This window comes from Pelodiscus sinensis, chromosome 1, assembly GCF_052426305.1.
Source record: "Pelodiscus sinensis isolate ZL-2025 chromosome 1, ASM5242630v1, whole genome shotgun sequence".
Taxonomy (NCBI): domain Eukaryota; kingdom Metazoa; phylum Chordata; order Testudines; family Trionychidae; genus Pelodiscus; species Pelodiscus sinensis.
The window spans coordinates 103,668,847-103,805,618 of record NC_143052.1 but is presented as its reverse complement, the minus strand read 5'-3'; the positions used below and the strand labels follow the sequence as shown (position 1 = coordinate 103,805,618).

Below are 136,772 nucleotides of genomic sequence, written 5' to 3'. Positions count from 1 at the left end.
AAAAATTCCTAACTGTCAGGGTGGTCAAATATTGGAATAAATTGCCAAGGGAGGTGGTGGAATTTCCCTCTCTGGAGATATTTAAGAACAGGTTAGATAGACATCTGTCAGGGATGGTGTAGACGGAGCTTGGTCCTGCCTTGAGGGCGGGGGGGCTGGACTCGATGACCTCTCGAGGTCCCTTCCAGTCCTATTATTCTATGATTCTATTAACTGTAATGATGTCCAGACACTACAGAGCTGAACTGGACTCACACTTGGACCTAGAAATTAAATCGTCTCTGTCCCCTTGCCAAAAACAAGCGTACGTGTATCTATCTAAAACACGATGTTTGCTTAGATGGATCAAATAAAAACCTCTAGAAAAAAACTAAAGTAAAAATTATGACGTTTGGAAAAGAGGAGACTATTTCAAATTTAAGGTCAGGGTAGATCTCATAATCTCTATAAATGTCTCCAGGTGATCTCTGTATTAATCAGCAATATTTGTCCTTTCTTCCCTTAATCCATTCTGACAGTAAAGTTGCAGATATTTTTTTCTTCCATCTCCTTTGTCTTGCTAAAGACAAAAGGCATAATTAATAGTAGTCCAGGTGTCACTGGATGCTTGTTGCATTTTCATCCATTTAATGTTATGTCAGGGTTGTTTAAATCTAGTTGAGAAGAAGCTGAAAGCTTTAAAATTGAGTGGGTATTTAAAATTCTGTCATAAGCAGGCCCCACTCCCATTCATTTCAATTGGGCTGTGTCTAGACTGGCAAGTTTTTCCGCAAAAACAGCTGCTTTTGCAGAAAAACTTGCCAGCTGTCTACACTGGCTGCTTGAATTTCTGCAAGAACACTGACTTCCTACTGTTTGAAATCAGTGCTTCTTGCGGAAATACTATACTGCTCCCATTCGGGCAAAAGTCCTTTTGCGCAAAAGGGCTAGTGTAAACAGCTCAGATTTGTTTTGCGCAAAAAAGCCTCGATCGCGAAAATGGCGATCAGGGCTTTTTTGCACAAAAGCGCGTCTAGATTGGCACGGACGCTTTTCCGGAAAAGCGTCCATGCCAATCTAGACGGCCTTTTCCGCAAATGCTTTTAACGAAAACTTTTCCGTTAAAAGCATTTGCGGAAAATCATGCCGGTCTAGACGTAGCCCTGGTGTTGTACCCACTTATACTAGGAATTAGTTTGTCCCATATATCTAAGGCTATGTCTATACTATCAGTTTTTGCCGAAAGAGGCAATGCAAATTAAGTGCTGATTAGCATATTGTCACGCTTCATTTGCATAATCTATTCCAAGCCGCTTTTGTGCAAAAACAAGCAGTGTGGACGTTTCCTTTTTGTGCAATAACCGGAGAGGGATAAGGATCTTGCACAAAAAGGGTTTTTTATGCAAATGAAGTGTGACAGTATGCTAATCAGCACTTCAATTGCATTGCCTTTTCCTGCAAAAGCCATAGTGTAGACAAAGCTTTAGGCTACATCTACACTGGCGCGTTCTCACGCAAAAACTCTTTTGCGGAAGAGTCTTCTGCAAAAACTCTTCCAGAAGAGAGCGTCTACACTGGCATGTGCATTTGCACAAGAGCATCCATGCCAGTGTAGATGCTGTCTTGCGCAAGAAAGCTCTGATGGCCATTTTAACCATAGAGCTTTCTTGCGCAAGAAATTCATGTTGCTTGTCTACTCTGGCCTCTTGCGTAAGAAGAGTTGCACAAAAGGGCTTATTCCTGAGCAGGAGCGTCAGAGTTGTGGTGCAAGAAGCCCTGATTTCATACATTAGAATGTCAGTTTACTTGCGCAAGAACACGCTGCCAGTAGACAGGCAGCAAGTTTTTGCGCAAGAGCGGCCACTTTTGCGTAAGATCGTGCCAGTACAGACATAGCCTTACAGTTTAAGGCCCTGATCTTGCCCTAAGCTTTGTGTGGGTAAGTAACTACATGGAGCCCCAATGGAATCAATTGAGCTCTGCTGGTAGTGGGGTCCATCCATCCGCACAGTGCTTAGTGATGGATCAGCACCTATATTTGGATATGACAAAACAAGTACAGTTACAAACAAACCGGCTGTGTCTTCATTGGCACCCCTTTCCGGAAAAGGGATGCTAATGAGACCAGTCGGAATTGCAAATGCCGCGGGGGATATTTAAATTGCTTAAATAAGCAATTTGCATAGCTTATTTTGAGTTACAGGTGCACTGTAGATGCACCTTAAGACAGCAATGGGCAACCAAGGCTAGTGAGTGGGCTCCTTTATCTCATGTGGGCTGCAAGATTGTCATTACCAAGATGATCTCTCAGGCTAGGGTAGTTTTGCAAACTGCACTTGTGTACCTAGAATTTGTGGGGTAAGCCAAGTGAATCATAGCAGTGCTTTTGTAGCTACCACCAGGCAGATCTGAACCTGGGATCTCTGAAGCGTAGTATAGGAGCCTCTACCCTCTGAGCTAGAAGCCAGCTGGCTCCCAGCCCATTCTGTAGAGGTCTCTTGATCTGGTCTGTTGCTGTGCTCTAGGTACCACTTGCATTGCTCAGTAACCACGCTAGGGCTATGTCTACACTGGCGGCTTCTTGCGCAAGTATGGTAGTTCTTGCACAAGAACCCACAGAGTGTCCACACTGCCCGCCCGCTCTTGCGCAAGGAAATTTACAGTACGACGTGGTAAGAGAGGGCATCTTGTGCAAGAGCTACACTCTTTTCTAACAGGTGTAAGCTCTTTTGCGCAGGAGCTCTTGAAGAAGAAGGCAATGTGGACGTGAGGCCAGGGTTTCTTGCGCAAGAAAGCCCTACGGCTAAAAAGGCCATCAGAGCTTTCTTGCGCAAGAGAGTGTCCACACTGCCATGGATGCTCTTGTGCAAAAGCACAACTCACACATGGCAGTGTGGACGTGTTCTTGCACAAGACTTCTTGCACAAGAACCCTTGTGCAACTTGTTCTTCCGCAAGAAGCCACCAGTGTAGACATAGCCTATGCGTGTGGGTTACACTTTGATTGGATGCAGAGGGGAAACACGGCTCTAACAGTCAATGTGGTTGTGAAATCAGCACGCACCTCACTTCACCTGCTGTTGTTTTATGTGCATGTCACCTCAGTAATACCAGTAGAGAAAAAATTACATGTATGGAAACTGGAGGAATCTGGCAACCCTGCAAGTGGGCAACAGTAAACAAAATGTCTCATGGGCCACATATACAACCCCTGCAGCTTGTCCACTGCTGTTCAAAGTCAACTTGATTCATCCAGATTACAGGTTCCTCTTACTAGCAACCACCAAAAGGACCTTACTGGAGTCCCTCTTGATCATTTATCCAAACCTGAACTCTTCTATACAAGCTTCCCTATTACTGGACAACCCTTTTTTCTATGTATGGTTTTCTGAAAGGGATACTAGCCTACAACCTAGGTTAAGCACATGTTACTATTCATTACTTTTCTTGGCAATCCTTTCATTTGGCCTGAATTATGATCTCATGGGATCCAGTACAGCCACAATCTGTTTCTGCAATGTCCAGGAATAACATAAGTAACTAAAGTAATCAGTAGCCTATTATTTCTATTCCAGGGTAATCAGCAATAAGCAAATCCTAGAAGATTATTTTGGAAAGTAACGTTTATGCCTTTCAAGTATCAGAGGGGTAGCCGTGTTAGTCTGAATCTTCAAGAACAACGAGAAGTCCTGTGGTACCTTATAGACTAAGAGATTTATTGGAGCATAAGCTTTTGTGGGCAAAGATCCACTTCGTCAGATGCATGTAGTGGAAATTCCAGAGGCATAAATATACAGGAAGAAAAGAGTTCCAATCAAGAATAAGGCTAGAGATAATGAGCTAAATTCAGTCAGGGAGGATGAGACCCACGTCTAGCAGCTGATCTGGAGGGGTACACACCAAGGCTGTGTCTAGACTGGCAAGTTTTTCTGCAAAATCATTTGATTTTGCAGAAAAACTTGCCAGCTGTCTACACTGGCCGCTTGAATTTCTGGAAAAGCACTGACGATCTCCTGTAAAATCATCAGTGCTTTTCCGGAAATATTATGCTGCTCCCGTTCGGGCAAAAGTCTTTTTCCAAAAGACTTTTGCGCAAAAGGGCCAGTGTAGACAGCATCGTACTGTTTTCCACAAAAAAGCCCCGATCGCGAAAATGGCGATCAGGGCTTTTTTGTGGAAAACCGCGTCTAAGATTGGCCATGGATGCTTTTCCGCAAAAAGTGCTTTTGCAGAAAAGCATCCTGCCAATCTAGACGTGCTTTTCCGAAAATGCTTTTAATGGAAAACTTTTCCGTTAAAAGCATTTTCGGAAAATCATGCCAGTGTAGACGTAGCCCAAGAGAGGAGAAACTGCTTTTGTAGTTGGCTAGCCATTCACAGTCTTTGCTTAATCCTAAAATGATTGTATCAAATTTGCAGATGAATTGTAGCTCTGCAGTTTCTCTTTGAAGTCTGTTCTTAAAGTTTTTTTTTTGTTGCAGGATGGCAACTTTAAAATCTGCTACTGTGTGTCCAGGGAGATTGAAGTGTTCCCCTGCAGGTTTTTGTGTATTGCCATTCCTGACATCTGATTTGTGTCCTGTGATGGGGCAGACAGGCCTCACACTGAAGGGCAGAGAGTAGCCCAGGCCCAGTTGGCTGAGAAGGCCCCACCCATCCAGCTCTGCTGGGCATGCTCCCAGCAGAGACAGATTATAAAAGGAGAGAGAGCCCTCCAGGTAAGGAAGCTGCTGGGGGAAGGAGTAGGTCAGGCTGCACCCCTTCTCTCCCCAGTGTTTCTACAGCAGCTGATGCAAGAGCCACAGCCAACCCAGAGCAAAGCCAGCAACCACCACTGCCTAGGAGGGAGAAATGCCTGCAACCCCAGCGCCAGCCCCTGATAAGGACCGGGCTTGGAGGCAAGCAGACTACAGGGCAACCAGGGCATGGTAGGAAGCAGCCCAGGGCAGAGAACTGGGACAGTGTCTTGGTGTGTAGCGGCTGGATTCCTTGCCGAATAGGCTGGAGCAATAGTCTCTGCCTAAAGGGCCCTGGGCTGGGACCTGGTGGAGAGGGAGGGCCTGGGTCCCCCTACCACTCTTTTCCCTATCCTGGACAAACAACTCCCTGGCCAAAAGAGGCTTTTTTTGTGACTAGGCCTCAAGGGCTGTATATACCCTAGTAGAAGGTCATAGTGACCAGACAGAGGGGCTGATGCATGGGGACATTATCCGGCGAGGCGGCCCCAATGCTGAGGGGGAACCCACCCCTCGACACGTCCATTTATTCTTTTACGTAGGGACTGTCCAGTTTGGCTGAGGTATATGGCACAGGGCATTGCTGGCACATCATTGCATATATTACATTGGTAGATGTGCAGATGAATGAGCCCGTGATGGTGTGACTGATGTGGTTAGGTCCTGTGATGGTGTTGCTGGTGTAGCTATGTGGGCAGAGTTGGCACCCAGGTTTATTGCAGGGATTGGTTCTAGAGTGGGAGTTACTGTGGTGCGGTGCGTAGTTGTTGGTGAGAATTTGCTTCAGGTTGGCCAGTCCTTGCCCACAGACAACCCGCCAACCTGAAGCAAATTCTCACCAACAACTACGCACCGCACCACAGTAACTCCCACTCTAGAACCAATCCCTGCAATAAACCTGGGTGCCAACTCTGCCCACATAGCTACACCAGCAACACCATCACAGGACCTAACCACATCAACCACACCATTATGGGCTCATTCATCTGCACATCTACCAATGTAATATGCAATCATGTGCCAGCAATGCCCCTCTGCCATATACATTGGCCAAGCTGGACAGTCCCTACATAAAAGAATAAACAGACACATAGCAGGAATGGAAATACACAAAAGCCTGTAGGAGAACACTTCAATCTCCCTGGACACACAGTAGCAGATTTAAAAGTAGCCATCCTGCAACAAAAAAACCCATCAAGAACAGACTTCAAAGAGAAACTGCAGAGCTACAATTGATCTTCAAATTTGATACAATCATTTTAGGATTAAACAAAGACTGTGAATGGCTAGCTAACTACAAAAGCAGTTTCTCCTCTCTTGGGTTGTGTCTACACTGATGCGTTCTTGTGCAAAAATGGCTGCTCTTGCACAAAAACATGCCGCCTGTCTTCACTGGCTGCGCATTCTTGCGCAAGTAAACTGACGTTGTACTGTAGAAAATCAGGGCTTCTTGCGCAAGAACTCTGACACTCCCTCTCAGGAAGAAGCCCTCTTGTGCAAGAGCTCTTCCAGAAGAGGCCAGTGTAGACAGGCAACATGAATTTCTTGCGCAAGAAGCCCCTGTTGAAGCAAAAAACGCTCCTCTCTGTTTAGGCAGCTAACAAACAGCTTTATTAATTAATAAAGCACAGCATGAGCCAAACGTGGTCCCAGCAAAGCCAGGCCCAGTAAGGCTGCTAATACAATCAATCCTAGTATCTTTATACCCTTAACCAAACAGTCTGACGTCAGGGCATCCAATTACAGAAATCCTCAATTAAACTTGGAAAAACAAAGCCTTATCAACAAGATGGTGGACAGGTATGAGGGAGTACATCTCCTGTCCCAACTAGCCCATTTAACACATACCAATAGCCCATCCTGTAGGCCTCTTGTCACGGGGTGACAGAAAGTTCATTCTGGTCTACGTGCTTGAGAGAAAAGCTGTAATGGTTTCTGTTATACAAGATGGCTTCTAGCTAAATATGAAATGGTTTCTACAGCTTCTACAACTCCCCCCTTTTAGCCTTTTAAAGGCTAACCTTGAAACCATTTTATACCTCTATTTTTCCATTAAAGTATTTATGTACATTTCTTGTTCCTTTCTCTGCTCATCCTATTTTAACATCATGAGTTCTACATTCCCTTTGGTAAGGGTCTGTCTTGTGTTTTCCAGAATACAAGAAATAAAGCAATTGATTAACAAGAAACAGCAATAAGCACAAAAGAATATAGCCAATACTAAAACTACTTGCAAAATCCAAGTTCCCACATGTCCAAACCAACCTTTCCACCAGCCTCAGAGGGTCCAGCTTTTCTCCTGTCTTAGGCTTTCCACAGTTTTTTCAATCTCTGAGACATCTTCTTCTACTTCCTTGCTGGTGTCAGTGATATACACACACCATTCTCTTCCCACTAAGGCACAAACCCCACCCTTACTAAGCTAGGACATAGTCTAGGGCAATTCGGTTTGGGCTTTTTCCCACCCTGGCTCCTGAACCATTACGGCTGTGTCTACATTGGCATCCCTTTCCGGAAAAGGGATGCTAATGAGACACTTCGGAATTGCAAATCCGCGAGGGATTTAAATATCCCCCGCGGCATTTGCATTTACATGGCTGCCGCTTTTTTCCGGCTCGGGGTTTTTGCCGGAGAAAAGCGCCAGTCTAGACGCGATTTTCCAGAAAATAAACCCTTTTCCGGGAGATCTCTGGTTCATTAAAAGCATAAACACATTTGAACCATATAGGTTATAACTGCTAGGTATTAAAAACAAGATTAAGCATAAGCTCAACATGAATTGTTTGTCCAGCCTCATGCTGGCTGTTCTTCAGGACTTCGTAGTTTGCTTCACCTAGCGCTGGCAAGTTCTTTGGGCCGCAGCTGGTACCTTGGCCTCGGTCTCTTAGGATCATCTGCTTCTGGGCCTGGATTGCCGGTACCAAGCCTGCGTTGATCCCCGTCTACTTCTGGACCTGGGTTTCTGGTACCAGGTCTGCGGTGATCCCTGTCTGCTTCTGGACCTGAGTCTCTGCTACCAGGTCTGCAGTGCTCCTTGTTGGGGCCAACCTCTATAGGCGCTGGAACCAGTTTGCAGTGAGAGGCGTGAATCCAAGTGGGCAATCCCTCGCACTTTACAGCAGTATGAGTGGTAAGGACTTGGTAGGGACCCTTTCACCTGGGTTCCAGGGCAGTCTTTCGCTGGTGAATCTTCACACAAACCCAGTCTCCTGGTTGTAGTTTATGGCACGGCTCAGTCGGGGCCTCCTGGAAGGCGTCCTTAACTTGTGAATGATAAGACTGTACACACCTCATAAGTTCTTGACAATACTTGACTATTCTTCCTTTAACAAGTGTGGCATCAGCCAGGTTAATTTCTGGGCTGCTTAACAGTCTCATAGGTCGGCCACATGCAATTTCATGTGGACTGAATCCAGTTTTCTGATTAGGAGTGGCTCTCATGCGCATTAGGGCAATCGGGAGTGCTTCTACCCATGTTAAGCCAGAGTTTTCACATATTTTAGCAAGTTAGTTCTCTAAAATCCTGTTTCATCTTTTTACTGCTTCTGCACTCTCCGGGTGTCGTGCACAGTGCAGTGCTTGTCTGGTAGAGTAGTACTTTGCCAGTTTTTGAACAATTTGTCCAGTAAAGTGTGTACCTTTATCACTGGAGATCACAAGGTATATTCCCCATGATGGGATGAAATGATTTAGAAGTTTCTTTGCCACTGTGATGGCATCAGCTTTCCTGCAGGGATAAGCTTCTACCCATCCCGAAAACAAGCAAACAATAACCAGCACATATTCAAAGGATTGACAGTTAGGCAATTGAATAAAGTCCATTTGTAAATTCAGAAATGGTCCCAAAGGCGGAGGTCTGGTTGCCAGAACTGTCTTTACAGGTTTACCCACGTTGTAGGCTTGGCAGACAGGGCTAGCCAGACAGTAATCTTTGGCTGCTTGGGAGAATTTGGGAACAAACCAATTTTGTTCTTAGGATTGCTACCATCCCCTCTTTGCCAACGTGCGACAATCCATGGAGCACGGAGGCAAGGTGAGGTAGCAAGACCGCTGGGGCAACAATGTGGCCATCAGAGCTGCACCACAAGTGGTCTGGGCGCAAGGTGCACCCTGCCAGTCTCCACTCCTGCTTTTCCGATTCTGGGGCTTGGTCTTGCAGGAGGGCCAGTTCTGACAGAGACCGCAAAGGAGCTGGCGGTGGTAGGAGAGAAGGGAAAAACAGCAGGTAGGGGAGCAGATTTCACTACATTCCAGATAATACAAACTGCATAGCCTGCTACTAAAACTCCACTAGAATTATAAAAGCAAAAAAGCCATCTGTGTAAGCACAAAGTTAAGATTATTCAAGGGACTTAAATTATTCTTTCATTAAAACAACAATATTGTACACACAACAATGTTTGAAATACATATATCACAATCAAGACACACAAGACAAATCTGGACAGAACACAGAACACAAACTTATTATGTCATGACACAGAACCATGGTTTTTGTTGTTTGTTTGTTTGTTTTTCTTCAGCTGGCACCAGTGCTTTCTGATGATCTGAAAGACAAGAAAACATTTCTACCCCCGTCAAGGTGGCCCATTATAACTTAAAATACTGCCTAAGATCTGCTAAGGGTACTGGTTACAGCTAGTTCCTTACCACTTCCATGGGCGAGTGAGCTGCAATTTTCCGAGAACAAGGGGGCTTCATTGGTACTCGTGACTTTCCACTCCCTTGAATTACCTTAGAGTTGCTAGCCCTCCTCAACAGTGGCATGCCTCAGTTTCCCTCTTGTGCCACAGATTAGGCTTAATGTGTGAAGCTATAATGCTTTTCCTTAGCACAAGGTGTTGGTTGGCCAGTTAGTGTTCCAGCAAGCAAAAAAGCTTTCATTTTCCTGAAAAGAATCACATGCAATCTTACAGACTTACTTATGGGGGACAGTGCCCCCCTTCCAGAACAGACAGGCAGTTTGCAGACACACACAACCTTGGATCTGAAAGCAAGCCAAAAGTGCTATCAGCTCAGCCTTGAACAGAAACACCGTGAAGTTTCTGGGCTTGGATTTTTTTAAACAATAATTAGTTTCCTTGGAAGACACATTTAACCCTTAGGGTGCAGGTTTTACAAATTTACAATGTATAGATTCTAATCTTTTATGTGGTTAACCAATTAAGTTTCAGTAGAATTCCTTATTTTCCCTTTAATAGATTTAACAAAGTGTCTGTAGCCAAATGTTTAACTTGACTGTTTCTTTGCTGAGATGACCAAAAGAGACGACAAGAAACAAGGAGTCATTTCTTAAAGCAGTTTTTTTTCCCCTTAGGATTTGGAGGAACACTTTCCTTAAACTGTTAAACTTATTTTAAACTTTGTGTTTTGCTTTGGATCGGGCAAGTTTGTTACAGGAGCCCGTGTTTTCAAAGGGAAGAGCTAATTCCTTTCAGTTATTTTTTATGTCTCCTATCTGTGTATGCGTTATAAAGAGGGGTAGAAGGGTGGTGTTGTGTCAAATTTCCTCCCCCCCACACACACATCTTGGTTGATACAGGTGTGCCAACTGAGAAATCTCTCTCTTTTTTTTTTTTCACTTCTTGTGCATTATTTTGGCACAGAGGCACTGCAGCAAGTTTGTAAGTTACCTATCTTACTGCAGGGCGGATTTTTGCTTTTCTCAGCTTTACTTTCATCCCTCAGGGCTTTAATTTTTCCTCTTTTCAAATCTGTTAAATGCTTACAGGTCCTTGGACCATTATGCACGTACAAGTAGTATACAGGGGTGCCTTTCGGCAGTGTGTGGGGGATGTTTAGACTAACCCCCACCTAAACTAACTTTACACACTCCAAAGAAAGAGTCTGCCGGGTCTAGAGTGTCAGACCTTAGCAGCTCATGAAATAAGGGGAGTCGTCACTCCCGCATATATCTGCTGAGTCTCGAGGTTCAGCTTACCCCCCCCTTTGCATTCAGAGCTCCCTCGTGGGAGAACCCTGGTGCAGCTGGGATCAGCTCAAGTGTCAGATCTATGCAGCGGCATTCATACTTCACTCATTACATTCATACTCATTTTCCACACACAAATTTTTTTCTCTCCTTTTTCACATTTTCCCTACAGTTTCCACATTTAGATGCATCTTTATTGTCCAAATCCCATGGGTGTTTCTATAAAGTGGCGCTGCCCTAAGACACCCGGCACTTAATATCAGACTTCATTAGGATCCTATACCAGAAGGCACTTATCATAAAGGCACTGGAATTCCTGTAGACTGACCTACCCCCATTTTCTGTGCGTGCTTAAACAGATTCTGTAAGGCACCGAACCAAAAGTCCGCCTGCTTACACTATTCTCTTCTGCGAGTCACCGAATTAAGAATTCACCTGCTCGCACTGATTTCCCCCCCCCCCCTTTTTGGTTGCGAGGCACTGGACTCAAAGTCCACCTGGCTCGCAGGGGTTTCCAGCACCTGCCCCAGCCTGGCAGAACACCACGTCCTGGCGCCTGGAGACAGCCTGGCGGAATGGGGTACTATGGCCTGGGGTTAGCCTCAGAGGTCAGTACTACGTCCACAAATAACAGAAAGAGACGACAAAGTTTTCCCACAGTTCCATGTGCTGAGAGAGTAATGGCACCACACCAGCTTTTCGCGTCCGAACACAGATGGTCCAGTGCATGGCTGCCTCACTAGAAACACCGGTGTGCCCTTTTGGAACTGTGACACACAAGACAGGCCTAATAGACAAAGACAGACACAGACAGACAAAATTGTTAGCCGCTCCACAAAATTGAATTCCGTAGCTCCCCTTACCCCAATGGCCGGCCGTCACTCCAAATCCTAAGCCCTCACCAGGAGATTTCATAACAGGTATCTCCTTACCTTCTCTTGAGCGCTCTGAGAGGTTTGGAAGTGGAGTGCAGGTCCGTCCATATGGGCAAGTGGTGCATTAGGAATCTCGGTGGAACCTCCAAATTGTTGAAGCAAAAAAACCACTCCTTTCTGTTTAGGCAGCTAACAAACAGCTTTATTAATTAATAAAGCACAGCATGAGGCAAAGCCAGGCCCAGTAAGGCTGCTAATACAATCAATCCTAGTATCTTTATACCCTTAACCAAACAGTCTGACGTCAGGGCCTCCAATTACAGAAATCCTCAATTAAACTTGGAAAAACAAAGCCTTATCAACAAGATGGCGGACAGGTACGAGGGAGTACATCTCCTGTCCCAACCAGCCCAATTAACACATACCAATAGCCCATCCTGTAGGCCTCTTCTCACGGGGTGACAGAAAGTTCACTCTGGTCTACGTGCTTGAGAGAAAAGCTAGAATGGTTTCTGTTACACAAGATGGCTTCTAGCTAAATATGAAATGGTTTCTACAGCTTCTACACCCCTATGGTTAAAATGGTCATCAGTTTTCTTGCACAAGACAGCATCTACACTGCCATGGATGCTCTTCCGCAAAAGCACAGCTCTTGCGCAAAAGCACATGCCCATGAAGATGCACTCTTGTGGAAGACTTTTTGCGCAAGAACTCTTCCACAAAAGAATTCTTGTGCAAGAAGCTGCCAGTGTAGACATAGCCCATTGGTGTTAGCACCTCCACATCAGCTGCTAGAAGCGGGCCTCATCCTCCCTCACTGAATTGAGCTCGTTATCTCTAGCCTTACTCTTGATTGGAACTCTTTTCTTACGTCTGTATATTTATACCAGCCTCTGGAATTTCCACTACATGTATCTGACCAAGTGGGTCTTTGCCCACGAAAGCTTATGCGCCAATAAATCTGTTAGTCTAAGGTGCCACGGGACTTCTCGTTAGTTAGGCCTTGCAGTAACCCTTTCCTAACTGAGCTTTCTACAATTTTGTTAAGCTCAGCATTGATTGCAGTAATGTTTCCTTCCTCTCAAACCTTCTCCCACCCCTCCCCTCCCCGCCATTGCTTATTTTATTTTGAATAAGGTCGTCTTGGAAAGACTGCAGTACGGTCTAGCTGAGATATCACTTCATACTTTTAGAGATCCCGGTGAAGGTAATATCTTGTGTTGGTGCAACTTTTGTTGATGAAAGACAAGCTTTTAAGCTTACGGAACTCTTGTTCAGGTCTGGGAAGTAATCAAGGTGTCAGTCAGAATTTTTTTTAGGCTACCAGAGAAATCAATTGGTAATCAAGCTGAGTTGACCTCTTGTTTTAGTAAAATGACATGTTAGCTAAGAATAGCTCTGGCTGTCTGTTTTCATTCAATGTGAGTTCATCAACCCAAGTGTAACAGTTCCTAAGATAATGTGGCCTTCAATGCATGTTTTCTTCAATTATTTTTCTCCCCCAGCCAAATGAAAACCATTTTCTCTGTGTTTGTCAGGATTGCAGCTTAACCACGTATCGGAAAAAGCCTCTAAAGCAGAACAGGTGTTGCAACGCTACCCTGGTCACATATTAGTGACCTTACACTTCTTGTAACCTTACACCTCATATCTGGAGGATGTATTTTCAGTTATCATAAAGAACATGCAAACTGTTGTGAGCAATATTCGGAGACGTCTTTCCCTCACTTCAGTTTAGGCTTCATGATTACTGAAAGAGAATAAATTATTTTAATACAGAATACTCCCCCCAAATAAAAGGCAGACTGGCAGTGATATTCTAAAGAGAACAGAAATTTCTGGAATGGGGAATACAGTGAGAAGGATCGGATATAGGGGCAAGAGTCAAGTGGGGAGTTTAAAAGACTGACAGCTGGTGTCAAAGAGAAGCAAACTGATCATCAGTTGGGAGCAAGCGGATCATATTCTAAGGGTGTGTCTAGACTATACGGATTTTTCAAAAAGTGGCCTTTTTTTCGAAAAATCTTTAACTGCATCTAGACTGCTGCCGCGTTCTGTTGACAGTAAATCGAAAGAACGTGGCAGTTTTTTCGACTGCGGAAAAACTTGTTTTATGAGGAATAGCGCCTTTTTTCAAAAATGTAATGCAAACTGTGCTCTTTGGAAGGATAGCATCCAGACTGCCTGAGTGCTCTCTTTTGAAAAAGCAGCTTGCTCTTTAGAAAGTACTGGTTGTAGTCTAGATACACTTTTTTTTTTGAAAGAGGCTTTTTTGAAAATATTCGAAAAAGGCGTGTAGTCTAGATGTAGGCTAAAACTGAAGGAGGAAGTTGTTGGCAGAAGCCCGAAGAGAAAAGGAGTTTGCAGCTAGAACTGGTAGGGAATTTTCTGAGGTTTTCATTGGAAAATGACAATTTGTTGAAACCAAAACATTTCGCAAAAATGTTTTGATTAACTTCTGAGGAGACACGTGGAGATGTGAAGTGGCAGGAAACCTGTAGACAAGAGCATCCAGGAGTGTGTGGCCCCAAGGCAGCCCCACCATGCAGGCTACCCCAAGTCAGGGAGGGACCCCAGTGGTGATGAAGCTTCCAAGATCCCATTTCTGTTCCATAGAATGTGGAAGCCCTGAGAACCCTGCCATATATGCAGGCAGGAGCGGCTCAGAGCTGCCGGCAACTGGCGCCCTAGGTGGAATGCGCGATCAGTGCTCCCACCTCCATAGCCCTCAATGGCGTGACGTCATCACTGGGCACCACATTAAACGCGGTGCCCTAAGCAACTGCCGAGGTTGCCTACATCCACAGGTTGCCCCTGATGCCAGGAGGCTAGCAGCCCTTGCTCCAGCTAAGGCTCAGCTCCGTAGCAGGGAGCCTGGATGTCCAGGGAGCCCTGGCAACCAAGTTCTAAGGCACCTGACTAATACACGATTTGCTAGGCTTCTAGGCTTCCAGCCCCCCATCAGCCCGTAGTGCTAGGGACCTGGAGCCTAGAAGCCCCAAAAACATGACAGTGCCTTAGAGCTTGAGGCTCCATTTTGTTCCAAAACTTTCTAAATGCTAAGTTTCTGTACAACTTCTAAATGATTCTTTTCAGACTTTTCCTTCCATTGGAAGTTTTGAAAATTCTTTTGGTTCAGAAGCAGAATGGATCTTTCTGCAGAGTGGAAATTCTGTCAGAGGATTTTTTTTAAAGAATATCTTGCATAGCTATTTTACCCAGAATTCTAGGAAGGCCTTTCTTTGTATTGAGGTTTGTCAGCAAGCTTCCCAACAGCCTCCGCTTTGCCCCTCAACCTTGGGCCCTCAAACTCCTTCTGAATCCATTGGAGTCCTTTGTTCTCCTGTGTTTTTTGAAGCCTGGTTAAACCTGTCAGCTCAGGTGATTCAGCAGAGTGTTAGAGTAGCAACATTTTAAAGTCAATAGTTCTGGGATTTCCCTGAGATGAGGTTATCTAGGCTATTGTTCTCCTTCCTGCCTGCATTTCCTGACCAACCTGCTATGGAATTGACTCTCTATGCATAAAATAGATCTCACTGAACACATGATAAATAATTAGGCTTATTTCCAGATCTATCACACTCCATATTAATTTCTTGATCCAGCTCAAAATTTGACTACCTCATTGTTTAAAAACTCATTAGCTAATGGACCCTGTTGTTCTCTCTATCTTCCTCTGCCTATTCAAGCACTAAATTCTTCTCTGTGCAGAAATTCACCATCGTTGATGCAACAGCCGTTCCCCTGTAGCTCCTGCTATCTGGAACAATTTTTCTATATTTTTTTTCCATCTCACACTCTCCTCCTTTCATATCATTTCAATGTGTTTTCTCCCTTTACTGTATCAATTTCTTCTGCTATTGCTATCTTAATTGTTTAAATCTGTATACATTTTAAAATGCACTTTCCATGAATGAAACTACCAAAATAAAGTAGCATGGTACTGTATTATCCTGAAATTTCTAAAATAGAAAGCCTGATAGGTTAAGGGCCAGTTAATCTGGTCACTGTTGGTTTAAGGGAATACAATTAAATATGACATTTTTCCAGTGCCAGCTGGAGCATAAATCAGAGGTTAAGTCAGCATCAATGTTAACGGCTCTTTTCCACAGAATAACTACAAAGTGGCCCTGAATGGGGAATGTAGTGCTTATGAAAGTTTTGACTTGGTGGCTCTGGAGGCTGAAGGACTCTATGCCCAGAGCAGTTACAGCAGGGCTACGTCTACACTGGCATGATTTTCCGGAAATGCTTTTAACGGAAAAGTTTTCCGTTATAAGCATTTTCGGAAAAGCGCGTCTAGATTGGCAGGTGCTTTTCCGGAAAAGCACGTTTTCCAGAAAAGCGTCCGTGGCCAATCTAGACGCGCTTTTCCGCAAAAAAGCCCTGATCGTCATTTTGGCCATCGGGGCTTTTTGTGGAAAACAGTACTATGCTGTCTACACTGGCCCTTTTCCGGAAAAATACTTTTGCCTGAACGGGAGCAGCACAGTTTTTCCGGAAAAGCACTGATGATTTTACATTAGATCGTCAGTCCTTTTCCGGAAATTCAAGCGGCCAGTGTAGACAGCTGGCAAGTTTTTCCGGAAAAGCGGCTAATTTTGCGGAAAAACTTGCCAGTCTAGACACAGGCCAGGGGTGTAGCATTCATCTGGGCTTTCCACGTGGCTGGGTCAGTGTGCCCCTCAATTCTAGGGTGAAAGGATTGTGGTGCTTCTGTGCCCACTGATGCTGTAGGGCATAGGTTCCCAAACTGGGGGAGGTACCGTATTTTCCGGCGTATAAGGCGACTGGGCGTATAAGACAACACCCTAATTTTCTAGTTAAAACATGTCCCGCTGCCGGCGTCCTCAGAGGCTTTGCTCCCGGTGTCCCTGGTCTGCTGGAGACGGTCCCCAGCAGACCAGAGGCACCGGGAGCAAAGCCGGGAAGGCGGAGGGGTCCCACGCCTCTGAGGCTTTGCTCTGGCAAAGCCGGGGAGGCGCGGGACCCCGCTACGGCTGCGGCTTTGCTCCTGGTGCCCCTGGTCTGCTGGGGACCGTCTCCAGCAGACCAGGGACACCGGGAGCAAAGCCTCTGAGGACGCCGGCAGCGGGACAGCCGCGGCGTGTCTGGGCTGCCCCGCTGCCGGCTTCCCCCGAGGCTTTGCAAAGCCTCGTTCGTACCTGCAAGTCGGGGACTGCCTGTATACCCGGCGTATAAGACGACCCCCAATTTTTGGGGGATGTTTTTTAGCATAAAAAGTCGTCTTATACGCCGGAAAATACGGTACATGCCCCTGGGGGTGTGTGAAGAAATTCAGAGGGGGTGCAAGGTGACCCATCCCCCCCCCTATCAATCCCCTCCCCAAGAAAGAGCCCGGTCCTTGCAGCTTGGGCTGGGTGGGGCAGGGGAAGGATGGAGCACCCTAGGGCAGACTTCAAAATGGCTGCCTTAGAAGGGCAATGCCTGCTCTGCTCTTAAAAGGGCAAGTTTTGCTATTTTTTATTTGTGGCCCCTGTCAGTTCCTCTTCCCCCCCGCCCCCTCAAAATTTTGCTGCTGCTTTTTTTGCAGGGGGAGAGAGGATGAGGGTTTCTCAAATCAAAAAGGGGGTGTGATACCAAAAAGTTTGGGAACCACTGCTGTAGTGGGAGGGCCCTGTGTGGCAGTCACACAGGGGCCTGACAACATGGTATCACTACACTGTGGGGCCTGCCTGTTGTCAAGCCTGTGCATAGTGCTGTGCATGTGGGGGACCAGGGTATTAGCTGCACAGGGCCCCAATGACAATGATATGCCAGGTTTCAAACTGCCCTGAGGCAGAGAAACCAGGTGTCTAGTTTTGGACCAGGACACCCCGTTGAAAAGGGATCCTGGTGCCCCCTCTCATGCCCATACTGCCACCCAGAACCCATATCCTTTTCTGTACCCCAAACTCCATAGCCCTGCCCTACCCCAGAGCCAGCATCCCAGCTGAAGCCCTCACCCCCTGTACCCTAACCATGGGCAGTGGGTAAAAGTGGGCAAGTTCCCAGCCCCTTTCTGCCCAGGCCCCATACCCCAGGGGAGCCAAGTCCCCCCTAACACCATGGGGAGCGAGGGCAACACGTGGCCCCAGCTTCTCCAGCTGCAGAACATGGGGAGGGTGGGTGGCATGTGGCCCCAACTTCCCCAGCCCCGGAGCAGAGAAAGCACTGGCACTCAAGGGTGGCAACACTCCAACCCCAATACACTACAGCAGGTGTTGTGGGAGCAGAGTATGGGTGGGGCTAGGCTAGCAACAGTTTGGGAAGGCAAAGACTTCTCCTGCCTCTTATAACCTCCACCCTGACCCTAACTCCCTGACCCATCCAGTGAAAATGAGGGAGGGGAAGAGTGAGTAACAGAGAGAGGGAGAATGGAGTGAGTGGAGGTCTGGTACTGGCAGCAGGAATAAGGCCTGCCCCTGCACTCACCAGGAAATAGTGACCAGGCCCCCTGCCTGAACCGCTTTTCTGACTCCCGACCACAACACTCCAGGGCTACGTCTACACTGGCCCCTTTTCCAGAAGGGGCATGTTAATTTCAGCGATCGCAATAGGGAAATCCGCGGGGGATTTAAATATCCCCCACGGCATTTAAATAAAAATGTCCGCCGCTTTTTTCCGGCTTTTAGAAAAGCCGGAAAAGAGCATCTACACTGGCCCCGATCCTCCGGAAAAAGCGCCCTTCAAAGTAGGAATAAGATCCTCCGGAAAAGGGCGCTTTTTCCGGAGGATCGGGGCCAGTGTAGACGCTCTTTTCTGGCTTTTCTAAAAGCCGGAAAAAAGCGGCGGACATTTTTATTTAAATGCCGCGGGGGATATTTAAATCCCCCGCGGATTTCCCTATTGCGATCGCTGAAATTAACATGCCCCTTCTGGAAAAGGGGCCAGTGTAGACGTAGCCCAGCTGTGTCTAGACTGGCCAGTTTTTCCAAAAAATCAGCCGCTTTTCCGGAAAAACTTGCCAGCTGTCTACACTGGCCGCTTGAATTTCCACAAAAGCACTGACTTCCTACTGTAAGAAATTAGTGCTTCTTGCGGAAATACTATTCTGCTCCCGTTCAGGCAAAAGTCCCTTTTGCGCAAAAGGGCCAATGTAGACAGCTGAGATTTGTTTTCCGCAAAAAAGCCCAGATTGCAAAAATGGCGATCGGGGCTTTTTTTGCGGAAAAGTGTGTCTAGATTGGCATGGACACTTTTCCGCAAAAAGTGCTTTTGCGGAAAAGCGTCCGTGCCAATCTAGACACTCTTCCGAAAATGCTTTTAACGGAAAACTTTTCTGTGAAAAGCATTTCCGGAAAATCATGCCAATCTAAACGCAGCCTCCATGTCCCGTCACCAGTGAGTGCAGTCCCACTAATGGTCCCTCTATCTCTTCCCCATCTATGTGTGGAATAAATTTTGTTATGTGCACCATCACTAGAAACACCTGCTCTGGGAGCCCTGCTAATCATCTGAATTGCTCCTGGGCAGCTGCCCAAGCACAGGACTTCCAGGGAACACTGGCTCCCTCTCCTTCCCCTGAGCAACATGGCTGGGAGCTGGAAGATCAGAGTGGCTTGAGGCTGGGTTGCTCCTCTTCTCCTTGCCAGTGCGTGCGGGAATGGGCTTGGCCCCTACTCCCAGGGCCAGCCCCCTGCCAATACCATATGGCCTGCCCTGGGCCGCGCAGAGCCCCCTAAAGCGCGGAGCCCAAGGCAGGGGCCCCGAAAGCATCCTATGGCCGGGCCGGCTCTGCCTCGGGCTGCGGCTGCTCGCTCCTGTGCCCAGCCACTGGCTGATGCAGTCCCGGGCTCAGACCCGGCCGCAGCTGCACAGCCAGGCGCCGAGGAGGTTCGGACCGGCCAGCAGGGGGAAGCAGGCGACGGAGATTGCCGAAGCCCTTCGTTCCGGGCCCGCTCGACTTTCCCGATAGGCGTGGCCAAGTGGTTCCAAGCGCCCCACCCACCGCGCTCGTGGCCACGCCCCTCCCCACCTTGCCCGTCGCGCTCTGGCGTGGGCGTGACCAACCAACCGCTTCGCCAATCAGCGCTGCCTTTCCGAATGGGCGGTACCACGAAGGGGGTGTTCTTTCCGAGTCTGCGCCTTCCCGCCGACCCCCTCCCCCCCACTCCCCTTCCCCGCTGACCCCAGCAAAACGAAGGGGCGGGGCCTCAGGGGTCCCCTGAGGCCCTCCCAACTCGTCCCTTCGCCCTCCCTGCCCCCGCCTGACCGGAAGGATGTGCTCCCGGAAGTTCCGGTGCCGTCGCTGTGTGGGATAAACAGTAATGGCGGAGGCTGCGGCTCCGGGAACAACAGCGGCTACCCCGGCAGCAGCGGCCACGGCCTCCAGCCCCACAGCCGCGCCCCCGGCGCCGCCGGCCGCAGTGGGCTCGGGAGGAGGGGGCGGCTGGACCAAGCAGGTCACCTGCAGGTAACGCGCTGCCAGGGGAGCGGAGCGACCCCGGGAACCCTCGGGGCTGCTCCCTGGGTCCCCCCGCGGCTGCAGCCTGGCCGGCTCCTTCCCCGTCCCTGCCCCCGCAGCGCATCTGCCCGCCTCCCCCCGGGCTGAGCGCTGGCCAGGGAGGCATCGGCCTCGCTTAGTCCCCCCCCCCCCCTTGCCCCGTGACTGCCCATGCGGGGCCCCCGCCTGGCCGGGCTTCGCCTTTCACAAGCAGCTCCCCACCCACCCCGGCCGCTGTGCGGTTGTTGCCACTTTTCTGTTGTGCTGAAGCTGCCTGCCCGCTGCCGTGTAAACAAACGAGAGTGAGGGATCAGATCTGCTCCCCGAGTCGGGGCGGGAGGGGCTTTCTTTTATTAAACACCCCTCCAACATCTCAGGGACCCACAATTTCCAAAGTGAGTAGAACTGGTCCTGGTCCAGATCGAGATCTCTTAAAGAAGCCTTGTTTTTCAATACATGTTGTGTGCTTGTAGTCTAAAAATCAGGTTCTTTTAAGGGAACTCGAGTTGGGCACCTGAAAAATCAAAGTAATCTGAATTGCTAGTTGTGACTGAAAATCGTAGCCAACGTGTTTAGTTTTTTGTTCTGGGTTTTTTTTTTAATAAATCCGAGGCAGACTTTATTCTACATCCTTTCAAATTGGAGTAGGGAGAGAAAAGTAGGTATTGCCCAAGCAGAAAATACCTGTTCCTGTCAGATAGTCGATACACATTTAATTTCATATTTCTCCAAATGGAGAATGCTGAAGCCTGGAACTTGCTGTAGCAGATGGGTGGTAGAGGGAGAGAAGGTTTTCTCCCTGGTTACTGGTTTAGCTGCTTAGCTGTGGGAATGACACATAGTGATAATCTCTTTGAAGCATGTAGGCTGGTATTTGCATGGTGCAATGAGGATAATTGAGTCAATTAGCTGTTCCTGGTTAGGCACCATAAACTGTTTCTTTGTATGTAATTATGTCCTACCAATTGTGGATGCATGTAGCTGTCAGAAGACAATGTGGAAGACCCATAGTGATCTTCTAAAGAAGATGATAATGCAGGAAGTGTGAAATGTGGGAGAGTTACCTTCTCAGTTCCAGTTATAAATAATGTGATTTACTAACATATTGGATTTATGCTGACCTGCCAAAGTTTGACATATAATAAACAAATACATAGGAAAAAGCTACAGAAATAACAAAAAAGTAGAGAAATGTCTTACTTTTGCAGTACATTATGTAGATCCTTGGCACACTGATTCTTTTATTGAACTTTATAAAATTGTGTTTGAGCTTATTTTATTTCTGCAGGACCATCAGAAATACTGAGGTCTGACACATTCTGCTAAGACTTTCTCAGTCTACAGAAATCTGCAGATCATAAACTCTACAGGACAAGATTGCTAGGATGGACATTTTTGAACCATATATTGGAGTGGTGTTTGCAAATAGAAATAAATATGAAATATTGCTGTATTTATGAATAATTCACAATAATAAACCTAAAAATCAGGTCCTACGCAGCCCAGACTAATTCAGCTACTGCAGTATTGCACAGCAAAATGAAAATTCAGGCTAATATCTGGGATCAGTCTTCTAATTTCTTGGCGTACAAATATGTTGGATATTGCAAAGGTAAAAAAGTACCTGACTTTTGGATCATGTCTTATCACAACACCATATGCCTTGGTGCTTTCTAGGCATGTTAGCTATCTGGTATTTGTGTAAATGTGAAACAACTTGACATTTTAGGGGTTACACATTTAGACATGGAGGGGAAAGGGGCGGTAAAGAGGTAGCAGCTCTAGGGGCAGGTGACTCCATGGGAGCCAATATGCATGGGGAACTAGCTTGAATGCTGCTTCCTGTATATACTGGCTCCCGCCTGCCCCCCCCTCCCATTCTCCATGCAGTGGGGCAGGGAAGGTGGCTCCGCAGGGACTGAGGCAGTGGGGGAGCAGGCAGCTCTGCAGCGTTGGCATGTGTGGAGAGCTGGCTCCTTGTGCGTGCCAGCTCCCACCTGCCCTCTGTGGGAGGCAGCAGTGGTGGGAGAGAGACAGGCAGCTCCAGCGGATTTAAAAGCCAGCTGCCTGCATCTATCCATTCCGGTCCTCCTCCACCCCTGCTGCATTTGATTTTGAGGCAGCAGGGGAAAGGGAGGAGCACGGGTAGTTGATAGGATTATTTGATAAGACCATGTTTATTGATTAATGGTGTTGTGGAATGTGGACGACATGTTGACATTTCTACTTTGTACAGCAGTTAAAGTTGCTGTGTGGCCATTCTTTAAGCTAAAAGAGATGCAACATGCAGTTGCTATCAAAACGTGTGCCTAGGAATGTTTTGCTATTAATAACAATAGTTCTGTAAATGTAGGAAGAACTTTAAAAAACCACAAAAGATGGTGGTTTCTGACCTAAAGAACTTTGAAACTTATTCTGATAAGTAAGGATGACAGTCCCAGTTGTGACCAGGTCTTTGAAAATGTCTCTGCTTTTTCATCCTTAATATTGTGTTCTGATAATTAGAATTTATATGAGTGGGGGTTAATACAGTTGTAATTCTTATGCTCAGAAGGGAGAGAGAGAAAAAATGTATTTTTACTTTGCAGGAGAAAAAGGCTGCTTTTAAGTATCTTGCTTCAATTAAAACAAGCACAGAAACACTTTCCTTACCTTGTCAAATTTTTTCTATACAATTTATCTTTTTTTTTTTTTTTTCTTTAAAAGTACTACTGCACTCACCAACCCCCTTCTCTCATAGGGGTAGGCATTCCTGGCTCTCCCCCTGGCCACTGGAGAGGGCCAGGCCAAGGCGATGCAGCCCTCACCAGCCTCAGCTTAACCCCCCCAACTGCTGGGTAAGGCGGGGTCCACACGAGTCCTGGCCCTATTCCCTCTTCTTTCCCCCTCCCCCCAACCTCCCCAGGCCCAGCTCAGTTCTCCCTGCTGCTGGGGGGTTGGGCTGGGCCGAGGCCTCGCTGTGGCTAGGCCTGCCTAGAGGCCATATGGCTCCCACTTTCCCTCCCTGAGCACAGGGGAGGGGGAGGCAGCATGGCTTGCTGCTCCCCCTGAATACAGGGGAGGTGGAAGGCAGGGGAGGTGGAAGGCTGGGTGGCTCGTGGCTCGCCGGAGCGTGGTGAATGAGGGAAGCCAGGAGGCTGAGGGTGGAGAGAGGTGATGCAGGACATCACTGTTGTCCTGCAGGAAAAGTGTTTTTAAAATATCTAGAGCGAGACATGGTATTTTCTTTTTTTGTCTTTGCTGTTGCTGACGGCATACAGGCAGTCCCCGAGTTACGTGGATCCGACTTATGTTGGATCTGCAGTTACGAACGGGGCCCTCCCTCTCCCTGGTCTCCAGCAGACCAGGGAGAGGAAGCAAAGCCGCGGAGCACGCGGCCAGCTGACAGCCCAGACGCTTTGCTCTGCTCCGCTCTGCTCCGCTCCCCGTCCCCCTGGTCTGCAGAGCTAGGTCCTGTAAGAGAGCTGAGAAGCTGGAAAAATGTGAGCCATGGTCATGCCTGACTCTTAGGAATGTGAGAGGTTGTCTTGTTTGTACTATTAGTCTAGATAATGTGGGGTATCTCTAATGGAAGGAATAGCAAAACTGGTAAGTTTACATAATGGGAAAGCACATTTTGAATGTTGGGGGAATTCTGATGCTGGCTCATACCTTTTTATAAGCGTGCTCTTAGCATGGACTACTGGGTTTACTCTCTTCACAAGTGAAACTCCTATTAAGGCAGTTAGTCATGTTTATAAACTCAGTGTAGTCCTGTTGAATATGAAGCAACAGGAGGAAAAATGAGAAATGTGTATGTACTACGTGGACTGGAAGAGAATGAAATTGTCTCCAATATACAGAATGCAGCCTATTAATTTCTGAAGACATAATATTAAATAAAGTAGTGATTTGATGTGCATCCATTGTTCTTGTTTTCAATGTGCTCAGATGAATGGATGAGTTATCTAGTCCTGTAATTTTGAAAGACCTTACATACCATTTTAGCAGGTAGTCACAGTGATGTTAGTGGGTATCTGAATAGTTGTGTAACCCGCATGACATTTTTGCAATTCTACACTGGCAGAGTGGCAAGGAGAGCTGGTCTGTGAAGGGAGCCAGTTTAAAAAACAGAAGCAGCAGCACAGGGTGGCAGCAGCTCCGGCCATGGGGGGGGGGGCGGTCTGAGGTCCTTATGGACAGAGGGCTCTGCCGGGAGCTTGGACCCCCTGTGGCCGGGGGAGGGGAGGGGGGAGAGGGACACTACTGTGAAGCAGCCTTTGCCCATGGTGGGCCCAGGTTCATCTCAGTCTGCTCTGGGAGATGTGCTGTCTGAGGAGCTCAGACTCCCTGCAGACAGGGGCTGCTACTGCAAAGCCCCTCCCCTGACACTTCTGCCTCTAATAGAAGCAGCAGCATGGGGTTGGGGCAGGTGGCACTGCGAAGCTGGCTACCCTAGCAATGGCTCCTGTTCTCTCCTCCCCCCCTCCTTTCTGCCTCTGATACAGAGGCAGCAAGGGGGGCATGCAAGTAGTTGACAAGATTAACTTAGGCTAGTAATTATATTGGACTACTCGTTAATATCCCTAGTAATCACACCTGTAGTAGATATTACTCAGCTTAATGACCATACCTATGCTACATCTGGACTACAGTGCTTTATCGGAAAAAAGGTATGCAAATTGTGCTCTGCAATTTATGTACCTTTTTCCGATAGTTTTGTCAGAAGAGGCTTATCTGACATTTGGCCCGTCTACACTGGTGAGCATGAGAGCTTGCCACTGAACAGGCTGCCAAGTGAGTGTACTAACTTTTGGTGTGAGTGAGTTTGCTTGACTAGTTTGAACTTTGATTCTGACTTCAGGTGATTTCAGTTTCAGTTACTGTGGCAGTTGGGATTGTGTGTCTGGAAGTGTTTGATCCTTTGTTCCCTTGATTGCCTTTGATCAGCCTCAGAATCTGTGTGACTAACGAGGGGATATGCCTGACCCAGATGAGCAGGCTTTAAAAGCCAGAGGCAGAGGGACCAGGGAATGAAGCAGACAGGGAGCTGCGGACAGGGGAGTTTGAAAGAGGGAGGCCTACTATGGTCAGGAAGACCTGCAATACCTGTGCCAGCACTGTTTCTGTCTCTTCCACCTGCGCCTGTAGCCAGACAGACCACCTGACCATGGATGCCTCTACCCAGATCCTGGTGTGGTTTTGCAGGGACTGTGGCTTGCAATTCCCACTTACTGAAATGTAATCTGGGAGGGACCATCCAATGTGAAAGGTGCCTGCTGGTGGAATCTCTCAGAATGCAGGTGGGAGAGCTATAGGAGGAGGTGGCTAGGCTGAGGAGCATCCAAATGCACAAGCAATTCCTAGACAGTATGCATATCGAGGCAGCTGAGGCTGAGGAAACTGTCCCACTACACAAGAATGCTGACACTTCTGGTGGAGGAGGAGATGGCTCGGGGGGACACTGGCAGTTGGTTACTTCTGGCAGCAGGCAGTGCTCCACCCCTGCTTCCAATCCCCCCACCATGGTACTGGGAAACCATTATGCTCTCCTTGATACAGGAGATAAGGAATCATCCCCTACACCTGAGGAAGAGTCTCGGACCCCCATGTCTTTGCTGTTGCTGATGGCATACTTCCAGTTGCAATTGAGATGTGGCTGCCACCACTGTGGGGAGGAAATGTAAGGTAGTGGTGGGCAGAGACTTTCTTCTGAGGGGAACAGAGGTGCCCATCTGTCACCCTGACATGTCATCTTGGGAGGTATGCAGCCTGCCAGGGGCCCGTAGCCGAGATGTTAGAGGCATTGTCGAGAATTATCTGGCCCTCTGACTATTACTCCATGCTACTCATCCATGTGGACATTAATGATACTGCAAGGTGTGACACTGAGCAAATCAAAAATGACTACAGGGTTCAGGGAGTACGGGTGAAGGAGTTTGGAGCACAGGTCCTTCGTGTCAAAGGTAGGGGCCCAGGCAGAGACAGGTGCATCCTGAAGGTGAATGCCTGGCTGCAAAGTTGGTGTCACCAGGAGGACTTTGGCTTCCTCAACCTCAGGATGATATTCCAAGGACTGCTAACCCTTTTGAGGAAGGGGAAGACCATATTTGGATGCAGACTGGCGAACGTAGTGAGGAGGGCTTTAAACTAGGTTTGATGGGGGTAGGTGACCAAAGCCTACAGGTAAGTGGAGACCTGGGAGATGGGTTGGAAATGGGAGGAAATGTGGGCTATAATAGAGAAAAAGGAGGGACAAGGCAGAACTGGGAGGCACGGTCAAATCAGCATCTTAGATGCCTATATACAAATGCAAGAAACATAGGTAATAAGCAGGAAGAACGGTAAGTGCTAATAAATAAACACAACTGTGACATAGTTGGTATCACAGAGACTTGGTGGGATAATACACACAATTGGAATATTGATGGAGAAGGGTACAACTTACTTAGGAAGAATAGGCAGGGGAAAAAAGGTAGGAGGTGTTGCCTTATATGTTAAAAATGTACACACTTGAACTGAGGTGAAGATGGACATAGGAACCATATGTGTTGAGAGTCTCTGGATTAGGTTAAAAGGGGTAAAAAACCAAGGGTGATGTCATGCTAGGGGTCTACTACAGACTGCCTACCCAGGTAGAAGAGGTGGATGAGGCTTTTTTTAAAACTACTAACAAAATTGTCTAGCGCGCAATATTTGGTGGTGATGAGGGACTTCAACTATCCAGACATCTGTTAGGAGACTAACAAAGCGGGGCACAGACTAAGCAGTAAGTTCTTGGACTGCATTGGAGACCACTTTATTTCAGAAGGTTCAAAAAGCTATTGAGGGGAAGTTGTTCTAGATTTGATCTTAACAAATAGGGAGGAACTGGTTAAAAATTTGAAAGGGGAAGGCAGCTTGGGTGAAAGTGATCACAGAGTTCATGATTCTAACGAATGGTAGAAGGGAGAACAGCAAAATAGAGACAATGGATTTCAGGAAGGCCTATTTTGGTAAGCTCAGAGCTGGTAGGTAAGGTCCCATGGGAAGCAAGACTAAGGAGAAAAACAACTGAAGAGAGTTGGCAGTTTTTCAAAGGGACTTTTATTTGATATCTTGGTAACCAAAAAAAAAAAAAAAATCTAGATATTTGTTTCATATCTATCTTTGAGTTGGGTCTTTTTTTCTTCTTTGTGAATAACATAATGCTCCCATTCAGGAATGAACTGTAGCTTCTGAGTGAAGAGAACTCACGTCTTAAAACACAGTTGTTTCAAGACTGTTTTTACTGAGTGTTCTGATCCATTCATGAAAAAGCTATCTTCTTGAAAGGTGGATAATAGCATTTATCTAACTCATTTTGTTTTCTATTTGTAGAATAACTCTTTCCAAGAGAGTGCTGGGATGGCTATAGTAGATTTCTCTCTAATTGATCTGGAATACTTGATTAGGGCTGTAAAGGGGTAACCAGTTACCTGGTAAGCATTGCCTTACCGGCATGCTTACTAGGGTAACAGGTGACCAGTGCCTGGCCCAGCAGGAGCAGCCTCCCTTCCTCCTGACTGTGGCACACTGTGGTGGGCCAATTAATTGGTCAAACATGTAGTTTAACTGGTTAACATTTTAAACAGGATTTTACATTCCTAATTGTAACAACAAAAATATTTTAAGTCACTATATTATCCGTAGGGATGTGAACTGGTAACCGTTTACCTGGTAAGCATCACTCTTAATGGTTAACAGGTACTTGGGAGCAGCCCCTGCGGCGGCTGCCAGTTCTAGGGCCACTTCACTCCCCCGCCCCCCCCCCACACTTTTAATTGGTTAAACGTAGTGTTTAACTGGTTAATCAATTAAACAGGATTATATATCCCTAGTACTCAGACTTCTTTGTTTCTTTCACCAAGTGGACTACTAACTCAGTTGCTTTGAGTGAAGTCTTATATTGCTACCTGTAGTGAGCAGGGGTAGCCGCTCACTGGCCCAGCATGGGAAGAACCCCTCTCTGAGGCCTGATGGGCTGAACCTAACCCTGCCCCTTTAACTGTCCAGAAGCCAAGGGACAGGGTGAGCTGTATAAAAGTCCAGGCCAGGAGCTCAGCAAAGGCTGAGCACCGAGAGGAAGCAGAGGCCTGCCCTAAGCTCCTGAGCTGGGAGGTTGCTGAGGACTCTGCAGAGGCCAAGGACTGACCCTGACCACCGGGCCCCCAGACCAACGAGGAAACCTTGCTGACCATGCCTGAGGGTTCAGACCCCAATGACCCCGAGAACCTGCTGTGACACCAGGTACACTCTGGGAAGAGTGAGGGGGGAGTTCAGAAGTGGCCCAGTGGAAGCTAACTAGGGATGTTAAATGTCCGTTAATTGACTAGTCCATTCACCTCATGAATTTTTATCAGTGACTCAACTATTCTATAGTCCCTGGGGGTGGGCCCGGCACCCAGAGTGTGTCTAGACTACAGGGTTTTGTCGACACAAGTGGACTTCTGTCGACAAAACAATACCTGCGTCGACACTACCGCCGAGTTCTGTCATAAGTCAACAGAACGTGGCAGTCTTGTCGACAGTGGCAAACCTCATTCTACGAGGATTAATGCCTTTTTTCAAAGGAGTTATGTTGAAAAAGCGGTTTGCTTTGTCGACAGAACTGGCTGTAGTCTAGATGCTCTTTTTCGACAGAGGCTTTGTCGACAAAAGCCTGTAGTCTAGACGTACCCTAAGTGTGCTCCAGCCCTACTCCCGAGGAGCCTCCCGCCACTCTGTGGCACCCCACTGTATCAAAAGCAGCAGTGTGGGGTGCCAGTTTAAAAACCAGCTCCCCGTGCAGACTGGCTTCCTGTCTGCGCGGGCGGGAGGGGGGGAGGAGGCTGAGCTTCTGGACCTGGTACGAGCCAGAACTGAGCTGAGTTGCTGGCCAGCCTGCTTGAAAAAATTACTGGCCTGAGGGGGTGGGGAGAGAATGCATGTCGTCTGTAACATTAACCTATAAGCTTTTGCTAATCGGGTAATCGATTACACTTTTACATCCCGAAAGCTGACGATAGTCAAGCTGATTTCATTATATTCGAGTGAATCAGCGTGTTGCAGGCCAGATCCCTGCTGACCCCAGTGGCAATCAGTCCTGCCATTGCTAGGGCCCTGGCCTGGGACACGGTGGAGTAGGGAAGGTCTGTTCCCTCCCCTTGCCACTCCAATCTCTGGGTGTCAGTCTCTTCCCACCCCCCCCCCCCTTGCAATTGAAATGCTGTTTGCCTGCCCTGCATGATGGCCTGGGCGTACTTAAAATGTTAAACTGCACTTATTTGCCTGCCCAGCCCTGTGTTCAGGTCCTGGGCTCAAAAGGGACCATCAGAGATTTGTTTACTGACCTAAGCATAGGCCTGAGCCCCAGGACTAAATCATTAGTCTTACACTACCTATAGAAATTATACAAACTGGCTAGTAATGTGTTTTGAATGATCTATGTATACACTTCTTGATTGACTGTCTTTGCTGACAACTTAGACTGTTAATGCTTTAGAAGCAGCTGCCTAGCCAGCAGAGAACTCAGTTCAACTAATTAATTCTACCCCTTCCCTAGTATCGGTTACTGCAGTAATATAAAGGGGCCATGAAGCTTTGTTAGCTTGTTAAATTACTTTGAAACAAATAGAAGAAGAGGGGCCTCTCCTGTGGCTGCAGCAGCTCCATGCACAGCAACCCTAAGTCCCTGTGTGGGGCTTACTAGGTAGCTGCGCAGCTCTGAGGGACCCCTAGTTATGCATAAAAATATAATAAGGCAGGCCACTAAAGAATTTGAGAAGCATCTTGCCAAAAAGACACAACTAGCAGTAAGAATTGTGTAAGTATCTTAGAAGCAGCCTGGCAAACAGACTAAGCCTGCTAGATGGCTAAAGTGTTAAGGACGTGCTCAAGGAAGACTAGGGCATTGCAAAGAAGTTAAATGAATTCTTTGCTTTAGTCTTCACTGCAGAAGATCTGAGGAAAAACACACCTAGAGCTATCCTTTTTGGCCAACAAATCTAAAATACTGTTCAATGATGTGCCAGTAGAAGTGGTTTTAGAACAAATTGATAAGTTGAAAAGTAATAAGTCACCAGTACCAGGTCATATTCACTGAGGAGTTCTGAAAGAATTCAAATATGGAATTGCAGTATGTAACCTATTGTTGAAACTAGGAACTAGGCAGCTGAGGCTGGGTCCAGAGCTCCTTGGCTGCTGCTGGGGCTGGAGCTCCACGGTTGCTGGGGCCAGACTTTGGCTGGATCTCCACAGCTGGGGCCAGAGCCCCCTGGCCACTGAGACCAAAGCTCGCTGCTGTCCTGCCTGCCCCTCCTGACATGGGACTTGCGGATGAGTCCTCACCCTCCCCCCACTATGCTCCTGACCTGCCAGCAGACCTCACTGTTCCTGGGGTTTGTGGTCCAGGAACATCCATGGTCCTAGTGGACCATGGATGTTGTCAGACCAGAGAGTCCCAGTTTAGGGAGGTACAACCTGTACTATGTTCAGACTTCTTTTCTCTCTCTCTTTCTTAATAAGACAAATATAATGCTACTATATAAATTTGTAGTGCACCCACACCAGAAGTCCTGAGTGGAAGGTAGGTGGGTCACTCCAGAATTGCCCTGTTCTGTATGCTCCCTCTGAAACTTTGGTACTTGGTAAGATGGACCATGGTCTGGCCCAGTATGACAACTCTTAATGTTTTTATGAAATGCAGATAGAAGATGTACCAAAGAGCTATAACCTCTAGTGATGCTGGGGTGCTGAGTTGTGAGATCCAATTAGCTGTGTGACCTTGGGCAACTTTCTTAGTTATATAATTTCAGAAGTGCCCTTTATATTTGGGTACACAGCATAGTGTAGGCCCTGATTTTTCAGAAGTGCTGTCTACCTACAACTCTGACTTCAGTAAAAGCCATAAAAAGTAGGTCATAATGTCTTAAATTAGGCATCCAAAATTGGTGGACACCAAAAAATTTAGGACAGCCTGTATTGGCCCAGATTTACTATCTCTGAAATGGGGATATTGATACTATTTTTATAAGTATTTGGATGTTTTTAATATTATGATAAATGTCCACAAGGAGCATTGCATCTAGTTTACTTGAAATGCAAGACTGAGCATTACTAACAATATAATTATTTTTTTTCTTTACCCAAATACAAAATGCCAGTATTTGTGGTCTTGTGAAAAGTGGTGAGGTAGAAGTAATGCTCAGTAGATGATATGTACGTGGACTAGGAATGTAAAGGACTAGTCGACTACCTGATAAGCAAATGCTTATCGGTTAGTCGACAGGATAGTCCACTAGTTGTTCCCCTCGCTTGCTACCTCTTATCAGATAGAGGCAGCATGGTGGAGGAGAAGAGGGGGGGTACTTAAAAGCAACAGCGTTGCACTGAGATTGGGGTCAGGTAGGGAGTCCCCAGATGATATTGGCTCCAAGCGATGTTGCTGCTTTGAAATGTTGGGTGGAGCCCGGATGAGCTGGGGATGCCCCAGCTCACCCTGGGCTCTGTGCAGCATTTCAAAGTGGCAGCGCTGCTTGGAGCCAGGATCACCTGGGGACTCCTCAGCTGACTCCAGGCTCAGTGCGGTGCTGCTGCTTTGAAATGCCGGGTGGAGCCTGGGATATGGATGTTAGGGACTAGTCAACAGGATAGTCGACTAGTCCCTTTCCCCCTTCCCTCCCCTTGCTGCCTCTATAGCTAAAGCTTTTATAATAATAGAAGAGCCTCTATAAATAGAGGCAGCAAGTGAGGGGAGGAAGGGGGTACTTCAAAGCGGCAGCGCTGCACGGAGCCCGGGATCCTGGGCTCCATGCGGCACTGCCGTTTTGCTGCCACAGTGTTTCATTTCAAAGGGGCAGTGCTGCCCTATCAACTAATCAAATGATCATTGCCCTTCACGTCCTTTGGCGTGTAGGGCAGCCTCCACTTCTGTCTATCTCTGGCCCAAGTCTGGTTCATGCTCCTCATTTCTACTTCAGCAGTCAGGCATCAGGTTGTCTTGGGTCGTCCTCATTTCCGCTTCCCTTCAGGGATCCGGTGCATAGCAATCTTTGTGATGGAGCTTCCATCTTTCCTGAGCATGTGCCCAATCCATCTCCAGCATCTTTTCATAATGATGGTAGCCATGTCATCTTGTTTGTACCACGCAAGCAGGTGCTGATTTGAAATTATTCTTGGCCAAAAAATACAGAAGATCCTCTGAAGACTTCTGGTGTGAAAAGTCAACAATTTATTGAGGTCGTTACTCTGTCATCCGCCAGCATTCTGGTCCACATAATAGTGTTGATAAAACTTCAGTTTGGTATGGATGCTGTACTGTGATGACTTCCATACAGCATTCAGACTCATGAAAACATTTCTGGCTTTACTGAGTCTGCTCTGGATATCGCTTCTGATGCCTCTGTCTTGCCTGATAATACTACCCAAGTATATAAAGCTCTCTGATCTAGGTTTTGGCCATCAATCTTAACTAATGCTGGTGCCTCAATATTTAGGGTCATGACTTCTGTCTTCTGGCTAACTTAGTCTGACCTGTTTTCCGAAGGTGCAGAGTCAATTGTCTTCTCTTGCATATGATGATGCATATAGGAGAGCAGCACAAAGTCATCAGCAAAATTAAGGTCCTCTAATGTGGAGAAGACAGTGCATCTGATGCCTCTTGGCTCATTGTTGTACGCCGCATAACCAGCATATGACTAAGTTAAAGAACATTGGAGACATGACGCATCCATGTCTTACTCCAGTCTTAACTTCAAAGCATAGATCATTGTTCCCCATGCTGCATGTGAAATTATTATAAAAGCTCTTAATGAGCTGTACTTCTTGTTTGGCGTATTTTGAGAGCATATGGAATACCACAAGACTATCCTTATGAATGCTCTCAGAGGCTTTTTCAGAATCAATAAAGTTGATGAACAACTGCCTCTGCCATTCAATGCATTGCTCAGTGATGTTACACAGTACAAAAATTTGATCTACACACCCCCTTCCTTTACGAAAGCCAGCTTGCTCTTTCCTCAGTTATCTATCAACAGCGTCCACAATCTGCTGAATAATGATCTTAGCAAGGATCTTGCTTGGCACTCAAAGGAAAGTGATGCCATACCAGTTATTACAGTCCTTGAGTGCTCCCTTCTTGGGTATCTTAACAATAAGCTTTTTCTATGTCAGAGTTGCTAGCACTGAGCCAAGCCCCCAATCCTGGAGGATAGGTGTGCATGCTTAGTCTGGCTCCTCCCCCCTTGACCTTTCCAGCTTGGTTGAACCTATCAGGAGCACTAAGGTCCTGCTGGCATAGCTCCTGGGATCATAAGAACACGGAAGCTGCCACGCTCCAGCAAGGCGCATGCACAAGGGGCAGAACTAATCAAATAGTCGATGCAAAAATGCATTGACTATTTGATTAGTGAATTACTTGATACTTAACACCGTTAGTCTGGGATCAGCTGGGGACTCCCCAGTTGACCCCAAGCTCCAAGCGGTGTGCCAGTTTTGAAATGTACAAGAGTCCCCAGCCGGGGCTCTTGTGCATTTCAAAGAGGAAGCACAGCATGGAGCCTGGGGCCAGCGCCTGACCTCAGGCTCCCCTGCTGACCTCAGGTTCCATTTGGGCACTTCCACTTTGAAATGCATAAGAGCCCCCACTAGGGCTCTTGTACATTTCAGAGGTGGAACATGGAAGTGCTTGACTAGTCGAGTAGTGGATGGAAATTCCATTGACTACTCGACTAATAAATTAATTACTAGTTAACATCCTTAATGTGGACTGCAGATAGTGTGAACTACTTCTGGAGGTTGGTGGGACATTTGGTTCATACTGTCAGTCAGGATTCTTCTGGTCTTCCCCAGCAAGAAACATGCATTCTGCTTGCCATACGTTTCATAACTCAAGTTATTTCTCCAAGATAGAGACAAATTGTTCAAAAGAGATTGCAATTCTGTATTTAAAGCCCAAGAACACAATTAATAAGTCCCTATCCTACTAACTAAATAATTTTGGTGCTTAACATAGAGTTATTGAAGAACCAACAAATACAGTTGTAGACACACACCTTTCCTGGTAGCCTCTTCAAATTGGACTCTGGTCATTTCACATATTCCACTCTGGCCATCCAAATTGAGAATTTGGCAGATTTTCAAGCCAGTCCTGTGTGTTGGGAGGCAAAAAGAAGATTGGCTAAGAAATGAAGTCTGGTCTTCATGCTCGGAATCAGAGGGATGGGTTTCTAAATAAGTCTGCTTGGTCCAACTACTAATTCCAACTCTGCTAATTTCTATTTGACACCTCAGCAAAATCTCCCACAGACCTTGATGACCACATAATTTCATAGAACATAGTTAAAATTTGAAAGGACATCAATAATCTTGTATATGCATCATGATCCCTATTACAATTAAATTAATTAGTTCTCCATGCACAGGTAATTCCAACCCTTCAGAAACTGCTGTTGCTACAAGGCAGAGTGTCACTAAGATCAGCTTTGGATCCAGGGGCGCCTTAGGTAAAAAAAATTAAATTGATCTTTGAAAGATGTTAGGAATCATTGTCACAAATCAACTTGAACATCTTGATCCCGAGATGTTAAATTGCAGGGCAGGGCATAGAACATGAGAGGATGGGGTTTGTTACCTTGTCTCAAACTTACATCCTCTTTTTCTTGATCACTTCTGGTGATTGATTTTCTCAAATGTGTTGAATTCTTGATAGTTGTCATGAGTTTTTTGAAAGCTTAAATTTGAGAAGCAATCTTATTTATAAAAAGGAGGAAGTCTGAGTCACTACTTTTTTCAGTTTAATCTCTCAGGATGTAATATGTTCTGTTTTGCTTATTTGCTTATTATCCAGTTAAATTTAAAGATTGTCTTAATATAAATTTATAAATACTCACTTTGGAGCCTGACCATTTGTGTCATGACCTAATTTCTAGTATCTTGAACATTAATTTATACTTGTGTTTGTAGTTGGAGCCATACTGTTCTATCAAGCTGTGTTTTAGGGATGTGCATAGGTATAAGTCAGCACCATATATGGTAATCTAAATGTGTAATGTGACTTATGCAGTCAGAAGTTTGAATTCCCTGACTTGAATCTCAGGAACAAAATTGCATTACATTTTATTGTTTAATTATAACCATGATACTCAAGTGAATTTTGTTTACAATAGTTAAGATAACTTTGAACATTATCTTTAAAGTTTCAGAGGGATAGCCGTGTTAGTCTGTAACTGAAAAAATAACTACTAGTCTTGCAGCACCTTAGAGAGTAATGAAGAATGTAGATGGTATCATGAGCTTTCGTGGGCACACCCTACTTTTTCAGATGAATGGAGTTAAGGGGTCCAGTTTCCAAATAAATAGCAGAGAGAGAGGAGATGGGGTGGGGAAAGAAGGGAAAAATGGGGAAAAAACTGTCAGTGTGTCCATGCTAAATGAAACTGATAGAATGGGTACTAAGTGCTCTTAAGTACTCTGTGCTTGTTTTTTCAATGTCATTGGACTGTGGAATGTAGCAGGCCATCCACTCATGTTCTTCGTTTAGACCTCTGTTGCAGATATCAAACTTGTAAATGAAATTAAGCTCTGCAGACTCCCTTTCAAGCTGGTTTTTGAAATTGGCTTGCAATAATATGCAAACTCTGAGATCCATTAATGAGTGTCTGGGCAAGTTAAATTGTTCCCCAGCAGGTTTCTGTTACCTTTTCCAATACCTGATTTATGTCCATTAATCCTTTCTTGTAGAGACTGTCCAGTTTGGCAGAGGGGTATAAGGTGGTGGAAATGTCTGTAGTGTAATTGTACTGTAGTGTCAAGGAACTGAATTTCTTGTGTGGACTGGTCCAGGCTGAGGTTGATGGTGAGGTGGAAGTTGTTGAAATCTCTGTCTTCTTCCCGTGGGTCCATATGATGAAAATGTTGTCATGTAGCGTAAGTAGAGGAAGAGTGCTAGGGGGGTGAGAGCTGAGGAAACATTTTTCAAGGACAACCATAAAGATGTTGACACATAGTGGGGCCATGTGAGTGCCCATGGCTGTGCCACTGACTTGAAGATACAAATTGTTTCCAAATTGGAAATAGTTGTGGGTGAGGACAAAGTTGCAGAGCTTTGTAACCAGGTGTGCAGTGGCCTCATCAGGGATGGTGTTCCTGACAGCCAGTAATCTGTCAACATGTGGAATGTTGATGCAAATAGCTTCTAAATCCATGGTGGCCAGGCTGGTGTTTTCAGGAAGATTACTGATGTTCTGTAGTTTCCTCAGGAAGTTGGTGGTGTCTTGAAATTAGCAAGGAGTGCTGGTAGCATAGAGTCTCAGGAGAAAGTAAATATAACCAGATAATCCTTATGTGTGGGATTATCCGATGCTTGAGATGATGGGTCGTCTGGGATTTCCAAATGTGTGTATCTTGGGTAGCAGAAAACTCCTGGCTGGGGATTTGGGAGGGTGTTTGTGTAGATTTGGTCCTGAGTTGTAGCCGGAAGTTTTGAAAGCAGATGGTTTAGTTTTAGTTCTCTTTAAAGGCTGTGTGAAGAACTTTATTAAGAATAGGTAAGCTCCAACATTTGCTATCTATATGGGGATAGGAAACTCAGTTTCTTCCTGCTCTGGCAAGGAGCAGGATTACCAAGAAGTCCAGCTACTTGAATTCACTGAGGACCCAAATTGGTGCTGATTTCATGACGCTTGCAAGCAGCGGAAACATACTATAGATGCAGAGCACTTTTGCAAGGTTCCTTTGGATACTGACTTCAGCATGGCAGTTTAGCTCCTTCGGAAACTTTGCGGATGTGGTCTTGCACCGATGGCCTCTGTGGAAGAGGTTGTGCTACTAGAATAGTGATAGAAATGTAGCCGTGTTAGTCTGGGGTAGTTGAAGCAAAATGCAGGACAATATAGCACTTTAAAGACTAACAAGATGGTTTATTAGATGATGAGCTTTCGTGGGCCAGACCCACTTCCTCAGATCAAATAGTGGAAGAAAGTAGTCACAACCATATATACCAAAGGATAGAATTTAAAAAAATGAACAAATATGAAAAGGACAAATCACATTGCAGAACAGAAGGGGGATGCGGGGGGGTGGGAAGGGGGAGGAAGGAAGGTAAGTGTCTGTGAATTGCTGATATTAAAGGTAGGGAGAGTGGGATGTTTGTGAGTTAATGGTATTACAGGTGATAATTGGGGAAACTGTCTTGGTAATGGGTGCTACTAGAGGTTGTGTTACAGCTGGTTGAACAAACACTACCTTTTAGCCCCTGAAATAAACTGCTACACTCTTCACAGGATTGGTATTCCAGTTTCCTCCTCCTTGGTTTAGCTACCCTCTGCATGAGAGTAGCATGTGTCCTTTATTTGTACAGTAGTCTTGGCAGTCTAACCTTGCTCTGTCTGAACATTATCTTAAATTTAAAAGTACAACCCAGGTACATTTCAAATGGGGTACCTCTCACTAGGATTTCCTCTTACTACTCATCATTTAAACTTTGTTTATAGCCTTACAGTGACATGTAGTCCAAGAATTCATCACTACTTAATACTGAAGTTCGTATGAATTCAACATTGCTTTCATTTCATGTATGTTTTACTTTGGATGGTAACCTGTGATGATAAAATCCTATCTATGCAGTTTCCTCTCTTCCATTGGTTTACTTCTGTAATCTCCTGTTTTGCAGGTATTTCATGCATGGAGTTTGCAAGGAAGGGAACAATTGCCGTTACTCCCATGATCTTTCCACAAGTCAGTCTGCTATGGTGTGCAGGTATTATCAGCGAGGATGCTGTGCTTACGGAGATCGTTGCCGGTAAGGAAATATTGCTGAATGTTGCTACTTCTGAAAGAGGGACATTCATTCTCAAGTTCCAGTCTGGAAGATTCAGTAGAGCTTGTCTATTAAAGGAAGAAAAGATAAAACAAAACTTGAACAATATTTTCCTGTATTCCCCTGAAACTACTAAATTGTTTTAATAAGAAACTCGTCTTCGCAGCCCACCTCCTCCTTTTTGCTGTGTCCTACAGTGATATCTCAAATGTATTGCTTACTTCACTGCAGGAATAAACAGACAAAAGGGAGGAAAAAGGCTACTGTTCAGACATAAGCAGCTGTCACATCTGGCACCTGTGGTAACAATTGCTTAATTATGTATAGTTGTAAAAATCTAGATGACTTTCAAACTGACAGGACTGTTGAGATAATCAATTACATGTGGAAAGTGGGTCGGTGTCTTAAGAAATAACAGATTTTACTAATCACTGTTGAGAAATGTGCATGTGACACTTATATTCCCTAGAAAGGGCCTCAAAACTTTGAAATGTAGTGGTAAAGCATCTGAAGTATTGTCTGTGCAAACTTAGACTTACTTAAAATAGAGGCCTATAACTCTCTAACGAGGTGTGCATACAAAGGATTTTGAAATTGTCCCATCCTGGAAGCAGGTTAGCAAGGCTAAACAATCACAAATTGAATAAACTTCAAAGACTACTTTTAGGTCTCGGACTTTGCACCCTACTTATTGAATCCTGCATATGGTCAAATATTTATTGCATCATTGTCTACAGTCGCACACTGTAGAAAAACTAGCAGAAAAAAACCTAATACAAAATCATTTTTTTCCCTCTCTCATAGATAGTGGATTTACTAGTATATGAATGTAAACTTGGGTCAATTTAAGAACAGCTGTTTTTTATATGCAGGCCTATACCACTTACTTGTAGTCAATTTGTAGATGTGCATAGGTGTGAAGGCTTAAGAGTCTCAATTGAAAGAGCAAGGGAACCACGCTAGGAGTCATGGTTGACTTCCTTTTGAGACTGTTGATGTTTCCCTTAGAACTGGGATGCCCTCTCTCCAGTCAGAATAACTAAGTACTTCTCAGAGGTGTAGCGAGGGTGTTATGCATCTAGGGGCAAAGGCAAAATTTGCACCCCTCAACCCCCAGCCAGACGCTCCCCTCGCTTGTCTGTCCCGCCATCACCACGTGGGGCTCCCTCTGGTGCACAGGGTCGTTTTGCTTCCAGCCAGACTGATGTGCCCTCTGGCCAACAATCAGTGCCTGTGTTATGCTTATAAGAAGCACACGGGCTCTTTTTCAGGTGAAAAGGCAATACACTATGTTTATTGAGAATACAGTAGAGAAGCAGTTAGCATATGCTTTATAAAGAAACAGACACACGTCCTGCAGATGGTGCATAGTTACCAGTCCATGGTGGCGGGGTGGGCGAGCCGGGCAGCTGCCCAGGGCACCAACCGATTGGGGGTGCCTGATGGCAGCTGTAAGGGGCACATGGCGTCCCTTATAGCTGCCATCAGGCGCCACATGCCCAGCTCCCGCAGCACCGGCCCCGCGGCGCTGGCCAGCAGCGCCCTTCCGCCCAACATCCGAGGGGCCTTGCACGGTCTGGCGCATGCACCAGCAGTAGTAGCCAGGGTGGGCTGGACAGTGCATGCACCGTGCACCCCGGGAGTGGGCCCGCGCATGCTCCATGCGTCCAGGGGTGGTGCCCGAGCCTGGGGCACCAAAATGGTTCAGGCCGGCCCTGCATGGTGGCTCGAGTCAGTCTTACTGGCCAGGCAAGGCTGACTGAGTGAGGAGTCGGGGTTCCTCTGAGACTTGGTTTGCAGGACTGAACCCAGAGTGCCATGGCAAGAGCTTCCCTTTTTATACATGAAAGTTCCCATTGGAGTATCTGTTTTGCAGTGTCATGCTACAGTCATCCACCTTTAGGAGGTGTTAATCTGTGTTCATTTGTCAGGGTTCCCATCCTTGTCTTTTACTCTTGGGGGGGTGTGGGGGTGTCTCTGCCTGTGTACAGAGTTTGGCAATGTTGCTAATTCAGTTCAGCCTCAAAACATAATGCATGTTTCCTTGTTACCTTCAAAGTTTCCACTTCTTTTTGATCACCTGGGTATCTGTGATGGCTTTCACTCACACACACCCTCCACTCACACCAAACAACTGAGTTTCAGACAAGATCAATAGTTACAAGGGGTACAACTTAATTTGCAATACTTAACAGGGAGCAAGGCCTTGCAGTAAACATTATCTAATAATGAGAGACTCAGAGAGAAATAGAAGCTACAGAACTTATAAGCAAGTCATTACATCAAATCCTTATGCATCATACTTATAATCTTATAACCAATATTAAAATATACATTTTTGCTACAGCTGTGGTTTCTGGGGAGGGGCTACTACAGGCAAAGACCTGGATGCTGTGGCCCAATGGGCAGTGCCTCGGACCGACTGGTGGCCAAGGGGATTGTGGGGGTTGTATTCACAGATGGGGACCTGTGCGTCAGCTGCGTTCTGTGCATGCTCTGCCTGAACCCTCACCCTGTGTGCCACACTCGCCGGGCACTTTAGTTTCGATTTTCCTGCAGGTGCGGAAGCAGCTAGTGCCTGTGGGGTCCTAGTGCTGTCCCCTCCGCTGTCTGTCCAGCGCCCGGGGGGTCCTAAGATTCCTAGTGTCGTCCTTCTTTCCTCTGCTAAATTGGTGCCCCTCTAGCGTGGCGCCCGGGGGCAACTGTCTCCCCCCCTCCCCTTACTATGCCACTGGCACTTCTCCACCTTTTATATTTAACAGTTGTCTCGTCTCTATTAACTGTTGCCATCAGTGTAAAAATCTTTGTCAAATTTCTCTTAAAATATTAACAGAAAAATAGATCTCATATCTGCAAATAAAATTAATTTTCTAATCTGAGGAGCCTGAGGACTGTCAGGCTTGGGCTTCTAAAGAAGCAACATTTTCAGTCTCATGGTTGATAGGGAATTAAGGGCTTTTATTAGTAAATAGCGACACCTTTTGTGTGTTATCATAGTTGTGGGTAAGGCCAGGGAGTGTAGATGGGGGAAGTGGAAATACGTTTACTGAGTCCAAGTATTTAATGTTTAGAATTAGACAAAGATATCTGAATGAGGCAGAATGATGAAATGTTGAGCAAGTAGGAAGCATTCAATCATGGCATATTCTTTGAAAGGTTCAGCTTCAGATATGGTTGAAATAAGCAGTTATAAAAAGCACACAGGTGAATTTGCTGTGGACCGCTTCATCTCCTGCAAAATCATCAGTAGCTACAGTCCCCTTAAGCAGTGCTGGTAGGTTAAGTAAAATATTTCTGTTGGCATAAAAAGTCACTTCTCTAATCTAGCTCTAGGATATCTAGGGCACCTCTGTTATTCTGCCTCAGTAACTCCAGCTTCCATATCAGTCCTTTGTACAATACTATTGTATGGTTGACTTACGGGTAACTTCTTACTGAGCTCACATGCTGCATTTAATTTGTTAGATATGAACATACCAAGCCATTGAAGCGGGAAGAAGTGACTACTGTGAATCCAGCTGCAAAAAGTTATCCCTCAGCATCTTCAGACCTCCCATCTCTCCCTGAAGCACTTGAAACAAGCACTGGTGAGACTGAAGTTGAAGATACAGATCTGGCAGCTACAGGAGCAGGTGCTGAAGACTGGGTGAATGCTGTAGAATTTGTCCCTGGGCAACCATATTGTGGACGTGGTAAGCACATCATGGGCTAACAACTTTTTTTTTTTTTTTTTTTGGTGGGTTCACAAATTATATGCAGTTTGCAAACTACTTGTTCAGTGTTTTGTCATCTTAAGACATGCGACGAATGTGAATGCTTGTGTTTTTAAAGTGGAATATATTCTTTGTGAATTGCTTTTAATTGATCCCCCTATTCTTAAATTGACTTTCATGCTCTTGTGTGGGCAGTACAATGATTCAGCAGCAGTTACTGGGGGCAGTGGAGTACTTGTGGTACTGATCAGATGCTCTAGAACAGGGTTGGGCAATAATTTTTAATGGGGGGGGGGGGCACTCCAAGATTTTAGTAAGGGTATGTCTACACTACCCCGCTAGTTCGAACTAGCTGGGTAATGTAGGCATACCGCACTTGCAAATGAAGCCCGGGATTTGAATTTCCCAGGCTTCATTTGCATAAGCGGGGAGCCGCCATTTTTAAAACCCCACGGGTTCGAACCCCGTGCAGCGTGGCTACACGGGGCACGAACTAGGTAGTTCGAACTAGGCTTCCTAGTTCGAACTACCGTTACTCCTCGTGAAATGAGGAGTAACGGTAGTTCGAACTAGGAAGCCTAGTTCAAACTACCTAGTTCGTGCCCCGTGTAGCCGCGCTGCACGGGGTTCGAATCAGCGGGGTTTTAAAAATGGCGGCTCCCCGCTTATGCAAATGAAGCCCGGGAAATTCAAATCCTGGGCTTCATTTGCAAATGCGGTATGCCTACATTACTCTCCTAGTTTGAATTAGGAGGGTAGTGTGGACATACCCTAAGTGATCAAGGGCCATGCTTATGTGGAGGGGGCGTGGGATCTTTCTCCTCCCTGCCCAGACTACATAGCAATTAGCAGCCTGCTGTTTAAAGCCTCTGCAGCTGCTCTGTAGTAAGTGTGCTGGCGAGGTGGCTGCAGACCGGATTTGGCCCGCTAGCTGCCTTGTGCCCCTCACTGTTGTATAACTACATAAAGAAGGACTCACCCTGTAGTTCCTCAGTTCCACTTTTTCCCCTAGCCTAAGTAGGCTGCAGGATCTTACCTCTCTTTCCTATTAGAGAAGGTGTGCACATGTGTTGCACATGTACAATTTTTAGCTGAAACCATATTAGGTTCTTTTCTTTCTAGTGTTTATCTTTCTATAATTGACTTTGTGTGACATGATGATGGCAAGAAATCAGAGTCCAAGAAAGAGGGTGCCCCTCTTGTTACCAAAATATATCAGTACATCTGTTGTTTGGTCTGCTTTAGAGAATCCTTGTGTTGCCTTTATTCCCAGTGCCGGGAGGAAACAAGCAGTCTGAAAATGCTTATTTAGAAGAGGTTTTGCTGCCTGATAATACAGCATCTGTGAATCTGAGTGATACAAACTCCAGATAAGATGGTGGAGCATGAATAGCTGTGGTACACTGCACAATCATGGCTAGAGTGGAGGGAACTTTGGGGTTGAGTCATTATGATTCTAAGATTCTAAGACCCATTCTACTCTTGCTTTTATATCTGCATAGTGAGTACACCCTCTACTTCTTCTGCTAACATGAACTAAGGATGTTAAAATGCAGTTAATTGACTAGTGAATGGATTTCCATTGACTAGTCGATAGGCACTTCCACATTCCTCCTTTGAAATGGAGGAGTTCAAAGGAGGAATGTGGAACTCCACATATAGCCCTGGGCCAGCAGTAAGTCCCACTGACTCCAGGCTGCACGTGGGTGCCTGTTTTGAAATGCACAAGAGTCCCCAGTGGGGACTCTTGTGCATTTCAAAGCCATGGAGCCCGGGGTCAGCGGGGGACTTCCCTGGAACCTAAGGTCAGCTGGTGCACAGGCAGCATTTTAAAGGAGCAGCCACTGCACAGCTGTCCTTGCCTGTGGACACCACTCCTGCAGCTTGGCTGGTAGCTGTGGGGTTGTTGCCTGTGCATGAGGGACAGCACATGGAGCCTTTGCTGTACATGCCAGTGGCTGCCCCTTTGAAAAGGGACTGCCCCTTTGATATTGACTAGTCAAAATACTATGCGATAAGCAAATCCTTATTGGATAGTCGACTAGTCTTTTACATCCTTAGCATGAACAGGGAATAATTCCACATTTAAGACTACAGGGAAAGGGCAGCTTTTGGTGCTGTTTAATTTTAAGGCAATCATTTTACAGGGTGAATTCTGTCCTGGAGGTATCAGAATTGGTGATTTAAATAATCATTTGGTCTATATAGCTTGGATGTTCTAGTAGGTCCACAGGAATAAAGATCCATCTGTTCTCCTTTGCAGTGCTTTTTATTTACGGAGACAGTATACTGTTCTGTTTTCACTGCAGGAAAGGGTCACAATTGAAAAAACTTCTGCTGGTGAAATTGGTCTGACCCAGTATGGCTGGTCTTAGCTTCTTAAGAGACCTGACAATATTGGTCAGTCACAGGATAGTCAGTGGAATATGGTGATGGAAAAGGCACATGCAATCATATGATGTATCAGGCAAGGTATTTCCAGTAGAGATGTGAAGTATTAACGTCATGGTACAAATTTGATCACCCTTTAAAAAAAAAAAAAAAAAAAAAAAAAAAAATCAAATTGGAACAGGAGCAGAAGAGGGCTACGGGATGATCAGAGGAACAGAGAACTGAATGTATGAGAGAAGACCAAAAGAGCATGACTTGGTTAGCCTACCCGAATGAAGGCTGAGAGGAGTTAGGATTGCTCTGTAAATACATTGCAGGGAATGGAATAGTTAAACAGAAGAGCTATTTAAGCTCAAGGATAATGTTGACACAGGAACAAATGGGTATGATGTGCTCATAAATTCAAGCAAGAAGTTAGAATGTGGTTTTTAATCATCTGAGGAGTGATGATCTAGAATAACCTTCAGTATGGAGCTAACAATGGGGACTAACAATCTGACTAGTTTTAAGATGGAGGTTGGTATGTTTCTGAATGGAACTATATGAGGGGGTTGTCTGCAATAGCAGAGGCCTCTCCTAGTCATACATTAATAACTTTTCATTTTCTCCTAGTCTCGTTCCATATCCTTTTATTTAAAAAAACAAGCAAACCCCTTTTATTCCTTGGACTTGTTTGGGGTATTTATTTTAATTTATGAAAGTGCTTATCAATCACAGGGTTCTGACCTGTACTGAGGGGACAAGAGAGGAATACACTAAGACCAAGGGAGATTTCTCTAGAATACCTATGTATCAAAATGACATTTTGAATTGGAAGGGAAGAGGAACCCATGACTAGAGAGATTCCTTTCATGTTCCTCATTGAACATATCTCAGCTTCTTCCTGTTGAATGATAGCGGGAACGTATTACAATGCACCACTAACACTTGATTCTTGGGAACATTTTGTATGTGCATTTCAGGAAAATGGGAAAAAACCCTTTATGTTGGCAGATTTCTAACAGTGCCAGGCACATAAGCATGCAGCTAAACATCTAGTGGGATTTTTTTTCAAAGAATATCTACATTTTTAGGTGCCACGATAGCTTTAAAGGTTGGTAGTGAGCATTAAAAATCTAGTCCTGGGAATCTAAGGAAGTAAATAGTACAGTACTGCATTAGTGTGACATATGGAACCTACAGACAAGCTTATATTGCAGCTAGCCATTCATTTGATAGCAAAGATCCTGATGAGCTTTTTCAGGGCCCCAAGGACTTGCCTGAGTCCAGGTTCTCAAGTGGTTGTGACAGCCAGTATTTGGACAAGAAGATCATATCTTTCAAGACTGTAAGATCAGCACTTTTGGACAATAATTCAAAGACACTAGGTCAAATGGATAAGAGCCAAGGCAGTTGTGGTGGTGGTTTTTGTTTTTTTAATGAAAATTGTTGTGACTCGTACTGTTGTGGCAAAACTACGATTTGCATCTTTAGTCCAAGCTCCTGCCTTTCTTGGAATATTGCTACTAGACAGGAGAAATGAAAGCTATTACTTGGGAATGTCAGGAAGCTGCTTATGAGAGTGATGTGTGCACTGTTCACAGAGTGGATTGATTTAAACCAAGTTACCAAAAAAGCTAAGACTGACTGATGGCTTAAAGTGTGTTTAATTTTGGAGTAAGCCCCTTGTAACTCGCTGGCACTTGTGTGTGGTTGGCTTTGTTTTCTCAAACAAAAAAAAAGTATAGAATGGGATTCTGTTGAAAAGCTGAATTATGCTGAAGTAAAATAGGGAATAGACTTATGGCATTACCATTATGGCCTGTGGTTATGGTGTTCCAAAATAAGGGGCGTGTATTAGGTAATATAAAATAAGAAAATGACAGTGGCAACTGGCAACTCCAGATTTCTCTTAATGCAGCTTTCTGTATTGTATACTTGAGTGATAGATTCTAAACCAAGTTAACTAATTAAACAAGCCATAAGGAATTAGCTAAACTAAACTTTTTTCTAGCAGCATCCAACACCGTAAACAGCTTGGGAATTTACTTGTCAAATCACACTTGCACTAAAAGACAGAGTCTTGAAAAATGACGCAATGGTTTTTACCCACAAAAACTTATGCTCAAATAAATCTGTTAGTTTTTAAGGTGCCACAGGACTCCTCATTGTTTTTTTGAATTAAGGTACTAACCATTTGATCCACTCAGCCATATCCACAGCTTCATCCACATAATTTTCTCCCAATAAGCAGTTTTGCTTATGATGTTTCAGTCTTGCAACTAGACCCTGCGTCGTCATCTTGCACTGCTTATACTTAACACATTTTTCTTTTTTACTTGGGGAACAAATGTTTTCAAAATATTACCTGATAGGGGGTCTTTTATGCCCAGATTCCATGACAGATTTTCTGTGGCAAAAGTATGTGGGGAAAGTCGTAAGACAATGTCTTAACTAACTTCTCTGGCATGGTTGGTCATGGTCCACTAATACATAAGCATAGAACAAAACCAATCCTGTTCCGCTTGTCTTTATTTGCACATGTTGTTTTTTAAGCTGCTGAGAAACAGAAATTGAAAGCCCGGAACTTTCAAGAAGCAAGAACTGGTAGTTAGGCTGGATAGACTAGAGCCATTAATTCATTTTTATGAGACTGTAAGTGTAGGAGTAGCATGTTTGTGATGAGATTTAATTGTAACTGATACTTTTAAATGAGTAATTTTGTATCTTAAAAATCGTATTTAAATAAAAAAGATTTGAAAAAAAAAATCAATGTTTATCCACCCCAGATACCTGATACATGTGATATTTTGATAGTGACTTTAAAAAGAGATCTGTACCGCAGCTTCCAGGTTGTTTCTGAAAAGTTCAGATTGAAGTTTTCCTAGAAAATTATTCATATGAAAAACAACAATGCCTTTCTTCAATATTAGTCCTTGGTCTTTGCACTGTATGCTTCAGATACGTTTGCTGTAGCAAATGCACAGGAAATACTCTTGGGGTTCAAGCTTGCTTTCAGCACTCAGCGTATTCCTAAAATCCAGAGTTTCCTAATCAGTGAGGCAAACCGCGCTGGGAGGCCAGACTAAGAAAAACAGCCAAGCAGTAATGGGGGGGATTTCACAGTCCGTGATCTACTCCATTTCTCCATTGTAAACATTTTGAAATCTGCTTTCTTCCCTTGATGCAGATGGAAAAAATAGTTTGCAGGGTCACACAACAGCCAGCCGACCCAAATTTTTCTTACTTTGCTCAGCCAGTGGAGTTGCACATGCTCTGGCCACCAGAAACCCCATTAGAGGTCCCTTCATCCCAATATAGTATCATGATGCATAGAGGATTGAAGAAGGAGAGCAACTAGACAGCTTGTTATTTCAGATGAGAAGCAATTCTTTGGGATTAGCAAATTGAGTCCATAGCAGACACACTGTGCAAGGATCAATATGACTGATCTTTAATTTAAGTCATTTGTGGTTCAATTATCTTGAAGTGGGGGACATCCAGAAATACTTACTGGTTTCTGCAGAGAATACCAAATGCCTGACAATGTGAACAAAAGGACATGCCCCATACTTTTCTGCTCCATGGCGGTAGAGACCTTATATTTTTCCTTCTCTGCCACTGGCTCTTGTAGAAGAGATACAAGAGGCAACACACAGTTCTTGTAGTCCCAGTTTATAAAGTAGTTCTGGTTCCAAGTGGTCTCCTGGCAGAGGAGCAACAGGTGATTCTTATCTTCTTTTCCAGACCTGTTATCTCACAAGGAAGGATTGAACGTGCACCCAGATCCATAATTCCTTCTTCTGGCATTTCACATCTTGGAGTTCATTAGATGAAGACTGCTCTTGGAAGAAACCCAGCAAATCACATTTGTAAACCTTTCCTTGGAAACCTTATATCCTAAGGTGGAAATGTTTCTTGTTCCTTAAAGGAACGAGCCTCGGGATCTTATCCTTTTCATTTTATATTGGATTGTTTCTCTTTCCTATATCAAATCTTGGATTATCTTTCTCCAGGGTTAAAGTAAGCCTTTCAGCATCTATTAAGTGAAAAAAGAAGACTATTCTTAAAGGTTTATTTGAACCTGCTGCTTAGTAGGCCAGCAGAAGATCCATTTGAACTTATAGTTGACTGTTTTCATTACTTGCATTTCTGATCAACATTAAGATAAGTAAAGTGCAAGATGTTCTTGCTCATCCTCTTTATCCATATTGAACATTAAACTTTAGTGTTATCGTCATTTAAAACTGCACAATTATCTTGTCTCATGATTGGATTGGTTAGGTTTCTCTATAATATGGATAATAAAAGGAAATTGGTATACCTTTTCACAAATTATCCTGTGTGTTCTTGACATACAGGAAGAAATCCCAAGAAGAATCCATCTCAGCCTAGAAAAAGTAGACAAGTGTGTAAGGTTTTCAGCTCAGTTTATGACCAGGCAGAGATCCTGCTAATCAAAAGCTCTTGGGGCTCCTTTTGCTAGGGTTGCTTCCACACTTCCAGTTTAATTTTAGCACTGTCTGTGCAAATATCTAGGAACTTACAGAGCATTTTCTTTAACTTAAATTCACAAACTTACTCAGTGTTGCTCTCTTGATGACCAGGATAATCACATGGCTGTTAAAGAACAGAAGTCCTTCAGTCCTTTAATCACTGTTTCAGCTAGTTCCTGGGGGACTAATACTTCTAGTTCTTCTTCCCAGAGTGAAGAACAGCTGAGGCAATTTATGAAGAGGAAACAAAGATTACTTATCTGTGATCAGAATTATTTGCAGGTATGATCTCAACAAATCCATGCTCATTATTTCCCCCTTACATTTCAGAAGGGGGATTTGAGATATTTACCAGAGAAGTAGTAAGAAATTTGGGCAGGGTTCTTGTATCTCCTGTTCTAGAACATTTCCTGTGGTGAAAACTACCCCAGGAACTAACTGCTTAAGAACTATAGCCTGTGCAATAACATGCTAAGTAACAGGACTCATGAGCATAAGAATCTGCTGAAGCAGTATTTTTAGAACTCCAAGTTAGTCCTCCTGGTAAGTATCCTTCCTCTTTTGCAGGACCTAAGCATTGAGTGTATAGGGATAAAACACCAGTTTTAGTGTTTGAAACACAAGAGTTAACCACCATGTACTGAAGCTTGTTTCAACTGGTGTAAATCCAGCTTAAACTCTGGTTCAAAAAACACAGCGGGTAAGGTTTTTAACCTACTTTCAATATGCTTGTATCTAGTTCATACTTGAACCAAACATGTTTGAACCACAAGGGTATTTACCTATTTTCAGAATTGATCAGTTTTCTTAGTATTGATAGTTGTCCTGTTGGCTAAGTTTCACTCTCACTGCTAATGCACTGATTGCCTTGCCTTGCTTATACTGAAAGCTGAGAGAATCAGAGTTGAAATTACTTCCTCATTTCTTTCTAGGGGTGACAAAATTGCTAAGCATCAGGGCAAGGTTTTGAGGAATATTTTTTTAACAAACACTTTGTGCATTTTTTGTTATGTGGTCTGGATAAACTGAGTTGGTTTATCCAAAGTTTTTATAGCTGAAAAGCCTTCATAGCAAAAACCCTAGCACTCAAATTTAACATGTTTACTGTCTCTAACTTCCCCCTGCAGCAGCCCCTTCCTGCATTGAAACGCCCTTGCAGGGAATGGTAATTGAGGAAGAGTATGAGAAACAGCAAGCAAACGTGGAGATGAAGAAGCAACTGTGCCCCTACGCTGCCGTAGGAGAATGTCGTTATGGAGAGAACTGCGTGTATATCCATGGGGATGTGTGTGATATGTGTGGCTTGCAGGTCCTACATCCAGTTGATGCTGCCCAGAGATCCCAACACATAAAAGTAAGCATACAAGTGGCTTGTGTAGGTTCAAGTCACTCCCTTGCCTTGTATGATCACTTATTATCCATTCCTTTTCTTCTGAAGTTGATTTCATGCAAGTCAATCCATTAACAAGGTTCACATTGCAAAGTGACTGTTTTCAAAGCAGCCTTGTTTAAAAGAAGCTGGACTCTGTCTGCATTGAAGATGAAGTCTGTATAATTGTACTGATTCTCTTTTCAGACACTCAAGTGTGGGTAACTTAGGTCACTTTCCGTGAAACTGTAGTTCAGCTATTTTTGCTTGGATTCTTGGGAAAGGGCCTGAACTTGAAGTTGACTGTTGTCTCCTTTTATCTGAAAAACAGAACTTCCTATGGTTCATGTCCTTTGCAGTGGAGAATAAATTTAAGATTAAACAAGTGAGTTAAAACTTATTAAATAGTGCACAAGATTACAAGCCGTTTTTTTTTCTTTTTTTCTCCCCTTCAGTCTTGCATTGAGGCTCATGAGAAGGACATGGAGCTCTCATTTGCTGTCCAGCGTAGTAAAGATATGGTGTGTGGGATCTGCATGGAGGTGGTATATGAAAAAGCTAACCCCAGTGAACGCCGCTTTGGGATCTTGTCCAACTGCAACCATACTTACTGTCTCAAGTGCATCCGCAAGTGGAGGAGCGCTAAACAATTTGAGAGCAAGATTATAAAGTGAGGCACTTCCCCATCTTGATTGTGCTTTGTTACTTGGAAAGAATTTAGTATCTTGTGACAACTTGCAAAGAAGTCCTCCCACAAAGACTGCATTTAATGCATCCTAACTAACATTAATCCAGAACTGAAGTAATCTGGGGTAGTAGTTTGTGTTTACACCTGATCTAGATTAGTTTGCAAAATCTGCGTATTTGGATGAAAGTCATGTTTTGCCATTTAAAGGTTTTAGGCACCCAGATTGGATGGTGAAACAGATGAACCAGTTCTGAATGTATGTTTCTTAACTTTTCACTGCCCTAATTCATTAGCCAGCAATGACCCAAACCCTCTTTAAGGCGTTCTAAAGAAACGCATCAAACAAAACTACAAGAAATAAATTGATCTAAATCTAAAGAAAAAGGAGTCTGTGTGAAATGTTTTTTTTTCCAAGTTCTGTGGAGACAAAATGATCAGCTGGTGAGTTGAGTTCTGAAAGAAAAGGAAAAGTTAAGGGTGTCTTCTTGTGCAAAAGAAAACATAGACTGAAAAAGAAATACAAAGTCCTGGCAGTGAGTTTAAAGATGGGATTTATACCATGGTATATTTTATAATAGGACAGAACGCCCCCTATAATGTGGAATTTTGCAGTGCAGTTTCTTCGTTCCCCAGGTCCTGCCCAGAATGTCGGATCACATCTAACTTTGTCATTCCAAGTGAGTACTGGGTGGAGGAGAAGGAAGAGAAGCAGAAACTCATTCAGAAATACAAGGAGGCAATGAGGTACGAGCACTGCAGCCTTTTGTCAAATTAAGACTGCAGAGATAAGGGCACACCTGGAGAACAAGGGTGTTATCTAAAGCCCTCTCATACCTCTTTTCCACCCTTCCCCCCCTCACATGTGAAGTGCATCCTTACTTATTCACCCAGAGATGCATGCATCCACACCGTCACCTAGCTTTCCTATGTACTTATTGACCTCACAAGCTTTTTCCTTACCTACTCAGTACATGATTGATACAGCCATAAGGGAGTAGACTTGTGCACTGTGAGTCATCAGCTTCCCTATGCATGCATCTACCCACACGCACATCTGTTGGGTATGCACATACTCATTGCTGTGTATGTATTTTATTGATAAAATGACATCAGCAGAAAATGGTGCATATTTAAAGAGACCCCCCCGGACGATAAGCAAATGCAATACTGAATTCTGACTGGCTCTGCTGTGAGTAAGGGTTGCGATATTTTCCTTTCCAGCAACAAGCCATGCAGGTATTTTGATGAAGGCCGTGGGAGCTGTCCATTTGGAGGGAACTGTTTTTACAAACATGCATATCCTGATGGTCGCCGAGAGGAGCCACAGAGACAGAAAGTGGGAACATCAAGTAGATATCGGGTGAGTCTCACTGCTTTTGCTTTCTAAAAAAAGGGTGGTGGACTTTTTGGAAGAGGGAAGGAAAAGGTCTGAGTCCCTCAGATTTGCTGATGTAATAAATCATACCTAGAGGATTGAAGGGGGGGAGAGTGGTCCAAAGACTGGAAGTGATGGAGGGCAGACTGGGAGAGAGAAGTCATTTAAATCCTATTTCTGAATGTCACGTATATCCTGAGGCAGAAATGTTGGTGGTCAGATATAGCAGGAGTAAATGCAGATCCCATTATGAAGCATGACTAACTGCATGTTCTACACTTGGGAGCTGAGCATTGTAAGCCCTAGGAGCATGTGTATCATGTAACTCTCACGGTCAGAGCAATAACTGGGTTCCTTTTGCAGGCCCAGCGAAGGAATCGGTTCTGGGAATTCATTGAGGAGAGGGAGAGCAGCGATCCCTTTGAGAACGACGAAGATGAGGTGGTGACCTTTGAGCTCGGCGAGATGTTGCTCATGCTTTTGGCAGCAGGCGGTGATGATGAGTTGACAGACTCCGAGGACGAGTGGGACTTGTTTCACGACGAGTTGGAAGATTACTATGACTTGGATCTATAGCACCTGTCAGTGGAGTTTGGACTGTCTGCTCAGCATCAGGCAGTAGCTCTTTCCTGTGGTGTTGTGGCAGTGCCTGTGTTTCTCCTAGGCAGGCCTATCAATTCCAGGTGCTGTTGTAATAACTTTTACCCAGGGTCTGTCTCCTCCCCTTGCCCCAGGAGTGTTTGTTTTTCTCTGTTTAAACAAATAACAAGAAATCTTTAAAACGTTAGTTTTTGTAAAATGAATTAACTGTCAAACAGTTAGCTTAGGTTTGTTGCTTCATCTGTGTTCCTGACAGGATTCACCCAGTTCCAGGGTTAAAATGTTTACAGGACTTTCACACTCATCTTGAAGAGCCCAGATACAAAAATGAGAGCAGTGGCCATGCAGTGGGGGATATGAATTAGCCAGAGGCCTTTTTCTGCTGTGGACTTCAAATCAATACTTCCAGTTTCAGGCCAGACACACGTACTTCTTGCTGGCTTCAGCTCTGTTCCAACCCCCTCATGTACACATCTTCATTTGTGGTTTTGGTCTCTTGTTTACTTGCACATTACTATTACTACTGTGTTACCAGAACCAGGTGCGAATGTTCCAGGTTTTTACTGTGTTTAGCATGAAAGGAAAATGTGTTTGTACGTGAAAGGAGAACTTTCTATGTGTATAAACAAATAAACGCAGAGTTGGATCTCAAGGGCTGGGAGATTTTTGTATGTTTTAAAAAAACGCACCTCTCCTCCCCTTTTGGTGTATGAATTGTAGCTTCCAGTTGGACATGAAACTAGTTTAGTGGTCTCAGCCCTGTCTGTGACAATGGTCTTAACCATCAGAGATAATTTAGCACTCCTTAATACACCAGCTCTCTCTAATGTATATTATAGGGACTGGCTAAAAGTAGGAATCTGGTTAGACAGAAGAGGGCTTTCACCATATTGTTATCCAGTAGAACATCAAGTTGGAATCCCTTACGTGCATTGCTCACATAGTTTTATATCATTGATAATCACTCAAGCCATGAGCTTATCCAGGAAATCACTATAGTACTGGGTTCAAGGCACTGATGGCTCATATCTCATCTGAGTTATGCAGGTTGCCTAGAAGAGCTGCACAACTTGTTGTAAGTTACTGGGTTACCTAGAGAAGAACTAGCAGTCATGCAATAGCAGGATACAATTCCACTGAGAAAAGCTCATATTTTGCCACCAAAGGTCCAATGCAGGAATCTTAACTTTGCGTTAAATTATTGCTGCTTTTTAATGATTCATGGATGCCCCATGATTTGTTCTGCTGCTGCTCTTGCCTTGAGACAGCCTCTCCTTTCACTTTTAAAATGGAATAAGAAGTTGTTGCTGAGGTCTATGATGTATTGTTCTGCAGCTGCCTTTTGTAAGCACTTTTCCCAAATAAAAAACAAACAAACAATTAAACAAGAAGTCTGTTCTTTCTTTAAGCTTGGAATATCTAGATCTCAGCCTCTGTATGCCCGCAGTCTGGTTACTACTAATTACTGAGTTTTGTGCTATGCCATAGTCATGTTTCAAGATTCATACAGAATTGTATCTTGTCTACAGCCTTATAGAAAATAGGGAATTCTATAATATATATATATGAGAGAGTATTTTATGAACAAAAACAGCTGAGACCACCAAACTATGAAAGTTAAAAGGGGGCTTGGGATTACTGTTCTGTGATAACAGAAGTAGATTTCATTCTCAGAGTTAAGTTATAAAACGGGATCAATTCTGTCAAGTTTATTATGGACTGAACATTTTACAACATGCACATTGCTTGTGATATCACGGGGTGATAAACGCCTGCTATAACACTTTGTACTTAGTATGGTTTATCAAGAGAAAAGCACTCCTGTAGGCTGACTACTTCCTGGTAGACTGCACCCTCCTTTGTTGACCACCGTGTATATTAAATTGTAAAGCACCATTGTCACTAGGTTAAGTAAACCGCTTTGGAAATGTTTTCAGACTTATTGTGGGGATGAAGAAAGAGGTGAGTATTGGTTTTAGACTAGCCAGGTAATGTCTGTGAGCAGGATAAGATATGAGATGGCTAGTAGAATGGACATAGCCAAATAGGGGAGACAAGTGTGGGGGTGGTAGAGGCTAAGCGGTGTGGTGAAAAGGATATAGCGCAGCAATGGACAACCAAGAACAGTGAGTTGGCTGCATGAGTGGCCCTCCATCTCAGTTGCCCATGGCTGCTGAGATTCCACCTGTGACCTGCTGACCACATCTGCCCTACTCCCCCACAAGCCTCTCATGCACTGGGGCACTGGAGCCCCGCCCTTGCTCCTCCTCCCCTTCCCAGCACTTTCAAAGTGCCACACATTGCCTGATTTGGTTCTGTTCCTACTCTTCCCCCTCCCTCCCAGAGCTTGAGCAAACAGCTGAAACACCAGAAATCAGGTCTGTGAGGGAGGGGGAGGAGCAAGGACAGAGCTCTATAAGCAGATATGTAGTGCTCCAAAACTGCTGGGAAGTAGGGAGAGGAATAGGTGATGTGGGGTCCCAGTGCGTGCGAGGTGCTTGGGTGAATGGGGTCTGTAGGCTGCAGGTTGCCCATGGTTGATATCTCCTTCACTTAGCTCTAGGAAAGAATAGGAGAAAAAGGGAAGAAGGCAGTGAGAAAATAATAGCTTTGGAAGGAAATGGGAGAAGAGGAAAAAAGGTTTAGCACAGAGAAAGCAAAACCAAACTTAGTCAACAAATTAACTTTCCTGTAGAAAGCTAAGTGCCGAAACATTTACAAATGTACACTTAATGTTTAAATAGCAAAAAATGTAATACTGTAGGATATTTTGTGGGTGAGAAGATAGCAGACATGGCTGTGCAAAGGAAATGGACAATGGAGCCCAATGTTCTCTGTACGGGGGAGGGAGAGAATAGTATGCTTATCTTCACTGAGGATAAGCTATGTGCACTGAAAGATATTGATCTGGGCTTCGCATAGTCTCATGCACTGATGGTTTCTGCATTTGATATGAGATGCAGGTGGGCAGTTGGGTTATTTTGGATGCTCATTCATTGGTAAATCAACGAAATCTAACTGGCCACAGCGAGGCTCTCCTAGTATAGAATACTAGCTTAATATAAGGTAGGCACTTCCTTTCTCTATTTTTTCTTATTAAATGTTCTTAAATTTTTAAAGTGCAAGAAATTGCACCTGTTTTTCCCCCAAGTGGAGAGGTGCCTTCCTATTAGGGATATTGGTGTGTAGTCATGTAAACGATTAACCATCAAGAGGAGGGGTTGCTCCTCTTGTGGATTGGATTCTGCTTACTGCCCTGTGCTGCTGCCTCTGATACAGAGGCAGCAGTGCAGGGTGGCACGGGGGTTCCCAGGAGTGGGGTTGGGAGCGCACTAGAAAATGTCAAATAATCATGTAACCCCTAAGATGTTGTGCACTTAGATGATTGTTGAATTAAATGATATATAACATCCCTACTTCCTATATCATTGCACAGCCTCTCTACTTGAGCTTGGCTGGCAATGCATCTGATTATTAATAAATAACTAGACTTGTTTATAATAAACTATCTGACTTAATTCTGACCTGGTCAGGATTGCAATAGATTAAATGTTAGAGACATGTGAGCAGTATATACCAAATAAATGGTTTTATCAATCATGGGCTACACAGAAGCCATTCTCGTTCAAGAATAAGAGGAAATTCAGTATAAAGGATAAATCATGTGGCACCTTATAGACTAACAGATTTATCGGAGCATAAGCTTTTGCAGATAAAGATCCACTTAATCAGGCTACCCCCTTCTGATACTTGTCAGCAACTTCAGTGTGATTGCAATGCAGTACATATTGAAATAAGCAGAAATGTTTGTAAACAAAATTGATCTGTGAAATGTGCTGCTACAGTGAGGGGAAGGTTGATCTATTAAGCTTAAAATTCCAAAAGAGATGAGACTAAACATCCATAGTAATTTCAGGATAAAAGATGTACAAACGCTCATGCTTCAAAGCATAATCTTCCCCAATGAGAATTTAGAATTAGAAAAAGTTCTTTCTTCTGGCATCTGGGATTAGCTCTTGCTAAATTTCCCCTGTGCCAAAGAATTGTGATGGAAATTTACACTCATTCACTGTGGTATCTTGAGATAATGCAATCGGTCCATAGACCCCATCCTGCTTTGCAAGTTGAGGAATTGCTGTGTGAGCATACATGAACAACTTTATGCCGTGTAGATAACTATTCCAGCATAGTCCTGGGAGCAGGATTATTTGCCATAGCAAACCCCAGTAAAACAGGTGCTATATATTTTTAATGGAATTCGTGTTAAAATATCATGAATTTTCTAAGATGAAATGATTGTATGACACTATCCTTTATTTGTAAGTAATGATCCTTAAATTAAGAGTTTTCTTTTATAAGTAGCAATGTATACATATAATCTCCAGCACCGCAATAGCTCAAACTTATGACAGAACAGGGTTAAGGCAGAGAAAACTTGAGAGATTGCAGGAGCCTTGTATGATTGTGCTGTAAGGACCACTTGTAACACTGCAGCTGCTATGCCCATTCCTTCAGTCTAATTGCATTAGAATGGTGTTGGAACCATAGACATGTAAACAATTGTGACGAATCTTCTTTCAAGCAAGTAAAATTGCAACAGGAATGGCCTTGCTTGTTCATCGTAGTGTGAGCACAAGAAGAATTACACTCAAATCCTGGAATAAACAGCAACAAGCTAACCCCAATGTTGGGGCAAGGTCCCTATATTGTTTTAGTTTTTGTTTGGCAGGCAGGAAATTATATGGAAGCTTCATTTAAATAAAAAACCTCATTGCTGGTTTAATTAGATTAAATTAACAATGCAGTCACTAGAGCCTTAGCTTGCTGAACATGACTTGTCCTTTGCTGCCAAGCTGGGTTTGTTGTCCAGTCAATAATGGTTCAGTTTCATATTGTAAACTAGGATGATGCAGGCAGTTGTAATGATGAACAGCCTTAACTAGAGCTACCTTATAAACACTTATTCCAGGAAGTAGTTACTGTAGGTAATGTTTTTCTCTTTTTATAACATGTTTTATAAAAACCATGTTACTGCATAGTAGCAAGTTAAAATATTAACCTGTAGTGAGATTTAAGCTCCTAAATTCATTTTGAAAAAAGTAGGGGTCTAATTCACTTATGTGCCTTTGAAAAAAATTATCCTTGGGCTATTGTAAGGGGAACTTTCTACCCAGTTGTAAACCAGTTGAGCTAAAAGAGAGCAGTAATGTAGAACTGGATTTTGCTGGCCTAACCTGTTTATACTGAAAATCTCGAGAGATCATTCATGCTTTATGCTACAGGCATAACCAGTTCAACGTAAATAGGCCCTAAAAGTCTGCAAGGGGATGCAAAAGTATGTCATTGTTTCCCATATAAATCCTTTTAAAGCATGACTCTGGATAACAATCAATTCACTGGTGGTGACTGGTCTTCTTTGACTACTGCAGTTGGAAGCAGGAATGTTAAATTTTGTTTAATCAGCTAAGCAAGTAGTAGATCGAATTTCCATTGATTAGTCTATAATGGGGGCACTCACTATCCTACTGTGCCCTCCCTTTGAAATGTACATTGCAAAGGGAGAGGAGCAGCAGTGGGACTGGTATGAGCAGGACTGTGTCAGTACCCAGTCCTGCCATTTCCACAGAGACAATGCTGGGGGGGAGGGGAAGGAAGTGGCTTTTAAGCAGACTGCCCCTAGTACCAGCTCATGGTCCCCACCGCCTCTCTGAGGCAGCAAGGCAAGGTCAAGTTCCTACTCAACTACCCGATAAGCATTTGCTTATCAGGTAGTTGACTAGGTGCTTATATCCCCAGTTGGAAGAATGGTTGCAATGTTTCTCAGTCTTGTAATACAGGCAGTCCCCGGGTTACGTACAAGATAGGGACTGTAGGTTTGTTCTTAAGTTGAATCTGTATGTAAGTCGGAACTGGGTCCAGATTCAGCCGCTGCTGAAACTGACCGCCAGTTCTGACTTACATACAGAATCAACTTAAGAACCCCAAACGTCCCCAAGTCAGCTGCTGCTGAAACTGATCAGCAGCTGATTCCAGGAAGCCTGGGGCAGAGCAACTCTGCCTCGGGCTTCCTGTAGTCAGCGCTGGTCAGTTTCAGCAGCGGCTGAATCAGGATGCCTGGGGCAGAGCAGCTGGGGTGCTGCTGGGTTACTCCAATAGCACTGCTCCTCGGTGCTACTGGACCAACCCAGCAGCACCCCATCTGCTCTGCCCCAGGCGTCCTGATTCAGCTGCTGCTGAAACTGACCAGCAGCAGCTGAATCAGGACCAGAGCAGCTGCGGTATTGCTGGATTGAACCAGTAGCGCCCAAAGCAGCGCTGCGGGACCAACCGGCAGCACCCCAGCTGCTCTGCCACGGGCGTCCGGAGAAAAGCCTGGTCTGCTGGGGGGGGAGGGGGCGTACTAGCTGCGCCTCCCACCCCCACCCCAGCAGACCAGGAAGACACGGGTGGCGGACCGAGACGCACCGCGGTCCCACCGCCTAGGTCCTCTGCGGCTTTGCTCCCCGTCTCCCTGGTCTGCTGGAGACCAGCAGACCAGGGAGACGGGGAGCAAAGCCTCTGAGGACGCCGGCAGCGGGACAGCCGCGGGGTGTCTGGGCTGCCTCGCTGCCCGAGCCCCCCCGCAGCTTTGCAAAGCCGCGGGGAAGCCGGCAGCGGAGCAGTCCAGGCGCGCCTGGGCTGCCTCGCTGCCCGAGCCCCCCCCCTCCCGCGCGGTGGCTCGGGCAGCGGGGCTGCCCGGCTGCCTGAGCCCCTCCGCGGCTTTGCTCTGCGTCTTCCTGGTCTGCAGACCAGGGAGGCGCAGAGAAAGCCCCAGGGTACACGGGCAGCAGGACCGCGAGGTCCCGCAGTCCGTGTACTCTGGGGCAGCCCTGTTCGTAACTGCGGATCCGACATAAGTCGGATCCGCGTAAGTCGGGGACTGCCTGTATTTGATGTAATCACTGTAGGAGGTGGGGATGTCAAACATGAGAATCCTAACTTGAATTATAAACCCTACCTCTTCACCCTCTCCCTCCCCCACTCCATGTGAAAAGTGATTAGTTATTTACTCATGCCCATAATACAAGAACTAACAGTTAAACAAAATTAATAGGTAGCAGGTTTAAAACAAACAAAAGGAAGTACAGGCAGTCCCTGGGTTACATGGATCCGACTTACATCGGATCCCTACTTACAAACGGGGAGAGGCAACCCCGTAGTAGCTGCTTCCCCCCAGCATATCAGGGAGACAAGAAGCTAGCACCCCCCCACCCTCTCCCAGCAGCAGACCAGGGAGACGTGGAGCGGCTTTTCTCAGCAGACACCTCAGCTTGAGAATAAAGGACTGAGGGAAGTGAGGTGTGGGGGAATAAAACTGAGCTCTGGAGAAATATTTGGCTAGATTTTCCCCTACAATATGTACCAGTTCCGACTTACATACAGATTCAACTTAAGAACAAACCTACAATCCCTATCTTGTACGTAACCCAGGGACTGCCTGTACTTCTCAAAATGCAATCAGCCTGTGGAACTCCTTGCTAGAGGATGTTGTGAAGGCCATGACTAATGAAAAAAAGAGCTAGATAAATACATGGACTTTAGGTCCACCAATGGCTATTAGGCAGGCTGGGCAGGAATGGTGCCCTGACCTCTATTTGTCAGAAGCTAGGAATGGGCAACGGGAGGGCTCGCTTCCTGGTTACCTGTTCTGTTCATTCCCTCTGGAGCACCTGGCATTGGCTGTGGTCAGAAGACAGGATACTGGGCTAGCTGAACCTTTGGTCTGACAGAGTGTGGCCGTTATTGTAACTGTGGCCAAAAGCCCCAAGGCAAGTAAAAAGATGGCACATGTAATGTGTATGACTTTAAACCATTCCTGATATTGTGAGGGCCTGACTCATTTTGAAATGCTCAAGTTTAGCCATACTGCAGTTGACCTGTCCACTGATTCTCATGGGCTTGTCTCAAAAACAGTCTCATCTGACACCAGTGTAAAGGTCTGATGTTTGAAACTAGTGTTATAGGATTTTAAAAGTGTTTAGCAAAATTAGGCTCTTTCCATATTTTCAGTAGCTGAGTAGGCTTTTAAAGAGAGGACATGGAATACCAGCAAATTTGTAAAACAATATGCATTTTTAGCCTCATTTTCTACTTGCTTGTTAATGGAGCTATTAAATACACTAGATGTGCAGATAGTAAGAATGGGAGGTGGAAGAAACATACAAAGAATCCCATATCAGTTTTAAAAAACAATTACCTTGTCTGGGAAAGGCTCTCTACTCATGATTTTTTGGGAGACTTATTAAATAGTTAAGTTGTGCAATTTGGCAGATGGTTATTTTTTTCCCCTCTGATGGCAGTGAAGCATCCATTTTCCATAGAGTTCCTCAGTGTTCTAGTTTAATTTGCACTGGAAAAATATGCTCTAATATTGTCCAGGATGATAGAGCTTCTGCATTAGCAATCCTATAACTATGGTTTTTTGTGATTTGTGCACAGCAGTGTAACAAAGTGGTGTTAAATTCATTATCCCTTGGCTTCTGATCTAGCATGTTTACTTTATTCAAGGGCTTGAGAGAGATTTCAAAAGGCAGTTTTTGAGTAGGGACCCAGTTGAATTGTGGGAAGATGTGCTCAAGCCTGTTGGTGAGAAGCAAGGCCACTCTTGGCAGCTCTATTTCACTCAAAGAGAACGTCACTAGCCTGATGGAAGCTGCTTACCCAGGACAAGTACTGATTAATGGAATAGCAGGTTGGGGAAGTTATGGGAGGTGCTGGAGAAATGCAGGGACATGTATTTAACAGTACTGGGGGGTTTCTCTTACCACCAAAGGCTGCAGGACTGTTAAGTGCCCAAGCTTCAGCCATTCTTGGCACACAAGCAGCATGATGAAAGGCCACATATGCTAACTGACAGCCTGGCTCATCATTCTTGGCTATCTAAAGACAGAGACCAGGTAAAGTTCACTAAGGTAAGTAGCTTTTGGTTGATTTTTTTAGTATTTGGGGTGTCTAGGAATAAAATGTACAAAAAGATAAGTAAAATGTGTTGAGGGGGACTGGATTTTCCTGCAGAGCATGGGAAGGAGGGGGACTGCTTTAATATGAAAGATTCCTACAGCCCCTGCCTTCAAACTATTGTCACATTGGTAGAGAAGCAGACATCACTATACCAGCTCAAACTTTTGGATTATTAATGCCACCTTACAGCAGAGGGAGTAGTACTACTTCTCCTGTCTTTGATTCTAGGCCCTTGGACACTAGGAAGTTAAATAGGAGGGAAACAGTGGAGAGGAATAAGTGATTCAAAGAGCAGCCTGTTTGGAGTAACTGACACCCATCCCAGGCTGTAATTTTCTATTAGGTCTAATCACCCCCAGGAAAAAGAATTATGCACACAGGTATTGGGCTAAACAGGGAAAACAAACTACAAAGCAGGTGGCAAATGTGATTGCCCTGTCTTCAGAAAATGGTCAGAATCCTTCATTACTTCAGATCTTAGTGTATAGGAACTGGCAGCTAGCTGTTACATGTAACAAACACTAGGGCTATGTCTACACTTCAGGCTTCTTGCGCAAGAATTGTTTTGCGGGAGAGTTCTTGTGCAAAAGGTCTTCTACAAAAGCACGTCCACACTGCCATGTGCTTTTGCACAAGAGCATCCATAGCAGTGTGGATGCTCTCTGGCCATCAGTTTTCTTGCACAATTTTAGCCATAGGGGTTTCTTGCGCAAGATATTCAGGTTGCCTGTCTACACTGCCTTCTTGTGGAAGAGCTCTTATGCAAGAGGGATTTTCTCATGGGAAGAAGCCCTGTTTTGATGCTGCAAACTTACTTGTGCAAGAATGTGTGCAGTGTAGATACCCAGCAACTTTTTGCACAACAGCAGTTCTTGCACAAAAAGCCTGCAGTGTAGACGTAGCCTAGAAGAAATTAGGCAGAAGTTCTATTGCGTTGAAATGTATGGCCAACCCACCACAAGCCTTCAGCCCTGCCACTTAATATTTTGTGCTTGACCAGACAAAAAGGAGAGATTCTACAATGTTAAAGGAGAGATTCTACAATGTTATCCAAAAGCAGGGAAGAAAAATGTGAATCTTATATCAGAGACAGTTGCAAAGCCTGCCACACATTTCTGTGGCTTCTGTGCATTACGACTAGAGCTGAATTTTACTTTAATGGAGAATTCTAGCTTGTAATTTACTAGTGACAGCATAACTAAAAAGAGGTACTTGAGTAAATTATATAGGGACTCAACATGTTTTATGGCTATGCCTGACAAATTCAAAGCAATCTCTTCAGGATTATGCACTGGTATTGTCTCCCCTCCCCTCCCCCCGCTATGAAGTTTGATTATATGGAATTAAACGAACAGTTTCCTGGAGCCTTCCAATAAACTGAAGAGGGGAGACATACTAGCAGAAGGTACTGTCAGAAATGTACCCATTTTTAATGTAACTGGACATTTTAGCAACTCAAATTTCTCATTTCTTTTGAGACAGGAGAAATTCTGGGTTCAGAAAGAAAGCTAGACTCAGTTTGCATAGTTGTGAAGAACCATGACAGGAAACACTGATAACCCCCTTACTGAAGAACTTCAAAAATACAAAAAAGTTTGATTGAAAGCTAGTATTGGGCCAGTTTTTGTTGGCTCATGTCTTACTGAAAAATGCAGCCTAATATTAAGAGCTTCCCCAACCTGTTTCATTCCTGATCTGACAATTACTTGAGCCATTCTACCTGTCTGAGCAGCAGTACAGAAGCCTGAAAGCTGTCTGAGTTCAAAGTCTAAGCTATAGCAGATGTTTTAGATATAATTTTTGGTGAAAGCCCCATTTAAATCAAGGGATTATTAAGAAATAGGGAACCTTTTGGCCAGAACTCAAATTAGAGCTATTACTATTGGCTTGGGAGGGGCTTCATTAGAGAGTCTATAGCACAAGAACCACCACCAAGAAGTGATCCTGATACATTGAAGGCAGCTCTTCTCACCTCCTGAAGTTGGGAAACAAAGTCTTGGGTGTCCCCACAGGCCCAGTGGCATACCACTTAAATTAGTATGACAGTTTTGGCAATTAGCCTCCATCCATGTTACTTGCATAGGGAGGAAAATAAAGGTGCTAGTATCGTCTACCAGATCGCAATACCAGCAATAAGTTATGGCACTGTGCCACAGATCTGCCATCAACATCTCCCTGAATGGAAATCTCAACACCTCTGAGTAATGCAAGACAGAATGACTATGGAGAAAAAAAAAAAAGCATAAGCACGTCACACATTGTAAAGTTATTTATGAAGACCAAAGAATCTGACCTACAGCAGACTGTGAATCCTAAGGAAACAGTCAGCACAAAACCTGATTACAGTCAGCCTCTAACAGATCCAGAAGAATCAATCTTCAAGTAGTCAAGAGTCTATTCAAAAGGCAATTGCTTCCATTTGAGTCTTCATAGTTCTCTTCAGGCTGGCAACATCTAGTCTTCTCTCAGCTCAAAGACTTTGCTTATGTACCAACAGCTGCCACGTTCAAGGCAATCCAGTGTTTTTGACCATTGCAACACCCATCTCAGAATTACAGGCCAAAACTGCAAGGCAGTAACATTAGAATGATGTCCAAACAGGAAACGTGAAATCAGCCACACCTTCATAGCTCTTAGGAGTGAGACATGTCATCAGCAAGAGCACTGGGACTTCTCTGCACTTGGACTAACAATCACCGGCCTGGAGTCCAGATAGATGCTGTTTGGAGGATACTCTCCATGAAACTGCAAAGTGTTGCGGGCTATCAACTCCTTTGCCATCAATGTAAACACCTCTTCTACATTCTGGGCCTCTTTGGCAGAAGTCTCCAACACAGCCAGTAGCCCATGCTTCTCTGCCAGTGTACAGGCATCTTCAAAAAGGACTTGGCGGTTCTCTGCTACATCTGATTTGTTCCCTTTAAATTAAAAACAAACAAATCATGCAATGAAATCTTAGTTTCCCTTTGTATGCCAGGGAGTAAAGTAATGCCAAACAAGATTTCTAGTGAGCTGAACAGTAACACCAAGAAAGTTTCATACATGGAAACGACAGCAACTTTCTGCTGTCAGAAATCGTAGTTATTGGTCCTCATCCACAGCAAAGGGGTTGAGTTGGCATAGTGAAGAAGCTGATCACACTTGCCTGTTATCAGCACTGTGCTGAGCACAGCACTGCAGAACACCAACCCAACTTGGCCCTATAGATTGGGAGCCCAGCCTTGCCAACCTCAATAGCTGTGAGTTCTGAGCCCCTGCTAACACACACTTCAAAATACTGTACTCATGTTTATGGAGAATTAGTTAAGTCAGTCTTAGTACTCTTCTGAAGTGACATGTAAACAAGATTCTGATGTGTATGGTGCTGTACATCATGCTGTGAACAAGGGAATAGGCAACACTTGAACTCCATAGCCCCTAGTCTGTCCATTTCTTTCCAAAAATGGAAACAATTGTATCATGCTCAAAAAACGAGTGAAGAAAGCCCTAAAGAGGGCAAAATAAACCTCTTAGAAAAACATCCAGTACAGATTCATTGTCTTGGGATAAAACAGTGCCTCTGTAGTTCAAAAGCTTAGCTTTTACTGGCTACCCAACTTTTCAAACCATTCCCATTTATTTAGTTATATACCAATTCATTCTGGGAGAAGAGAAGAATAACTCTGCTTCCCACCGACCACTCTCCTACACTAAATTGACTCATCTTTCCTTGTCTACAGGGAAGAAAAGGGAAAAACATAAGCAGCAGCCTTCCTGCAGTGGAAGAGGGTCCCCTTTTGCTGGCCTGTTTTCACTTACGATCAGTCCCTCCTGGGCAGTAGATGCAAGTGCACATCAGCAAGGCATATAGGGAACAGACATGGGAAAGAACATACAGAATATAAGAGAGGGGTTTGAGATAATGGGCAAAAATGCACCTGACAGCTTATGCTCATACATATTTGGCCCACTGGTTTCAATTGATCACATCTCAAAGTGAACCCACATCCATTAGACTCAAGAGAGTTGCCCCAGATAGACAAGCAGTAAGCTTGTTCTATTACAGTGAGGCTAAAACCAGAAATAGAATAGGACACTTAGTACTGTGAGGACAATCACCTAATTCCCATATCCTCATTGGTTCTGCTTTAGAGATAGGGATGGGACATTTTCTTAAAATTAGCTCAAGTTACTACATTCACTGTGTGTCTGTATTTTGAAGAATTCAGGTAACTAGTGCCTGTGAGTGTGGGGAAGAAGGGGGCGTATGCAAATGGGGGTTTAAGGCTGTGTTTCAAAAAATTCAAATAAAAATATTTATTCCTACCAATTAACATTAGGACCAAGTTAGCAGCTCCGTATTTTTCAATTTCATGAATCCAATGAGGAATAGATTCAAATGTGGACCTTCTGGTAAGGTCATAGGCAAGAATGGCACCATGGGCACTGCGATAGTAACTCTGGGTTATCGTCCGGAAGCGCTCCTGGCCTGCTGTGTCCCACACCTGGATCTGTAAGAGCAGAAAGAGAGAAATTAAGCCAGTGAAGTCTAATGAATGCAGAATAAACTCTGACAAGTGGAAATTTATGATATTCAGTACTACTAGGCAACGTTCCCTCTTTTCCAATGCATGTGCAGGATAAGTTTTGTTATGTGCACTGAGGCATTGTGTGGATGTGCACCACCAGTAGAGAGATGCTGCTGGCTGTGAGTGCTCTGTTCATCAGCTGGGTAGCATTTGAATCTCTCCTGGGTGGATGCCCAAGCACTCAGCTTACAGAGGGAAACAACTGCTACTAGGTACAATTTACAATCAGGCTATGGCTACATTTAGAACTTACAGGGGTGCAGCTCCACCAATACAGCTGCACTGTTGTAAGTGCTCTAGTGCGGATGTTCTAGGCTAGCAGTTCTCAAACTGTGGATTGTGACCCACTTTGAAGAAGTTGCCAGGGTTGGTTTAGACTTGCTGGGATCTGGGGCTGAAGCATGAGCCCCACTGCCCAAGACTTAAGTCAAAGCCCAAGGGCTTCAGGCCTGGGTGGCAGAGATCAGGTTATAAGCCCCTGCCTACAGTTTAAGTCTTTGGGCTTCACCTTGTGCTTCCCCCCCCCCCCCCCCCCAGCCAGGGAAGTGTGCTTAGAAAAGCTTAAGCCTCAGTCCCCCCATAAGTCATGAAGTAATTTGTCATCAGAAGAGGGTCACATTGCAATCAAGTTTGTGAGACTGTTCCAGGCAGAGAGCTTTCCCATGGACTTAATTCACCAACAAATCAGCAGTAGCTTGGTTGGCAGGAGATGCTCCTCCACCCACATAGCACTGCACACCAGCACTCAGGTCTGTGCAACATGCACCACTCAGTGGGTTGCCTGCACTGCCATTTGAGCAACTGCAGCTTTTGGAGAGAGGAAGGGCCAGAGTTCATGGCTCGTTAGATAGATCACTGGATTTCGCTTATGGAGTGCTATCCTCCTCACCACACAAATTAAGGAAGAGGCCCTACACCCAAACCAGTCTGCAAACAGCTCATCCATTTCCCTCACAGGTTCATCCTCAGAATATATTAAAACAAGTCAAAACACCCCACCCCTCCCCAAATCACGCAGGCAGAGAGCGTCGAGGCTTTTCCCCTGCTGTTCCTTTGGCACCTCACAATGTTACACTTATACCCATCGGAACAAGTTCCTCTCTGCTCTTCAGCAGCATTACTAGGAATGATCCAGCCCATTTTACTGAGCAACTGGGCAGAAGCCAAGGGGCAGTTTGGGAAGAGGCCCGATGTCTAGCCAGTGTTCGAAGGAGAGGACGAGAGCCTGGTTCAGAGGACACGAGCGGTATCCGCGCTGTAGCCCTCTAGAGGGCGTCTCTCATCACAAGGCGGGTTAAGGAGCAACGTGGGTTCAGCTCCGCCTGGGGCCGGCGGAACAGCAGGTGGGTTTGTTGCAAGGCCGCTTGCAGTGCACCGGAGCGCCTGTCCCTACTGCGACTGCTGAGCGGCTCGTTGCTACTCATTTCTTCCGCCTCCCTCACCCCGGTGCAAGCAGCTACGTTGTGCACATATGCCCTGCACGGGAGAGGGGAACTCGGCTCCTCCGTCAGGGGTGATCAGGAATGAGGTTTAGTCCCGAACTGTCCCCTGCCCTGGGTCACCCCTCCCCCCACGACCTCTGCGACAGCCACTAACCTTCACCTTCTTGCCATCGAGCTCCAGCGAGCGCACGGTGAAGTCCACCCCGATGGTGTTCTGCTGCTTCTCGTGGTACTGCCCCGACTTGAAGCGATGCACCACGCAGGTCTTCCCGACGTTGGAATCCCCGATCAAAATGATCTTGAACAAGTAGTCGAAGGCTTCTTCGGAGCTGGAGCTGGAGAAGGGCATCATCCTTCCCCGGGCTCAGCCTCTCCCCCTGGCAGAGAGCGCAGAGACAACATTCAAAGCCCTGAGCGCCCCAGAGCAATGGCCAGGTGGCGCGAGAACAGAACCCGCACAGCTCTTGGGCAGCGGGCACATCCATACCCAAATGGCAGGGAAGGACACGGCTCTCTCCCAGAGCAAGGAGCATCCTGGCAGATGAACAGCCTTTCCTTCCAGCCCAAGGAGTCTGCCTTATTTTTGGAGAGTCACTTTTGGGGAAAGTTAAAAGCCTTTGGGGTCAGTTTAAAAAAAAAACACCAAACAAACACTCGACTAGCTTCCCTTCCCACTTTCCTCCTGGTGTTTTGCAGTGGCTTAATCAAAGAAAAATACCCACACTATTTCCGGAAAGCGCAGCTTCAGCTCCACATCCGAGCGTATTGAAGCCACGTGTCTCCCCTGCACTCTTTCCCCGCACTGAAAGGAGTCCATTTTAGCGGGTTTTCTGCTTGCTTCTTTCACAACTTCTCCTGCAGGGGGGTCGCTCTCCGCTCCGCCTACTTCAAGGCGGGCGGGCGAGCGAGCATTACTGAGACACTGAGCCTCAGGCAGCCACAAGCAACCAAGCCAAGTTCTACGCCCCTTCCCCCGCCTAAGTTTACTCACCTGTTACTCACCCCTTTCTTCTACCTGTGTGAACAGGTATAGCACTCTTTGTACTCTAGCCCGCCCCTTCTAGCCTCTTCTCCTCTTCCCCCCGGCTGCTGGGAAATGTAGTTCACAGGTAGAGCGGCTCAATGCAGCTTCTTCTAGCCGCCCCTGAGAAACGTGCTAAGAACCACAGAACAGTACCACCTAGCAAGCCACTGTGCGAACAGGTCCTTGCCAAGTCTCCCCCCCGCCCCTAATATTATTTTCTGGATTACAGGAAGACTAATGTGACTGGAGCTCAACAACCACCCACAATGCAGCTTCTGGGTGGATGGCTGTCAGTCCCTCCCCCCTATTGATGTGCTACCTCCCTGCAAGGTGTAGTAGCAGAGTCTCCTTAAATAGCCGGAGTGTCTGTGCGTGGCATGTGGTAGGGATCAATGAAATGATTAACTTGGGGGTGGGGTCTCCACGCCAGGATGGGCTACTTATTGCGAGAGGGGCGGGGAAAGGGAGCTGAGCGTAGAACGGGACTCTCCCTGCTCAATGGGGGTCGGGCTAAGCGAGGCTCTCCCGGCTCACACGTTGGGAGTTTGCTGGTTGCTTCTGCTGTGGCTTGTGCTCTGCCCCCCCCCCCCCCCCCCGCTTCCCCGCGACCGCCCACCACGTGGGACCGGGCTTGGGGCTCTGCACCGCTGGTGTGTGGGCGGCGCTGCAGTGGCAACAGTGTGACTAGGGGGAGGTACTGCGGGGCTCCCCTTGAAAGTGCCCCCGGCTGTTTTGCCCGTCATCGCTCAGCCCTCCCAGGCTAAAGGGGCTCTAGGGCCGGAATGGGAGGGGGGGTGTCGCTAGTCCCTGTTTGCCAGAGGCTGGGAATAGGTGACGAGGGATGGATGGGCCCCTCAGTGGTGGCCTGTTCACTCCCGGTGCAGCGACCGAAACACTAACTTCTCAGAATGGACCGGGAGCAAAAGGCCCCCGCCCAAGGCAAAACACCAGCATCCCCTGAGTCCTTAGCCAGGAGGTAGCAAATTGAGAGATTTTTCGACCAAAAAACACAGTCCCTCTGAATTTGCAACCAGCCAGCAGAGGTAGCAAGTCCTGAGCAGTTGTACCCAATGTCATGTATGCATGACAGAAACTGTGACCGTCACAAAAACTGAGAAGTTTCACTTTTTGCCTATACACCGGCCGCTGTCTGCAGAGAGGAGACTGGGCTCCAGGGACCTTTGCTCGGACCCACTGCGGCCCTTCTTACGTTCTGGGGTTTCCTGTCTCTTCCCTGTCCCCGGGGGGCCCCCAACACCTGCCCTCCCCCTTCCCCCGGGTGCGCGGGTCTGGCCAAGGCTGGGCAGCAGCACGGTCCCGCCGGCGCTGCGAAGGGAAGGGAAGGGGGCGCTCAGGCGGGCGGAGAAGCGATTGGAGCGGGGCGAGGCGGGGCAGGACTGCAACTCCCAGCAGGCACCGGGAGCGGGCGGGCTTCTCCCCCCCTCCCCACCGGAAGAGACGGGGTCACGTGCCTTCCGCTGGCTGGCCGGGCGCTGCTGGCAGGTGAGCGGTGTTGACGTGGAGGGAGTCGGGGGGTGACTGCTGAGCGCCTGGAAGCGGGAGGTGAGCGCCGGGCCGCGCGCCTGGGGCGGGGTGGGACGAGGCCCCCCCTCCCCCAGTAGAGGGGGCGATCTGCCTGCAGATGCTGTGGGGGGGGGGGTCTCCTGCTGCCCCCCCCCGGGCTGCGCCTCGCTCTGAGCGCGGGCTGCTTGGCCCAGGCGGGGAGCTGCCCCCTCTCCTGCTATGTCTGTGCCGGCTGGGCGGCGTCCCCCTTCTGCCCTCCAGAGCCTCTGCAGACAGACGGCCCCTGGCCCCGCTGTTTTTTGTTACTGTCATTTGGGCTCCCACTTATTGGGGGGAGGGGGGGGAAGGCAGTATCCGTATGGCTCAGGAGCTGTCCCTGTGTTCACTTCTCCAAGTTTGGAGCGGGGTCCTTTATCAGCAACAAAACTTGCCCAGGCTCGGTGCTTCAGGAGTGCCTTCCCTGTGAGATCCTCAGAACGTGCTCTGGTCGGTAACCTTTCATGAGGCGTTCCTGACTCTCTTTTAAAAGCCAATAATCCACTTCCTAATGCATATGGGCAGATCCTTTGTACTAGACACGCGGGCCCTCTGCTGCAGGTGTGAAACCAGGGACAATGCGGTCTCCTTTGGAACAAAGGAGCTGATGACCTCTGAGTGTTCTGGAAGCAGACTGTTTTAATAGGAGTACGCTAAATGGTTACCATGTATTGGAAAAGTTAATGAAATAGCAAGTAACAATGAGATGTCAATACTGGTACTCCATATCAAATCACTTTTTACTAATAATCTGCACTAGTTCCTTAGCACTGGCCCTTTCAATGAAAATTTTATTTTAGTAAACTCTGTTGTAAGAATAGTAAAAAACATTGATTATTCAAAGAAAGTGTTCAAAAATTTAAGTGAAAATTCTTACTTTTTGACATTTTTCATCTCTACTTAGGAATCACTGTAGATATGTGAAGAAATCTCTTGCAATAGCAGTTGAAGCAATTAAAAATGTGGGTGTTTTAAAAATAGAAAATATTTTGGCTTTAGAGCTGACCTGCAAATGGCTTTAGAGAAATCTGCTCTCGGACCTCTGTTTTGTATATGATGGAGAGTCCTTAAAAAAGCCTTGCTCAGAAGGTTGTTTGTTTACACCCATCTTATCAGTTTATTTACACTATTTAACTTCAACAATCTTAACTAAAATACCTTCCCCTCTTAAAGGCTTAACTTTAATTCAGTGAGTTCCTGCCACCTAATTAGTTCTCTAGTTGCCATCTTACAGCCTAGACAGGATATTAATTCCTAATGTGTAAAAGTCAAGAAAAAAATATTTTAAAAGTGCAGGTCTTCTGTTATACATAATTTATTATGTTTCCCTCACCATCTTTCTGCAGGTCACCTTCAAGAAAAATAGCTGGAGTTGAAAAGCTCCAGGAAAGAGCACCTTAGATACAATAGAGATATGTGAACTATAAATACCTTAGAGGCCATAGGGTCAAAACTGTAGCTAGTCATTGAAAAGGGCTGGGCAACTCTCACCAATAAAATTTGCATTGGCGTACACTAAAGCAGTGTCAAGTAATGGTCACGTTTCAGAGCATAGCCAGGGTAGTCAGTAGAGGGACTGAGAGCTAAATCTTGACAGCCAGATGTTTTTGAATAGACTGTGAAATCTTATTTACCTGTTGGTTTTTATTTTCTCTGGAGTCTGGGCATTGACTATACGTTGACCAAGAAATTTGGACCTGGAGAAAAAAAATTGATGACTTCTGTAAGCTACTCACCTCAAGAAGGATGTTTATCCTGTTCAGTACCATTGGCACGTGCATTGTGAGGAGATTAGCTTTCCTCTACAGCAGTGTTTCTCAAAGTGTTCCGTGAGCCTGCTTTGAGAGAGCCGCTAGCAGGCCTGTGCCACTTTGTTTACCTAAAGCAGGTGTGGGGAATCTCAGGCCCAGGGGCTGGATGTGGCTCTTGGCTTACCTGGAGCTGACCCCTGAGGCTTAACCCTCCCTCCCCCACCTTTGGGAAGCCTGCACTGGTGCTCCAGTCCCGCTGCAGGGATGGAGGATACAAAATCTACTAGGCTGGGCCCCCAGGGCTCTGGTCTCAGTGAGGGGGATTTTTTTCTTTTCTCACGCGTGTGTGGCCCTGACTGATTTTTTTCTGTGGGTCAGTGGACACCCCTGACCTAATGGGTCTGTAGCTATGGAACCTCGCGGCTCACTTTAGCTCTGGTTCGCCGTTTCCAGTCTGGGGGGAGGGACACCTGCTAGCGGCTTTCCCAAAGCAAGGCAGCGGAGCACTTTGAGAAACACGGTTCTAAAGAACTGAGTATTTTCCATTCCTAGGTAGTAGCAGGGACGTGTGTTGACGGTAGAGATGTAAAATCCTGGTTAATTGGTTAACTGATTAAAGGGGAGGGAAGGTGGTTGGAATGACCCCCTGCTGCAGGCAGGGGCTGCTCCAGTGTCTAGGTTGGAGCAGCCCCTACCTGTGGGGTGCCCAGGCCCAATGCCAGAGCAGCCCCTGTCCAAGGTATGGATGTAAGCAAATATTTGACTATCCAATAATCATATGCTTATCAGGTAATCAAGTAGTGACTCAGCTAGTTGCTCCCCCTACCCACTGCTTCTATCAGAGAGAGGCAGCAAGGAGGAGGAGCAGGGCCTGGTGCTGGGGGAGCCAGCTTAAAAGCCAGTTCCCCATAGCACTGTCTCTGCAGAGGGGCAGGGGAGACAGAGGTGCAGTGGTGAAATGGCACGAGTGGGGACTGCAACCATGGGCCGCTCTTGTACATTTCAAAGGGAGAGGTGCAGCAGGATAGCGAGTGCTCCCCCTTATCGACTACTCAATCCCTAGTCCTAGCCCTCCTCAGGGCTGGAGCAGCCCACTTCCCATGGCAGGTGGGGAGCTGCACCAGTCCCCACCTGTTCACCTTAACCAGATAAACATTCACAGCCTTAATTGAAGAAGAAAGATGGCAGAATATCTAATTTGACGCAGTAATCATTTGATTCTGGATAGCAAATCATATGCCCCTATAAATATGGGAGGTAGCAGGGTCCAGTGGATAGTAGAAATGTAATTGTGCAGTTGATTAACTGATTAACCGATAAGCAAAAGCTTATCAGTTTATGCTACAGACTACATGCATTCTTCCCACCCCCCCCGCCCCCCGCCAGTACATTTTTTTAGCAGGCTGGTCAGCAGCCTGGCTCAGTCCCTTCTTGCGCTGGGTCCAGGACCTATCCCTGCTGTGGCTCTGCAGTTCAAGTGCATTAGGAGCTGGGCAGGTGAGCAGCCTGTCTTAGTTTCAGCTTGTGTTGGAGGGCTGGGACCTCAGCCCTCCACCCCACTTCCCAGTCAGCAGCTGCTGCCACCTCACGCTGCTGCCCCTGTATCTGAGGCAGCAGCGTTGGGCAACGAGTATCCAGTCCGTGAGGGGAGCTGCTTTTTAAACCCTTCGTGGACCATCTTCCACCTGGTACCCCATGCTGCTGCCTCTGATACAGAGTGGCAGGGAGCTCCTCAGGAGTGGAGCCAGAGCACGTTGGCTGCCAGCCCCACCCCTGGGGCCTATAGAATAGTCGAGTAACCAACAAGAATTCACAAGGTTAATCGACTATTCAGTTAACCGATATTTAATATCCCTAGTGGATAGAGTGCTGGATTGGGACTCTGGAGACCTGAGTTGTATTCTTGGCTCTACCACTGATCTTCCCCTCACTCCACACATGCCCGTGTAGGAGACTGTGGGCCAATCAGTTCCTCTCTGAGCCTGTATTTCCCTATCTGTACAATGGAAATGATACTGACCTCCCTTTGTGCTTTGAGATCGACTACTATGTGATATATTCCCACTGTACTGGGAAACAGGAGATCTGTGTTCTTTATAGGGATGTAAAATCCTGTGTAAATTGTTAACCAATTAAACTCCAGGGTTAACTGCCCACCACATCACAGGCAGAGCACACTGGAGCAGCCCTCCTACTTGTGGTACAGTGGGCCTGGCTGGGCTAGAGCAGCCCTCCAGATGCTGGTTAACCCATTATCCCAGTAAGCATGCCAGTAAGGCAATGCTTATTGGTTAATCAGTTAAACCTTTACATCCTATTTCTTTGCCCATGAATAAAATGAGGATAATACTACTTGACTGTCATAGAAGCATTGAGTCCTAACTCATCAGTGTTTAAAGAACACTTTGAGATCTTTGAGGGTGGGGACCTTAACAAAGAAAGTCCTCCAAGGGGGAGCCCTGTTAAGTTGTAACTCCAAAAACAATTAGTAGTCCTGTGGCACCTTAGAGACGAGCAAAACTATGTATACTGAGCTTTCGTGGGCAAAACCCACTTTTTCAGATTAGCTTAAGTGAAGGGGAAAAAAAAGGGCAGTTACAGTGTAAGTGCTGTCATAACTAAGGCTGGCCAGAAAACAAGATTTGTTTCATGGAAAACTTGAGGTTTCAATGTTTGGCTTTGTTCCAATATAGATTAACAACCTACTGAATTATTTTGTGAAAATAACACAAGACTAAGACTTGCCCAATAATCTGGTCTGAACCAGTCTCTTATGTCCTAGGTGAGTGCTCTTTCTGCCAGGCTAATGGCTGTTCTGAGGCACAGGTACACACTCTGTTTCCTTCCCTCTCCCCAACCAGCCCTATCTGTAACCTTCTGCTAGGATTTGCAATAAAAAATGGTTGTCCCTGTATATTTATCTTTCAAATACTTGGGGCTGAGCTGAAAGCTGGATAGGTGCTTTGCTTATAGAACACTAGGCCACTCAAAGATCATCAGCAGTTAATGGCCTCAATGTATTTATTGCCAGGTGTATGTGCCTTACGAGACCTTAGAAGTAAGATTTTTCTCTTTTAATGGAATCTTTTAAAAAATGCTAGAAGGAAACGGAACCTGTGGAGTAACCATGAGGCAGAGGGGTTTCCATAAACACTTTGCTTTTCTTCCCTAGGGCTCAGTTGAGAAGTGGTGCAGCTGCCAGTACCCTCAGAAAAGGCAGAGGGAAACTGGATGGTGAGTGTTAAGTGCTCCCAGTTGGATTGTGTGTTTGAAAATTTGAGGTGCATCCATTTTATTATAGTCCTGTCAAACATGCAAAGCATCACAAAGGCATCTACACATGTGAAGGAAGACAGAGGAATGCTATGTTTCTCCTCTCCAGCCATATTCTCTTTGGTAAACTGGCTTTCGGCCCAATTTTCTGTAACCTAAGTCTCCCTGGAATTCAGAATGTGTGCTGGCTTGCAACACTCCCATTGAATGGTTTCTAATTTGATTTGGCTAGCCACTGTTGACAGAGTAAGTCTCTCCACCCTGGTGGTGTTTTAAATGTTTGTATAGCATAGTGTACTGACATTTTTTTAACCTGCATAAAACAGATGGGAAAGGGAGCATTAACTATCTGAAAATTGACTGGTCATACCAATAGCTACTGATAATAGTCCCAGAGCCCCTTTGTAGTAGGCTTAAGGATATGCGCTTTGGGGAACAATTCAGCCCTGATGGAAAGGAGGGGATGTAGAGCCTAATAGATGTCAGTTAAAATCAGGGGGATTTTTCTGTTTGACTTTGCAGCTGGGAGTATATTCTTACACTAGGAAATATCATCCTTCATAGTTTCTGTAGAACAAGCACTTTTCTCCCATCAGGGGTTCCTTGTATTCTTTCATTTTCAGTCACAAACTCCCTGTGCACTATCTTTCCATCCCCCCTATTTTATTGTCTCCCTGCAATTTCCCCACTTCTAGCAGCTCTGTGTGTGCAGCTGTCACTGTGCCAGGTGCTTTGTGGGACCTTCTTGGTTCATACTAGGTTTCCCCATTGTCCCTATAAGGAGTTGTGTATCTCACTGCAAGGTTTCCACATGCTCCCTCTCATAGGGAATGTACTACTCTGCAGTGCCCCCATTTTCCTTGGTTTCTTCTGCTAGGGTTTTCAGAAATCACTCTCTTTTAGAGGCTACACACAATATACCCCTTTTCCTGGGTTCAGTTTATACAGCTTTTCCCAAAAGCATTTTTTTGTGTTAGGAGGCTTCTCCCAGTGCTTTCTACCAGGCACTGCCCTCTGTTAATTACCTCAGGCCAGCTATGACTTTGCAGCAGCTTCTCTTTCTGCAGGTCCTTGTCTCTAAGCAGCCTGAGGTTTAGTGGGTAGAGTGGCTCCTCTTACTGTTGAGTCTGTGCCGAGGGCAGAGTCAGGATGTAGGTATTGCAGGCCTTTTCTGCAGAGCTGGCTGTGGTTGTGTGGGAGAGAGGGGAGTTTTCTTGCTCCCTTAAAAGAATAACAGCAGAGGTTTTCTCCAAATACAGACTATTTCCCTGTCCCTGTTCCTTGACTGCCTTCTCTCCCCAAAACTGCCTCTGTCACTTTCCTAGACCCTTGTGTACTAAGCCTTAAAGGGCCTCACTACACGATGGGTGAGTGTTTTAAATGTCCTTAAGGGTTCAGATTCCACCCCACACTCATCCAGGGCAGAGACCCTGTGTGTGCCTTACATTCCTCTCTTTTTCCTACTCACACCAAGTCTCCCTCCTTGCCAAGGGTGCTCTGTGCCGTATTTCACCTCTCCCCCATTCCCACCTTCTTCTGTGTAGCCCCTAGAGTTCCCGGTTCTTCCCATGGCATGTGCTCAGTGTGTTTTCCCCCTCCCTCTGAATTCCTTTTATCTGTACAACAGTGTTCCTTATTCTTCCCCAAGATAGGAGCTCATTGTGAGCCATCTTTTCCCTTCCATTCGCCATGCCTTCCATATCAGGTCCCCTATTCTCCCCCATGGCAGGGGTCCTGTGTAAACCCTCATCATTCCCTTTCACACACTTCCATCCTCTTCATTCCAGGGGATCTGTCTGTCCCTATTCTATATTCACATCTCTGCCACCATGACCAGAGTAGTGTACATTCTCCTCTTCCTTACCTGTATTTATCTCACAAAAAACAATTATCAAAATGTTGAACTATGAGAGAAGAGGGGTGGGGCAAGAGAGGCCTTAGAAAATGCCATTAATTAGTTTTTGTTTTTAATCTAAAGTCAGTTGTAGAGATGCTTGAAACTCTGAATTGTTATCTATCCCCTATAGGCACTCTGTCCCCCTAATGGCTTTCTGATTTTTCCCAAAATAATGCCTAGACTTTTCCCAGAAATTTTGGAATTGATCAAATGTGTAGTTCAGAAGTGATTGTGTTATATGCAGACAGGCAAACGCAGAACTGCCATTGAGCTGAGCATAAGGTCTTCACCAGCTTGGCCAGTCACAGGTTGGAAGGAACCTCTTGAGTCTAGAAAAACTTAAACAACAAAAACAGGACTATGCAGCACTTTAAAGACTAACAAGATGGTTTATTAGGTGATGAGCTTTCGTGGGCCAGACCCACTTCCTCAGATCAAATAGTGGAAGAAAATTGGCACAACCATATATACCAAAGGATACAATAAAAAAAAATGAACACATAAGAAAAGGACAAATCAAATTTCACTAATACCAACCCTGGAACCTTCCCTGGCAACAAACCCCGTTGCCAGCTTTGTCCACATATTCATTTTTGATTGTGTCCTTTGGTATACAGGCAGTCCCCGGGTTACATGGATCCGACTTACATCGGATCCCTACTTACAAACGGGGTGAGGCAACCCCGCACTAGCTGCTTCCCCCCAGCAGACCAGGGAGACCAGGGAGACGCCGAGCGGCTTTTCTCAGCAGACACCTCAGCTTGAGAATAAAGGACTGAGGGAAGGGAGGTGTAGGAGAATAAAACTGAGCTCTGGAGAAATATTTGGCTAGAGTTTCCCCTACAGTATGTACTAATTCTGACTTACATACAAATTCAACTTAAGAACAAACCTACAGTCCCTATCTTGTATGTAACCCGGGGACTGCCTGTATATTGTTGTGCCAATTTTCTTCCACTGTTTGATCTGAGGAAGTGGGTCTGGCCCACGAAAGCTCATCATCTAATAAACCATCTTGTTAGTCTTTAAAGTGCTACATAGTCCTGTTTTTTGTTTCAGCTACACCAGACTAACATGGCTACATTTGTATCACTATTAAAAAAAACAACGGATAGTCTAGCAGCATCTTAAAGACTAACAAAATATGTAGATGGTATCATGAGCTTTTGTGGGCACAACCTACTTCTTTAGATGACTGAAGAAATGTGTGTGTTTTGTTAGCCTTTTAAGGCGCTGCTAAAGGCTCTTAGTCTGTAATTGGAAAAACTTAAACAACAAACTCAGCTACCCCTCTGAAGCTCTTGGGTCTAGTTCATCCCCCTGTTTTTTTTAGCAAGCACTGTGCACACCTACCTTCCTGTTGTCTCTCTGATCTAGCCTTAAATCTCTAAATAAGATGTGATACTCTTGGATATATTCTTAGTGTCAAAATCCTTTCACTGACAGTACCTTGCAACTGCAGAACGCTGGGGCAGTATGAACATCAATCTGTAGATGGAAATGGTGCGGTGCAGAGAGGTTAAGTGGCTTGCTCATCATGTTGTACATCATGGCAGATGCCAAAATAGGACTAAAACTTAGGGCACAGAATTGGTAAGACAGGAGGCCCATCTACTAGACCCCACCACTGCATAAGCAAGGCTGTCCCTTTTCCAGTTATGTAATTCTGCTCTTTTGTCTATATCTCATTGTTGTCATATTTGCAAAGAAGACATTTAAATCCTAAATCACACGCTTGACTCCAGCAGTTGCTGACAAGAGACAGACACTTGAATGCTGAACTATTGCTTTCAGAACACTGCTGCTTGGCAGTCAGATAACAGTAGCAAATAAGACACTCGTGATCCGTTTGTATGGTGCTAAGAGTGTTCATTCACTGTGTGTCTTTCACTCGGAGCTGTGCAAATCTGAATAGGGGATAGATAACAATTCAGAGGTTGGGAAGAGACCCCCCCTCCCTTTTGGGGAGTTGGTCAGCTAGTGAACACCCTTTAAAACCCAGACAGATTGGACATCAGAAGTATATGTTAAAGAAATGGGTTTAGAGGAGGACTATGAAGGTGCTTGGTGCATGAGAGCGACTGTTCCAGGCATTACTGGTGCCAGGAAAAGAGAAACTGATGAACTGGAAGCAGAGGTCTATAGAATATTGAAGGGCAGTTTAGAAGACTTAAACTTAACTGGAGAAAAGTGGCATAGCATTGTATCTCTTACTGTATTCCAGCTCCTTTGCTGGACCTTGTCTTATACCAGAGCTTTTCTTCAACTTTTTCCCCCTTCTTTTAAGTGAGAAGAGAAATGACCTAAACTAACCTTCCAGCCTGTGAGGCCAAGGGCCAGAAGTAGGGTGAGGCCCGAAGGATGGCTGTGCCTGGAATTTTGAGGAGGCAGCCTGCAAATAGGGCTCTTGTGCCCCAATGCACTCACCATCATGTTGCTGTGTTTCTGCTTACCTTCTTCAGGTATGTTGGGCCACTCTTGGGTTTGCATAACCCAAGGCATTCACTTGAGGTTGGGGGGTGGAGTGAGCATTAGGGATGTAAAATCCCCATTAAGCTGTTAAATCGGGGTAGGGAACCTAAGGGCTGAGGGCCAGATGCAGCCCCTGGGTTGCCCCTGGATCTGGCACCTCAGGCTTAGGGCCTCCTCTAGCATTGGAAAGCCCGCGCTGGCACTCCAGTCCCATCCCATTCCTCCGCCTCCCTGCAGCCCTGGGTCCCTGACTGATTTTTCTGTGGGTCAGTGACCCCCGACCAAAAAAAGGTTCCTCACCTTATGTTAAATTGGTTAACCAGTTAAGCAAGATTCTCCCTTCACCCTGCTGGGCTGCTGCTGGTGGCCCCCTGCGTGAGGAGAGAAGGGTCATGGCCACGCCTTGCTCCCAGCCCTCTGTGCGCAGAGTTGCTACTACCACCCCCCCCCACATTGGCGGGAGGCGGGAGCTTGCTCCTGGATACCAGTTAACTGGTACCTGGTAGGCATCACCTGGTTCGTGTGATGCTATTGGATAGCTGGTTGCCCATTCATATCCCTAGTGAACATGTGGAGGAAAGGGAAGGGTGTATAAAGAGAATATCTGGCCCTTGGTTCTATAAATAGCTAAATAGTAATAATGATATGTGGAGGGAAGCATGGTGTCAGTAATGTTGTGCCGGGGCTTCCTGTCTGTTCAGATCACAAAATGTATGCACCCCAGTGTGAATATTGACATATCAGTGATTTCTCAGCCTGTGGTCCACAGACCCCCTGGGGGGCCTGCAGACTACATCTAAGAAGTCCACAAAAAGTACTTGTTACCATAGACTAGTGGTCTTGAGGGCCAGCTAAGAACCTATTATTTATTTATGGTGGGAGTTGAAGCACTCCAATGTGCAGCTAGATACTCTTGATTGTTGTTAGTGTGGGGAGGAATGTCCCTGTGGTCTGTGGGCCCTCATGGGTTCCACAGACTGCCAAGGACTTCCAAAAAGAGACCATACCTCCATTCAACATTTTTAGGGGTCCACAAATGAGAAGAAATTGAACACCACTGATATAAATAGTACTCGTGATGAAGGACTTCATTGACCTATCCCTCTTGCTTTGACTCTTCTGTAGTGTAATTCTGCATTGCAGCAAGTGGAGCCTTCCAAAAGCAGGGGAAAATAAACCCTCAATCCCAACAATGAGCGCATTGAATAAGAGCTCTAACCAGTGGGAAGTGCTATGCCATTAATGCTGGTAAACTTTCTTCTCTTTCTCTGCATACTATGTACAGCGAATTCTTCATACAGTGTTCTTGAGGGGAGAGAATATCTGGCCAGTCTGTAGATGAGACCCTGTGGTACTGATCAGCTGACAAAGTGTTTTTGTGTGTGTGTTGATGAGTATATAACGTTTCACTCACCCCCAGCTCTCTCCCCCCCCCTTTTTTTTAAATCTGTCCCTCCAAATTGAGATGATGATCACATTCCTAGGCCTGGCTTTCCTCCCCATGCTAACAACAATCAGACTATTCAACTGCAAATTAGAATATTTCCACTCCCACCAAAAGTAAAGAATAGGCTCTTAGTTGGCCCCTGAAGCAGATTGTGAAAAGGACCCAAAATTCCACACACATTCTTATGCAGTGAAGATCTGGCAAACCTGTGTGTGTTCACTCTCTGTCTTGCAGTTACTCACTGCTCCATGCTTCCAGAAAGACATTTAGCAATGTCAAGGTCAGCATTTCCAGCCAATGGACGCCTTCCTGTCTAAATGACACAGCCATTGAGCTCCATCCATATGAGGTAAGAACAGTAAGGCTATCAGCTGGTCTGGCAAGTTTTGATACAGACACGTGAATGCTACCATGTGAATGGACCTAGTGTGTGAATGGATTAGCTCAGACCCTGGTGTGAAAGAGATTTTGGGGGAGGGGGGGCAGAAATACCCCTTGCTGCTTGAGTACTTGTAAAGATAGCTGAAACAAAATACAGGACTATGTAGCACTTTAACAAGATGGTTTATTAGATGATGAGCTTTCGTGGGCCAGACCCACTTCCTCAGATCAAATAGTGGAAGAAAACTATTCCACTAGTTTTCTTCCACTATCTGATCTGAGGAAGTGGGTCTGGCCCACGAAAGCTCATCATCTAATAAACCATCTTGTTAGTCTTTAAAGTGCTACATAGTCCAGTATTTTGTTTCAGCTACACCAGACTAACACGGCTACATTTCTATCACTATTGTAAAGATAGGAGTTTCAGGTGATTTAAGAGTAGCTCCCATACTATATTCGCCGAACCACTAATGATCAGCAGAACCTTTTGTAGTGGGCCACAGAGAGAAACTTTCTGAGAAGTGGGGATTTATGGTGTTGGGATGGGAACTGGATCCTCAGGAATTTGTGTGGTAGTCAGCAGAATGAAAAAGATGGAAACCCCACTGGTTTCTGCTTCTGATGCAGCTGTATGAAATGAGTAATGGAGCGAGTTTCATCTAAGAAGTAGAGGTGTTAGTAACATCATGGTTATAGGTTTTTTTTAGTGGTAGTACTTTTGAGTTCCTTCTGTAAGACATAGGAGGAAAGAAAATTATGCTACAATCCAAACTAGTTATGTGTAAAGACCAAGATGATCCTAACAGGCTGCCTAAAAGTAGGCTGATATAACCACATTTAAACATTTGATTAAGTAACTGGATTTTCAGAAATGCAAAACACTCAGAAGCTGTTGTAACTCCCAACCTGAGCCACTTAAACAGCATTCAGAGGTAGGTAGGGAGATAGGGAGGGAGGTGGGTAGGTGGAGCCACAGATCTTATCCAGCAACTCTGACCCCAGAAGCCTTTCAGCAACATGCCAGTTACACTCTGGCTTCTGCCAGCCTTGGTTTTAACACTTGCAAGGTGACCCCAACATACACGCAGGCCCAAAATTTCCCAAAAGTTTGTGTTGTGCACTATGCACCCTCTCCTGAACAGTTTAGAAATTAAAGATCTGTTGCACTTCTAAGGGATCAATATCCAATAGTTTGCTACTTTGAACTGTTTGGTAACCTTAGTTTGAACACAGCACCGGACTAGTTTTGATTTTAAAAAAATTGAAGTTTAACTACAGAGAGTTTGAGTACAGAGTATTTAAGTCAGAAGTGATTACAAAAGGGATAAAGATAAAATGCTTCCTAATAGCTAAGACTTAAACTAGACTTGGCTCCCAGGTAAAATCCTTACCACTTGTTCCAAGCAACATGGGTGATCAAATTCTCAAGGAAGGATCTGTCCTCATCCTCCAGAGGGCTGGTTTCTTTGTCATCATAGGTGAAAGAACGAGAGAGAAAATTAGAATCCAAAGATTATTACAGTGGTACAAATGTAGGGGTTCATTCAGTCACAACATCCCAGACACATTTCCCCCCCCCCACACACTTTATTGCAACAGTATTATAACTGTGACTTGCATTTAGTTTGATGCACCATAGCCCCAGATCCTTTTCTGCAATACAGGCAGTCCCCGGGTTACGTACAAGATAGGGACTGTAGGTTTGTTCTTAAGTTGAATCTGTATGTAAGTCGGAACTGGCATCAGCCGCTGCTGAAACTGATCAGTTTCAACAGCGGCTGAATCTGGACGCCAGTTCTGACTTACATACGGATTCAACTTAAGAAACCCAGGTGTCCCCAAGTCAGCTGCTGATGAAACTGATCAGCGGCTGATTCTAGGAAGCCCGGGGCAGAGCAACTCTGCCTCGGGCTTCCTGTAGTCAGTCCCTGGTCAGTTTCAGCAGCGGCTGACTTGGGGACGCCTGGGGCAGAGCTGGGGTGCTGCTGGGTTGCTCCAGTAGCGCCGCTCCTCGGCGCTACTGGAGCAACCCAGCAGCACCCCAGCTGCTCTGCCCCAGGCGTCCTGATTCAGCCACTGCTGAAACTGACCAGCAGCGGCTGAATCAGGACGCCTGGGGCAGAGCAGCTGGGGTGCTGCCGGGTTGGTACAGTAGCGCCGAGGAGCGGCGCTGCGGGACCAACCCGGGGGCGCCCCAGCTGCTCTACCCCAGGCGTAGGCAAGAAAAGCCTGGTCTGCTGGGGGGGAGGGGGGGCACTAGCTGCACCCCCCCCCCCAGCAGACCAGGGAGACGCGGGTGGCGAGACCGCCCGCGTCCTCCACGGCTTTGCTCTGCGTCTCCCTGGTCTGCAGGGAGACGGGGAGCAAAGCCTTGGAGCACGCCCACAGCGGGACAGCCCAGGCGCGCCCGGGCTGTCCCGCTGCGGGCATGCTCCGCGGCTTTGCTCTGCGTCTCCGTGGTCTGTTGGGGGGGGGGGGGGGGGTCCCTCCCCAGCAGACCAGGGAGACGTGGAGCAGCTTTTCTCGACCCGGAGGACGGGGGCGGCGGGACTGCAGCGCATCTGGGCGTCCCGCCGCTCCAGTCCTCCGGGGCAAGAAAAGCCCCGTTCGTAACTGCGGATCCGACATAAGTCGGATCCACGTAACTCGGGGACTGCCTGTACTCCTTCCTAAGCAGTCATTTCACACTGTGTTTATGCACTTGATTGTTTATTCCCAAGTGTAGTATTTTGCATTTCTCCTTATGGAATTTTATCCTGTTGATTTCAGACTGTTTCTCCAATTTGTCAAGACTGAGTGTTGTAAAATGTACAAAGTGTACTCTATTAATCCGTATTTAATCACTCCTCCTTACATGCCCATCATTAGCAGGCTAGTTAGTAGATGGTCCGATGGATACTACTGACCTCTAGTGGCAGCAATAGTTTTCTTCAGTGGCTTTCACTTCTTTATTGCATCTCTTTTTTTAACCATCTGCTTTTTTTAAAAAAAACATAAATAAATAGCAGCCCCATCTATCGGCTGCTGCCTGGTCAGATAACCTAAGCTGAGTAAGGTTAGATGTGACCAGTATTAGGTAGAGACACTCCAAATACAGCCGGGCCTGATCTGAATTTAGGCAATGAGATGGGTGGAAGCACAGCTATCCTATATTATTACAACTGGAAGATTTACCTGGCGTTGCTTGGGTTCTTATCTAAAATAAGTTTTGTTTGTCTTAATTTAAATCATTATTCTGGGGTGGGGGTGGGGGTGAGGACTTCAGTATGTAGGCTAAGCCGGGGAGAGAGGACAATCCCAGTCCTCTCTTCTCACCACAGCTTGGGGCAAAGTGAGAAGTGCCTTTCCACTGCTGCTATAGTGGGCACAGCTGGTGGGAAAGGTGCATGTCCCCTGCTGGGATGTAAACAGACACTCCCTGAAATATATAGAGTAGATAGCTGTCCCTTTCTCCCCCATTCCCCCTGCTGGTTCAGTGGAGTTAGAGCTGTCCTTGTCTCCATCTCTGGCTCCCTTACAGATGGCCACGCGCCCCCCCCCCCCCCCCCCCCCCATCAAGGTTCTATGGTGTAACTACCCCTCCTCCCAGACCTCTCCCTTTGTTTCTCATAAAATGAATTGAATTTCAGGCACATGTCATTATCCTGGTATAACCAAACCCTAAATTTGCTTTAAGTTAGGGAAAAGGAAGCAGCATCCCAAATTTGGTGGTCCTAGCTCTTACCATTTAGGAGGAGTTCTTGAACAAATGGACTCACAGATGGACAAACAGGAGCACATTTGTAAAATATATCTTAAGAGGAGAGAATAAGATAGTGTTGATGGGTGCCACTGGATTAGGACATCATTTTGCAAATTAACAGGTGATCCCTGCTGGAAAGACCTTAATCTATGGCAAAACCTAAAATGGAATTCATAAAAGTTGAGCTTAGGACATTTCTTCTTAAAAGTTGATTTCCCTCACCCCTCTTATCTCCTCCTACTCCTCAAAGCTTGCTACTTTCAACCTGTGCTCTGTTATTATTTTCAGCTCTGGGGCTACTGAATCCTTCCTTTGTTTATATCGTATTGAAAATAAAATTGAACTACAAGTTTAACACACAATTGGAACAAAATAAGTGATCTAAATTATTTGTAAATATCACTCTCCCAAGAACAATGTATCTCTTCCCCTTGATTCTCCCCCCCCCCCCCCATAGTCTTCTTTTGTAACCCATTTAATGTAAATTGCAAGATCTTGATATCACAGGCATTCTATATAAAGCAGCATGTAGGTCAGGAGCACTGTTACCTTAAATATTAATTGCAGTGTTTCTCACTCCTGCTGTGCTAGAAATTGGTTGAGGTATCTAGCAGGATAAAAGTGCTTTTCATAGAATTTAAAGTCACAGTTGGTCCTTACTCAATCAGTGAGCTAAAACAGGGGTGGGGAACCTCTGGCCCGAGGATTAGAGGGGTCCTCTGGCTTGCCTGGATCTAGCCCCCAAGATTCAGATCCCTCCCAGCATTGGGGTGCCCACGCTGGCGCTCTAGCCCTGCCACTGCTCCATCTTGGGGCTGGACCATACAAAATCTACTAGGCTGAGTCTCCCTAGGCTCTGGTGTGGGGGGAGAATGTGGAGAGTGTCTTTCTCCTTCTAAGTTGGGGGCCACATCTCTTGTGTGTGGCCCCCCACTAATCTTTCTGTGGTTCAGTGCTCCTTGACCTCAAAAAGGTTCCCTATCACTAGGCTAAAATATTTCGGAGGTGCGATGTTACTGGGCCCAGGGGTTTCTTGTGTATGGTAGGATGAGATCTGCCTCTCTAGAAGACTCACAATGCAATTGTTTCCCTTTGTAGCTCTGGAACAGCAGCCATTTATTTCCCAATGCAGAAGATGCCACTCTTTTCCTGGGGACATTGGACACTATCTTTCTCTTTTCCTATGCTGTGGTGAGTAAAATTTAATCAGAGCTGCCAAAGTTGGGGTAGGTAGGATGGTGAGCATGAAGGGGATGGGATCTGCTCTCTGGGCCTAGCTAAAAATTGGGATTTGGGAAGTGAACAGAGTCTCTTGGGCTTCCATCACTCCACACCAGGTAAGTTGCATCTTTTAAGGGGTCTTCAAACAGGTTTAAGATTTGCATGCCCCAAATAGCGGTGCTAAAAGGCAGCATATAATCTGCTTTAAATGTACCTTCCCTGTCCCGCCAACAACCTCTTTCAGGTCACCTAGAATCCAGTATTGTCTCCAGGGCTATGCTCTAACAGTTTGTCACATCCACTTAGGGATGTTAAATTGTGTTTTACCAACTAATCGATTAGTCAATAAGGGGGCAACTGCAGAGTGGCAGTGGAGTTGCTCCCAGGAGCGAACCCCACTGTAGCTCCACTTTTTAGATGCATTTAAAAAGCAGAAGCGTGGTATCTGGGACCCGGCGCGAACCAGGAATCAGCTGATTCCTGGCTTGTGCCTGGTCCCCCACTATGCTTCTGCCCCCCTGCAGATATGGTGCTGTGGGGAAGCAGCTTTTAAGATGGCTCTTCCCCCTGCCCCCCCAGCAGCACCATCTCCTGCTCCTCCCTTCTCCTCTGCCTCTGATAGGATGCTTATGCTTATCGGATAGTTGACTAGGTGCTGACATCCCTACACCCACCACAGAAGTTTGACAGCAAGGAGCCAGATAGTAGAGGAATTTGGGGAGAAGGGTCATAGGATCAAAAAAATGCCTTGTGCACTTTCTGTGGTTCAGTGACCCCTGACCCAAAAAAGGTTCCCTATCCCTGGGCTAAAATATTTGAGGTGAGATGTTACTGGGCCCAGGTATATGTTGCCCAAACTTAGGGAAGCTTTTTCAAGTGGTTTTGCACCTTGCAGGGTAACACTCTGCAAAAGGCACACACTGGCCATCTCCCTATACTTGGGCTCCTTACCGAAGTCTCCTGTAGCAGTAGGTGTGACATCAGCATATGGTACATGGTGGAGTGTCTCCTAGTGCGTGGCAGTTTGTACCACAGGAGGCTTGCTGTTTGGGACACTCGTATCACTCTGAAGTGGATGGGTTTTTCTTAACCTGACAGCATCCTTTTATGTCCTCTTTCTAAACTTATGCAAATTTCTTAATCCATAGTGCTACTGATAACACAAGTAATTAAAGGTTAATTAAGTTTTCATTGTTCTGTTTGCTTTGGATTTATCCATGGTTAAACACCAAAAATAGACTATAAATTTCACTTTTTTTCCTAGTCTAATACATCAGTTCCCAACCACCAGTCCATAGCCTGGCACTCTGGGAGTTGGGGCTGGGATACACTGCCCAGCGCCTGCCCCTCCCGCCTGGCTATTGGGAGAGAGATGTCCTGCCCTGCCTCGCAGCCAACCAGCACTGGTCGCGGCGGGGTCTCCTCCCAGCCGTAGAAGAGTGGTTTGCTGCATGGCAGCAGGGCTGTGTGGTGCTCGGCATGGCAACCTTTGAGTAGCTGCAACACAGGCAGCAGTGCTTAGCTGGTGGCTGGGAGGGATCTCAGGGCTAGCTGAGGGGGGCGGAGAAGGCACTGGGGGCTCTGGGCATCGGGTTAGTGGGTGGGGGGTCACTAAGGTGGGGGGCTGGCACTGGGAGGCACAGACATCCAGGGTGGGGAGCTGGCACTGGGGTTGGGACTAACAGTGGGTGGGCTACGGGGGCAGGGCTGGCACTGGGGCCCTCTAGGGACATGTCTAATATTGGGCACAGGGGGCTGGTACGGGGAGGGGGGGGTGCTTTGGAAACAGGATGCTGGCACTGGAGGATCTGGTGGTGGGAAGCTCTAAGGGGGGGGCTGGCACTGAGGTACTTGGGTTGGGGGCTGGCACTGGTGGGCTCTGAGGCCGGGAGTCTGGCACTGGGGGGGTTGGGTGAAGGAGACTTTTAGGTCAGTGGCTGGCGCTGGGGGGTTGTGGAGGGGTGGGGGGCTCTAGGAGTTAGGACTGGCCCGGGGGGGGGGGGGCGCTCTGGAGGCTGGGGCTTTTAGTGGACCAATAACATTCTATTGCATATTCATTGTTTGCATAATGAATATGCAAATAAAACGTTGCTGGTCTGCCAAAAGTTTGAGAGTGGGTTTGCTGGTCCCCGGTGTAAAAAGGGTTGGGAACCACTGGTCTAATCAGTGCCACTTTCTGGATCTAGTGCAGTGTTTCTCAACCAGAGATTCATGTTTTCTAAGGGACCCATTAACTCATCTAGATATTTGCCTAGTTTTACAACAGATGACACAAAGAGCACTAGTGAAGTCTGTACCAATACAATTTTATACTAAAATTTCAATGACACGTTCACACTGCTCTGCACTGAAACTTAAGCACAAGTTAGATTCTAACTGGTTTATTTTTATAATTGTACAGTAAAAATGAGCCACAAGCAATTTTTCATTAATAGTGTGCTGTGACACTTCTATATTTTTAGATCTGATTTTGTAAGCAAGTAGTTTTTAAGCGATGTGACACTTGGGATTACACAAGACAAATCAGACTCCTGAAAAAAGATACAGGGGTGAAGTTGTGCATTACCACAATGCTGCCATGTTTGGATTGCAAGTGTTGCAGGAGAGCCTCTGTCAAAACAAAGTTATTGTCATTGAAATTTCAGGTGCACAAGTTCATGGAGACACTTCTGTTTGTATTAGATTTTGTAAAAACAAATACTACTACCAAACTTCTACACACTTGATTTTGGAGTCAGTTTTGACTGCTACAAGTGTTTTTGTCCATTTGTCCCAGCATTCCTTTAACTCTTCTTACAAATTGTTTTGAAAACAAATGTAAACTATGTGGCTATGCTTAACATACTCATCTGTGTTCTTAGGGTCTCTTTGTCAGTGGCATAGTTGGGGATCGTCTGAATTTACGATGGGTCTTGTCTTTTGGCATGTGCTCGTCTGCTTTAGTGGTAAGTTGAAAAATTTGTCTTTGGTGAGCAGTGATTACTGTGATTTAGAAACGTTCCTCCCCTCTGGAACACTTGGCTCTTGTTTTTGTTTAGAGTGGCAGAATTTATCTGACCTTCGTCTGTGGGTGCAATGGTTGGCATAGTGATAATATTTGCCTTAACCCCAGTTCTTCCTAAGTGGTGTTATCTGGAGAGTATCATGCTAAGATGTTCAGAATGCCTTTATTTAGATCGTTTTTGTTTTTGGAGCTTCCTGACAAATAGTTGTTTCTGGTATTTGGCATAGAGCCAGATTGATCATTACATAAAATAGCCAGAGTTTGAGGTCTACACAAAAGTACCCCTAACCCCTGTAAAGCCTTTGTGACAGTATGCATTTGTGAAAGGAAAGCGGAGTCTTTCTTCAAATGTGAGTGTGACCTAAGACTTGAAGAGAGTATGAGGGGCTCAAATCTGGGCCTACACATTCTCTTCTTCAGTCTCTTTTCTGTGTGTCAGCACTGTTTTCCAAACCCATATGACATTTTACAATTACTTTCCTTCCAAACAAATCATTTTTCATCTTAAAAGAGAACACTAATATACTAGTGTTAAGTTACTTGATTTTTGCATCTGGTGGTGGGTGAAAAAAATCTCAAGGAAATGTCTATAAGGAAAGACTTCAGTTTCAAGCTTCCATGGATAAACATTGACTGCATTTTATCTGGTTTGGTTCTTATTCATTAACATTGCATGGATATGCATATGCCCATTACCTTCATTCATCCCAATGACTGGGAGACTTATTGGTGAATTATTGCATTTTGCAAATATGGGTAAAACGCATACTGTATACTTGATTTATGCATCACAAAGCATGCTTTGTTTATCCTGGATAATGTAGATTAGCGCTAACATTTCTGTCACGGTCCCACATGACCTTCTTATAAGCAAATTAGGGAAATATGGACTTGATTAAATTATCGTAAGATGGATGCACAACTGGTTGAAAAAAATCATATTCACAGAATAGTTATCAATGGTTCATTGTCAGACTGGTTCACTGTCCAGAGGGAGCAACAGAAGAGGTGTAGAAAACATGACTTATGCCCAGTTGTTTCAACCTTTCTTCATGTTTAGGGTATGTCTACACTACAAGCTCTACAACAGCAGCTATACTGTTGTAATGTAGACACTTGTTACAGTTTTTTCCATCGCTGTACTTAATCTGCTCCCGCGAGGTTGGCAGAAGAATTTTTCCATTGACCTAATGTGGTGTTTCTTAAACTTCTTAAGATGGAGGAACACCAAACAATATTTTTTTATGAGAAACACCAAGGACTTTTTGTTGAGCCCCTTCCCCTCCCCTCCCTTCCCCCCCCCCAAAAAAAGAGGCCCGGGGAAAAGTTAATGAGCAAAAAAAAAAGGGGGGGGGGGTGAATCGCCTGTCCCATTAAGGGTGGCCAATTTTGAACTCTGTTGTTCTCTGCGGCACACCAGTGTGCCATGGAACACAGTTTAAGAAACACTGACCTTGTGATTTCAACACTGTATGTCATCTTAACTGTGTGTCTCAGATCTGAATTTTTCACATCCATGAGCAGCATTGTTAGATGGACCTAAGATTTAGGTCCAGACCTCACCTTAATCTAGAGAAGAGAAGACTATGAGGTCTGGGAGGGGCTGTTAAATCTTCAGATATGTTAAAAAATAATTATAAAGAGGACAGAGATTGGTATTTTTTCCCTTCATATTCACTGATGGCAGGACAAGAAGTAATCAGCTTACTGTATAGGATTTAGGTTAGATATTAGGAAAAGCTTTCTGACTATAAGGATGTATCTACACTGTATGTGTAGCTCGAACTAAGCTATGCAATTTGAGCTATACACATTATGTAGCTTATTTCGAATCAATTTCAAAATAGCTAATTTCATAATTTTGAAATAACCCACTATTCCGAAACATCCTTTACTTCTTGTGGAATGAGGTTTACAGGGATGTCAGAGTAGCGAGCCCATTTATATTTTGAAATAACGGGCTTGCTGTTAAGGTGTGGGATAGTTATTTTGGATAAGTTGCCTGAGCACAGTGTTAGGAACACTGAGTTGTTGGAGATGCTGTCATTTGAATAAAATGTAAAACATACGCATTCAGCCACTTCCTTCTCCCTCCTCCCCTTTTCAATGTTCCATTGACATGCCTGTTCAGCCTGAAAGATTTGTAGCAGCCTCAGTTTTCCTCTCTTTTCCCACAGGAGTTTGTCTTTGGCACTCTCACAGAATGGCTACATTTCTACAACAAATGGTTCTACTCCTGCCTATGGGTTGTGAATGGCTTGTTGCAGTCCACTGGCTGGCCCTGTGTTGTTGCCATCATGGGCAACTGGTTTGGAAAAGCCGGGTACTTTATATTTCTCCTTGGTTTGGTACCTTATCTGTGATGCAGAATGGTGGTCTCAGCTGAAATTGCCACATCAAAACAATTCTCTGGCAAATCCTGTTATGCTTGCCAACTGATAACTGTGTACTTACCTATTGTAACCTGAGCATTGACAAGCAGCAAATGACATAAATAATTAACTCCTCTTGTCATATATGAAATACAGTAATTTATTCACTATATAACAGATTTAACACTAATAAAATAGTTTTCGTTTTGGTGTATCAGAGGGGGTAGCTGTGTTAGTCGGCAACTTTAAAAACAAGTAGTGGTCCTGTAGCACTTTAGAGACTACCAAACATATATAAATAGTATCATGAGCTTCAGTGGGTAAAACCCACTTCCTCATTCTGCTCATCTGATTGTATATATGTATTTGTTAGTCTCTAAGGTGCTACAGGAACACTTGTTTTTCATTTTGAGTCAGAGTATGTTTTTGGCTCTTTGTTGATTTAGCTATTGACGTATATAAAACTTGGTTTGAACACACAATTGTAGTAACTGTGAGCATACCTGACAACCGCAGAGCTAGGTTATTGGAAAATCTGTCCCCATAAAGTGTTGTCGTTAGATTTTAAAGGTTTCAGACATCTCTGAAGGTTGTTTCAGATCACCTAAAGCAAGGCAACAGCAGGTCACGTTCATAAGGGTGTGACCTGCTGTAGAATCAGAATTTCTCAGAATTACATGGATAAATGCACCTGGTGTCCTGTGGACTGGATCTGGGCTGGTGTTGACACCACTGACTTATACCTTAGTTTGACTTAAGTGTAACAGAATGAGACATGATAGATAGACTTGACAACCATGAGCTGATTATTTTACAGCATATTTTATTTTAAACGAAGCTGCTTCTGCGTGGGGAGGGAGTGGAGAATTTAGTAGTATTGCAGGTCAATTAAAGCCAGTTCTGTCTCTTCTCCTACCCCTTTTCCCCTTCCATTTTGCTCTATTCTCTCAGGAGGGGTTTTGTGTTTGGACTCTGGAGTGCCTGTGCGTCCGTGGGGAACATTTTGGGAGCATTCCTCGCCTCCTGTGTTCTTCAGTATGGTTATGAGGTGAGTATTTGCTATTGAACTTGGAGTTATGCATAAGGGCTGGCTTATCCTAGGGACTCTTTCCCTGTCTCTAGTCCACTGAGACCAGAAGAGCAGATAAATTATCTGTGTTTTTCTTTTCCTGGTCTATGGGGGAAAGGCTGCTCCCTCTATCTCTGTAGTGATATGTGGAAGACAGAGCATAGTGAACCTCTCCTTTCCTTCTTAACCCTAGAAAGTATGGGATATTGCATGAGCTTGGAAGGGCTGTGTTCCTTTAAAACTTACCCATTTTGGAGAGATTGAATGCTGCACATCAGTTGGCTGATGCACCACTGCTTAACAGCAACATCCGGCCTGGACGTCTATTAGCTTATGGATATGGGCATGCCACTGCTTTGGGGAGCATTTAACAAAGATTAGCAATTACTATGGATTCTTATGGAAAAATACCCAAATTATGATCTGATTATGTCAGCAAAACTGTTTTCATTATAACTACCTACTTTCAGCTATTTTCAACTTCTCAAAACAGCCATCTTTTGGGCTGAAATTGTCCGTTCTGGGCTTCCTCCTGAAGGGAAATACTTTCTGGAAGGTCAAGTAAAATACCTTCAGCTGTGTCTGTGTTATGGATGAGTGAAAAATTCCCTTCCTACTAACATTAAGAATAGTGATAGAAGTGTAGCCATGTTAGATAGAAATGTGCACCTTACTAGCATTAAGATATCTTTTAAAAAGAAGCTAGGTCAAAATAGGCTAAAATTTGAAATGTCGTTCTCACAGTGGAGTTTGTGCTTTCCTTCTCTTTGGGGGGATGGGATATGAAAATAATCAGTGAGAAGATCAATCTGACTGTGTTCAGTGAGCATCTGGTAAGATTTTTAGCAGAGTCTAAGAAAGAGAGCCTCCTTTATGACATCCCTGTGAGCTATGCCTGCCTGGCTCGAGCAGGTGCAATTTGGTACTTCAGAACAGTAGTATTGCAATTAAAAACAAAAGTCCTTCCCTGACTGCAAACCATCACTTGGGTAAAAATAGTTCCTTTGGGTAGATGTATGTATTGATTTTTGAATTATACAGGTTGAAAGAGTTTCTATCCCTGGCTTGAAGTGCTCTCGACAGTACCAAAATATACAAGTATTATAAGTTATGACTTGATCTACCATACGTCTATGCCCAGCAATGGCCAAGCAACAAAGAGAAGACGTTAAACCCATCTTATCACCAAAAGCCAGAGGACTTTGTGTCATGACTTAAAGGTCATAAATGAGCTGAGCTGGACCAAGTTTGGGGAGAAAAGCTCCAAAGTCAAGGGCCTTTCACAAAGACCCCCCTGTAGGCAGTCTTCTCTCTCTCCTCCTACCAGCGGGGCTTCTCCAGCTTGGCCAGTGCACTGACTGCTATTCCAGTCTTCATCTTTTGGACAATACAACCTGAATTTTAGGACAGACTCTCCTTGCTCTCCTGCCCTAACCCCATTCCTGTCCCTTGTAGATATGGATGTAAAATTTGCATTGACAATTCAATTAGCCAATAAGAGCGCCTCCACCTTTGAAGTGTAGCAACAGCCCCAGGGCTATTGCTACACTTCAAAGGCAAAAGTGCTGCAGGACCAGTGGGGGACTCCCAGCTGGCCCCAGGCTGTACGCGGCGCTTCCACTTTGAAGCACCCCCTTCTCTTCCCTCCCTCTCCCACTTGCTGCCTCTTTCTGATAGAGGCATCAAGGCAGGGGAGTGACTAGTCATTCACATCCCTATTTGCAGAGCAATATTATATAGTTAATGACCTGAGAATGAGGCAATATTCAGGGATTAAATGCACACATCTCCAATATTTACTCTGATGGAAAACCTAAAAGCAGCAGATTGTGAACGGAAAAATGTTCATGAGCTCTTCTTAGGTGCCTGAAGGTCTTTATTGCACAAACTTGAAAAGTATTGTACAGGTACCATAGCTTAATATTTTAATTTATTCCTGTCTGCCCACAGAGAGCTAATCTCCAGGAACTTTCATTAGGGTTCAACCTTCTGAATGGTAGATGCCTGTATGTATTCTGCCTTCTAACCACAAAGAGCAGGGAAGTGCCAGCTGTGGCCATTTCTGTAAGACACAATGTTCTTTTTCTGCCTGCTTAAAAGGAAAGTGAATATAATCTGGTGTGAAGTGGTTAATCTCCTTCCTCGCCACCATGTACTCCATTCCAGTGCTCCCCCTCCAGCGAGGTGAAACGGATAGAGGCTATTCCAGAGGTAGGGGCATGTTTCTAGGCTTATGGAGGTAGTTGTGTTGGTATGGCTTATTTTCACACAATGTTGAGGTACAGAGAAATTGCGTGTCTCATTGCATCGCCTGTGTGACTGAAAAGCGGTTGGAAAAATAGGGACAAATGTTTAATTTAGAATGAGATGTCCCAGAGCAATGTGAAAACATTGCTTTTATTCTCTCTCCTCTCCAGTATGCCTTCCTGGTGACAGCATCAGTGCAGTTTGCTGGAGGGGTCATTGTCTTCTTTGGACTTCTGATTTCCCCAAAGGAAGTGGGTAAGTAAGAGGTCCATGTCACTTGAACGCTAATAGGCAAGCAGGTTTCAGCTTCTCCATGTGGTGAACATTGCCACACCACATCAAAACCATAGCTTCTGCTGCTATAAGTTCACCTCACTGATATAGTTTTAAACTTGCCTCATAGCCTAATAATGGCCGTGTGAGTGAACATTTTCCTGGCTTGCAACACACTAGATGCAGACAACATTATTCACTTGGACAGAGTGTTGAAGAGGGATCCAGCTAGTGTGCAAACCATATTCCTTAGAATGCACTCAGTTGCCAAGTGTCCCTTCTGTGGAAACAAGATGTTTTTTCCAAGAGTTACTAGATGAATCTGAAAGTGGCTACCATGGAAGTAAATTATGTTGAGCAGTAGGTTCAGAATCTGCTCCATCCCATGAAGGGAAAGAATGCCTTGGGTTTACAAAACTGGGAGCTGATTCAGGAGTAGCGTATGGGCTCTGAAGGGAGCAAAGTCTGTATCTGAGAAGAGGGCAAGGCAGAATCTCTAGTGTGAGTAGAAAAGAGATCTTTAGGGCATTGTCAGGGACATGATGGTGTCTCCCAAGTGTTTTGGGGAGGTTACAGAGGAGGTTACTGTTGAAGTGCTGGAATGTGTATAAGGATATCCTCCAGGTCAGACAGCTTAGAATAGCTTCTAGCAAATGCATCATACAGAGTCTTCTTGTTAGTTCATCTATCCAAACTACTATTGGTACAGTGAGAACATCCATGTTCAAATACTGGCCAAGGTGATGTGGGCAAGACCCACGCACAGGGAGCCTAGCTATCAAATAGGGGGAAATGCACTAATTTGTTGTGTCTTCCAACTAATGGCCAGACACTCAGAACAGACAAAGCCGACGCCAGGATCAGACAGAATACTTTCAAGAGCGCTAGAAGACAAGGGGTAGAAACGGGCGACTCTGCAGAACACCATCTAGAAGAGTTTCTAAGCCACAGGAGGATGGAGGTATGGGAGAGCAAGTGGGGTGCCAGAAGGGAGAAGTACTTAAAAGAAGTGAGCGTGGGTTGTGAGGGGAGAGGAGGGTGATGACCTTTGTTACTATTGTATGCTCTCATGTGTTGTAGGCCTCCCTGAGCTTGGAGAAGACCAGACTGGCAGTGCTGAAGAAGATGCAAACAAACCCTTAATCAGCAGCAATGAGGAGGATGAGGATGATCAAAATTACACTATTCAGGCAGCTGATACTAGCAACCAGCCCAAGGCCATTGGCTTTTTCCAAGCTTGTTGTCTACCAGGAGTTCTACTGGTAAGGTCTTGACACTGTTGTTTGTGACAATGATTTATATTACCACACACCCAAACTGTGTTAAGAACATTGTTAAGGTTGCAAAATCAAGCACTTAACAGTTAGGAAATGCCAGGATTAAGATTATCTATGCAGCTAGAATTGACTGCAATCGCAGATGGCCGGGTGGGCAGAAATGGAAGTGAGGAGGACACAGGATTAATTAGAATTTTGGGCTTGAAGAAAAAATGGGACTGCCTCACCATCAGGCAACCAACGAGAGGTCCTGTAGTGGGAGCCAAAATTACCTTTCTCCATAACACACATGAATGAACACACATGGTGGGAGGAGTACAAAAATCAAAACCAATCAAAAACCATGCTAATCTATCTTGGTCATGATTTTTGAGGGCTCTGAGTCATACATGTCGAAGTTCTGGAGTTGTCAATATTGTCCGTGAGTGTATTCATTATGGTAGTCTTTACTTACATGATTGTACTTTTTTCCTCATGAGACACTTGAGTCATTCAGTGCACAGGATGGATGGTGCTCAGTTTATGAGCAGCTATTTGATATTTTGTTTTATTCTTGTTGTTCAGAGTTTGGCCCCAGGCCTTATTTACTTCACACTAATCAAACTCTGCTGTGAATACAAAATTATTAATTTCCTCAAGGGCTTCCCTGTGGCGCTCATCACTACGGTACCTGAGCACTTCACAAATAGTAATTTTATGTTCAGAACAACTGTATGCGATGAGTGGTGGTATTATCCTCATCTTACCATCACGGAACTGCAGCACAGAGATTGAGGTCAAAAGTGCTCACGAATTCTGGATACCCAATTTCAGATTCCAAAGGGGGGTTGTTTTTTATTTCAGAATGCTTAGCGTTTAAATTCAAACCACAGGCTCCAGGTGTAGTGGAGAGTGCTCTTCGTGTCTGCCAATCTGACCCTTCATCTTGCATCCTTAGTGTTCTTTTAAGACAGTAATTTCCTAGGCTTTTAATAAAAGCAAATTCAAAAAACAAATCTATCAGGTGGCAGCATATTGACATGCACATAGCTAAGGAGCAGGAGTGGAACTGTTAGATGCACTGCCCAGATCTTAGCCACTTGAGCTGAGTAACTGGTAACAAGAGTAGGTTTTGTCTTCCTCTGTGTGGACCAACAGCCTGACACACACTTTGCTGGGGGATTTCACAAATATTTACATTTCAGCAGAGGAATGGTGTGGTCTGTCCTGGGTTCCTTTCCAGGTTCTGGAAGGGAGTGTTCTAGTGGTCACGTACCCTTCTGCTCCTTCCACCTCAATCTGTCCTAGTTGTTTCTCTTATCTAGTCCTTGCTCCTTGTCCCAGTCCCTATTTGCTTTCCCATCCACTCATACCCAGCCAGAGCTGGACTCCTTGTCTGGGGTCTCATTTCTCTTTTCCCCCGCTGCCACCAACCCAGTCTCCTTGCCCAGCTAGACCCACTCTCTCGTCTATAGCTTGGTATCCTTGTCCAGTCTCTCTCCCTCCCTGCCCCCTCCCCCTGGCTTCCAGCAATTCCACCATTCCTTGCCCTTCTTGCTGTGCTAGTCTCTAGCTCAGTTTCTGCCCTGGACCCTGTCTGCTTGTCAAATCCATCTTGCTGTTTCTCCCCTACCTTACACCACAGTTCCCTATCTTTGTCCAGCCAGGCCCAGTCTGCATCCCTCCTCTTAGTGCCTCATCCAGTCTCTGGGTTTGTCTACACTTAAAACTACAATAGCACAACTTCAGTGCTTCCATGTAGACATTACCTACACTAACAGGAGATAATCCATCTCGCCAAGAGGCCATAGCTAGGTCTACTGAAAAATTCTTCTCTACCTAGTGCTGTCTGTGCCAGGGATGAAATCACTGTGGAGATATCTGTCGGGAGGAGGGGCGGTGGATTTTTCACATCCTGAGCAATGTAGCTGTACAGATATAAAATTCTAGTGTCGATTTGGCCTTAATATACCACCCCCAACCCCACCCAAATGTCTCCCAGTCTCTTTCCTCAAGCAGTCCCAGCTTATCTTCCACCCCATGCCCTCTAGCTACCTGGCTCCATGTCCAGCCAGTACTCCTGTCCCACAGGTCCTCATCAGTTTTTCTCTCTTCCCCCTCCTTGTCCCATTCTGCTGCTTTCCTTTTACAGGTCCAGTTCTTGTCCCCTGTGCACTTGAGTTGGGCAGCTTGCTCCTCCATGCTGCGTTGGTGCCGGCAGTGTGATTATTGAGAGCACAAAAGAGACCGGCTTCCTGCCCTGTCCTGGTGCCCAGCCCTAACCCAAACCAGCTAAAACTGTCAGGAAAGCCTGGCTTTTTGTCTCTGATTCTGGGATGCAGTGTGCACAATCCACTCACACATAGGAGTTGTGAGGAGATGCAGCATGTTCCCATGGCACATGAGTAGTCTGATTAAAGCTTGGACCTGCTGGGGGCGCTGGAGCATGCTTATTAGCTGCTATCATTGAAAGGCATGTACAAATACGGACTTCCCCCCAGAGGCTTATAACTTGGCAGATATTCACAGGAATAGCAAGAGGCCCATCGCTGACACAAATGTCACCCCCTGTGAAACATCAACTTCCTTTTCTAGTAACCCCCCTCCCCCATTGGAGCTTGGCATAGGAATTGTTGCCAGAAATTGTTTTTAACATGGGAAGGATAGAGTGTGAGTAGCCTTAGGCTGACTTGCTATTGGGGCATTTGGTAAGCATCCCCACATGGGGCAAATTAGGGAGATAATTGGTTGACTGAATGATTAACCAGGTGGCTCAGCACTCCAGCTGGGGACAGCTAAAAGCCAGACAGAAAAAGGGGAGGGGTAAGATGAAAGGGCCAGAGAAGCCCAGGATCTCTTCCTGTGCCTAGAGAGAATGTATGGACCTGAGCTATGGGGACTTGTTCTATTTACAGCTCTTTCTGTTGGACTTGCCACGAGCTCTGTGTGCGGACTGTTTGCAAACAGGAATCTAGGGTGAAGGAACCTCCTTATGTGACAATGGGCAAAACAGCCTTGTTCTCAGAAATGGCTGAACAATTTTGGCTTAAACTTAAAGACAAAGCTCGACTTACCTGAAGGGCACACCTGGCATGGAAAGCTGCCCTCCCTGTGTTAAAGTTTTGCACAATTATAAACAACTGAAGACAAGTTTTCTACTGAGGCCTGTTTGGTGACTTTTATAAAAAGTGGGGTTGCTAACACTGCCTGTATGGTAGCACCTAAAGGCAAGAGTGAGAGCAAGGCTGCCATGAAGCTGGGTGGTGGACCGTCGGACACCCCTGTCACCGAGGAATTACTCATCACTTCACCAAGCTGTATACATGTAAGAGGAATATAACCACCTTGAGCTGTGTAAAGGCCGTGCAGAGAGAGGACTAATTCGGGCAGAGGGGAGAGGAGAAATGGGATAAAATGGTGAAGGAAATGGAAGCTAAATATTAGAGAAAAATGTCCTGAAAGTGGAATAACTCCCCAAAGAATTAATGGGAGCTCTGGAAAAGTAGGTTGATCAGAGAGCTAACAGACACACTGGAGGAACAATTCTGTGCAGGCAGGGCAAAGAACTGGAAGATCAAATCGATTTCTTTATCCTGTATTCTACTACTGGGGCCTTGTGAGCACCTTGGATGTGAGGCTGGAAAGTGAATTTCTATCGCTGAATCCCCAAGGATAACTTCCAAGAGATGCATAAAACGTAGAACAAAACAATTATATTCCCATTCTGCTTTTTCTCAGTTTTTCCCGTTCTCCAGCTGAACAAGTGCAGTGGAACTGGCTTTATATTGACAGTCTTCTCAGGTCTTCTAAGGGTATGTCTACGCTGCATTCCTCTTTCGAGAGAGGAATGCAAATGCAGCCGAGCAAAATTGCAAATGAAGCGCGGATTTGAATTTCCCGCTCTTCATTTGCATAATGGCATCTGGGCGCTTTTTCGAAATAACCTCATCTAGACTGCATTTTTTTTCTTTTAAAAGAGGGTATTTTGAGGAAAAATCCCTTCTTTTGAAATAACCCTTAAACCTCATTTTTTAAGGAGTAAAGGTTATTTCAAAAGAAGGGTTTTTTCTTGAAATAACCCTGCCTAAACAGCGGGGGTTTTTTCAAAATAGGGTATTTCGAAAAAGCACCTGGATGTCATTATGCAACTGAAGCACGGGAAATTTAAATCCGTGCTTCATTTGCAATTTCACTTGGCTGCATTTGCATTCCTCTTTCCAAAGAGGAATGCAATGTAGACATATCCCTGAGGGTTAAAATTGCTAATCTCTCAGACCATCTGGTTGACCATTCTGAAGTGCTTTGTTATAAGCAACAGGCTCAGTAAGGCCTTCTGCTCTACCTGCAAGACTCTTGGTGACTTCAGAGGGAATCCTGCATGTGAGGCAGCTAGGGTTGGGCCCTATGAGCCAGAAGGCAAGCCTCCACTGTTCAGCTTGCAAATCAGATGCCTGCTGAAGAAATCCGTGTGTTCGGAGGCATTTATTTTATATCGAAATGTCTTTGGCACTAATCACTGTATCACCTACGTCTCTTATCATATTAAAACAAACAGAAAATTGCACATGTGCACTCTATCCTCTTGGGTACCTTAAAAAGCTACAGCACTTGCCACTGCTTTGTAACTCTGCCAACATAGCTTCCTTCTACTGCGACAGTGATGGTCAGCCAAGTCCTGACAAAAGAAGCCAATCCTTCACTTGCCCTGAAAGCTCCTGAACCTGGGCTCTGAGCTGCCACAGGGGAGTCGTTTCCATTGAGAGAGCCGTCTTCTACAGGCGAAGGCAGGTTTACACCCCAGAAGAATAGCAAGATCCTTCCACAGGCTGTCACAGTTACGGGGAAAAGTGGTGCTCTTTCAAGCATGTCCAAAACTTGTGTCTTGAGCTCTGGGATACAAATGTTTGGGTATTATGAGGAGTTTTTTTGGAGGTGCTTTGTGTACATAGGCCACAGTGATGCTGATAGACTATGTAAGCATTAGAACTTTTCTCGATGTAATGCACAAACCGTTAAGAGCCCCTGGCTTGCTTAGTATCACATGGTTAACTTCCTCCGATCTAGGAGATGCACTGATTTGTTTTCCTCTTCAGAAGCTTATGCTTCATGTGAAGCTGCTGGAAGAATTCAACCCATTGTGGCCAATGAAAAGAAGACTAAAAATAGACATGCCTGGTTGATTCCTCTTCTCTTCCCCCCCCCCCCCCCCCCCAACTCCCTCCCTATTTGTCCTTTTGTTTAGCGTTGGGCTTTCCTGGTGTTGCATTCTCATGACAGACACACTTACCATGGGAGCTTCAGCTGAGGGCTTGTTGGAAGGAGGAAGAATTGCTGCTTGTGTTTCTTCTAACTGCTTGCTGGTTTGCTATTTTTGTCTTAGTATTCCTTGGCCTATGCCTGCTTGAAACTAGTGAATTACTCCTTCTTCTTCTGGCTGCCGTTCTACCTCAGCAACAACTTTGGATGGAAGGAGGCTGAAGCTGACCAGCTTTCGATTTGGTATGATGTGGGAGGAATCATAGGTGGGTGCAGAAGGCAAACAACTTCTTTCTTTGGTTGCCCAGCTCTTGGGTCTTTTGCTCGTTACGCACCATGGGTAGTGTGAAGGAACTCCCTGAGGCCAGTGGGGTCTAAATAACAGTTTACTGCATGTGTCCTGCCTTCATGGCCTGGTTACACACACTGCTACTCTGGCTGCCTAATAAAATGTATGACTCAGTGTGAACCACTAGAGAGCCAGCTGTTTAAAGGGACACTGCCTTATTTCTGTACACTATCAGCAATAAGAGTGTTTCTTCATTTGCTATAAACGCTTCAGTACCCCACTCACACAGCTATCTCCCAGGTTACCTGTCCTACTTCCCACCAGAATCTCTGAGCGAGAGGGCAGTCCTGGGTGAAGGGTACACTGTGCCCTAGCAACCATTCCCACAGAAAACAAAGGGCTCAGTTGAGCAATGGGGCGAGCAGGCACAACTCCATTGTCCAAGTGTAGTTGTGCTTGTTTATGCCGGTGGTAAAATCGGAACTGGCGTCTCCTAGCCAGAACAAAGCAAGTCTCTCTTTATGGCTAGAGCTCTGCTGTCCCATGTTCGCTGTTTCTTGGCTGGGTAAGTAGTCCACTGTGCTTTCCTGCTAGTCACTCCTGTTCTGGGGCTGCTTTGCTGCCTCAGTGGCCTTGTTTATACTAGGATTATTTCCTGATTCATTACCAGTAGTGCAGTTCCACTGGTGATTGCGGTGATGGACACGCTAGTGTAGACAACGTGCCAGCATTGTAACGGCTGTGTTGTCTGTATCTACTTGGAGCAGGGTTAGACAACAGAATGTTAAGTGTCAGTCAGGTGCCTAGTGTCAGATCTCTGCTAGTGCACCCACCAGTGGAGCAGAGCCATTAATAGGAACAGTAGGCAACTATAGGAGACCGCCACCATGTGTTACACTGCGCAGATCTGAATGAGACTGTGGGAAGGGTGCATAGGGAAAGGAGCAAACAGAAGCACTGACTGGCTACGTGCAGAGGGAGCAAGAGGTAGTAATTGGTGGGAAAGCTACATTCCTCACTTGTGTGTCCTGGGTATCCTGACTTCATATTGCCTTCACTGTCTGAGACAGTGAGAGCTTTGTCCTCTTTTACCGAGGTACCAGAGGTAGCAAGAAAACAAGATAACAAAATTCAGTATGCGCAGCACTCAGTGTTGCATATTTTAATTGGAAGGGCATGATGAACTTTCATTTTATTTTTTGCAGGTGGGACAGTCCAAGGCTTGATTTCCGATATGCTACAGAAGCGAGCTCCTGTGCTAGCAGTCAGCTTGCTTTTCGCTGTTGGGTCTCTCTTTGGCTACAGTCGTGAGTAGATTTGGCTTGACAGTGGGCATCGGGGGACCTTTTAAGGCTAGATGTTCATTTGCCAGCCTCTTTGTCTTGAATCGTTTTCTGGCTCAGGATAGTGCCCTTCAGAGTATATTTCTGAACCAGTTGCACTCTGCAAGGTTGTATTGCACCAAGAGATCGTAACACCTGGGAAGAAGTCTGGATTCTGGTTAACAATGGGGAAAGGTGTGGGTTGAGTGCTTGGGTTTCTTTGTACCAGCAAGGAAGCTGACCTTGGATATGCTCCCTGGCTGCATTTTCTAGCATTACCAAGATGTGAGAGTTACAACCCACACAGCAATAATGCAAAGGTGCAAACATCTTGGAAAAGTCGGGGTGCGAGGGTAGGGAAAGGTGTCTCAGAGTGAGAGAAGATCCAGGAAAGAATGAAAGTCAGACGCTCTTGGACTTCACCATTAACAGAAGTACTTTAGCATCTGGCAACCAATGAGCTTTGGAAACTGTCTCTTAGGACAACTATTAGGATTAATCTAGACTCAGCAAAAGAGTGGACTTGTGAGACATCATAAGGTTGAAGATCTCACATCTCCATGTATGTGCTCTGGCTTCACCAAGGGAATCTTTTAACGGGGTGATCTTGGGCAAGTTACTTCACTCTTAGTCTGTCTCCCCACCTGGAAAATTGTGGGAGGAGGGCTGGGTAGGAGAGAAGGGCAATGAAGCTAATCTCCTTTATAAAGTGCTTTGAGATTGAGGCCTGAAAAGCTCTTTAGAAGAGCTCAGTATCACTCTCTGTTTTCTGTCTGTCCCCGGGCAGGTTCTCCAAACAGCAAACCCATCAATGCATTCATCATGGCCATTACAGGTATGTCCTATAATCACCACTTTCACACCTATATTGGTGTTGACAGAAAAGAAACAGTGTTGCTGTAAAACCTTGTTAATGTATTCGAGTGTGCTGCCTTCTCAGCTAAATGCCATGGCTGCAAGAGAAGTGACAACGGAGGCCTTACTGTGTTTGCAGATTCTTTTAAGTTTTCACAAACGGAGGTGTAGAACAAGGAATTTTGCTATGGGCTAGAATAGCTCAGATGGCAGGTGTCGCTTGCATTTTTTTATACTACAAGAAGCTATAAGCTTCCTCTGACACCAAAGGTGCATACCTGGGAGCTTCTCTTGCAGCCCCCCAGGATGAGGAATTTGTATTCACCAGCATGAGCGAGGGTCCTTGGTTTCAAACACCCATATTTTAGGTAGGGGCTTCTGTGTATTTCCCCCAAGTTCCTCCCACAGAGAGACAGAAAAGCATGTCACAATACCTATCAGTAAAAGGGGTAATTTTAACTTCTCTGAGCAAAGCATTCAACACCCAGCTGCAAACTGTTTCCTTGACTGAGACTCCAGAACATCCCCAGTCCTTGACAATCTCCTTGCTGTGCTCTGGTTGGAAGATGGTGTTTTGGTGCTTTCAGGATTTTTCATTGGGGGCCCATCTAACATGATCAGCTCTGCGATTTCTGCTGACCTGGGACGTCAAGAATTAGTGAGAGGGAACAGTGAGGCTCTGGCAACGGTCACAGGAATTGTGGATGGAACTGGAAGCATTGGAGCAGCAGTGGGCCAGGTGAGATTGCCAAAGAGAAACTGAGCAATTAGGGATGTGCCTTTAAAATTCAGAGAGAGAGTGATTTGGGGACCAAGAGGGGCTGAGATTTAAAGGGTCAGTGATAGTTCACGTTTGACTTCATATCTAATTTTTTTAGGGTTTTTTTTTTTTAAATCCGCCAATACCAACCAAAATGTTTCCATTCATCTTTAATTCCCAGAGGAAACTGTTTTTAACAAACAAACCTTCTCTGCAGAGTGTTTAATGCAAATATTGTGGCACTGAACTTTGAGAATGAAATAATGAGAAAAGTAATATTATTCTGAATTTTTAAATAACCTAAGGAGGTGGTGTGGTAGCAACTCAGGGGAGAGATGTATTACAGAATCTCGTTTTCCAAATGGGTGCCGCTTTTGCATAGAACATTTGTAACACATTCTCATGTTAGATTAGTTTGTTTCTCTTTATCTAGGACAGACTTTACACCCTGTAAAATTGGTATCACTTGCTTTCATCTTCCACATAGTGTGCCATGATAGGGATTGACCATGGATTGTTAATGAAGCAGAAATTGCAAGCATTGGCAATGGGAACATGCTTGTTTTGCATTTGCAAAATTCATGCACGTGAAAGTACAGAGTGGTGATTTTTTTTGGGTCGGGCAATGCCATTAGCGTTCCTGTGATGTAAAGGCTCCGTAGCAAGAGAGTGTAACTTCATGAATACTAAGGAGTATGTTGGAGTGGAGTGTACATCCCCATTGCCCCAAGGAATTAGGGTTCCTAATCTGCACTTGTGGCAATATTCCTGTCACTATCAACAGTGCTGATAGTAGGCAGAAAAGAAGTCGGTATGTACTGACTGAGGTGGTTCTCCCAGGTAAATGAAACATTCATTCTTTCTCTGAGAGAATGCTGGTTTAGTTTTCCACATTTTACAGGCTGCTAACACCTCAGGGCCACCTTTCAAATCTCATTTGGAAGCCAGTTTCCTAGTGTGCCATGCTTCCTGCATCTTCTCCTTTCCACACATTTGCCCACTTCTTAAAGAGAGAATTATCAAGTGGGTCTCTTTCTGAAAAGTTCTGTCAGTCATGGCTTCTATACCTGGATTTGCTTCTATACCTGGCTGTGGGATAAGCACTATGAGCACCTCTGAGCTGTTTATGTACCAATGTGCTCAGTAATAGAGAGAACAGAAGCTCCTTAAACACAGTTGTATTCAGTGCACAGAAGGGATAAATTCTGCCTTTACTTGGTGATTGTATGGGCCTATTGAGCTCTGGAGGTAAATTGATGGGGAAGCTTGAGGCTCTTACCTACATAACAGGGTGTTGAAAGGGTTAACTAACTAATGCTTGTGTAGCTGCTGAAAATGCATGTCCTCAAGTTGTGTATCTTCCCAGAGTGCTCAGCTTTTGGAGGATATTTGCAGTCACTTACGTAACTGTATGTTCTGTGCAATAAATCCTTTGTTCAGTCTAGTCCAATTGTTGTCACCCCTTGAAGCTGTAATTAGTTTTACTCCTCACTGCACATCATTACCTATAAAGCTTCAGGCTGGCAACTCTGTTTCACCTATTTTGTATGGGGTTTACATAGAAGGATTAAGGCAACATGTCTTCTATTATGCCAGACAAAGAGCAGCTAGATACCGAGAGAGGGGATTTGTAATTTTTTCCCCTTCAATAAATGTCCACAAACTCGGAGTGAGGCAAATGAGAGTGACACCAGAAACCTAGCTCTACAGTTGTGCAAGTGTTGATCTAAATATCCTATTTTGTTTCTTTACAGTATCTAGTTTCTTTGATCCAGGACAATCTAGGATGGATGTGGGTTTTCTATTTCTTCATTCTAATGGTAAGAAGCCTTTTCTTTAGCTTTTTCACCTGTGTTGATTGTGCAGCTGAAAAGTATTCCTGAACCCTAGAATTAATAATAATAATAATAATAATAATAGGGAAGTTTTTGAGAGAGCTTAAAGGAAAAACTTTTGCACTTCAAAATGCTTCTGCAGCAACCATCCATGATAATGCTGTTCCCAGAGCTGGGGTAAGGCTGGGGCACATCAGGAAATGATCTAAATCACCCATGGACATATTTCTTCCACCAACCAAAAAATGGATGTTGAATTATTATTGCCAAATGAACACAGGTAGATTGGTAGACAGCTATTTTTTAAAGCGGGTTTCATAAGTGATAAAATGAAGCACCTGATATTGTCCCCTTTAAAAATTTCTTGATCCTGGCATGCAACATTCATTTTGGTTGAATTTCATCTAACTTGTGAACTAAGGTTCTGTCCTCTCCAACTCTACTGTGCACAAGTGTGTTGTCACATGGCTTCCAGAATTTCCAAGAAGCTAGTGTTGAGCTATGAATTTGTGCAGCCTTTTCTTTTGGGTTTATCAGATGCTGAGGAGCCAAAATGAAAATGCTCCATAGGATGGGCTCACAGTGCTTCTTAGGGTTGTAAGAGACTAGTCAACTAGTGATGCGACTAGTCGTTCCCCTCCCTCCCTTGCTGCCTCTATCAGAGAGAGACAGCAAGGGAGGGAGCAGGAGTTGGTGCGGTGGGGAGCCGGCTTAAAAGCTGGTTCCCCCCAGCACTGTCACCGCGGGGGCCAGGGGAGGTAGAGGCACAATGGAAACAGCGTGAGCGGGGACTGAAGTAGTCTCCGCTCACGCCGCTTCTGCTGCGATTTCTGCTTGTGAAATGCTTTTCAAAAGCAGAAGCACCGTGCTCCCTTTGGGGCTCTTGTACATTTCAAAGGCTCAGGCACGGCAGGGAGCATGGGGCCAGCTGGGAAATTCCCTGCTGGGCTTCCGCTTTTGAACTGTAGCAAGATCCAGGCAGGGCTCTTGCTAGAGTTCAAAGGCAGAAGCGCCCTTATCGACTAATCGAATAGCTGATGGAAATCCCATCAACTATTCGATTAGTTAATTCAACTAAATTTAATATCCCTAGTGCTTCTGTCTACAAGATCAGAATTCACACCCTGAGCTGCTCAGCTTGTTAGTGGCTATGGGTGTTCCCTAGTCCATCTGCTTATCCCTTAGGCCTATGGCTGGGGTGATGCCTTGCTTTGCTTTTTGATTCCTTTCTAAATAACTGAAAGAGCTATTTTCATAGGCTCCAGAAAGAGCAGTGGCATGTACACATGCTAATTGTCCTTCGTGTTGTTTCTTTCCACAGACGAGTTCAACAATCCTGTTCATCTCACCCTTACTAGTGAAGGAAATGAGATTGCTCCTGCAGGAGAGACGCTTGCATGTGCGGACTGGGTGACTGCTGCTTCCTTTCACCAGGGACTGTACAAGCAAAATCAACAAGTAGGAGAGAAATCAAAATTCTGGGAGGTTTACATTTCCATTTTTTCCTACCCCTTTCGCCCTCCTTCAACTTTGGGCTAATTCAGAATGGCTCACAAAGTTTTGCTGAACAGCCTTTGAGAACTTGCTGTTGGAATACCAAATACCCAAATGGATTGAGGCCTTCTGCAACATGGAGCTACTGTTCCAAGAGAGGAATTAATCAGCTTGGCTGTCGTCCGACTAGGACCTTTCAATTCAAGTGCTCTCTTCCCTTCTGGTTTGTGGTTCCATTGCTTTAACCTTTACTGAGTAATTCTGGATATCCTGGGAAGTGTCAGATGTTTTCAGCTGAAGATGAGTTGATTACACAGTGAATTGGGAGATGTTGTTATGCCGGGGAAACAGTACAGCCCACTTCATGAATATTCTGAAGTTCTTTGTAGCTTTGTTTTAGAAGAATGGGCAAAAAGTTTCTTTGGAATTGGATGCATTTATGCTGTCCAGATGTCCTGAAAATACCTTTGCTAAATCTAGACACAGTTTATCCTTGGTTAACAACCCTCCCACAAACAGATAATTTCTCCATCGCAAGCTAACACTATGCTTGATCTATTTACTACTATTCTTGGGAAACCCTGCAATTTCTGAATATTGTAGAATAGGGGGATAGTCCTGTTTTTTAACACTAATTTTCAAGGAGTGCAATAAACTTTATAGATTTAACAGTGGCAGCTTAGCTGGCTTTGAGGATTGGGACTGGGATACAGAGTCTCTCACAAGTTGACTGTCAGAGCAGTTGCGACCCAAAGTAGTTGCTCTCTGCATTTGATGGCTGGTTGGGTGACACTTCCAGAAGAAGCTGGTGTCATTGATGCTGTTCTTTTTGGACAGGTGTCCATTTCTCCTTCCTCGGCAGAGCAGATTAGCATTGAATGAAGCGAGTCCGAACTATTCCACCACCCTTACATGTGATGCCTCTAGGTTAGGTTGAAGCACGTCAGTGGGGCAGTGTGACAAAACTGACACTGCCATTGCCCACGCTTCATTGATGTGATGGGGGTACAAAAGACTCCAAGCCCCAGTGCTGTTAGTCTGATAACTTGTAAGAAAAATAGATGTAAGACAGCTACAAAAAGCCCGTAATTCTATTTTATGCCCAACGTGGTTGCAGCTGTGCACCTTCCCCTTATGCATTAAGCAATGTGACCAACATCTGCCACAGGTTTGCTAATGAAGATTTGAATTATTTTAGTGCCTCTCAGCTGCTTTTTGTATTTTTTTTCCCTGTCTACTGCCTTGGATCACTTTCCTTGTATTCATAGTTGCTTTTTAACCAACAAGATTTCTGATCAGATATTCAATCCAATTAATTGCTGCCTGGATGGAAAAAAATCTTAGGTAGTTGAGAATTTGAAAAAAGGGAACTTCTACAAATAGAAAAATTGCCTTTTTTTTAAACTTAGTGTACGGCGATTTTTTTTAAATGTCTGAATGTGAAAATCATGTGATTAATGTGGAAAGTCGTTAGTGCCTTATTGTATTGAATTGTTGCTCAAAGATTGTTTGCTGACCTGGTAGTGCCAGCTGTTTTTACAGCTTTGCTTAGTGGGAAAACATGGTTACTCCATTTTTTACAATTGTTCCTGAAAGTACTTTTTTGTTTTCTGCTTTTAGATCTCTTCCTCTCTGCTTTTGGTTAACCTTCAGACAGGTCAGAGGTGGGGAGAAAGCACAATAATCATATAAGGGACCTGTGTTCTTGTCTCTTCCCACCCACCCTTACTCCAGTTTTTGCCATTTTAATTCAGGATGATCCTGAGCAGATACTCTGCCTTTCCCAGACCAGCCGGAATCAGGCTTTGAAGGACCGTTGGGGGGTGGGTGTATTTGCACCCCTTGCACCCTTCCATCCCCACTCCCCGCATATGGGCCTGATTTAGCTTCGTGCTCAGATCCCAACCCAATCTTTAGTCCATTTCCAAATGGAAGCAAAGCCCTTGAAGTTCAGGTATGAAATTGTTAATGGTGCTGTTTGCCCAATCTGATGTCCATGTGTCTGAGAGTGAAGGTTTTCGATTCCAGCCTTTGGTTGATTGTTGAGATGCCAAGTAAGTTTTGACAGAAATGAAGATTGCAGCCAGGTGGGTGTGAAGTGATTTGCACTGAAGACTGCAAACTCCGTCTACACGCTGAGCTGCAGAGCATGTGCAGCTGCTTACAAGGCATTTTGGAGCATGGCAAATTTATTGTTGTTAATACTTGATTGGCTGCCCATTCTTTTCCCTACCCCAAGTCTTAATATTTATTTACACTAGACCCTTTGGCTGGTGTATGTCCTCAAGCAGTGGCGCTGAGATATGTTTTGATTCTGATCATGTCAAATCAATGTGAATAAATTATTATTTTGGGCATCTAATGTGGAATTGTTTTGTGTGCTTCATTCCACTTCCACTCTTACACAATTTGCCTGATAGAATTCTTCCTTCTTTTACATGTAGGTCCTAGTTCCAGGTGTAATGGAGGGGTTGCAGTTGTTTACCTAGTCAGGACTTCTGAGGAGCCTGGCCTAGGCAGTCCTTGCCTGCTGTGTATACCTGTTTCTCATTGGTGCTCTCATTCCTTAACTCTTGCTAATACTTTAAACCACACTTCTCTCCCCATCAGAAGGAGGCTGCATGTTGCTGCTTGTTAGTTTGGCATACTTCCTGGTCAATTTCATAAGAAGCTTTGAGACTCCCTGCCAGAGGCACTGAGAACAGTGTGATGAATGGCCTCTGACAAAGAAGCCAAACATACCTGATTTTTTTCCTCCCTTTGAATTTAGAAGTTATATGCTACTCATTCCATATGAAACAACATGCTAGGCTCCCTCTTTGCTTATTTCTCTTCTCACAAACCCGAACTTGTCCTTTCTCTTGCCTTTCGATGAACGCAGCGTGGCGATTTTTAATTGTTCTTGTTTCATCGCGTATTGTAAATGCATACTTGGTTGAGACACTGGCTTTCTTGAGACACCCAGAGGTCAGGGTTGTGTGCCTGCCAGCCCTCGCTACACTCAGGACAGCTATTTAGGGGTCATTTTTCTGAGAAGTAGTGATTATCTCATTTCTCGCCTTGCTTCCATGTTTCTGTGAATAGGCAGGCTCAAAATATCTTAGCTTGTAGATACTTTAAGACAGAGGTCTCAAATTCAATTTACCTTAGGGCCTGTGCCAGTCCTCAAATCCTCCTAGCGAGCCAGTAAGCACCCCCTTCTGGCAGGGCTCTGTAGGGACCTGGGGAGGTTTCCATGTGTTCTCCACCTGCACCTCTCCTTCCCCAACAGCTGCCCCCAGGCAATTAACAATATCTGGGGCCCCTACTGCCACCAGCAGCAGCTCAGTAGGGCTAGAGCAGCTTCTGGCTGCTAGCTCCGTGCCGCTTCTGTGGCACCTCCCTGTGTCCTGGGGGAGGTGTGTGTAGAACCATCCCATCCATTGGTGCAAGCTTTGAATCTGTTAACTCATGTTGTGAAATTGACTAGATATCAGTGATGCCAACTTTACTGATTTGATCACAAGCCACCAGATAATTTGGGCTTTTTTTTTTCTGGACCCCTTTCTCTCCCCCTCCCCCCCCCCAGCCATTTTATTATAATTAATTCAGATCTGGGAACTTACTACCTGATTCCTCATGTATTGCTATCAGTTGTTGTCATTCTGTGACCATGTAGGCCTGATAACTTTTTCAAAACATTTCAGGGGCTGGATTGGGGAAGTGCCTGGGCTGCAGATGCCCACCTCTCCCCCCCCCCTTGGAAGTTTGAGACCTCTGCTTTAAGAAAACTTCCTTTCACTTTAATAACTATATGAACAAGAAAACAAACTTAATCCCCTATCCCTCCCACCACCAAAAAACCGTCCCACCATTATGATCAAAAGAACAGCCAAACTGAATCAGCCCAAAGGTCCCTCTAGCCCAGTATCCTGTCTTCCGACAGTGGCCATGCCAGGTGCACTAGGGGGAATGAAACGAATGGGTTCAAGTGATGATGATCTATTCTGTTCCTGTTCCTTAACCCTGCCACCCATTTCCAGTCTCTGACAAACCGAGGCTAGGGACACTATTCCTACCCATCCTGGCTAATAAGTATTGATTGAATCTAACCTCCATGAATTTATCTAGTTCTTTTTTTAACCTTGTTAAAGTCCTGGTCTCCACAACCTCCTCTGGCAAGGAGTTCCACAGGTGTACTGTGACGAAAAACTTTCTTTTGATTGTTTTAAACCTGCTACCTATTAATTTAATTTGGTGGCCCCTTGTTTCTTATGGGAGCAAGTAAATAAAATTTCCTTATTCACAATTTCCACACCTGTCATGATTTTATAGACTTCTATCCTATCCCCCCTTACTCTCTTTTCTAAGCAAAAAAGTCCGAGTCTTTTTAATCTCTCTTCATATAACAGCCATTCCAAAACTCTAATAATTTTTGTTGCCCTTTTCTGAACCTTTTCCACTGCCAAGCTAACTTTTGAGAGGAGGCGACTGCATCTGTATGCAGTATTGATGATGTGGGCATACCATGGATTTATATAGAGGCGATAAGATATTCTCTGTCTTATTCTTTTTCCCTTTTAAAATAATTCCTAGCATTTTGGTGACTATAAAATAAAAAATGTCATGCTCCTTCACTTCTCTCATCTTAGTCAAACCCTGCCAATTTGCCTTTGACTAGTACTTGCTGTCTCCATAATGCTAGCTTGAGCATGAACAATTTTTGTGCATTTATCCATTTATCTAACCCAAAGTAATTTTATTTCCTCTGCAATGTGATATTCTGTATTTTCATTTAAAAATCCACCTAAACTTGGATACTTCTAATTTGGAAAACCACAAAACCCCAACAACATTTAATCTTAAAATTAAAATCTTAATTTAGACTCTAACAGTCTATGAACAACCCTAGTTCAAACTGACAAGTCAAAATATAATGGTTGGTTAAGGATTGGGTACAACTGACTCTGGGCAATTAGTAAAGAAGAATGAAATCTTGTCAATGGAAGAAGTTAAGGACTAATTCAGATTACCATACTTGCCTATCAATGCTGAATGCTTAGAATTACCTTACTACACACCAAAGATGCAATAATTTGAGCACAATGAAATTTAGAGCTTCAACATTCACTTAATAGGCTTCAGTACTACGTGAATAATAAAATAGTCATAGGCGTTTGTATGTACATAAATGTACACCATGTACTTATCCTTGAAAAATACCTATGAAACTGTGGCAGAGGTGGATTCATGTTCACAAACAATGACTAATCTTAGAGATTAGTCAAAAACGTCAATCTGTACTTCTGACCTTATCACTCAGTATCCGATTACTCTGTATCTTGCCCTCAAGGAAGTTGTGTAGGATGGGAAGAGCAGATAAGGAAACTTCCAGGAGAAGAGCTGGCTCTTGAGATTGTCTCCACCTTGCTTGGGGAGGCTGCCTGCAAATCCAGAAATTATGGATACTGGACATTGAATAATGGGAATTTATCATCAATGAATGTATGGGGCTGTGTCTGAAGTTAGAAAGGTTGCTCCCAGCCTAACAATACTAAACAGAAATGTTCACCATATAATTTTGTTCTTTAAGGACTTGCAAAGTAAACGACTGCTTAGTGTTGAAATCCACATGCATCTTCGACAGACTAATGAAGATTAGGAAGTGCCTCTCCTGAACAATTTGGAAATCAATGCATATAAGAAGTACCTTATTAACCCTATTTTCTCCTGAAAGGGAAACTAACATAAAGAAACCTTCTATATTTGTCAGTTTTTTTCACCTTATCATCTTTGGTCTTTACATTAAATACAGAAGAGGACCTTTCTGCTCTATTCTCAGTACGGTGGCTGGTTTCCTATATTCTGTAAATGGTCATTCTTTTTTTTATTATAAAAAGCAACGAGTCCTTTGGCACCTTCAAGACTAACAGATTTACAGTATTAGCGCATAAGCTTTCATGAGTAAAACCCACTTCATCAGATGAATTGGAGTAGAAGCAGGGTGATATATAAGGAAGATGTTACTTGTGTTAATGGCACTAATCAAGTCAAGATGTGAATGAACCACTTCCATACACCAAGAATGTTTGGTGTTCTGAAAGCATATAAGTGTAATATCACTTTCCTTCCTGTGGATGGAGACAAACATTCAAAGGCTTTCTGCTGAGTCTGCATTTCCCTAGTATTAAAAGGTCAGCAACTACTTTATGTATGTCCATTATTAGCACAGATATATTTCCCCAATTAAACTGATACACTGCGTTTAATGCTGACATAAATAAGAAAGTTTCTTCCATTACTTTAATTCTGTACTGAAGAATCAATCAGGGCTTCTGTTTGACAGTGTTTTGATTTTCCTTTGCTGACTTTCAAGAAAACCAGGAAATGAAGCCGTGCGTGCATATGTGGGTGTGAACTTCTGTTGAAGTGGGGGAGAGCTGGTGGAGCAAGTTTAGATGACAATCCTGGGGCAGAGGAGGAAGTAGTTTAGGGAAATGAGACTGAGTAACAGTGTGGCACGGGTGACGCATAATTCTTCTCACGCTAGAAAACAATATGTATAATACTGCGAGAGAAAGTGACACACCTACAGTACTGAGTTCATACGCTGCATTTAGAAGGACCCTGTCAAAGTTGCTTTTTTTTTTCCACATGAGTTTAGAAGACACACAATGTAGATCAATCAATCTTTCCCTTATGTTTCTGGGAGACGGGCTTTGCTTGCAAAGTACATTAAGATAAGTTCTCTGCTAATGTAAGGGTGCTAAAAATATAGTAGTCGTATTTATTATTATTATAGATTACTTCCCTCAGGTCCCTTGGGACATGGAAAGTACAGTATAGGTCCCAACTTCAGACAGAAATGTATAACACAAGGCTGTGGGCTTAGTGGAAAGGAATATTAATGATGCCCTTTTCTCCCTGTCTTTACCAATGTTGATGTTATCAATCTATGGGGGGTGAGGGGGAGTGCTACTGGCCTGATCCAAAGCTCACTGATGTCAAATAATGAGTCTCTTCATTGATTTCAGGGGGTTTGGATGAGATCTTTTAAGTATTTACTCTTCAGTCTGAGCACAATATTGGCAATTCTGATTGGGTAGGCTGCTTTAAATCAAGCAAAGAGCATCTTACAGGTGAGGCAAGTCTACTAGAGTCCGTACTGATTTGGGCATGGGAAGCCCCCTCTTGGCTCATGTGACCCACAGCTGCTAGTAAAGGACTAAGGATCCATTTTGATTTTTGGCTGCTTTGGTGTGTTAACAGGTGCCTTTGCAAGGAAAGCAATGGAGCTGAACTCTCAGTCCAATCAAACGGTAAGTATTGCTTGAGCATGCACGGCTGATGACATTTAAAATGTTAATACTCGGTCATTTTGTTTCTAAATTTCAAAGGGAATATGTCTGGAGCCAGGGGTCAATGCACACAGGAAGCTTCCATTGCAGCTAATTGGAGTTGTGTGTGCAGCTCAGCCTTTTCAAGGACTAATGATTAATACCTAGCACTTCAAGCTTTTAAAGCATTGCACAAACATTAACTAACCCTCTCAACACCCTTGTGAGGGAGGGAAATGTTATACCCCTTTTACAGGTGGAAAACCTGAAGAAGACAACAAGCTAAGTGACTTGCTCAAAGGCAGGGAATTAAAACTGGGATTAGAAGTCAGGAGTTCTGGGTTTCTTGCCCTGTACTCAGATGGCTAAATTTAGAAGGCTCCTCTGCAGTTTTTGTTTTAGAACCTCTGGGGTGCTCAGTGACAGGGCCAGTGAGACCGAAGAGGACTCATCAAAGGAGCAAACAGTTTGTCATATGTGCACAAATACATTACAGGTTGTACCTCCCTTAACCAGGACTGCCTGGTCCAGCAACATCTGTGGTCCGGCATGGACCATGGATGTTCCTGGATTGCAGAGTCCAGGAAAAGGGAGGTCTGGAATCGGGGGGCAGGAGCACTGTGAGGGGCACCAGCGACTTAACCAGGAGTGCGTGTGTGTGTGGGGGGGGAGAGACGGATTGCATGGTGGGGAGTTCTGGTCCCAGTGGGGCTCAGTGACCTGGAAGCTCTAGCCTGGCCGAGGTCATGGACCTCTGGCCCCGGCCATGGAGCTCCGACCCCAGTGGCAGCTAGGAAACTCTGGCCTGGGCCACAGAGCTCCAACGCCAGCCATGTACAGAGCTCTGCCCTGTACAACTTTGGCTGTGACGCTCAGACCCCAGCAGCAGCGGGTCTGGAGAAAGCCCCAGGGGGCTAAGGCAGCAGCAGGGGCAGCAGGTTGGAGCTGTAGCCTAGAAGTAGCTTAGCCACAAGTGGAGGGACCTTCCCTGGTCTGGCAAATACCCTCATCCGGGACCAGTCAGGTCCCGAGAGTGCTGGACCAGCGAGGTCCAACCTGTACAATTGTAGAAAATTGCTGTGCTCCAGGTACTTTGCAGGGCCATCTATGTGTAAAAATAAGACTTAAATGTCTATTCAAGGGACGGGGGTTGGAGCGGGGACACTAGCTTTTCAGGAATCATGAAAAACTACATGAAAGATTTCTTTCCATTTTGAAGGTCAACTTTAAGGAAATGCGTAGGTATGAAAAGTTGCCTCTAGATTCCAATATTAGTTCAATTGCTCACTTAAAAACCTGAGACTGCTGAAAGACGGGCCTGTCAAGGGACGTAGCAGCCATGCTGTAAAATCGGTGATACGTGTTGTCTGTAGTTCTGGGTTTGTTTATTTTTAGGATTTACATAGAAGATACAGTGACAGGAGGTCTTTTGTTTGAGGATTTAGAGGCAAAGCTGAGAACTAACTCCAGTCAGTCTGAACTGATAAAAGAGTTTGTTTTTATTTTTGTTACCAAGCTGTGGTTATTATGAATTTGGCTTCCAGCAGCCAGTGGGCCATGCGAGAAGCACAAGAGGGGTTTATATGGGCATGGGGACAGGACATCATGCAGGGCTGGGTAATTGTGTTCATGTTTTATTTTTTTTTAAGGAACTTAATGAAAAACTTAATGTCTTTTCAGGTGTGGTGTTTGGTGCTCTGTGTATGCTGTGTGAAATGTGCAAGTTTGCCCTTCCAGGCTGGAGAGCGTCGACCACATTCCAGTGTGGCTTTTGTTTTATTTTTCTAGCCTTATCGTCAACTCTTGTTCCATTCTTCTTGGAGCCGTTTCTTCTCCTTCTGTCTCTCTCTTTTTCAGTGCTACTTTCATAAGTTTCACTACCTTCTTATTCATTTTGTTATCCAAGGCCCTGACCCTCCCAATACATCCACAGGAGTAATTTTAATTGAATTGCTCATGTGTAAAGCTAGTCACACATTTGTTGGCAGCATCAGGGCCTTAGTCCATGGTCATGAAATGTTGGTAACATTCTCTGAATGTATCACTTGGAAAAACATAGGATGGGAGAGATTTACACAACTGTGATGTTCTGTCATGTAAGGGCAGTTGCCATTGTTGCGGGAACAATTTTTATAGTAGGGGAGCTGAATGCAGAGCCCGTATCTTTGGGGTTGTTATTACTACTTCAAGCCAAGGAATGCAGTAGCAATCCTAGCACCTCTGCCAGTTGGATTGTCCTTGTTTATCACCTGTGATTCATTCTGGATTAGGTAGTTCGGTGACAGAGTATTCTGTGCAGCACTGCTACCTCTGCGGACTTCCATCAGGAGCCATCTGTTCAGGTTTTCCATGGGCATCTAACGTCCCTTATTCCTCGGGATTACTCTGGTGTGTGTGTGTGGGAGCAGGGGGAGATAAATGAAGGTCTAGATGTTATGTTTCAATAAGATGGGACACTGGGGCTGATTTGTGGTACTTAACTAAATTGCTGTACAGCGCCCAGGTGCCTTTTCAGCAATGGTGGCTTAATTAATTAGTTAAATAAAATACCCATCTGTTCCTGAAGGTTGTGAGCTTTTAACATTTGTAAAGCACATTGTGATCCTTAGTTGTGGGATGTTCTTGAAATGCTGAACATTATCCAACCCTGAGTTGTGGTGATGTGTTCATTTCCCAGTTCTTTACTGATTAGCCAAACGCACGGTGACTTGTCTTCCCCTCCCCCCCCCTTCTCCCCACATTGGCTCTGCCTTTAGTTTATTGGCTGCTCTGTAGGTTAGGTGCCCAGACCAAGTTCCAACTGTGATAATTACACCCTGCCTGCTCACATCCCCTCTGAAGTTTGAAGCAGGTGGGATAAAGTATTGTGGTGTTCTGCTGCCACAGTTCATAGCAGTGGTGATGGATTTGGTGGCTGCTTTTCAGTAACCAATGAAGTGGTCACAGTCTAGATCAGGGGTGTCCAAACTTTTTTCAAAGAGGGCCAGATTTGATGAAGTAAACATGCATGAGGGCCGACCATTTTGCCTGACATTCTTAAAATTAAATGCAAATTAACTATTTTATGCAAAGTTTATTGCAAACGGCATACTTTTCATTTCGTCACATGGATGACAAATCTAAACAGGTGTTAAATCACTCTGCCTTTCATATCTGAAGGCCAGATGAAAAAAAAATCCAGGAAGCTGAAATATATGTCAGGAACATTGTAAAGTACATTACATATTATTGGTAATAAAGGTTGTCTGTCAACTTTTAAGTTCAAAAAATACGAACAGGAACATAACACCAAGTATATATGTTGTGTCCAAATATATTTATAACTGATTTAGACCAACTGACATTAACTGAGATTTTACAATGTATTCATCTCAATACATATGGATTCGTTGGGGGCCATAAAAGATAGATATTGCCAAATTACCTGTGGGGCCGTATTAAATCAGAACACGGGCCGCAATTGGCCCGCGGGCCGGACTTTGGACATGCCTGGTCTAGATGTACCTTTGTGGGGAAGAAGCTTCTGAAAGCAGGCTCGCCAACGGGGGCAGGGGCAGTTGCCCCAGGGCCCAGCCATTCAAAGGGGCTTGGGGCTCCCTGCTGCCACAGCCGCTACTATGGCAGCAGTGGTGGCCGGAGCCCTGGGCCCTTTAAATTGCTTCTAGAGCACTGTGCTGCACGCTCTGGGCAGCTCTGAGCATGGGTTGGGGGAGGCTTACTGTGCTTTGGATGGCTCTGAGCACTGTCTGGAGCCAGAATGGTGCACTTGGGCAGGTCTGAGAGCTGGCTGTCCTTGGTCCTGTCCCCTTCAGCTGAAGCCCCTGCCTCTTCTGGGAGTGTGGAGCCAGGGACCCCTCTCCAACATGTCTAGGGGCCCGTGACAGCTCTCGACTCCCCTGTCTGAAAGTAGACAACTTTTTCATCAATCGGAAATAGACATGACAAGATTCAGTGGTTGGAAGCTGAAATTAAATCAGGTTAGAAATAAGATGTAAATGTTTAACAGAGAAGGTTCTTGGCTATTGGGACAGCTCCCTTTAGGATAGTGGTGCTGGAACAATTTGTGTAGTGGAGGTGCTGGGAGTCACTGCAGCAAACTGCAAACCCTGTATAGATGGAAACGACTTCAAGCCCAGGCCTGTGGCACCACCCCCAGTTGCTGCACTTATGGATGTGGTGGCTTCTCCGTCACTTGAAGTCTTTAAATCAAGAGTACATCTCTTTCTCAAAGAGATGCTACTGGAAGACTTACCCAGCAATGCTTGAATCCTTCAGGGCAGGGGGCTAGGGAATGGGGAGTGTAGGAGTCAGGGAAAGGGCTTAAGGCTGTGGGGGGAGGGGCAAGACAGGAAGCTGGGGTGTGGGGGGTGTGCAAGTGAGGAAGGTGGGGAGGTCAGGGTAGGGGATGTGGGTGCTTGCTGGATGCTCCCCGGGGCCATCTGCAGCCTGGGGTTTAGGGGGGCTGCCTGTGGTCATTCTGGGCTATAACTGTCCCTGCTATCATACTCCATCATTTCCATTTGATGAGATTATCACATTCCACCCACATCCCATTGTCCTGGCACAACTGAACCCTGACCTTGCTTTAAGTTATGATGAGGAAGCTGTATATGGAATTTCCTGGTCCTAGCTCTTACTGTTTAGGAGGAGTTATTGAACAAATGGACTCTCAGACAGATGGATACAGATGGACAAATGCACAAACAGAGATTATTGGCTTGATGCAGAAATAACTGTGAGGTTCTTTAAAGGAGGAGGTCAGGCTAAATGACCATAATAATTCCTTCTGGCCTTAAAATCGATGAATCTTTGAAAATTAGTCTAGGGTCCAATCCATATGGGTAACCTATGTGCTCATATGATGTTTGTGGTGATGTATCCTGTATTCTTTATGCCTATGAATATGTTCTTTATGCAAAATACTTCATGTAACATGTCTCAGAGGAGTAGCTGTGTTAGTCTATACCTTTAAAAATAATGAGTAGTCCTGTAGCACCTTTGAGACTAACAAAAATATATAGTATCATGAGCTTTCCTGGGCAAAACCCACTTCCTCAGATTGGCAGAGGGGTAGCCGTGTTAGTCTGTATGGCTATGTCTACACTACAAGGTTTTTGCGTAAAAACCGGCAGAGCTTCCACACCTCAAGCGTGTTTTTATGCAAAAAAAAAAAAAAAAAAAAAAAAAAAAAAGTAAATCGACAGGACAGAGGGCTTTTGCCGGTAGAGGTATTCCTCTCCCCACAAGGAATAACTCTTTTTTGCACTACAGCTCTTGCGCAAAAAGGCACGTGTGGACACTCTGCAGGGGTTTCTTGCGCAAAAAGAGCCTATCAGAAAAAGCACAGGTGCTCTGATGGACATTCTGTTAATGGCAATCAGAACTTTCTTGTGCAAGAGTGTCCATGCAGTGTGAACGCTCTCTTGCGCAAAAGCGCATCGCGTTTGCGATGTTCCTTTGATGTGTGGATGTGCTTTTGTGCAAGACGTTTTTGCGGAAGATCTCTTTTTGGGTAGACAAAGCCTATCTGCATAAACAACAACTGTATCAAGTATCTGTGGCACTTTAGACTCTCATTATTTCATGTAACATTTTAAGAGTTATAATTGGCTGAATGCGTGTATTCTGTTTGTGTGCATGTATCATTCCTGTATTTGAAGTTAGAAATATGAAGCATAAACCTGTTTACTGATCTAGACATAGTAAGTGAGCACCAATAGGGGACTAAGGAACTTAATGGCTTGGTATGTGGTCAATCATCTGTGAACAGTCTAGCTTGTCCAGTAAGCCTGGACTATGGTTGGTTGTAGAAAGACATGTGACTGTCACCTGGTGGTGGAATCCATCTTGAATTTTGACTTTTCCACAGAGGTGTGCAGAGTTGAACAAAGACTTCCCACCCTAGGGAAATTCTGCATAAGGCAGGGGAAGTAAACAATGTCTTCATCTGGCTTTTGAGACTGCCTTCCTACCCCGAGAAGATACATGACACTACCTGGAAACAAAATGTCTTGGAATGACAGGATTGGAGAAGAACTGGCCCCAAGTCAGAAAAGACATCTCCGACTTGAAGGATTTTACCTGCAATAAGTATTAGGGTGCAAAATTATTATTTGTTTTATTTTGCTTGGAAACTTACTTTGATCTGTCTGTTATAAGTTGCAACCATTTAAATCCTACTTTTTATACTCATACAATCGCGTGTTAATAAACCCAGTGTAAATCATTGTTACCGGAGTAGAGGGGGGCGCAACAGCTGTGCATAGCTCTTTCATTGATAAAGGGGGTAAACAAGTTATGAACTTGCCCCATATAAACTTTAAACAGATGGATTTATCTGGGGTTCTGGTCCCATTGGGGCTGTGCATCTGGGTGCTATGACAAATCCCTGTGACTGAGCCTTCCCAAAGGTGAACTCATCTCAGTGTCTGTGCTGTTCTGCTGTGAGCTGTGACCCCAACACTGTGCCGTTGCTGGGGGAGACCAGAGGTGGTGGCTCAGCAGCACAAGGTACTGGGGTACCCCCAGGGAGCCAGTAAGTGAGCTCAATGCTATTTTAGCACCTCATGTGACTGTCTTAGGGAGATCTCCGTGACTGAACCAGTCACAGTGCTTTGCTGATTTGAGTGAGGCTTTATGTGCATGGGATGATATGCCAATCCAGATCCAACTGCACAACCAGGGCCTATTGCTCTGCTCCTCTAGCACAGAAACCAATGCGAGCCTTACATTTGATTCCGGGGGTGGGGAAGGATCACACTTTAAATGGCTGTGGTGGTAGCTTAAAAAAATCCTAGGAGCCCTTGTTATGTTTGAAAAGTCTAATGCTTAAATTAAAGTGTATTTTTCAATGCTGTATTTCTTAGTATAGAAAAATCTGTTCTTCAGCCTTTCAACCCTATTACTCTGGTGTGTTTTAATGCCTCAGTTAACTGGGAGCATAGAGCAGTGGTTCTCAAAGTTTGTGACGGTCTTGCAGGTGGGCCACAGGCTCGGGGCTCACACCCGCAGCAGCGAGGCTGCCCTGGTGCTTCAACCTCATGAGTGGGTGGGAGGCTGGAAAGTGCCGGCTTCCCACTGGGGGATGGGTGAGCTTCACAGGCTGGTTCCAGCTCGTGGGGGAGGAAGTAGCTCTATGTGCTGCCACTCCCTCCCCCTTAGCTAGGGTAATGGCAGCTCAGGAAACCACTTTCCTGGAGGCTTTCCCCACTGCTCCCATTGGCCGGAATCATGACCAATGGGAGCAATGAGGGGCAGTGCCTGGGAACGGTGAAAGGCACAAAGCCAGGTAAGTGCTCCCTGTCCCCTTTATGCGTAGACCCCACACCCCCATCCTCCTCACGCACCCATTCCTGCTGAACCCCCTCACCCTACTCCTGCACCCTTCCTCCAACCCAGACCCCCACCACCACTTCTGCACCTAACTTCACGGTCAGATCCCTCATCCCTACCCCCTCCTGCACCTATTTTGGTTGGTTGGTGTTTGCAGAATTGTTTGCATTGAGTGGGGTGGGCTGGGGGCCAAAAAGTTTGAGAACCACTGGTCTAGAGGCAGTGTTTTGTGTGGTTTACCCTAATCTCTGGCTTTGATTCTTTAAAACTCTAGTCGATTTGTGATATTGAGGCTGGTACTGATGGCCAGGAATACTCTGTGTCTGATGGGTGTTTATGCTTTCTCTAGGTCTATTGCTTGTTGATGGTTAATAATTAAAATAATTACTGTCATAATAAAACAGTCTTGTTCAGGCTAGAGTAGATAATTGAATCCTTCCACCTCAAAATGGTTACTTTGTTTACTTGCTCTGTACAATTTGTGATGATAGTTTTGAGATATTCCCTGCTATTTATCTTTAGAAGTTAACAACGCAGATTCAGAGATTTCTCCTTCCCATTAGTCTCCTCAAGAGCATTAGTAACATAGCCAAATTATCTGTGGAGGCGGCCACTCCTTAGGCTTTCAATGAGTATGTATTTATTCTACTTTGTAAGCACTTTCTATGGTACTCATCACCGTAGAAACTGAGTTTGATGAATAGTAACAATTTCTTCCCTGAAAGGGATAGTAACAATTTCTTCCCTGAAAGGGATAGCTGAATGCTCTAAGCATCAGATCTGAAATTTTTAGGCTCCCTTCAGGATCCTCTAAATCTAACCCTTGCTGGATTGACTCAACCCCTTCATTCTCTGAGGTAAATACATTTGAGTTCCTTGCAGATTACTGAGAGAGTCTTTTGGATGAGTCAATAAAAGCAAAATACTGTCCTCTTTGTGTGGCTATTAAATATCATGGAGAACTCTTGGTAAGAGAAGGGTTTTGTCTTGGAGTCCTGAACAAATTTTCCCTCTGCTTTTCCTTGGCATTATGCAGGATGTTGGTGGTTTATCTGGCTGATGTTCTTTGCTCCAAGGTGAATTTACCCATGCTATTTAACCTCTCCTATTTCCTTTCCCTTTATCCTCTCTGTATATTGGGAGGTGGGCTGGGATTGGGATTTGGGTCTGCTTTATGTTTAACTATTGGATATATTTATATAGAATGTCCAAGAGCCTTCTTGATGATTGACACTGAATTCATTTATTTTAAGTCTAGGCTCGACAAAGCCCTGGCTGGGATGTTTTAGTGAGGGTTGATCTTACTTTGGGCAGGGGGCTGGAGATCGATGATCTCCTGAGGTCTCTTCCAGCCCTATGATTTACATATTAACGTAGCACATTTTATTTTCAAAGCATTTAACGATACTTCCAATACCTCTGCAAGTTAAGCAGACAAAGATAATAATTGTAATACCACCTAGCACTTCTTGTTGGATTGTTATCTTCCTTCAGATTCATTCACTACAGTTAAGGTGTAAATGATTTGCATGAGACCACAGAGACTGTGTCAGAGCTGAGATTATAATTGCCAGCACCACTTGCCTTGTGAACAAATCCTCTGCAAGACTTCAAGTACTTTGTAGTTTCAGTTGGTTTGGAAATACCAAAGGAGGAAGTGGGACTGTGGGAATATATATTCAGTTTAGGGTTGCCACAAAAAAAAAATCTCTGGGACTCCACCAAATGGAGGAAAGAGACTCCTGGCCTAGTTTCAATAGGATTCCTCTCACTTGCTCTTTCCTGTAAGGTAGTCCATAGCCTTCCTTTAATACCATTAAGTCTACTCTGCTGCAGTTTTGCAGTTCAGGATGTTATAATAGCTCAGATGGTTTCCTCTGTCAAACAGGCAGACCAACCAATATCTCAGTGGGAAATAAAAAAAAAAAAAGGCTTTAGGAGTGACAGTATTAGACTGCCTGCCTTAGTGGTAACATTGTAATAAAGTTCTTTGAAGTAGGGCGACTGACCTTGTAGATCCCTATGTGAGCTGTACTCTTTGGTTATTATTTGTATTTCAGCAGGGCCTAGAGGACTCCTCTGAAATGATGGGTCCCATTGTGCTAGGCTTTATATGTGCACACAGAAGAGCTTGTCCCTGAAGAATTTAGAATCTAAATACACAAGATGGACAAAGGAAAGATGGGAAAGATTATCATTCCGTTTTACATATGGAGAACCGAGATTAATGGCTAACTTTTTAAAGGTATTTAGGTGCACTAAAGATGCAGATAAGTGCCTAAGCATCTAATCCCAATGAAACCCTGGTGGGAGCATCATCCAAGCCTCTTCTGGTGAAACGGACCATTGGTCCAGAGAGAGAAATGTGCAAGTGGAAAGACTGGGCTGTATCTATACCACACAAATGAAGTGTAAACCATTGGTAAAGACTGACTGTTGGCCAAGTCTAATGTAAAAGGTTCAGCTCAGTCAGTGTGGAAGGGCCCAAATTGTTTTAGAACTGGACTTCTAATCCTTCCCCTAATACTCTGCCCCAAATTTTGTTGGGCTACTAGAAGGTAGTTTCTGACCCCCTCAATGCAGTTTAGATCCTTCTTAAGCAGCAATTGCATTTAACAGCACTGCTGACCTGTGTGGTTTGTGCAGGGGATGGGGGCAGTGCCAAAAGCCGGGCTCCAAACAGCAGAGCTGTTCAGTGCACCGAAGGGTTGAGAAGCAGCAGAGGTGTGAGCTGGCTGCATGAGAACTGGAGTCACTTCTAGAATAAATCTTCCTTTAGCACATGACTGAGGCCTTGTCAGTGCAGGGGATTTGCCCCAGTTCCACCGCAGTTATGTTGTACTATTGCAAATAGTGGCTTTGCTTGTCTGTGCTATGAGTTGTCTTGGTGCTGCTACATTGGTATGCTATGATGGCTGAGATCAGGGCAAATCCCCAGAGCAGACAAGTCCATAGACTGCAGCTTCCAGCTTTGCTCTCCAACATATCTGAATGGCATTAATGGTGTTTGTTGTTCCAGGTCAGATGGTAGGACAGCTGTACCTGAAGTGTTTAATGATCAGATTAGTTCTGTTGTTTTTTTGATGCATTCCAGGTCAGTGCCTTGCAGATGTTTATTTTGTAACATGACCTGGGCTTTGCAATTCACAACTGACACCCAAGCCCTAAGCACACATGTAAGGCCCCAGGGGACACTGTTCAGCTACAACTCCCAGCAGCTCAGGTTTAAAAACAACAAAACTCAAACCTTTTTATTAACCGGTAGCCTTTAGGTGGCAAATTCCAAATCCTGCATTTTCAATCATAAGCTTGGACGTTGTATGCCACTAATACCAGACTTTGCCTGAAACGCAATAACAGGTTGTGCAACTCTTTTTAGAGAATCCATTGTTCAGCATATCTGTGTAAGGCACGACAGATTTTAATATCCAATATGGTACAGTCATATCTTTCTTTTAGTCCTCTAATCCTGACCCACCCCTATCAAAACAATAGGGAACATGACGTAGCATAAACGACAAAGTTCTTTGGTAGCAGTGCACACGTCTGTGCAGGAAAGTTGTTTGGTAGTGATCTTTGTCTTCTCCCGCTTCCTTCCCACTAGCAGGATTATGAGAAAGTGAGGCTGTTGTTAGTTGTCATCCCCTTCCTTCTGAAGACCAAGAAAGGAGCTGGCTCCCCACCATAATCCTGCCTGAACACTTGTCTGTGACGAACTTGCTTGTGCACATCCTGAATCTGCTGGAGCAGAGAGATTCATACACATCAGGTGGCTGGAAAAGAATTGGCATCCCAATGCATTTGGTCTGCTTTAGTTAATCCAAATAGAAGGCTTTCCTAGGATTTCTTCTCCCTTCTGCCCTGTTAAATATGAAACATTTCATATTTATTAAAATAGTCCTGAACCTGAAGTCCTTTACGATGGAGATTAATGCTGTGACAGGCAGTTCCAGAGAAGACAGAAAAATCAAACCATCAGAGCGCTAAGCTTTGCACCTCTGCTCACCAGTGTCCATTATGTGTGGTATTCCTTCTGCTAGGATCACCATGGGGCATGTGAATATTTACTGGGTGAGCTGAGTGGTCCAACTTTGAATTAAGTATGGCCTCATATTTATGTCAACCACTGCATTGGTAAGAGGTCTTCACCATTTAAGAAAGATACAGCCAATTGCAAAGCATAAAAGCACTTTTAATATTCAAAGATGGCCATTTTAGATTTTGTCTACACTGGCAATTGAGCCAAGAAGCTTTTGTCATTCACAGGTGCTTAAACCCCTCTTGCCACAAAAGCTTTGCCCATGTGTGAACAGTGCGTTGAGGAATGCTCTCCCGCTGACAAAGCAAAACCACTGTTAGGCTTTGTCTACGCGCGAAAGGTTTACTAGTACACTTTTGTCTAGTACAGTTTCTTTCTGAAAGAAGCCCAAGCTGTGGTCCTCCCACTGGTCTGAGGCAGGGGAAACAGTTTCTCTTTCAGACAATAAGCAACAGAATGGAAATGCAGGATAAGTCCAGTACCTTCACTTCCCTCCTTAGGGCAAGATTCCACCACTCCTAGGATATGCCTGCACTGGCAAGTTTTGATGACGAAAGTCTCATTCCTCTGATACAAAGTGCATAAGTAGCTCTGCTGCAATGCGTGATGTCCTAAGCACATTGAACACAACATGGGAGAGAAGTCTGGAATCCACAATTTCTCACAGCAGATGCTGGAGTTAGCAGCAAGGACTGTCAGTTTCAAATGGTACAAAAATAAGCCACAGCCCCCGGGAGGGATGGGAAGCAAAGAGGTAGCTGATGGGACATTTTTAACCTTCCCAAAAAGCCTTGCGCTACGTATTTGACACATTCTGTATTTGACCCAGTTTACTTGGGACATTCTTTTTTATTCCTTTCTTGTACGTACTTCATTCTGAGTCTTTGAACCATTGGAATCAGTGTGTCTATATACACTGCTGGAAATGTCTGGGGAAAGTAAATGAAAATAATTCACATTTGTTCAGTATCTTTCACCGGAGGAATTGGCCCAGAGCCACAAAAACACCAAGGTACTGCAAAATCACAGGAACAACACTGCAATCTACAAAACCTGTGCTAGGCACCTAGGTTCCCTGTACAATAAATGGGGAAAGTTAGGCACCTTAGATCGCAATCTACAAAAGCCAGCCTATTAGGTGGGGAGCTGCCTCAGGTAGGTAGCTGATGGGGGATGGTAACAAAAGAGGCCCTGGCACCCCACAAGGCCAAAGTTAATGAACCCTGATCACACTCCCCCCCCCCCCCATTAGGTATGCACTATTAAATCCCATGTGTCCTGGCCCTGCACCACTCCTGAAAGCAGCTGGCACGTACTTCAGTGACTCCATGTGCTGCCCCCCTTCCACAGGCACCAACCCACAGCTTCTATTGGCCACAGTTCTCCATTATTGATCAATGGGAGCTGCAGGAGTTGTTAGGTATGCACTATTAAACCCCACGTGGTAACAGATTTCTATAGCAGTAGTAAGGCTTACGTTCTTTGTAGGCGGCAACCACTAACGTGTAGCATAATCTCTAGTTTGTGACGCACTATTTAGGCAGTAGAGGGTGACATGGTCTTTCTGGCTCTGTCTCCATCCAGTAGCAGGTAATCAAGTTGCAAAACACCCCCACGTTTTTCTTTATCGAGGAAGGAGTACTTCTTCTTGGATGTTAGTACAGTATGCAGACATGTGTTGAGTCTCTGATCCCTTAGCTCTGAGTTTCTAAATTAAGTAGACCAGAGACCCATTAGGTTACTGACTACCGGAATCATAGCTGGCTTCTTGCACACAACAGCACTGAGCTCCTCAGAGAAACGGCCACTTCAGCCTCATTTGATGTTCAGATCCATGCTGACTAGCTTACTAGCCCCTACTCCTGCCATGACAAAGATGTTTCTCCAAGTGATGTAGTTTAGTGGACATTTCTGTCTCCAGATTAGGCATGCGCAGCACTGTTCTATTTAGGGCTAACTCCTAGACATAAAGGAAATATTAAAAATGTACAAGGTTTCCGACTTGACAAATCCTCTCCTCTAATTCAATACCATGGACTGCTTCAGGCCGTCATGAGGCGCAACGCTGCTTTGTTGTGAGAGAATAAGGATCCAGTGACACATGCATTAGATATATGGACGGATGTAAATGTCTGGTACCACTAGTGGAAGCTGATTACATCTGAAGGTGGCTAAGTAAATAAACAAGATCAATTTACAGCACAAATAGAAGGTTCTAAATTAAATGTGTGGGCCGGTGGGGTTGCGGGAAGATTGATCTTTCTCCCAAAACCCTTTTTATTCTTTGATTTGCTGGTGCAAATCTCAAGTCCCAGTTGGGATCTTGATGAAAAAAGTACTTAACATGCTTCACTTTGATCACAAGGTATTCACATTGTTACATTAAGCACAAATGTAAGTGCTTTTCTGGTAAGTTCCTTGCTTTTCAACAAGCTGTCTCACATCCCGCTTGGTTTGAAAGAGAGAAAATGGCTTCAGTTTATGCAGGTAGTCTTTGTTCCATCACATGCTCATGCTGTGGGCTCAGCTACTCCACTCAACCCACCCAAGAGAGATTTTCTCTTTTCAGTTGGTGGTAGAAAGTGCCGTGTGGGGAAATGCTAACTTGCTGCAGGGAGAGCAAGGCCAAGGGCAGAAACAGAACTGGGATGCCCTAGCAAGCCTCTTTGCTTTAGAGCTTGATCTATCACGTGAGAAGCTGAGGAAAAAAAACCCACACAGGACTGAGAGCCAGAAGGCCTCGGTTTTCTCCTTGCCTCCACCACTGACCAGCTGCGTGACCCTGAGTGGTTTGCTTCCCCTCTTGCCTTTTTTTTTAATTATTTTTTTTTAAGACTGTAAATTCTTTGGGGAAGGACCAACCATCTCTTACTAAGCATGTGTTTGTACAGTGCCTAGCACAACAAATTCTTTATCTCAGTTGGAACTTTTATGATACGTTTACGCTTCACATTTATTTCAGAATAAGCTATTCCAGAAGTATTACTCTGCAATAGTTTATTTCAAAATAGCATGTCTACACTAGAGGGAAGCCTGGAAATTAGTCCAAGACAGGCTACCCTAATGTGGATGTGCTTCCTCGATTTAGACCCCCAGGAGGCACTGAGGAGTAGTTAGTTTGAATGGCCCTGGGGGGGAGGGGGCTATTTCAAAATTGCAGCAGTGGAGCGTCCACACTACAGCTAATCTGCAATAGCTATTTCGGAATAGGCATTATTCCTTGTGGAAGGAGGTTTACAGAAGTCGGAATAAGCCATTCGGAATTTTGAATTTATTTCGAAATAATGGAATTGCTGGGTAGATGCTCGCATTATTTCAAAATAACGCCAGTTGTTTCAAAATAACTGTGCTATGTAGATGCACCATTACTAACTATCATGACTATTATTATCATCATCTTTTATTTCTGGAGTATGCCTACCACCCTTGACTTTGGTGAAAGTGTTGGATTGGGCACTCTTTCTGATTGGGCATTTAAAGAACTTCCCTGAGAAGTCTGAATTTCAGAAGGCATCAACTCTACTTATGTGGTGTTACTTCTGGCCCCTTGTTTTTTGTGAAGTGGGAGATGAAAACAGTATTTCACAGTTTTTCTTCTTTCTCACGATGCTTAATTCTGAACCCAGATCATAATCCACTGTGACATTATAGCTGGTTGCTATGGAAAGCCTTTGATGTCACAAATGAAGGGTTGCAGTTGCATTATTTAACTTTTCATCATTTAAAATATCATTTCATGTAGCTCAAAAGCAGGAAGCGAAGCTGAACTTTGTCTGAAATCCTGATTTCGTTAAAATTCTTCTTACAAAAGACTAATCTGCAGGGAAAAAAATCTCATGTATGTGCAGAATGATTTGTATGAGCAAATTTTAAAATGCTCTTTTATAAAGGTGTGAGATTCTTTAAAGAAACCTGCTCCCCACCCCCTGATGTATGCTCTTCATCCCCCTGCTGAGCCCTGGGCTTAAAGAGAAAGTGGGTGGTCTAGGACCATTCCTCATGCATTACAAAACCACAATAACTGGCACCCCATCAGAGATTCTCAGACCAAATTGTCCTCTAACTCGGGGGTGGGGAGTAGGTAGACATATGCCAGGTGCTCCAAAATACACTGTTTATTGTGCAGCAACATTTCCTGTGGGGTCTTGAAGATTATTCTAAATCAGGCCCCAGCCTTTTGAATATGTAGATAATGTCAGTCATGTGAGTGGTTCCACTGATTTCACTGAACGAAGATGTCAAAGAATGAAGTGACAAGGAGTCTTGTGGCACCTTATAGACTAACAGATGTATTGGAGCATAAGCTTTCGTGAGCAAAGACTCACTTTGTCAGATGCATGTCATGTCATGCATCTGATGAAATGGGTCTTTGCCCACGAAAGCTTATGCTCCAATACATCTGTTAGTCTATAAGGGTACATCTACACTTGCTCCCTAGTTCGAACTAGGGATGCAAATGTAGGCGACTGAAATTGCTAATTAAGCGGGGATTTAAATATCCTGTGCTTCATTAGCGTGATCTCGCCCACGCGTTACTCTGCTCAACAGCTGATTCGAACCAGCAAGTGCGTGCCAGGACGCGTTAGTTCGAACCAAACCCCTTGGTTCGAACTAACGTTACTCCTCAAAAAATGCGGGGTAACGTTAGTTCAAACCAAGGGGTTTGGGTCGAACTAACGCATCCTAGCGCCCACTTTCACTTTCGAAACAGCTGTTGAGCAGAGTAACGCGCCAGAGAGATCATGCTAATGAAGCACGGGATATTTAAGCCCTGCTTCATTAGCAATTTCGGTCGCCTACATTTGCATCCCTAGTTAGAACTAGGGAGTAAGTGTAGACATATCCTAAGGTGCTGCAGGACTCCTTGTTGCTTTTGCAGATCCAGACTAACACGGCTACCCCTCTGATACTTGGATCACATGGCATGCATTAACCTGCTCTAGCAAATACACAAGAGATTGTCATGTTGCAGCCATGGACTGATCCCTACAGATGTCTTTGTGATTGTGGCTCTGTGCTAGGACTTGAGAGAGCTGGGTTCTGCACCTAGTTCTGCCATAGACTCTCTGCATGACCTTGGGTAAATCACTTAGTCTTTCTCAGTCTCAGATCTCCATCTGTAAAAAGGTGATAATACCTTCCTGTCTCATGAGGTTATAAAGATAAGTCTGTCTACACCACCACTCTTGTTTAAAGGTGTGAAAAACACATTTCTGACCAAGGTAAGTTTCACCAACAAAAGCACCAGTGTGGGCAGTGCTATGTTGGTGGGAGATACTCTGCTGCTGACATAACCGCTGCTGCTCGTTGGAGGTGATTTAATGATGCCAGTGGGAGAGCTCTTCTCCATCAACAACAGAGCAGCTGCAGTGGTACAGCTGTGCCACTGTCACATCTGTAATGTAGCCATCGCCTTTATCTAGGTATATGTGGGAGGTGGTTACCCACAGTGGTGTTGCGTGAGATGTCTTATAAACAGTTAGACCCTGGTCTACATATAAGATTTAGGCTCACCTGAGAGACCTAGTGAAGCTGACCTAAGCCCCAGGGCCAGCATTAGGCCAACTGAATTCTTCCATTCCCCCAGCTCTACTGTCTCTTGGAGAGGTGGAGTTACTAGAGGGAGGGAACAACCCCTCCCACCCCTGCAGTGTTGGTGATTAAGAAATGCTGTTGCTGTGCCGCTGTAGTGGTTCTACTAGAGACAACCTGACCTCAAAGAGAAAATGTGTAAAACAAAACAAAACAAAAAAACCTTCAAATTTCAAATGGCTTGATAATCCCTCTGCTCTCATCCTTAGAAATGGCCCTTCTGGGTCAGGACTGAGGTACAAAGCCATGGCAGCATGGGTCAGTTTGCACTATGGCCGCCTTTGCTTTACCTGTTCCATGAAGAAAAAGAACTTGAGCTTTTACTGCAGCTGGAACATACCATAAACTGTGAGCTCTAAATCTATTGTTTAAAAGCATGTTTGAATAGAGGGATTTTTGTACAACAATGCTTCCTGGCCTACTTCACCTTTTGCATTTTCCTCACTACAGTGTTGGTTCAGAAGCACAAAAGAATAAAAAAATAGTCAAAAGACAGCATTCCTTAAAACTCTCTTAGCAAATAAATTAGCTGGTTTTAGTTCCTGCCTCTCTCTCCTTTTTTGGCCATTACAGTGGTCCCCTTCACATGGGTCCTTTGTCCCTGCTGTGGCTGTCTGCCAAGGGTGAGACAGGCAGGTGAGTGGTGCACAAGGGAGGAGTCTGGTGACAAGCTATAGCAGATGCATATTAATAGATTCCCCTGCCTGTCAGGCTTTTGATTTGATTCCCCCCCCCCCCCCCCACCTTCCCAGTCTCTAGGGCGACTGCTTAGGCTTGGAAGGAGGATGATGCCATTGTCTGCTGGATCTTGGATGGCTGCTGCTGCCGCCGCCGCCTCCACATCTATCAAAGGATTTTGCACCTTTGCCCAGTGCCTTAACTTCCTGCCTAATAGAGGTGTCTCTGTTTCCACGGCAATAAGAGGAGGAGCCTGCCAATCACTAGATACTGCACGTGCTGCACGTTCCCAGCCAGGCCAATATCTTTGCAGACTCTGCAAAGGAAAGAAGCTGGCAGGCAGCATGGCAAATGCCGTGCCTCAAAGAGCAAAAGCTATTGTATTCTAATTGCAATGGAGAAATATAGTATATTAAATCCTTTCAGTGGAAAACATTATTTGATGGCCTCATATCAGGATCCAGTGATTTTTATAATGCATGGAATGTTTTGTAATTTGAACGAACTAAATCTATTGAATATATATTCTCTTATCACCAACACAGACAGACCTCTCGGAGGTAATGAATAACCTGCAGGTTATGAATAAGAATTGTTACTACTTGCATGGAAAGTTAATGTTGTAAATAAAAAGTTTTAAAATGAGAAACTTCCATCTTGATTGCAGCATTCTTTGCTACACATGGGATAGTTTGCATATTCATCTTCCGCCTTCTGTTTCTCCTCCATACTAAAACACACACCCTCTAGCTCATACTTCGTGGAAATTTACAACAGGCTATGATATGTAATATAGAAAGAGTTTGTGCGTCTGTCCTTGAGTCCATCCATCTATCCCTCTGTAAATCAGTTTGTTCAAGAACTCCTCTAAATGGTAAGAGCTAGGATCACTTATCCAACATGCACTTGAACTTTCATTGCTGAGAGTGAATCAGAGGGGATGAGAATCGGCATCTCCAAATCAGAGGTCATGATCCTCTCCCGGAAGAAAGTGGCCTCTCCGGATGAAGGGGAGCAGCTATCCTTAGTGGGCGAGTTCCAGTATATAAGGGTCACGTTCACGAGTGATGACAAGCTGGAGCATGAGATCAACTGGCAGATCGGTGTGGCGGGGGCAGTAACGTGGGTGCAGTGCCAATCCATGGTGGTGAAGCAGGAGCTAAACTCTTGGCCAATGGTGTGGAAATGTGGTTCCTCCACAGGATGGCTGTGCTTGCTCTCAGAGACAGGGTACGGAGCTCAGCTATACAGAAGGACATGAGAGATGAGCTGTTACTGCTCCAGATCAGAAGCCAGTTGAGGTGATTCAGGCACCTAATAAGGATGCTCTTTAGGACGCTTCCGTTGGAGCTCTACTGGGCATGTCCCACTGGGCGGAGGACCCAAGGAAGACCTGGGACATGCTGGAGGGATCGTATCTCCAGGCTTGCCTGGGAACGCTGGGGAATCCTCTAGGAAGAGCTCGAACCTGTTGAGGAGGAAAAGGAAGTCTGGTCCTCCCTGATCTCCATGCTGCTACTGGGACCTCACCAGGAAAAAGCAGCCTAAAAGAAGACGAAGAGAATTGCCTTCTGTTTCATGCTTTCTGCCCAGCTGCCAGTGAGCTTTGGTGAAAGGAAGGCAGATTGTGTAAATCCTTCTTGCTAGGGCCTGGCCTCTCTATGATCAAGGCTGTTGCAGTGCCACCTTGTGGCACCAGCTGGAAACTGATGTGGCTTCGGAGCACATGTGGGGAGATCTCCGAGCAGCAGGGGCCCCAGAAGTATTGTGTTCAGGCTCACCAGCAAGAGGACATGCCCTGATGCTCACCTACCATGCCCCAGTTATGGATTACATGGTGACGGTGGCCATCCTTTGGTGTGATGTACAATTTCTCAAAGTGGCACATGAGCTCCTAGCTGTGGGTTAAATCATTGCATCCCCACCAGTCACCCTGCTTGTTGCAGTTCTCTGTGCCAGCTGGATATTTGTCTGGCCCAGACAAGAGGGAGTGATATATCCAAACCGGTCCCACTTAAATCCACTCAGGGTGCAGGCAGGAGGTTTGTTTCACATGTCTCCTGCAGTAATGGGGAACTGACAGTGGGGGCAAGCAGGAGATGCTGTTGGGAGCCCGCAGTCACAAACCACCTTCACACATGGGCACTTGCTGTAGACACTGGTGTCATCTGTTGTTTGTCTCTTGCCCATGTGTCAGAGTAGCCCTTCTCAGGGACAGTGCTGATCCCAGTCCAGGGAAAGGGGAGAAAAGGATCCCTAAATAATGCTTGCTCCATTTCCTGACCTGCCAGCTTACAATGGCTGGTTGAGCATCCAAATCTGCTGTCCAAATACAGAGAATGTGAAGTATATCAAACATGACACCAGTACTGCCTTCTGGAATAAGTCTCAGTTCAAAGATATTAGTGCTGGATATTCCTTTTACTGGATGGTTTGACTGCTGCTAAAAAGCTCCAGTCGGGCTTTCTGGGGCTCCCCACCACCTTATAATGCTGGGTCTGCTCCTCTGGCCTCCCCTAGATAAGGCACAGATTTGGAGCAACCACTCTCTTTTAAACCAATGCAGACATTGAACTGCTTCAGCTCCGGGGGGATGCTGTTCAAAGACACAGCACCCAGGAAAAAAAAACTCCCAAAAGGGATCAAAACTAGGGATGTTAAGGAATAGTAGACTATCCAAAAAGCAAATAGTTATTGGATGGTCAGTCGACTAGTTGATTACCTCTCCCCCCTTGCTGCCTCTATCAGATAGAGGCAGCAAATGGTGTGGAAGAGGAGGTACTTCAAAGGGGCCGCGCTGCACAGCTGATCCGGGGATCAGCTGTGTGGCTGCCCCTTTGAAACACCGCCTCAGCGTTTCACAGAGGTAGCACCATGCAGCTGAGCCTGGGGTCCACTGGGTACTCCCCAGCTGATCCTGGGCTTCAGCGCGGCATTTCCTCAGAACCTGGGATCAGCTGGGGAGTCTCCAGCTGACCCAAGGTTCTGGGGTAATGTTGCGCGGAACTGCGGTCAGCTGGGGAGTCCCCAGCTGACCCCGGCTCTGCGTGGCATTTCAAATCAGCAGCGCAGCTTGGAGCCCAGGGCCATGCTGTGCTGCCGCTTTGAAATGCACAAGAGCTCCCGATGGGGACTCTTGTACATTTCAAAGCTGGTAGGTGCCTGCTGCCTGGAGTCAGCAGGACCTCCTGCTGGCCCCAGGCTGCAAATGGAGTTCTGCCTGGATTCTTGTACATTTCAAAGGAGGAATGTGGACGTGCCTATCGAGTAGTCGATGGAAATTCCATCGACTACTCAACAAGTAAAATAACCGATAGTTAATATCCCTAATCAAAACCCCAAATAAATCCGTCTTAATCTGTGTAAAAGTTTTACAGGAAAAACTCATCCGGTAAGTTCCATTTATCAATGAAAGAGAGATATGCACAGGGGCTGCTCCCCTCAGGTACCAATCATTGACCCTGGGCTTGATAATAAACAAACATATTCTATTAAGTATGAAGGTAGGATTTAAGTGGTTTCAAGTAAACACAGAGATCAAAGCAAGTTATTAAATTAAAACAAATAGAAAATGCATAGCTAGTTCTAATTTCCCAAGAAACTTGTCACATGCAAATTCTTATCCTAAACAGC

At 45.1% G+C, this 136,772-nt stretch overlaps 3 protein-coding genes across 12 annotated transcripts; 2 read left to right on the top strand and 1 right to left on the bottom strand.

Annotated features, from left to right (window-relative positions):
* The first annotated feature begins 19,630 nt into the window (after window positions 1-19,630).
* MKRN1 (makorin ring finger protein 1) lies at window positions 19,631-53,024 on the top strand. Of its 4 annotated transcripts, none has more exons than XM_075939746.2 (8): window positions 19,631-19,937; window positions 37,615-37,743; window positions 41,227-41,453; window positions 49,471-49,694; window positions 50,165-50,379; window positions 51,031-51,141; window positions 51,619-51,757; window positions 52,136-53,024. In XM_075939746.2, the coding sequence occupies exons 1-8, from the start codon at window positions 19,792-19,794 to the stop codon at window positions 52,346-52,348; spliced, it is 1,404 nt and encodes a 467-aa protein (XP_075795861.1). In that variant the 5' UTR covers window positions 19,631-19,791; the 3' UTR covers window positions 52,349-53,024. The 4 variants fall into 4 exon arrangements, with proteins under 4 accessions (XP_075795861.1, XP_075795865.1, XP_075795857.1 ...); XM_075939750.2 differs by having other exon boundaries at window positions 19,634-19,937; window positions 49,468-49,694; window positions 51,031-51,074; XM_075939742.2 differs by having other exon boundaries at window positions 19,634-19,937; window positions 49,468-49,694.
* A 10,602-nt stretch (window positions 53,025-63,626) lies between these two features.
* RAB19 (RAB19, member RAS oncogene family) lies at window positions 63,627-70,498 on the bottom strand. 6 transcript variants are annotated; one of them, XM_025189800.3, is made up of 4 exons: window positions 70,362-70,498; window positions 67,537-67,759; window positions 65,679-65,862; window positions 63,627-64,290 (listed from the first exon to the last, which is right to left on the bottom strand). In XM_025189800.3, exons 2-4 carry the CDS (start codon window positions 67,732-67,734, stop codon window positions 64,025-64,027), a joined length of 648 nt encoding a protein of 215 aa, XP_025045585.1. In that variant the 5' UTR covers window positions 67,735-67,759; window positions 70,362-70,498; the 3' UTR covers window positions 63,627-64,024. The 6 variants fall into 6 exon arrangements, with proteins under 6 accessions (XP_025045585.1, XP_089638094.1, XP_075795849.1 ...); XM_089781968.1 differs by lacking the exon at window positions 70,362-70,498 and adding an exon at window positions 68,726-68,749; XM_075939734.2 differs by lacking the exon at window positions 70,362-70,498 and adding an exon at window positions 68,374-68,716 and having other exon boundaries at window positions 67,543-67,759.
* On the top strand, window positions 69,816-110,544 carry SLC37A3 (solute carrier family 37 member 3). 2 transcript variants are annotated; one of them, XM_006133393.4, is made up of 16 exons: window positions 69,816-69,909; window positions 74,890-74,951; window positions 79,175-79,349; window positions 81,041-81,155; window positions 86,028-86,120; window positions 89,012-89,095; window positions 91,332-91,477; window positions 92,478-92,574; window positions 95,013-95,097; window positions 96,196-96,377; window positions 101,752-101,893; window positions 103,122-103,223; window positions 104,026-104,073; window positions 104,681-104,832; window positions 106,608-106,673; window positions 108,010-110,544. In XM_006133393.4, the coding sequence occupies exons 3-16, from the start codon at window positions 79,249-79,251 to the stop codon at window positions 108,100-108,102; spliced, it is 1,506 nt and encodes a 501-aa protein (XP_006133455.1). In that variant the 5' UTR covers window positions 69,816-69,909; window positions 74,890-74,951; window positions 79,175-79,248; the 3' UTR covers window positions 108,103-110,544. The 2 variants fall into 2 exon arrangements, with proteins under 2 accessions (XP_006133455.1, XP_006133454.1); XM_006133392.4 differs by having other exon boundaries at window positions 69,851-69,969.
* The last annotated feature ends 26,228 nt before the right edge of the window (window positions 110,545-136,772 follow it).

What these genes read in the sequence shown, in the direction of transcription:
- RAB19 (XM_025189800.3), bottom strand. Translation starts at nt 67,734, where the DNA reads ATGATGCCCTTCTCCAGCTCCAGCTCCGAAGAAGCCTTCGACTACTTG. An exon ending in TCGATGGCAAGAAGGTGAAG is followed by an intron (nt 65,863 to 67,536) that starts GTTAGTGGCTGT and finishes CTGCTCTTACAG; the next exon opens with ATCCAGGTGTGGGACACAGC. An exon ending in CTTGGTCCTAATGTTAATTG is followed by an intron (nt 64,291 to 65,678) that starts GTAGGAATAAAT and finishes TTTAATTTAAAG; the next exon opens with GGAACAAATCAGATGTAGCA.
- SLC37A3 (XM_006133393.4), top strand. Translation starts at nt 79,249, where the DNA reads ATGGCTGTGCCTGGAATTTTGAGGAGGCAGCCTGCAAATAGGGCTCTT. An exon ending in TTTCTGCTTACCTTCTTCAG is followed by an intron (nt 79,350 to 81,040) that starts GTATGTTGGGCC and finishes TCTGTCTTGCAG; the next exon opens with TTACTCACTGCTCCATGCTT. An exon ending in GTCTCTCTTTGGCTACAGTC is followed by an intron (nt 103,224 to 104,025) that starts GTGAGTAGATTT and finishes GTCCCCGGGCAG; the next exon opens with GTTCTCCAAACAGCAAACCC.
- MKRN1 (XM_075939742.2), top strand. Translation starts at nt 19,792, where the DNA reads ATGGCGGAGGCTGCGGCTCCGGGAACAACAGCGGCTACCCCGGCAGCA. An exon ending in GCTTACGGAGATCGTTGCCG is followed by an intron (nt 37,744 to 41,226) that starts GTAAGGAAATAT and finishes TTAATTTGTTAG; the next exon opens with ATATGAACATACCAAGCCAT. An exon ending in GCAACCATATTGTGGACGTG is followed by an intron (nt 41,454 to 49,467) that starts GTAAGCACATCA and finishes TTCCCCCTGCAG; the next exon opens with CAGCCCCTTCCTGCATTGAA.